This window comes from Oryctolagus cuniculus, chromosome 6 (assembly GCF_051225735.1).
Source record: "Oryctolagus cuniculus isolate XC-2025 breed Fujian yellow rabbit chromosome 6, ASM5122573v1, whole genome shotgun sequence".
NCBI lineage: Eukaryota > Metazoa > Chordata > Mammalia > Lagomorpha > Leporidae > Oryctolagus > Oryctolagus cuniculus.
The window spans coordinates 130520306-130664484 of record NC_142872.1 but is presented as its reverse complement, the minus strand read 5'-3'; the positions used below and the strand labels follow the sequence as shown (position 1 = coordinate 130664484).

The 144179-nt window shown below is 39.3% G+C and overlaps 1 pseudogene; it reads left to right on the top strand.

The window, feature by feature from the left end:
* Window positions 1–32736: 32736 nt before the first annotated feature.
* LOC100341253 (zinc finger protein 42 homolog) lies at window positions 32737–138763 on the top strand (annotated as a pseudogene).
* Window positions 138764–144179: the final 5416 nt, after the last annotated feature.

Below are 144179 nucleotides of genomic sequence, written 5' to 3'. Positions count from 1 at the left end.
TGTGGTTGCCTACTAATTCAACCTATTTCTTGGTGTGATTTCCTAAACACAGCTGTCAGGAAGTTATTACAGAAAATAAAAATGTGAAAATGCTCACAGAGAAAGAATAATTCCTACCTCTCAAAAGAAAATAAGCAAAAACATGGTTAGCAATGCACAAAATGCAAATTTTTTTTCTCCTAAATTTCCACTATGCACTCTAAAATCCATCTCACACTATATAGTAAATAATTTGACAAGTTGTACAAGATCAGTTTTGATCAATGAATCGTATTTTCCATTATAAAATCAGAAATCTATCATGGAAACCAGGGACTCCACTAACATTATCTTCTGAAAGGTTCCTAGGATGAGTCATCATATTATCTGTTGTTTTGGGATCAGTTCCAGCAAACAATCTTTCAAATAAGCAAGTGCTAAGTAGCTGTGACCCATGTGGTTCCTGCACTACATAGGGGTTACACAATTATTTATTTTTACAATTAACACTTAGTAGAGTGTCCCTTCCTGAAATTCATGCTTAGGGCTCATGGGCCTAATTACCTGCTCATTCATCTTTGCTTCTCCCTTTTACTAGAGTTTAGCAAAAAACTCATAGTAGCTATTTAAGTTTAAAGTTGGGGTTTTGATAATATTGGATAGTGATGAAGAAAAGGGTAAGGCAAATATTTCTAAATTTCATTAAGTAAAGGTTCAGGTTAATAATTTCAAAAAATCATGCACCATATTGAAGAATTTATGGAAGTTAGTTTCATTTGTCCACAGTAACACAAGATTATACAATACATTTCCAAGGGTTTAAAGATCTCTAAAACAAAGGGGTCTTGTTGATCTCATATTGAAAATATCTTCCCCTGGGGAAAAAAAAAAAAAAAAAACAGATTGTGTGTTGGAGACACCAGTCTCATCTCAGGGAAATAGAGAGTTAAAATTCAATTTTCAATTAGACAAATCCTCCCCAATAATGACCCAACCAATGGCAAAGAGAATTGATCTCAAAGCACACAACCCATTTGACTTAGTCTCCACTATTACATAAGATGGCTGGCTTTTTTTTTTTAGATGGCTGGCTTTTAATAGGATGTGACAAAGAATACAAAAGATTTTAAAATAAACTCCTATATGACAAAGCAATCATCTGAATTAGACATTGACATGGCTGAGATGTTACAACCATCCAAAAGTTAATTTAAAATGCCTATAAGTGCTCACTTCAGCAGCACATATACTAAAATGCCTATGATTAATTTGCTAAAGAAACTAATGGAAAGGGTGAACAACATGCAAGATCAGATGGGTAATTTCAGCAGATCAATAGAAAGTATAAGACTCAACTTGGGCAGGCGCCGCAGCTCAATAGGCTAATCCTCCACCTAGCGGCACTGGCACACCGGGTTCTAGTCCCGGCTGGGGCGCCGGATTCTTTCCCGGTTGCCCCTCTTCCAGGCCAGCTCTCTGCTGTGGCCTAGGAAGGCAATGGAGGATGGCCCAAGTGCTTGGGCTCTGCACCCCATGGGAGACCAGGAGAAGAAGCACCTGGCTCCTGCCTTCGGATCAGCGTGGTGCGCCGGCAACAACGCACCAGCCGTGGTGGCCATTGGAGGGTGAATCCACGGCAAAAGGAAGACCTTTCTCTCTGTCTCTCTCTCTCTCACTATCCACTCTGCCTGAAAAAAAAAAAAGACTCAACTTGAATTTCTAGGAATATCTGATACAGTAACAAAGTTAAAGAATGCCTTCATTAAACTGATAGACTCCACACAGCATGTAAAGAAGAAAAAAGTTTAATCACATCTATAGAAATCAATAAAACTGAGACAAAAAGAAAAAGCCAGGAGAAAAAGAAGTAATAACCAGGACTGAGAATCCAAGAGCTGCTTTCTATTTCTTCGTGTCTTCTTTTTTTAAGTTAAAAAATATGTTTTAATTTACTACTTAATTTTTATTATATATATATATTTAAGGTATGTAACATGAGGTTAGAGAATATATTTAGATTAAGTAGTTACTATATACTACATATATAGTTACTATAATGAAGTATACTATTACCTCACACAGTTACTCATATTTGTGTGACAAGAGTAGCTAAAATCTACTCATTTAACAGAATATATATTACCAGTAAAAGGCACTTGAGGTATGCTCCTCATGTTGTATGTTGAATCTAAAGACTTGTTCATTCTACATTTATGCCACTTTGTAGCTTTATTTTTAACTCATGCATTATTTAGCAATGTGTGTTTTCATTTCCAAATATAAAATATTTTCAAATAGCATTCTATTTTGATTTTCAGTGTAATTCTGTCTCTCTCTATCATTGTCCACTCTGCCTGTCAAAAAAAAACCAAAAACTAGTAAATAGAACTTTATCACATTTTAAAGCTGGTGCCCTTTGAAAGAAACTCTGAAGAATTTTTAAAGCCACTTAGTGGGATAACACATTTACAAAAAATACACGATAAAGGAATATATCTAGAGTATACAAACAAACCTCAAAATATAACCATAAGAAAATAAACAAATCAATTTTTAAAAATAGGCAAAATATATGAACATACAATTCACCACAGAGACACAGTGGGCAAATAGCATAAGAAAAGATACTCAATGTTATTTTTCATTAGAATACTGTAAAATTGGGGCCAGTACTGTGGCATATCTGGTAAAGCTGCTGCCTGCAGTGTCAGCATTGCATCCATGTGGGCACCAGCTCAAGTACTGGCTGTTCCACTTCTGATCCAGCTCCCTGCTAATGAGCCTGGGAAAGGAGCAATAGATGACCCAAATGTTTGGGCCTTTACACCTGGATTATTATTTTTTTATTTGAAAGAATTACAGAGACTGAAAGACAGAGGCTGGGCCAGGTCAAAGCAAGGAGCCAGGAGCTTCTCACAGATCTTCCACATGGGTAGCAGGGCTCAAGCACTTGGGCTATTTTCTGCCTCTTTTCTCAGGTCATTAGCAGGGAGCTACATTGGAAATGGAGCAGCTGGGAAAGGAACCATTTCCTATACAGAATGCCAACATTACAGGAGTCTTTACTCCTTACACCACAATGCCAGTTCCTTGACATTTTTTTGCTTTTGTTTCTTCATTTTTGTTTCTGTTTTTACTTAGAAACCTTTTATTTCAGTTATACAAAATTCATGAATTTCATATGTACAAATTTAGGAACATAGTGATTCTTTTCACTCCGCCTGCCCACACTCCCACCCTTCTTCCTCATCCCTCTCTTATTCCCATTCTTATTTTGCACAAAGTTCTATTTTCAGTTAACTTTATACACATAAGATTAACCCTACTAAGTAAAGAATTCAACAAATAACATTAAAAAAAACTGCTGAAGACTCATAGAATGGCAGATGTCCTAAATAGCACTCTGGCCTCAGAATCAGCCCTAAAGGCATTTGGATCTGGCTGAAAAGCTCATGAGAGTATTTCAGGCATGGAAAGCCAAGACACTCTGGCAAAAGATCTCTGCGAGTGAGATCCCAGTGGAAAGAACAGGTCATCAAAGAAGGAGGTACCTTTCTCTGAAGGGAGGAGAGAACCTCCACTTTGACTATGACCTTGTCTAAACAAGATAAGAATCGGAGAACTCAGAGGGCTTCCATAGCCTTGGAAACTCATGACTGGAGCATAGGGAGATTACTGATGCCATAGACAGGAGTGTCAATTGGTAAAGTCAACAATAGGAGTCACTGTGCACTTACTCCTCATGTAGGATCTCTGTCCTTAATGTGCTGTGCATTGAGATTTAATGCTATAATGAGTACTCAAACAATATATTTCACTTTGTGTTTCTATGGGGGTGCAAACTGTTGAAATCTTTACTTAATGCATACTAAACTGATCCTCTGTAAAAAAAAAAAAAAGAAAAGAAAAGAAAAGAAACTATCAACTCCCAACTTGACTCTCACTGGGATTAAACATGACAATAGGTCTGATCTGATTTCATCATCATTAAAAAAAATCATCTATTATTTTTCACTTTATGTTTCTGTGTGGGAGCAAACTGTTGAAATCCTTACTTAATGTATACTAAGCTGATCTTCTGTATATTAAGATAATCGAAAATGAATCTTGATGTGAATGGAAGGGGAGAGGGAGTGGGAAAGGGGAGGGTTGTGGGTGGGAGGGACGGTATGGGGGGGAAGCCATAGTAATCCATTATTCGTACTTTGGAAACGTATATTCATTAAATAAAAGTTAAAAAAAAAACTGCTGAGACAATAGCTGTTCATAGTCATTGCATCTCAAAGAGTTAATTTCACTTCTATGGATTACATTTTAGGTACTCTATTAGTGATCACAGATCAGGGAGAACAGATGGTATTTGTCTTTTTGGCTCTGGCTTATTTCACTAAGGATAACATTTCCATTGGCATCCATTTTGTTGCAAATGACAGGATTTCAATTTTATTATAGCTGTGTAGTATTCTATAGTATGCATATAACATAATTTCTTTATCCAGTATAGTTTCTTTTCCTGTTGTATCTTTTTCTGGTTTACTGCTGTGTGTTCTATAGTGTATATATACCATAGTTTTTTTTTTTTTCCAGTATTCAGTTGATGAGTGTCTGGGTACAGTCAATATCTTAGCTACTGTGAATTTAGCTTCAATAAACATGGGGGTATGGGTAACTCCTTCACATGCTGATTTCTTTTCATTTAAGTAAATTCCCAGGAGTGGGATGGCTGGGTCATATGGTAGGTCTATATTCAGATTTTTGAGGTATCTCCACACTATCTTCCACAGAGCAGTTTATATTCCCACCAACAGTGGATTAAGGTACTTTTTTCCTCACAATGCCAACATTTGTTGGTTGTTGATTTCTGTATGAAATCATTCTAACTGGTGTGAAGTGAAACTTCATTGTGATTTTGATTTGCATTTCCCAATAGCTAGTGAGACTGAGCATTTTTTAAAGCTTCTGTTGCCATTTGAATTTCATCTTTTGAAAAATGTTTGCTCAAGTCCTTTGCCCATTTGTTAACTGGATTGTCTATTTTTGTTGTTGAATTTCTTGAGTTCTTTATAGATTCTAGATATTATTCCTTTATCAGTTGCATAGTTTGCAAATATTATCTCCCATTCTGTTGGTTACCTCTTCACTTTGATGAGTGTTACTTTCACCGTGCAGAAGCTTCTCAGCTTGATATAATCTCATCTGTCAATTTTGTATTTGATTGCCTGTGCTTTTGGGATCTTTTTCAAGAAGTCTTTGCTTATGCCCATGTCTTGCAAAGTTTCCCCAATGTTCTCTCATAATTTAATGCTATTGTGTCAAAGATTTAAATCTTTGATCCATTTTGAGTTGATTTTTGTTTAAGGTGTAAGTCAAGGGTCTTGTTTCATACTTCTGCATGTGGAGATTCAGTTTCCCAAGAACCATTTGTTAAAGAGACTGTCCTTGCTTCAGGAATTGATTTTAGCTACTTTGTTAAATATAAGTTGGTTGTAGATATGTGGATTGAATTCTGGCATTTCTATTCTGTTCCATTGATCTAAACATCTGTTTTTGTTTCAGTACCAGGCTGTTTTGATGATAACTGCCCTGTGGTATGTCTTGAAATGTTGTATTATGATGCCTCCAGCTTTGTTTTTGTTGCATAATATTGTTTTAGCTATTCAGGATCTCTTGTACTTCCATATAAATTTTAGCATCATTTCTTTGTATATCTGAGAAGAATGTCATTGATATTTTGATTGGAATCACATTGAATCTGTAATTTTTGATAGTACAGACATTTTGATGATATTGATTCTTCCAAACCATGAACATAGAATATTTTCCCATTTTCATGCCTTATTTCTTTAATATTTTGTAACTTTCATTGTAGAGATCTTTCACATTCTTGGTCAAATTTATTACAAGTTATTTAACTTTTTTGTAGCTATTGTGAATGGGATTGATCTTAGAAGTTCTTTCTCGGCCATGGTATTGTTTGTGTATACAAAGGCTACTGGGGGCTGGCACTATGGTATAGCGAGTAAAACCTCTGCCTACAGTGTCAGCATCCTTTACGGGCACCGGTTCAAATCCTGGCTGCTCCACTTTCAATCCAGCTCTCTGCTATGGCCTGGAAAAGGAATGAAAGATGGCCCAAGTTCTTGGGCCCCTGCACCTACATAAGAGGTCTGGAGGAAGCTCCTGGCTTCAGATTGGAACAGCTCTGGCTATTGTGGCCATCTGGGGAGTGAGCCAGTGGATGGAAAACCTCTCTCTCTCTCTCTCTCTCTCTCACTGCCTTTGTCTTTATGTGACTCTCCCTTCAAGTAAATAAATAAATCTTTTTTTAAAAATATAAGCAAAGGCTATTGATTTTTGTGTGTTAATTTTATATCCTGCCACTTTACCAAACTCTTTTGTGAGTTCTGATAGTCTCTGAGTGGAGTCTTTTGGATCCCCTATATAGAGTCATGTCACTTATGAATAGGGATAGTTTGATTTTCTCCTTCCCAATTCGTGTCCCTTTGCTTTATTTTTCTTGCCTAATGGCTCTGGCTAAAACTATCAGGAATATATTGAATAGTGATGGAACATCTGGCAATGCTCAGATGGAATGCTGACATTGCAGGTGGCTTTACCTTCCACACCACAATGCCAGCCCCTAGACTCATAGTTTTTATTTGTTTCGTTTGGAGAATAGGCATCCTTATCTGGTTCTAGATCTTAGTGGGAAAGCTTCCAAATTTCCCTAATTCAATAAGATGCTATCTGTTGTTTTGCATAGATTGACTTGATTATGGTGAAGAAAGTTCCTTCTCTACCCAATTTGCTTAAGGTTTTCATCATGAAGGATGTTTTATTTTATCAAATGCTTTCTCTGTATCTGTTGAGATAACCATATGGGTTTTGTTTTTCATTTTTTTAATGTGATGTATAACATTTATTGATTTGTAAATGTTGAACCATCCGTGCATACCAGGGATAAATTCCACTTATTCTGGGTGAATGATCTTTCTGATGTGTTGCTGTTATATTCAATTGGCTAATTTTTTTTAGGATTTTTCATCTATGTTCATCAAGGAAGTTGGTCTATAGTTCTCTTTCTCTGTTGTATCTTTTTCTGCTTTAGGAATTAAGGGGATGCAGGCTTCATAGATGGCTTTGGGAGGATTACCTTCCTTTCAATGGTTTGAATAGCTTGAGAAAAATTGTAATGAGTTCTTCTTTAAATGCCTGGTAGAATAATGCAGCAGTGAAGCCATCCAGTACCAGGCTTTTCTTTGTTGGAGGGTCGTTATTACTGATTCAATCTCTATCTTGGTTATTGGTCTATTTAGGTTTTCTATGTATTCATGGTTCAATGTTGGTAGATTGTATGTGTCCAAGAATCTATTCATTTCTTCTAGGTTTCCCAATTTGTTGGCATACAGCTCTTTATAGTAATTCCTTATGATCCTTTTTATTTCTTAGTACCTGTTGTTAGATTTACTTCTTCATCTCTGATTTTATTGATTTGAGTCTTCTCCTTTTTTAAATTTTTTTATATTTTTTGGTTAGTTTGTATTATATTTGTTTATTTTTTCAAAAAACCAGCTCTTCATTTCACTGATCTTTTTTGGTTTCAATTTTGTTTATTTCTTCTCTATTTTTTGAATTTTTTTATTTCATTTGACAGAGTTAGACAGTGAGAGAGAGAGAGACAGAAAGGAAGGTCTTCCTTCTATTGATTCACCCCCTCAAATGGCCACTACAGCCAGCGTTGCACCAATCCAAATCCAGAAGCAAGGTGCTTCTTCCTGGTCTCCCATGCAGGTGCAGGGGCCCAGGGACCCAGGCCATCCTCCACTGCCTTCCTAGGCCACAGCAGAGAGCTGGATTGGAAGAGGAGCAACTGGGACTAGAACCTGGCGCCCATATGGGATGCCGGTGCTGCAGGCCGGCATCCAAGTGAGCCATGGTGCCGGCCCCTCTTCTATAATTTTAATTATTTCTTTTCTCCTAATAGTTTTGAGTTTGTTTTGTTGTTGTTTTTTTTTTAGGTCCTTGAGATGCATCGATAGCTCAATTATTTGGTATCTTTCCAATTTGTTGATGTATGTACCAATTGATAATAACTTCCCTCTTAACACTGCTTTTGCTATATCCCATAAGTTTTGATATGTTGTATCATTGTCTTCATTTATTTCCAGAAATTTTTGATTTCTCTTGATTTCTTCTATGATCCACTGTTTGTTCAGGAGCATGTTGTTCATTTTCCATGCGCTTGTATATGTTCTAGAGAGTGTAGAGTTGTTGGTTCCCAGTTTCATTTCATCGTTGTCAGAGAAGATGCATGGCATGGCTTTGATTTTTTTAATTTGTTGAGACTTGCTTTATGGCCTATAATATGGTCTATCCTAGAGAAAATTCTATGCAAGAATGTGTATTCTACAACAATGGAATGAAAAGTTCTGTAGGTATCAGGTCCATTTGTTTCATAGTGTCCGTTAACTCTGTTGTTTCTTTGCTGATTTTCTGTCTGATTTATCTGGCCATTGCTAAAAGTATGGTGATGAAGTCCCCTATTGCTATTGTATTGGAGTCTATGTCTGCCGTTAGATCCATTAGCATTTCTTTTAAATACCCAGGCACCCTGTAATTGGGTGCATGCACATTTACTATAGTTGCATCTTCCTGTTGAATTGATCCCTTAATAATACATAGTGCCCTTCTTTGTCTTTCTTAACAGTTTTTTTGGTGTTAAAGTCTATTTTATCTGATATTAGGATGGCTACAGCTGCCCCTTTTCTATCCTTTAACTTTCAGTCTGTGTATCTTTGTTGGTGAGGTGTATTTCTTGAAAGCAGATTATAGATGGATCTTTTTATTTTTATTTTAAAGATTTATTTTATTTACTTGAAAGACAGAGCTACAGAGAGAAGTAGATACTGACAAGGAAAGAGAGGTCCTGCATCTTCTGGTTCGCTCTCTAAATGGCTGCAAGAATCAGAGCTGAGCCAGTCCAAAGCCAGGAGCCAGGAGCCTCCATTCCAGTTTTTCACATTGGTCCAAGGGCCCAAGGACTTGGGCTATCCTCTGCTGCTTTCATAGATGCACTAGCAGGGAGCTGGATTGGAAGTGGAGCAATGGGACTTTAACTGGCACATACTTGGGATGCCAGAAACACAGGCTGGGACTTTAACCTACTGTGCCACAGCACTGGCCCTACTTTTTCTTTTCTGACAATCAATTAAATGGTACTTGCCTAGGTGGTGCTTTGGAAAAAGTATATGAATGAATAATTGAATTAACAAATTCTCAAATTCAGCTCATGGTTTTCCTTTTTGCTCTAGCTCCTACTTTTAATCTCACAATTTTTGTTAATGATAATTTTATAATCTCTTTGATCAAGGTTCAATTTTAAGTCTAGAGTTTCTTTTTTGATACTCTTTTAAAAAGATTTATTTATTTATTTGACAAATAGAGTGACACAGAGAGGGAAAGTATCTTCTATCTGCTGGTCTGTTGGGTTACTCCCCAAATGACCACAAGAACTGGGGCTTGTCCAGTTAGAAGTCTCCTTAGCCTCCACAGCACTGGTCCCTAAAGTGTAGGTTTTCATCTCATCACTTCTCCCCACACTACATACAAGAAGAAAGTCAAGATCCGCGTCTTTTCTGTCTTCCTTTTCCATTTGCTAGTTTCTATCATCACAGTTAAGCCTTTTATGGATTTTTGTATATGTGATTACAGGATGATTTTCAAATGTTCCCCTTTTATAAAAATAGCTGCTACATAGATCTTCTTTATGTATTATTCTGATCAGGCACAATCATGTTCCAAAATGCCTCTTTAGGGCATTTTATGGCTCCTCACATTTGTCAACATAAGCAAGCTGAACTCTCATTATTTTCCAACATAGTGTCAGTGTTTACAACTTTCATGTTATTGCTATTGCTATGTGTTTCTGCTGAAATGTACTTTTCTGGTCTGTTCATAGACATCTAACCACCTTAATTCACATTCCATAATGTTCATAAAGATTTATTTCGTTTCCTGAAACTAGATACAAACTTCCATTCCCTCCAAAACACTATCACTTTTCATTAATCTCTCTTATAGATTTCATCAAATTTTTACCACCTATTATGTTTATTTAACCAACTGATGTATTATCTATTATAATTGTTATTCTTATATTATAAGAAAAATGAGCACAGGGATTGTGATTCATCTTTAATCTGTATTCCTTGCTGAAACAAGAAGCTGACACATGGCCATAAAACAATAAGTATTTCCTGAATAAATAAATGAATTATTAATGGATGAATAAATGAATCAGTTGACTAATTTGTGATTAAAGAAGAGCTAAAGCTCAGACTGAAGTTTTATTTTTTAAAAAATAAGTTATTCCCTGTATCCTACAAAGAGGAAAAGAAAATTGGGGAAGAAAATCAGCTTAATGGAAAACAAAATCAGTTTTTACTCATAAAGTCTACTGGCTACTGAACCTACTATTTTAGGCATAGGCATACTGGTCACAATATGGTTTCCTCAAGAAATTTCCATGACAACAGAAAAGGCAGTCAGTCTCTCTCAGTCTTCAGAACTCATTTTGTGAGTCCAGGCAATAGCTACCTTGTTTCTTAGGAATATCTTTAATCAGCTCCCATGCACTGAAAATAAACCTACTACAGAGTTATCTCTCTTAAATAAAATTGAACTAGACTGGAGAGAAAGAACACTGGAGAATTTAACTATGATAATAGTAGTCTCAGCCAAAAGTTCCTGCTTACCTGTACAAAATTAAGACATCACATGCCTCATACATTAAGGATTAGACATACATACTCCAAATAACACTATTCTTTATTATCATGAGCAAGAGCAATAAACAGTGAGTGATAGGGACTTTTCTAAACTACCATAAGTAAAGGGTATTTCATGACTGGAACAACTGTTAAATATCACACTGAAGGTTCTAAAAAGCATTCTGCATTTTTGTTGTTGTTTCAAAAAAAAAGTTTTTTAAATACTATTTTCCTAGGGGCTGGCACTGTGGCATAGCGAGTAAGGCTGCCACCTGCAGTGTTGGCATCCCATATGGGTGCTGGTTCAAGACCTGGCTGCTCCATTTCTGATCCATCTCTCTGCTATGGCCTGGGAAAGCAGTGGGAGACAGCCCAAGTCCTTGGGTCCCTGTACCCACATGGGAAGACTCGGAGGAAGCTCCTGGCTCCTGGCTTCAGAATGACGCGGCTCTGGCCATGGTGGTCAATTGGGGAGTGAACCAGCGGATGGAAGACCTCTCTTTCTCTCTCTCTGCCTTTCCTTCTCTCTCTGTGTAACTCTGACTTTCAAATAAATAAATAAATAAATCTTTTTTAAAAAATACTATTTTCCTGCTGTGAACTATTCTACATACTTACACAAAATCATTTGAAAATTTCCACTTGAATGGATAGATCTTGCTTAAAATAATTCATGTATTTTTTTAATTTATTTTTTAAAGATTTTTTTATTTATTTATTTGACAGGTAGAGTTACAGACAGTGAGAGGGAGAGACAGAGAGAAAGGTCTTCCCTCTGTTGGTTCACCCCCCAAATAGCTGCCACGGCCAGCGCACCGTGCCAATCTGAAGCCAGGAGCCAGGTGACCCATCCTGGTCTCCCACGTGGGTGCAGGCACCCAAGCACCTGGGCCATCCTCCACTGCCTTCCCGGGCCACAGCAGAGAGCTGGACTGGAAGAGGAGCAACCAGGACTAGAACCCGGTGCCCATATGGGATGCCAGCGCCGAAGGTGGAGGATTAGCCAAGTGAGCCACGGCGCCGGCCCCAAAATAATTCATGTATACAAGTAACTCTGGCTACCTCTGCTGCTTTATTCATAGGACATGTCAATGGCCAAATTAACCTTATTCGTGAAGTTAGAGATATAAGAACCTGTGTTGAAATATCAGTAACATACCTATATGTTATTATTAGTATTAAATTTAGTAAATGTAGTATTGACATACAGGCTCACCTGTTACTATTTTCATTTTCCCTTGGCTAAAACACAAAAGTATAAATTTTTAACTCTCAACACATATGGTTCTATTTAAATGAGTATCTCATGGTAGCTTTCTCCAAACCCATCTCTACTTTTAAACCAGTGAATTCTACATAAGCCTCTTCAAAGTATTACAATATTTTTTCACCAATAATCTAGAAGACACAAGCTCACACAAATTTTGGGTTATTTAACAGTTAGTGCAAAATCATCTTTAAAGCTCACATTCTAAACACTGCTGAGTCTTCACTTTAAGATAAACTACAATGAAAAAAGGAAGAGAGTTTTTAAAGGAAGTCTCCAGTGACTCCTTCTACAAAGTGAGTAATCACACTCCAACTTATCTGTTTTGTAAGTTGGGAAACAAAATTCTTGTTTCTGTATCTCTGGTAGAGGAGATGAGAATGAGGGCAAAGAGCATCTCTTGGACTGCCCAAGAGGAAAGGGTGAGAAGAGAGGAGAGAGAGCAGCCGGGGTTCTCTCCCTGGAAAGTTAAATGTCAGCAGGGTTAGGCCTTGCCAATATAAATACAATCACAATGATGGTATAAAAAGACATGCATTTTCACCTCTATTGACTTTTCACGTTCATGGGATAATTATTGTAACATTTTCTTAAAGGGCAAAAAGCTTTTGATGATGAATACATCTCATTACATGGAATTTTACGTGTAATCCTTACATGAATCTCATTGTAATTCAATGGATGAATTACGTGTTAATGCTAGCATAACAAGCCTTTAACCTATTTGACTTAATTACAGGCATATCATCAGATTTACTGGGAAAAGGTTTCTTCCCTTGCTCTAAAAGTCTTTTCATTTTTTTAACCCTTTGGTTAAACCTCTGGGAGACAGCATCAGCTCCTCACAATCTCTTACTACCACTTTCTATGGACTTCATCTTTGGTCGACTTGCGAGCCCATCATTTTGCTCAACTTTGTAAAAGTTATCTAGGTGTTGATGGATTCTTTATCACTGGATCCTTATGCACAGAACCATCCTTCAAATCAAAATATATGGTGAAATAAAATGTAAACTTTGGACTAAGCAATGGAAATATAGCTCTAACATCACAAACAGTATAGATTTGGAAACGTCAATTAACTAGCATGAGCTGCAACTTTCATTTTTGTTTAATGGAGATTAATATGTTTACCTAACACTTACATTAATACAGTATAGATGTTTGATAATAAAATATAGATGTGTAGATAATAAAACACAATACAACTAAAGAATTTTGATGATGAAGATGAAAAGAAAGGGAAAGTGAAGGAGGGGGATGAGGGAGGGAGAAAATGAGAAGTAGAGAAAAAAGAGGAGGAAGTGAAGGAGTAGGAGGAAGAAAGACTGATGAAGAGGACCTCATAGCAAAAGAGTGAATATTGCCGTTTCAGATGTGTTTATAGTGTAATTACCTTCAGAAGGATCTCTCTGGGACTACTTTGACCATGCTAGTTATGGTCTGAATTATGTCCTTCCTGAAGTTCATATGCTGGAATCCTAACCCCTAGTATGTCAGAACACGACCTTATTTGAAAATAGGGTCATTGCACATACAATTAGTTAAGATGAGGTCATACAAGTAAATTGGGCCCCCATGTAATATGAATGATGTCTTCAAAAAGTGGGCAACTTCGACAGGGCTGTTCACATCTGGAGAACCTTCTGCTCACATCATATTTGCTTGTACGCATAGGCTGAAGCAAATCACATGATTGAACACAGGAAAAAGGGACAGGGATAGAGAAGTACCTATCATTAGCATGAAGCCATGAATGTATGCTTGTAACAGAATGAGATTGAAAAATTGGGACCAGGCATTTATCTTCCACAACCAGTGAACTCAATTACCTCAACATCATCTTCACAAGAGAAACATAAGGACCAAAGTATGTGTGAGTTCCCACAGGGCCTCACAAAGGAAGAGAGGTTCATGGATGTGGGGTCTGAGGCTTCAGAGAATGTACTGATAATGGTCCTGATACAGAATCTAATGATGTTGTGACCCAGGCTATCTTGGTAGCCCCACAAGACTAAGGTAAACTTAGAACCATTGGTGTAGTCATAGGACCTAGCCATGACTGGACCATATTCTGCAAATACCTTACGGACTCTTGGCACAATAATCACGTTCATGGTCAGTGGCACTGACATGACAGGAGACATGGGCTTGGGACAGATAAGGGTCCTCAAGACCACAACAGATATAGGGGCTATGACTTACCTGATTTTTTTTCATTTCTCCTTCATTTTATAAATATGAGAGATCTCCAAAAACGTCATGGAAGTGTATATAATGAAAAAAAATATGTATGGATTTCAAAAAAATTTTTACAAATATAAACTCATCTATTAATTCCATTTTCCATGAACTTTTTAAAGTCTCCTGGTATTTATTTACATAAACCATGAGAAAACTTCAGGAGTATGATAGTGAAGATATCAACTCAGATCTCATATAGTTTTTTAACTTGTTGGATAAAGTGAGACATAACCAAGAAATTATGATTCAGGGCAGGTTCCTATTTGGAATGGAAGATGTGATCCTAGAACTGAAAGCACAAAGTAGATCGTCTCTACACAGGATCATTTCAGCAAAGTCCCTAAGGAAATGCATTCCAGGGATGATATTTTGACAATTATCTGAATCACTCTTTAAATCATTTGAAGCCATGCCACAGCTTCAGCCATATTGGCTTCAATGTTCTTTGATACAGTTATCAGTCAATGCTCCTGGAATGAACTAATATTTATGATGTGCAGAATGTCAAAGGGGATGTCTTCCCAATGCTGTAAAACTTGCATTTTACTTGCACATATTTTTTCATTCATTGTAAGTCAAGACCATTTCCCAGGCGTGAAACAAATGGTGGAAAGGGAAGGCAGACCAGAACATTCAGGATACAGTGGCAAGTAGCTGCTGACATGGAAGCATATACAACATGGACTTATCAGCCAAGAATCCACAGTGTAGTCTGCCTTTCTGGTTCTTGTAGGTTGAAGGCAAACAGTTGCAATCAGTGCATGGAAATGATTGGTTATCTAAGTCGGTCTGTAAATTAGAAAAAAATTAAAGATTAAAGGTATCAATATTTTAAAGCACATCAGTAAGTATGCAACGAATGTTCTTACAAAAACAAGAAATGAGTAAAATACCCATGGAGCACATAATAGATGTTAGAGAAACTTTCTCAAAGCAAATAACTCATCTGAGACTTGAAGATAAGTAGAAAAAAACTAGAAGGGTTACTGTGTTAGGATAAGATGAGTATGAAGTAAGAAGTTGCAGAGTTTTCATTATAGGGGTTATAATTTGTACCTTACTAGAAAGTCAGCATGTTTTTATAGAGTAAATTAAACAGAACATATTTGATCATAGACTACAAGCTGAGGACGGTGAGGAGAAGAAGATGAGAGGGAAGTAGAGGTGAGACTAGTGAGCCTTTGTTTTAGAATTCTGACTCTGGATATGGTGTAAAGAACATTGTAAAGAGGATTTAGGTAGGAGCCGGCTCTGTGGCATAGTCAGTAAAGCCACTGACTGCAGTGCCTGCATCCATATCGGCACCAGTTTGAATACTGTTCACTCCACTTCTGATCCAGCTCTCTGCTGTGGTCTGGGACAGCAATAGAAGATGGCCCAAGTTTTTGGGCCTCTGTACCTACATGGGAAACCTCGAAGAAACTCCTGATTCCTGGCTTTGGATTGGCCAGCTCTGGCCATTGTGGCCATTTGGGGAGTGGACCAGAGAATGGAAGACCTCATTCTCTCTCTGTCTGCCTCTCTGTAACTTTAACTTTCAAGTTAATAAATCTTATTTTTAAAAAAAGAGGATTTAGGAGGTTGGCATTCTGGTACAGTGGATTAAGCCTCCACCTGCAAGGCTGGTTTGAGTTCCCAGCTGCTTCACTTCTAATACAGCTCCCTGCTAAGGCATCTGGGAAAGCAGCAAAAGATGGCCCAAGTACTTGGGCTCCTACCTCCCACATGGGAGATCTGGGTGGATTTCCAGACTCCTGCCTGTGGTCTGGCCCAGCCTTGGCCATGACAATAATTTGGAGAGTGAACCAGTGGATAGAAGATACCTCTATCATCTACATAACTATCATCTCTCTATCTAATCTATCATTTATCTATCTCTGTGTGTGCTTATACCTCTGCATAAATAAAGGTTTTCAAAACTTATTTTTAAAAAAGATGTGGAAGACAGGCAGTGAGCAGAAAGAAGGCAAATCCATAGCCTTGGAGAGAGAAGGCCTTGAGAGTTGATTGTGATGTGAGCATGGACAGATGAAAGGGTTAAGGAAACACTGGCACCAGTATCCTAGATTTAACAAGATTGGAGGCAAGGAGCCAGAGTTTCTAAACCTCATTACAAGTTCCAAGAGCATATGGCAAGCAAGGCCAAAGTTTAGCATGCCAACAGACTCTTCCTAAAAGAAGTTCTAGTTGAATCCTGAAGGATGAGGGGGATGAACAGATGAACAGTAGGAAATGGTTGTACCCTTAGGTTCCATGCACCGGCAGCTCGGTGGGAGCATCTCTGCTCAGACTATGATAGCTGCAAGCATGTTCCTGAAGGCTTGCCTTTCCTAGGCTCATTCTAAGGCCTGGGTTGAAGATGTGGCCCTCATGTGGCAGAAGCTCTTCTCTTGAGAGTGGTAACAGAAGTGCAAAAGGGCAAACAAAACATATGAGGCCTGGAATCATTTCACTACTGCTTCAATTCATTTGCCTTTGATTGAAACAAATCACATGACCAAGATCAAGAGGCCAAGGGAAGAGGAATAACTCTGCCTTTATTGCAAGATACTACACAAAAATGTTCTATAGCAAAAGGCACACATATAGGACGTGGGGGCCACAAGCAGTGAGGAATGGACATAATAACTCCATCTACCGCAAGGAGCATCCAGGATAATGTGCATGAACCAATAGTATATAAAATGATAAATCAGAATAACTTTGGCTCAGTTTTAGGTACAATAGGGGAAGAAGATAGAAATTGGGATGAGGAAAGGTCATCCTTTGTGCTTTAAGTCATGTAAAAGAAGAAAGTGCTGAATTGCAAACAAGCACAGGGTGCTCGGGGAGCAACTGAGAGGCAGATGGGCTCCTATCCCAGTCATGCGGAATCATCTGGGAGACTCAGAAGGCATAGAGAGCAGCATGGGCCAAGACTGAGAAACTGACATTCTTTACCAAAACTGGAGCTCAAGTGACTGAAGACACATGGGCTTTGTGTCCTTATAATGAATATTTTGGCAGGGTTTATAGTGAACCAAGTAGCCAGGCTGCTTTGTGACCTGATAGATACTGGAAAAGATCCTCTCTCAGTAAAATAAACACTCAACACATCTACAAGCCAACAAAGTCCAGAGTATGTTGCTTTAAAATAGAGGAGAAGAGTCTGGCTTCACTGCTATGCTGAGCACTGCTCACCCCATGGCAGGTGCTCTGGTAGGATTAAACTGTTTGTTCTCCCATCAGCAGGCTAGTTAATCCTTCAAAACCTTCGCCAGGAATATGCACACAGTAAACACTCTGTTCTGTGAGAATGGCCCCAACAAAAGTCAAAAGAGAATGTCCACTTCCTTCTAGATCTGTGCCTCTTAGCCCCCTTTCTTTGCAATTACCAGAGAAGATAATCGATCTCCAAAAGGGATGCCAGATCCCATGGGGCTCCTAACTCCTCCCCTTTTCATCACCCTTGCACAAGTCTGTGCTATGTGTACATAAGATTGAGTGAGGCCAACACACTCTAGAGAGTTGTTTGAGGTCACATTGAGTTAGTAGCTCAATGTGGATTAGAAAAGCCTCGTGCCCTGTCTGGTCCCCAATCCTTTTTGCTGAACCACAGAGCAAGTTGCCATATGAACAAAACATAAAAAGCATTAACCTCTGATAAATTACATTTATTTTCTTGTGCATTGGCATTTATTTTGGTTGTTTCCATTTGTGTGGTTTGGTATATAAAGTTCCGCACATTGTCCTCTGATTCCTGGGTCTTTTATTTCTGTTGGCATTTCCCTTATTCTTTAACTAGAGTTACAATTTTCCATTTTAATAAAAACTGTCTTGAAAATCTATCCTCTCTTTGGTGCCACTGCCGCATGAAATTCAGCAGGAGTTTTCCCAGTGTATACTGAGACAGCAAGTCATTTCAGCATCAGCTATTCTTGATCAACTGAACTGAATGTTTCCTAGGAGAACACAATTATTCTAACAATGAATTCAAAGATTTTCTCTGGTCATTTGTCTCCCTGGTGAAAGTCTGTGGCCTTTAAACATACCCTAACATTTCCCCCATTCACAATGTAGTTGGTGTCTGTTTAAATCCTTGGTGCATTTCATGTCTGTGCATGCCTACAGCTAATTTTCTTTGAAATCAGAGCTGTTGACTTCCATGTGGCAACACCACAGCTGAACACAGTGGCCCCAAGGCCATCAGAGGAGGCCATTTTCTGAACACAACAGAACTGACCCTCAGAAAATAAAGCTTCACTCACTACAATTTAAGCAGCCCTACATGTTTCTGCCTTGCATTACCTGCCAAGCGTATGTGGGGAGATTCACGGAGTACAAATGAGAATAAGGAGGAACTCAATTCTTTTGCCACACCATTGTTTCCAAAAGTCTGAAATTCAGTTGAGAAACACAGTTTCCTATTTCTAAAAATTGCTATTCAAATGATCATCTTGAGCTGAACAAAACAAACAGCATCACAACAAGCTTTAATCATGTGGTTGTCATCAAATAGCCAGCATTCTAAACTGGAAAGAAAATCGCTGCATGTAATTGTGGCAACATGGTCATTAATGAGCTTCAAAAGTGCCCACGTCCTAGGGCTGGAACTGAAATGAGGCGGTCACCCCAGGGTGAAAAATTTATGGAGGCACTAAAAACTCAGTAGACAAGGTAAATATTTTAATGCAGTATTCTTACAATTTTGTCTATTTATTTGAGAGACACACACAGAAAAAGACAGAGAAAGAGATCCTATCTGCTAGTTCATTCCTCAGATCTCCATTACAGCTAAAGCTAAGAATTGAGAATTCAATCCAGGTCTCCTTTGTGGATGGAAGGAAGCAGATTATTTGAGCCATTGTGACTGCCTACCAGCGTCTGAATTAGCAGGAATCTGGGGCCAGGAACCAGAATACATGGGTGTCTTAATAACATCTTAACAAGTAGGCCAGATGCTGTCTCTAATGCAACATTTTTGAAATAAAATACAGTCTTAGATGAACAAAGTTTCAATTCACTTTGGTGAATTGATTATAAAGACACTACTTTTCAGGGACAAACAATAACACAAAAAAGCAGAAAAGAAATAACAATTAATTTAAAATATATGCTTATTGGTGCAGTATTTTGTATGTTCCAAGGGACTGAGGGAGTTATATTTTTATTCAGCATTGTTTTGTCTACTTTAAGCAAAAGTAAGCTGAAAAACTGGGAAAGAAGGTTAAGTATACAGGCAAAGAGAAAAGAACCCTGACAAGCAGCTGCTTGAAGTTGTCTTTAACCTTGATCTGCTCTTCCATCTACTTTGGATCCCCTACTTTGAACAAGAGATGACATTCTCTGCTTCAATCCATGATTTGCCATCGACCTCATACCCTGGTAATGATCATCATGTCCATGCCATAATAGCTCAATGCTCATGATGGCATGGTTTCCAAGCCAAGAATATATGGAAGGAGACAACAATAACTCAGGTAATAAGACAAAAATATGCTGCAAAAATTATCCTGAGAACCATCTTTCAGGCTATATTAACCATTACAGTTGTATTTCAAGACAGTGGAGGAGAGCACTAATTATGAAAAGGTCAAGTGCTCTAGTTTGCACTATGCAGCATTAAATGTGAAGCATTGTCCATCACAATCACTGGAGTGGAGGAAGCACATATATCAAAGAACTGCTGAGGGAGAAGGCATCCCTGAGCAGGGGATGAGCCTGAATCCCATGTAGTGCAAGATGGGGCTCCCACCTGTGTGCTGCTTGATATTTTATTAATTTTCAATGATGAGAACTTCAGATCTTTTCTTTAGTAGTATGTTTCACTGAGTTTGTGCCCTCAGGCATATAAAGTAAAGGACATAATTTTAAAAAATTAAACTTTATACCATTATGCATTAAAAGCTATTCATCACTATGAAGATGTTTGAAACTGGGGTGTTGAAGTTATCACATAAACCTCCCAAACTGAAATTGAGCTAAAGGGAAAATGGCTTTTTAAGCAAAGAAGACTCTGGGCAAACAAGATGGATCCATACTGCATCAATCTGATTTCTTAACTCTTCAGGCAGACCCAATGGGTAGATTCATAATAGACCATTCATTCATTCATTCATTCACTCAACAAATATTAACTGAATGCCTTGGGTGTCAATCACTGAACTAGATCCTGAGCAAAGCAGTTTTGGTCTCTACTCTCATGGATCCTGGGAAGAAGACACCCTTCAAGAGAGACATACCCTAAACAAATGTAGGGCACACAGTTGGGTTTCAAAGAAGAATCCTCTGGAAAAGTGAGATCTACATTCAAGCCTGGATAGGTATGTTATATCTAACTTGGTGCCTTTATGGGAATCAGGGAAGCATTTCAGGAAAGATGCAAGGCAAGAGCCTATGATGACAGAGAATGGCATATTTAAAGTGTTAGTGCATCAGAGAATTGGCAGGAGACAGAGTAGTTTTGAGTTCCATGTAGACACTAGAGCTTACAGGGAAGTCAGACGAGCTGGGCAAGTCTAGAAAAATGTAGCTAGAAGATCTGAGAAACATCACCAATGGCTCCAACCTGGAGCACAGGAATATGACCGGGGAGACATCTGCAGACAAGCCTGAAAAGCCATGTCAACCACAGAGACTGTGAAGCTGCTGAGTGTGTGACTAAGCCAGATGTCTGACCTTATGGCTGTCTGAGAATAACAGCTTCCCCTTCTCTTCTGCCTTTCCAATCTCACGTTAGCTCCTGTGTCAGCAATTTCTAACCCAGGACCACAAAGGGATGGGGAATCTGGAAATCCATGCTCCCAACCTTAGGCAGAGGGGTGGAGGTAGGAAACTTCACAGCAGGATCTGATCTTTTAGAGCATGTTATCCCATTTAGAATGTGAGTTTTAATCCTAAAATCAACAGGAAGTTGGGGAGAGCATAATTAGAAGTCCATTTCCACCATTTTACTCTAGCTGTGTTATGTAGGACAGATTGGAAGGAAGCTAGAGAGAAGCAGAAACTCAGGATAAAAGGCTGTAGTAAAGCAAGAGGTGCTGATAATTTAGACTACGGTAGATTGAGAGAAGGAAAAAAAGACTAAGATGTAAAAAAAGATGTGCTTATGAATGGGATTTAGGTGTTGAAAATAACAGAGAACCCACAGCCACAGCACGTGGGTTGCATTGCTGGGGTGATTCTCCCATGGTCTTCAGATTCAGACACAATCAGGATTGCAAGGAAATTCCAGTGAACTTGTCTAGCTCCCTCAATTCTGACTGGTCATAGTCTATTCAGCACCACATTGGTCAGTGAAGGACAGATGCATGCTTATTTCAAGAATTTTTTTCAGTCCGCATAATTTATATGCATAAAAATGTCACTGTAAAAGCATGAATCTGGGGGAAAAAATAGTACCGACATTTTTGCTTCTCCTGCAGACAGATTGTAGTGAGAGCAGTACTCTAGACAAGAAGTAGGACAAGCCAAGTCCAGTGTTCAGTGAAGACAGGTACCCCCCTTCTGAAGCTGTGTCTGGATCAGCCGTCAAAGATCTAGTTTAGAGATGGGTAAGAGTGGAGCTTAAAGGGGATTTGAAGGTGATGAGAAGAAATTCTATCTCAACGTGAACGTGGATAGAGAAAGAGATACTGCAGGCGGCGAAGCCAGCACGTCTCACCATCTACTTTATCTGTCTTGGAAGCTTTGTAGATTGGCAGGAGCTGCCTCACTCTGAGAGGAGTGCTAAGATAAGTTAATTATGTGTTTGCATTTGATACCATGTGTGAGAAAAATGCCAATTTTTTACTGTTCAGCCATGTAGCTTTTGTAAATGAGAAACTCTGACCACACAAGGATTTCTTGCTGTAAGAAAATTTGGTGGTCGCTTTTAAGTTTATGAAAATTCTCAACAAATTAGTGGGCTAATAGTTGGCCTAATTAGAAGCTAATATCTGCCTGAAAGCTTGAACTTGGGGAATCATGTGTGAGATAGCGAGAACCACTGGCAAGGTACAGTGCTGCAGCCTAGTATACTTCATGGTGAATAATGAGTGCAGTTTAGCCTTAGATAGTAAACCAAGAAAAGACACAACATAGTTTTACTTGGTTTAAGTGTAAAAGTAAAGGAACAACAAGAAAGAACAAAAATTTATAGATCCATCTGGCTCAAGAAGAAAATAAAAGGAAGAGAGAAACACTGAACACTCTGAAGAAAGGACAGCCTCACGTTAAGAAAATCTTAAAAGCAAATGTCTAATGCATTCCTTTCCCCAACCAATATTTTTTTAAAAAAATATTTCTTTATTTTGAAAGTCAGAGCTCCATAGAGAGAAGAAGAGACTGAGAGAAAGAGAGAGAGAGAGAGAGAGAGAGAGAGAGAGAGAGAGTCTTCCATCCACTTGTTCACTCCCAAAATGGCTGCAATGCCCAATGCTGGGCTGAACTGAAGTCAGGAGTCAGGAGCTTCTTCTGGGTGTCACATGTGAATGGCAGGGCTCAGGCACTTGGGCCATCCTCTGCTGCCTTTCCCAGGCCATTAGTCAGGAGCTGGATCAGAAGTAAAGCAGCAAGGACACCAACCAGAGCCCATGTGGGATGTTGGTGGCATCACAGGCAGGTGATTCCTAATCGATAGCTTATGGTGCAGTGATGAAGCCCAGTAGCTCTGGATTTAACAACATTCTAATACTTTTCATACAAAATACTTCAGATCTTTCTGTTGCTCAATTTTCCTCCAGAAGAATATATTTAGAATTGGATAACAAACTCCAATCAGAAATAACATTCACCTTCCAGAAATATGCATTATAAAAATTCCATTATAAGACATGTAAGTGTTTATTAAACATTTGATAAGTGTGTTAGAGAAGATTCATATTAATTCTTATGAGAAAGGCTGAATAATTAACCTTCTCTAGAAGAAGTTCTTCTCAGAAGAACTATAAAGCCATTATTTCAACTTTAGAATGAAAATGTAATGATACGCAGTTACAAAAAAATTGATTCTTCCTCACTGTTATTCACAATTGCAATGTCCTTCTCTTCTTTATAGCTCCTAAATATATGGTTGTCAACCAATGGAGCATGAAACATTCAATCAAATTACTTTCAAGTATAAAATAAGTGTATTTTGAAAAAATTAATTTTATTTCCTTTACTGAAAGGAAATTTTCAAAAATTGTGATGTTATTCAAACTCAGAGGGTCCAATACTGAAGATTTCAGAAGATCAGTCACAGCATCTCAAATACTATTTCCAGTTTATAAAAGACACAAAATCACTTTGGAAGAACCAATGTGCATCCTGAATGAAGCCATGGTGATTTGTATCATATGGAATATAATATATTAATGTCTCAGAGTAGTCTGAAATTATTAACCCCTTAAGCTTCTCAACATTCCCAGGTCTAATGTTATAATGTATAAAAAATAGCATAATAATAATAACATAATTTTTGAAAAGATTAAATGAGATAATGCATATAAAGCACAAACACAATGCCAAAATAAAGCAAATGCTAAATAAATAGCAGTTATTACCATTGTCTAGCCTTCCTGCTAAACAGAAAAATTCCATTTTCTGGCATATGAGCACTACTTTTCTACTGGGTGTTGAGGTGATTTCAATAATTCATACCCTTGTCATCTTCATCTTTTGACAATAGAAGAGTGTCAACTCCAGGTCAGCTAGCTAGTCTTTGTGAGTATATTTCAGGGGCCCAAAAGTCACACATGTCCCAAATCTGGAAGAATTTAGTAGAATGCCTTCAGATTTTGAAACTTCCAGAGTATGTAAAAGACCAAAATATCTGTGCTCTCTGTATGAGTGGGCACCAAATCCAAAAATGGGATTTCCATTCTGATTTTACATGGTGACTCACACGGGACCGTGAGGTTTGCCAGCAGACTTTTGATGTATATGATTTTAACCTGTAAAGTTGGGATATTGATAATATGATCTTATGAAAAACTTCCCCAGAGGGTCACAAGGATAGGAGTCCAGTTCACTGTGTTGCTCTTGCCTTGCTTCTTTTCCTCTTCTTTTCTATAATTTAGCAGGCCGTAAGATCCCCTCATCTGAGTGTCAAAATAAGTAATATTTTGAACTTCCAATAAAAATAACAGCAATAAAAATGGAGTGATTTAAATGCTCAAGGCATTTTGTTGCTTATATGTCACAACAGTACATTTGGCTTCAGCCTCATTTTGTTCAGGGCTCTAGCTCAGTCTCTCCATAAATGCACTGTGTCTTCATGATCAAACTCTGACTCAGGCTGGCTTCCCACATGAGGTAAATGGTCTTACAGAGTCCATAGCTTTCAGCCATGCATGACTTTTTCTAGGAAAGAGAATTTTTCTTTCCTTACCATCAAATGCAAGTCTTGAGATTCACTTTTACTGACTCACTGTATGTGCTGTGCCCATCCTGGAAACCAGTTCTTCCAGTAGGGAAATGGAACAGTGCTGTCTTGCTTGGGTGGTAGAGAAAGAATGACTTATCCACACTAAGGATGCTACACAGTAAGGAAGGGATGGACACTGAGACAGCCAAAACGTGTACTAAGTGATAGTTTCTGCCAAAGAGGCTAGAATATAGCTTCCAGAGAATTAAAGAGATTCTTTGATAACCAGTTCTGTTATAATAATCTCAATGAGATTTGCTCAAGGACCAGCTTGTCACAAAACAACCAAAAGGACTTTCTTTCAATTTGCTACAAATCTCTCCAACAATAGCTCATTGACCTGGGACCAAGCTTGGATACTGCCTCTGTTTCCTCTTCCCTGGGGATTAATTCTTTTTCATAAAACTCCTCAGTTCTTCATACAAACAGACCCTCAATTAATCCCCTATACCCTGCTGGGATAGTTGTTTAAATTGGTGTCCAGTACATTTGCTGTACACTTGCATTGAAAGCTGATAAGAAAATTAATAATTTCATTGGAATTAATTTTAAATTTAAAGTCACCTGAGAGGGCTCGATGTTTAGCCTAACAGTTAAGATGCCCACATTCCACTTCAGAGCACCTGGGTTTGCATCCCAGCTCCAGTTCCTCATTCCAGCTTCCTGCTTCCTGCTAATGCAGACCCTGGGAGACAGTTATGATGACTGAAATAATTGGGCTCCTGCTACCCATGTGAGAGAACTGGACTATGGTCCCAGCTACTAGCTTCAATCCTAGCCCAGCCCTAACCAATATGAATATTTGACAGTGAACCAATAGGTAGAAGCACTCTCTCTCTCTCTCTGCCTCTCAGATAAATAATTTCTTCAAAAAAATCACCAAAGAAAATGAATAAATGAATGAATGATTAGAAACCATGTGGGCTCTTGCCTGGAGGAATGTCAGCACATTAGACCACGTGTGTGCATTTTTTAAGAGTGTGTTATTGGAAATGTGATAAGTGTGTCACATTGCACATTTACCCTCATTTTTTTAAGACTAGAAGAAGGCTGGCGCCATGGCTCAACAGGCTAATCCTCCGCCTAGCGGTGCCGGCACACTGGGTTCTAGTCCCGGTCGGGGCACCAGGATTCTGTCCTGGTTGCTCCTCTTCCAGGCCAGCTCTCTGCTGTGGCCCGGGAGTGCAGTGGAGGATGGCCCAAGTGCTTGGGCCCTGCACCCGCATGGGAGACCAGGAGAAGCACCTGGCTCCTGGCTTCAGATCAGCGTGATGCACTGGCCACAGCACCCAGCTGCGGCGGCCATTGGAGGGTGAACCAACGGCAAAGGAAGACCTTTCTCTCTGTCTCTCTCTCTCTCACTGTCCACTCTGTCAAAAAAGGAAAAAAAAAAAAAAAGACTGGAAGAAACAACCTGAAGACATTCAGGTCCTAAAATTTTTGAATGAAATATTTTAACATGTTTAAATCAATTTCAAAAGAATTGCTTCCTTTGTGGAATTTAACTGAAAATGTAAAGAACATAGTTCTTATCAATATATTTAATGCATGAAAAAGTACCATCTTGCTGTTCATATTCAAATAACTGCAGATCAACTATGGAAATGAAAGACAAGCATAAAGATTACAGAATACAGGAACATGAGAACAAAAACAAATATATGGATTTTATTTTATTTTATTAAACTTTTATTTAGTAAATACAAATTTCCAAAGTACAGCTTATGGATTACAATGGCTTTTCCCCCACATAACTTCCCTCCCCCCTGCAACCCTTCCATCTCCCGCTCCCTCTCCCATTCCATTCACATCAAGATTCATTTTCAATTATCTTTATATACAGAAGATCAATTTAGTATATATTAAGTAAAGATTTCATCAGTTTGCACCCACACAGAACATAAAGTGTAAAATACTGTTTCAGTACTAGTTATAGCATTAATTCACATTGGACAACACATTAAGGACAGAGATCCTACATGAGGAGTAAGTACACAGTGACTCCTGTTGTTGACTTAACAATTTGACACTCTTGTTTATGGCATCAGTAATCTCCCTAGGCTCTTGTCATGAGTTGCCAAGGCTATGGAAGCCTTTTGAGTTCTCCAACTTGATCTTATTTAGCCAAGGTCATAGTCAAAGTGGAAGTTCTCTCCTCCCTTCAGAGAAAGGTACCTCCTTCTTGAATGGCCCATTCTTTCTACTGGGATCTCACTCGCAGAGATCTTTCATTTAGGTTTTTTTTTCTTCTTCTTCTTCTTTTTTTCCAGGGTGTCTTGGCTTTCCATGCCTAAAATACTCTCATGGGCTCTTCAGCCAGATCCGAACGCCTAAAGGGCTGATTCTGAGGCCAGAATGCTATTTAGGACATCTGCCCTTCTATGAGTCTGCTGTGTATCTTGCTTCCCATGTTGGATTGTTCTTCCCTTTTTGATTCTATCAGCTAGTATTTGCAGACACTAGTCTTGTTTATGTGATCCCTTTGACTGTTAGACCTATCAGTATGATCAATTGTGAACTGAAATTGATCACTGGGACTAGTGAGTTGGCATTGGTACATGCAACCTTGATGGGATTGTATTTTTTTTTTTCAAATTCCTGAGACTGCCCAAACTATCCTATCCACTAAAAACAGGGTTATACATTTCTCTCTTTATATATGTGCTTTTGTGTATTCAGAGTTTGGAGTTTCCTATAGAAGTTGTGTATACTTTTTGAGCTATAAACCCCTTTAGTTCTCTGGCGAAACCTATGGAACTTGCCTCAGAAAAACAAGATTACAAAGGCAATCCAGTATATTAAATTATAGTTGTTAAAATAACAAATGTGAGGCACAGCAATATATGTTCCTCTTTGTTAATGCATTCAGTGGCAAGGTAGAGAAGCAGGGCTGCTAACCACTATAATTTTAAAATAAAAATGTTTGAAAATGATACTTTCAGGTACCAGAAAAGTTGCCTTGTGATATCAAAGCACCCATGGTACTAATGACAAAGTCGCAGGTAACTCTGATTGCACAATGGTCTGTGGTCCTCGCTGAGGTGACACACTAGCTTGAAACCCTGCAGTCTGGCTCCCAAGTCTGCTTCCTCAGTGTAAAGGAGACCTGGGACATGATTAAGTTCAACCATCAATTTTTCAAGTAAGATAGCAACTGTTATGAAGCGTAGATACCTTGCACCAGCAGCTACAGTTAAGAAATGTTTGGTTTGAGTTTTGTGGCCTACAAATACATGAAATTGAACTAAACATGATCATTGCTTCAGGATCTACCATCATTACCAGTCCAGGTACTGTCTTAACTAGGTAATTCACATGAGATGATGAATATTCATAAGTTCACCTCTCAATCCAAAGGCTCAGATTAACAACAACTTATACACCCACCTTCCTAAACCAATCCTTTCCTGGTGAAGTAGTCAGTTTATTATTCTTTTTTAAACTTTCATTTAATAAATATAAATTTCGAAATTATAACTTCTGGTTTATAGCGTCTTTTCCACCCATAACCTCCTCCGACCTGCAACCATCCCATCTCCCACTCCCTCTCCCATCCCATTCTTCATCATGATTCATTTTCAATTATCTTTATATAAAGTTTTAAAAATATCACAGTGTAGTCACAATGTGTTTAAATAATAATGTTTTTTTTTTTTTGACAGGCAGAGTGGACAGTGAGAGAGAGAGACAGAGAGAAGGGTCTTCCTTTGCCGTTGGTTCACCCTCCAATGGCCGCCGCGGCCTGCGCGCTGCGGCCAGCGCACTGCGCTGATCCGATGGCAGGAGCCAGGAGCCAGGTGCTTTTCCTGGTCTCCCATGGGGTGCAGGGCCCAAGCACCTGGGCCATCCTCCACTGCACTCCCTGGCCACAGCAGAGGGCTGGCCTGGAAGACGGGCAACCGGGACAGAATCCGGCTCCCCGACCGGGACTAGAACCCGGTGTGCTGGCGCCGCTAGGTGGAGGATTAGCCTAGTGAGCCGCTGCGCTGGCCCTTAAATAATAATGTTTTGTTTTAGTTTAGTTTTGAACTCTATCACTAAGTGGTTAATGTTTTGGAGCTTATTTTCCACATTCAATATCAATTAGTAAAATTCATCCACATTGTTGAGTATACCTGTATTCCAATCATCTATTAAACACACACACACACATACAGAGAGAGAGAGAGAGAGAGAGAGAGAGAGAGAGAGAGAGGTCATCACTGTACAGTTCATAGGAAGTAGATGTGAACCCCAATCTCCTAAGTAAAAGACCAATACTTGCTTCACTATCCTAAAATTGCTGTTCCTTCCCTCCAAGCATCTGTTTCTCCTCTAAGTGACACACATATTCGGAAGGAGCCCTGTATCTCAACAGTAGATGGCTTGTAATCTGAAACCTACACAGACACTGGCACTGAGCATCTCTGGCCTTGTGGGGAGTAAAAGAAAACCCAAAGCCCAAAGATGTACAGAGGTCAAGGGTGTATGTCCACCTGGGTAGGAGAGTGGATCAAAGTCACACCTGACTGGGCCCAGGAATGTGTGGTAAGGAAAATCCGCATAATCCTTCACTTGGGCTGAGACCGAAAGACAAGCATAGCTGAGATCTGTGGGGGCAAGACTCAGTGCCACGTTGCTATGGCAATTCTACCAGCTCAGAGGGTTTTCTCTGCTTTCTAGAAAAACTGGCTTCTGAGATAGGAGGGTCTGAGAATGGTGAAAGAGGAAAAGATAAAACTGCTGAAGCCAAGGAAGGAAGAACTCTGCTCTAAGAGGACCATGAGCTAAAAATTCCCTTCTGTTGTGATGTTTCTATGTGCATATGTATGTGTGCATACGCCTACGATGGGGAGGGAGGTTGACAAATGGATTTTCTGTCATGTATCCACCATAGGAGTAGAGCTTTTATTAATTCTTTCTAAACCTCAACCTCTTTCCAAATGAAAAGTAACTCATGTATCTGTGTTTCACAATTTTATTTTACTGGACTGAGAACAGATCTTAGGGGAAGACTGCCTCCCTGCAACCAACACACACACACACACACACACACACACACACACAACAAGCACCCCTTCTGCCATCTTTTCCAAACAAACAACAGATTGCACTTGCTGCTGTTCAAAATATTATGCCAGGAAAATAGGGAGAAATTTAAAGAAGAAAAAAAAATCTTCATCAAGATTCAAGCCAAGTGTATGTGCCTACCAAGTGATACACTGCAAGCAGCACGTGAATGTTCATTGAAGCTCATACCGGCAAAGATTCAAGGAATTTGTTGTCCAGCCCTTCTCTCTGAAGGGCCAGATGGGGAAGAGAGTCCTATTTGCCATCTACACAGTACATTCCAGAATGCTTAGCAAGCATTCTCTCTGAAGCCATTCATAGTCCCCACTTTGCAGATGGACAGCTCAAGAGTTGAAGAGAGGTGAAATGATGTTTTACTCCACTGCTTAATCTTAGGATCCACAGAAATTATTAATTGTAACTATTTTTAAAATAACAAGTAATGGCTTTTGCCAGATCACAGATGTAGAGTTAAGAGCATCATCATTTTCTTCACTAGGACACATGGCATTTACCAGGACCACCACCAAAGATAAAATAATGAACATATTTCTCTCTCTTTTCTATGATAACTGTACTTGGAAAGTTACAATGGCAGATTCTTTTTTTTTTCTTTTTCTTTCTTTTTTTTTTTTTTTTTTTTTTTTGACAGGCAGAATGGACAGTGTGAGAGAGAGACAGAGAGAAAGGTCTTCCTTTGCTGTTGGTTCACCCTCCAATGGCCGCCGTGGCCGGTGCACCGCGCTGATCCGATGGCAGGAGCCAGGTACTTCTCCTGGTCTCCCATGGGGTGCAGGGCCCAAATACTTGGGCCATCCTCCACTGCACTCCCTGGCCACAGCAGAGAGCTGGCCTGGAAGAGGGGCAACTGGGACAGAATCCGGCGCCCTGACCGGGACTAGAACCCAGTGTGCCGGCGCCGCAAGGCGGAGGATTAGCCTAGTGAGCCGCGGCGCCGGCCAATGGCAGATTCTTATAGACCACCATACCAACCACTAAGAACTCTGGGTAGTCCAACCTAAAGAAAGTACCCATGATATTAAAGCGTTATTGCCATGTATTAAAAATGAAATGAGATTGAAATGCTTATAACCCATTAAATTTTTTTCCAAATACAAATTTACAGCCATAGTGAAAAATTAAAATAAAGTGCTTGCCTATTCACATTGCTAGAAAACGTCACAATTCTATACATGACCCCAGGTAAGTTACATTAAGTTCTCTGAACCTCATTTTTCTCACCTGTTAAGGGTGGGGGTACAAAGATCATCAACATCTCAACCCAAGTGGTTTGATGATTAAATGATTTATTATGCACACAAAGAACTTGCCACAATGCCTAGTTCATAGCAAGAGCTGAGTAAATATTAGGAATCTTCATACTGTGCCAAATTCAGCTGTCTTAATTGAACGAGCAAATGATGAACTTTATCAACGGATGTGTAAAAAGATCCCTGCTGTGTAAATTACAGATGGGGACTAACAAAATACTGGCCACTGATGAATGGAACTTCAAATTATCATTGAGCATCTAGTATTTATAATATACATGAAAAGAGGACTGTTGTGCAATTTCTAAAATCATGACAGTATTTACTGCCCTGCAGTGAACTTTTCTGCAGTACTTGGATAAGCTGAAGTGGAGAAACCATATGCAAAGAAGGATCCAGGTTGTTCCAGGGCACAGCTTCTAATTTTGTGGCAAGGATGTGGGCATCTGGGCACGTTGCAGCAGCCGGGCAGCAGCTAAGGCTAGAAAAGCCCCTTTGAATAAAGGTTCCAGCTCACTGCACATTTAAGTGGCAGGGTCATGAAGGGCCTTGGGTTTTGGAAAGCAAGGATATATCCTCAATCTGAGTCTTTACCCCAGTGCTGTAAAAAAGGAAGGCTCACCTCCACCCAACTCCTGCACCATGAACAGATTTGCTGGGAATGAAGAATGGCTGGTTGCTACAGAGTTTCATAACTCAGTAGATGCATTCATTTCTAAGGCTCATGATCTAACATGATTTCTCTGGGTAACTAACCTAAGAGACAAATAGTAAGTCATCTCAATTAGTAATTGATAAATGGGGTCATGAAATTAATTCATTGCCAGAATCATTGTGGACTCCTAGACTTAACAAGAGTCTCAAGAGAATTAATACATCACCTAATTCATGGTCTTCACTGTGAAAAAAAATTGTAGTTAAGGGAGATCTGTTGACTGGCCAAAGCCCTCAAAATTCACCATACTGGATGAGAATGCAATAACTCAGTGCTATGTAGTTCAGTTGAGAACCCATCTGTCGCTTCCACCACCCCACCCCCAGACCAAAACCCAAATATTTTACTCAACTATAAAAGAACATTCTATCAACTCTAGTAGATCTAGGAAATCTCTGGCCTCAGAGCAGTCTCTTCCTCTCTGGAAATCTTCCTCAAATTTAACATGCTTCCTTGCAAACAAATTAGGACAGCCCAATATACTGAAAAGGTCAATCAAAAAGCTTCCCCCAAATCTTTCCCTAACAGAATTCACTCTTTCTGCCCTAAAAACCCACCCCCTTATTCCAAATTCTCTTTGAACTTGTGTAGGAGCAATACGACAGTAGACGTTTCCCTTGCTACAGCAAGCATATGAATAAGAAGCTCTTTGCTAATTTGATTTCTAACTTAGTGTTAGTTTTGGCACCATGGAAACTGAATAAAAAATATTGTCTAAAAACTCTGTTCAGGCCTTTTGCAAAGGAGGTGCAACAGCAAAGATCAGAGCACATCATAGTGGCCTTACAAATGTCCTAAGTGCTGGGATGCCTGTGACCAAATGGAAGAGGACTTTGACGTCACAGAGTTTCCTTACAGTCTAGCAGCAGGTGTTTGCTGAAGACAACCAGGGCGCTACCTCCTGGAAGTGTTTGGCATATTCTGGTGCAAACTTTCAAGGAGGAAGTAAACAGGATGACATGAACCAGCAATGGAGGGGAAAGGCAAAGAATAGTGACTGGAAGGTCTTTGATGGAAAAGCCCTCAGCGGTGCTAACCCATAGTAAGCCAAGCCAAGGCCAGCCCAGCAGGCAGAAATGGAAGCTCCTGACATGACATGGGCCTTCTGTGATGAAGATGTGTGCTATGACACTGTAGGAGAGGATGCCTTCCTCAACTGTTACACAGAATGTATAATCAAGCGAGAGTTTTCTCAGCCCCTCCTGGACAGGACTCACTTTTTAAGTCTTTTGACTACTTAAAGGAAGGATCAGAACAAGAGCTTTCTCAACAGGTTCTTTGGTTTACATGAAAAGGGGGACAAAACAGAAGCTTCTTCCACAGGTTGTTGGAGAGAATTCCCTTCTTGGGTATTCTGAGTACATGGCAGGCAAGAAGCTCCCTCCTGGTGGAATACCTGACATTGACTTATCAGATTCAAAACAGCTTGCAGAGTTTGCTAAAAAGTCAAAAGAAAATAAAGAATATAATGCTCCATAAATATTCAGTTGTCCTCAAAGTAGATGCGAAAGAAAGTCAAGGAACAGAACAGCCCTGGAAAAGCGTCTCCTTGTTTACGGTCCCCGAGCCCACATGTTTGCAGAATGTGGGAAAGCATTCTGTGAGAGCTCGAAACTAAAATGACATTTTCTGGTTCATACTGGAGAGATTCCCTATCGGTGCACTTTTGAAGGAAGTGGAAAGTGCTTTTCCCTGGACTTCAATCTGCGTACACATGTACACATTCACACTGGGGAGAAACCTTTTGTGTGTCCCTTTAAAGGCTGTAACAAGAGGTTTATTCATATTCAGTCAGATAACCTGAAAGCTCACGTCTTAACTCATGCAAAGATGAAAAAGAATCAGGGAAAAAGAAGGTGGAAAATAATTCCCCAACAGGATAGGCATGTTAACAGTAGAGTGATTGGGAACAAATATGCCTCTTTGAGGATTGTTTCCAGGAAGGATTTTTTAAATCAATATTAAAACTCTAAAAGACATATATTTTTCTGTGTTACTAAGGTGCACCTAAACTTTGTGATATTATTTTAAGAACATTGTTCTTACAACAAGAAGGTGCTTACAACAAGAAGGTCAGTGATAAATTTACTTCAAGATCATAGTCTTTAATATATTATGTATGATAAGATATTATGGAAGATTGGATATCATACTGATTTTTGTATGCAATGAATATGAAAATAATTTTGATTTTCAATTTTGTAATTTCCAATTACTTACCTTTACCTTTTAAAAATATACTTCATACTCCATGTGATAATCCTAGAGAATGAAAATTTTACAGCAGGCAGTAAATAAATGAATGGGTAAACATTTTTTCAAGTCGAATATGTTTTATTTTCATTATTTTTTATTTGCTTTTCATCATGCTGTCACTATATTGAAATCGTAGATATGAGTGCTGATTTGAGACCATTAACAGATACTTCAAAATAAAAGGACAAAGACTTAGATATTTGGATTAAAAAACTGAAGTGTACATGAAAAATATCCCTGCTCATTGGATGACATTTCTAAAATATAGTGAGTAGAATGTAGTGGCTCCAAAACACCTTACTAGCTCTCTCTACATGCACTGCTTGAGCTGAGACAGTGCAAAGCTTGTGAATGATTCAGACACTTTCATTCCCTGTTACAGCTACCAACATTATTCCAGTTGTCGAGTTCTCTGCCATCCTGAGTCCTTAAGTCACTGATGGTACTGAGGTACGTACTAATCTATTGTGAACATACAGTATGAGTAATGCATAAAAAATGCATGCACGTGTGTGTGTGTGTGTATGTGTGTATGTGTCTGAAGCCATAGAAACTTGGAGAGGCTGTTGTTGCAGTATTATAACCTAACCCATCCTAGTACACTTTAGTAAAGTGTCTTGAATGGAATGAGTGCACAACATGTATTGATTCAACTAATTTCTTTAGGAAAAAAATTTCAGTTTAACAAGTGAATTTTTCAACTTATGGCCCATATCATGCAAATGTGAGTAAGTTTCAATCCATGCATTAAAGAGATACAAGGAAGACATAAACACAAATAACTGTTATTAAAAGTCAGTCCAGGGGCTGACATTGTGGAGCAGTGGGTTAAGCCACCACTTCCAACACCAGGATCCCATATTGAAGTGCAAGGTGGCTCCATGCTGCTCCATTTCTACTCCAGCTCCCTGCTGATGCACCTGGGATTGCAACTGAAGAGGACACAAATAATTGGGCCCCACTGTCGGAAACCTAGTTGGAGTTCTAGGCTCCTGGATTCAGCCAGGCCTAGCCCCAGGCTGAATCCCTCTCTGTCATTCCATCATTCTGCCATGTAAATAAAAAGATACATAAATAAATAAATAATTTTCTTTTTTTAGCACTAAGCATGCTAACCAACTTTAACGAAGAGAATACACCTGACACACCAGAAAGACGGAGAACGCAGTCTGCATCAGAGATTTTGTAGATATGGGTATTGGCTTTCTCTTTCTCCTCCCCCCTCCATGTCTGGGATATCTTGCTGGTGAAAGACTTTAAGGGCATGATATTCCTTCCAGAGCTTCACAATGGACCTAATAGTCCCCTTGGTGTAGGGTGCGGAAGGTTCTCCTAAGTTGCCTGCTGGGAGGGAATTGGAACTCACACAATCAGGTTATTGAACAAAGGCAAGGCTTTTGATATAGAAATTCCAGCTTGCTTCTATATTTCTTCCCTCATTCAACCACACAAAAGACCCACCCAACAAGGGGCAAGACTTTTAATGTTCAAATGCATGTCTGCTCACATGGCTTGTTTCCACATTTATTCCCTCATTCATCTACACAAAAATTACTATTTTCTTCAAGAAATTTCCATATTCTTCAGCCCCTCATACACACTAGATAATGTCTACCTAGTCACTTTAATGTTCTCCCCTCAAGAGAAGTAACATAAGCTCATGGGAGTAGCATGGGGTTAGATCTGTCCGTATTTTCTCCAAACTGGCATTGGGGTATAGAGCTGTTTATGGGTATTCTTCTTTTGCTGTTTGTCCTGTGCATCCAGAGGTGGCCTGGGCAGATTGTCTTTGTATGGTCCAGAGGGCTGGTCATATTATCCAATGGGATAGACTGGAATCTCTGCCCCACAACCATCTGGAGCTTAATGGCTTTTATTCTGTTAGAGACAAAATAAATGAATACCTATCTTTTGAAGGCCAGCCAATGTCACATGCTATACTAGAAGATAAGCAAAATGATCTGAGAGCACAGAGTGATGTTGGATTAACTCTTCCTGGGGGTCTGAGAAAGGTTCAAGGAGAATATATTGATAAATCACTGTATCTGCACCAAGAAGAATTTCTCAGGGTGGACATAAGAAGCTAAGGAAATGGAATAACATGAACAAAGGCCCATCTTGTGATTCCTTGGGACTCTCAGGATAAAATAATAATTAAATAAAAGACGACAGTGGCCCCTGTGATTGTGACAACTGAGAAATAAGTTTCTATTTGCTAAATGACCTCATTGGAAATCTGCTTGAAAAAGATCATTATTTAACATGGGCAGCTTGAGTAGGGACAGCTGTCCTGGTATTCTGGAACTACTTCATTCTACAATCTGTATTTTATAAATGTTATTTAATGAGTAGTGTTTTTAAATAACATATTCCTGTTTAAAGTCTACTGTGACAAAAACAACACTAAGTTAGAGATCAAAATAGTGAAGGCTGTTTATTCATACATTTGCTACCATCATTCACTCAAATTTCATTGTGTCCACCAAACTTATTCTGTCATGTCATGACCCTTTCCAAGGGGCTCTGTCAAGGTGGTGTTCTCTCTTAATGCAGTAAGCAATAAACTCAGCTTGGACTTAGGAACAAGTTATTTTGGCAATATGTTGTGAATCCAGTGTTCAACAATTGATAGCTTTCTAGTACCCAATATCAGCTTATTGTGCTAACACCATGGTCACTAAACTAAAGTGACAGATTTTTGTACTTTTCCTCTGAAGCATCTTCTTTCAAGTAATAATTTCGTCAAGATAGACTAATTTACTCCTTTTTGCATTATATGCTCAGTGCTGAGTCAAAAAAAGGTCATGCTTCACACAGTCATTCGGAAACATAGATTGACAAAGTATGCCATCCTCTGGGACATTGTTATCCTCCAAAACACAGGAGAGAGAAACTGCAGCCTCAGCTTAGCACTGATGAGTAGTTCACTGGCCAGAGCTAGCCAGGCAGTTCCACTAATTTCACAGGTTCAGGGAATGCAGGAAGCATGTCTGAAGAAAAGTATTGTCGGGGCCAGCACCATGGCACACTAGGTTAATCCTCCGCCTGCAGCACCAGCATCCCATGTGGGCACCGTTTCTAGTCCCGTTCGCTCCAATTCCATTCCAGCTCTTTGCTGTTGCCTGGGAAAGCAGTAGAAGATGGCCCAAGTGCTTGGGAGACCAGAAGGAGGCACCTGGCTCCAGGCTTTAGATCAGCACAGCTCCTGCCATTGCGGCCATTTGGGGAGTGAACCAATGGAAGGAAGACCTTTCTCTCTGTCTCTCCCTCTCACTGTCTGTAACTCTACTTGTCAAATAAATAAATAAATCTTTTTTTTAGAAATATATCTCTTTTTTTTGAAAAAATTATTTTGACAGGCAGAGTGGACAGTGAGAGGGAGACAGAGAGAAAGGTCTTCCTTTTGCCGTTGGTTCACCCTCCAATGGCCACCGCGGCCGGCGCGCTGCAGCCAGCGCACCACGCTGATCCAAAGCCAGGAGCCAAGTGCTTCTCCTGGTCTCCCATGCGGGTACAGGGCCCAAGAACTTGGGCCATCCTCCACTGCACTACCGGACCACAGCAGAGAGCTGGACTGGAAGAGGAGCAACCGGGACAGAATCCGGCACCCCAACCAGGACTAGAACCCGGTGTGCCAGCGCTGCAGGCAGAGGATTAGCCTATTGAGCTGCGGCGCCGGCCAATAAATAAATCTTTAAAAAAAATTGTCACCCATACACTAAGGTTGTATAAAGATATCAAAATCTCAATGGTGTAAAGTCTGTATGTAAGCAGCTTCAAATGTGGAGAAGGAGAGACACTATCATAATACAAGATATATATATATATACATATTAAATATCTTTCCAAAGTCTGTCCCATCTAGAGCAGCCTCAAAAGGAAACTCTGATTATTTGCAGAGAGCTATCAGCAGATAGGCTGGATCTAGCATCCCAGCCTTTGATCCAGTCGGGGGAAGAAAAAGGCTGTGTTGTTTGTGTGTGTTCCAAATCCTTCCTCCTTTATCCACCTCTATATTGCCTGGACCAGATTTGCATTTGAAAGATTTACGGCTTAAAAGTGATCTGCTAACCTGCAAGACCTCTCCAGTTAGAGAAAGCAACACAACCAAAGTTAGTCTCTTTCAGAAACAATGTGAGTTAAGTGACTTGAAAGATCACAAGAAGCACCCCAGACACCAGGGGATCTCAGAAAGACCACCATTCCCACACTGGGAGCTCTGTTGGATTTGGACATCATTGTCATCCTCATTCCACTCCTGCGGTGGGGAATGGAACCTCTGTTTAGCTGACTGTTGGAAATCTGGCTTCTCCACAGGGTTCTTCATTCAGGATCCTTCCAATTTCAGTGCTTTAGAGCCTAGTCATGAGTCCAATCAAGTCCACATACATTCATACATCTGTTCCCATTCATGTGGATGGCAAGATGCCTAATAGAATTGCCATAATCCCGAAATCCTAGATGTCAAAGCCCCGATAAACTGAGATTAAACCACCTGAAAATCACAATGAGTGACAGCCCTTCTCCAGGAAGCCTCTTCTGTGCAACAGTGATGCCATATTGACCCCATAAGGCTCTCTCCATTGTACTCTATCTACTTGTGTGTCTATTTCAAATCTAAGAATAGCTGCAAGCAAAAGAAAACAAATATACAGAATTGAAATGCATTTCTCTTTGCCAGGAGGACAGACTGCAGAGCCGCAGGTGCTCAGAAACCCAAGGCAGCCCTTTCTAGTCCAGCCATGCCATGCAAAATAACAACCGTGTTTGCATTTTAAAAAATAAATATTTAAAGTGCATGCTTTTCCTCCACTTATTTTATATTTCCTTTTGTCTTATTTCCATCTCCCTGAAGGCAAGCCATGCTGGCAGTTCTCACAATTATTTCAACCACCTGAAAAGGTACCCGCTTCATCTGTGGAATCAGCCTGTCATGCTGTACATATCTATTCAGTATAGTATGAAATTCCTTTTTATTAAACTGCACAAATGAAATCAGATAGAGGAACAAGTGCTTACACCTCATGTAGGGAGTGATTGTGGGAGCCCCACAGAGAGGCAAATTCGATTGCATTAAGACATAACAGATCTAGGAGGGAGTAGAAGAAAGTGGATGGGTTTTGTAGGGAAAGGGGGCTGGAATTCTGGCAACTCTGGAGCTGAGGCCATGACAACAAATCTCAGAGGAGAGAGGGAAGTGGCAGGAATGGGACCCAGATGTTGAGTGATAACAGGGTACCCACAGAACACATCCAGCAGACAGTATAGAAATTCTGCTTGCATTGGTTAAAAAGACCCTAAAAGATGAGAAGGTGTTTGGCACAACAGTTAAGATGCTGCTTGGGATGCTAGAATCCTATATCAAAGCGCCTGGACTTGAGCCCCAGATCCAGTCCTGATTCCAGCTTCCTGCTAATGTGCACCCTGGGAAACAGCATGTGACGGCTCTAGTAGTTGGGTTCCTGCCACCCACAAAGATTCAGTTCCTAGCCTCAGTTTGGCCCAGCCCTGGAAAGTGCAGTATTTGGGGAGTAAACCAATGGATGAAAGACGTCTGTCTGTCTCTCACTCTGTCTGTTTTCAAACAATGTTTAGATTTCTTTTTAACTAAATTTTAAGTTTCTCTTTCCTTAAAAAAAAAAAATCCTTGAAGCTTGAAGGGCAGGGTGGAGAAGTAACACCCAGCAGCAAATTGCTGAAATAGTGCTCTAATGAGGGTGAAAGGGTTCCTAATTCAGGTCTCAAAATACTAGAATCTTAAAATGAGGACATTCATGCCATCTGTTAATTTTATAAATAATAAAACTGAGGCTCAGTAATATGGTGTGAGTTGCTCAAAGCTGAAGTCACGAAGTTCCTTAGGGTGTTGCCCTTCAGATAGGTTTTAGGTGAATGCCTGTAAATTTCCATTTTGAAATGAAAGTTGAAAAAAGAACACACCATTGCCAATGATTATGATTGGTGTTCTCCTAGAAGTGGATCTTAAGATAAGGCCCTGTTTGGAAGTTTTGGAGGTGCAAGATGTACTGGTGGGAGACTGGAGAAACAATAGAGGAAATCAAAGAAGTTAATAAACCAACGGATGATAAAGGGGGTGGGAAGTATGTTGCCTCTCTAGACACTTGAAGAGAATCTGGCTGGGGAAGACTGGAAGATGGAACTGATCACACACTTCAAATTTTTCCACTTGTACAGACAGGAATCAGAGTATTTATCCACCGGTCCCTGTCAATCATTTGTTAAGAGCTATGCTTAGAAGGAGATAATTCCCCAACCCTTCTAGCCTGGTGTGCATGTGAGTTAAGCCAGCTTCCATTGCTTTGGAAAAAGTTTCAAGCAACAAATCGGAGATGGTGGCAAATGGAAATTAGCATTATTGCAGAACAGGTACCAACACTATCAACGGTACCATATCTGCTGTAGCAGTGTTTACTTTTTTATTATTGTTATCTACTGTACATTTTGCTTTCTATTCACTTCTATTCTATAGGTAGTTAAGAGGTAGAGACACTGACTTCTCTTCATCCATCTGTAACTCAGGTCCTTACAGGTGTAAACAGGGGTGTCATGCACTAAAACTTGATCTATTTTTTCAAGTTATGCACTGTAAGTGTTGCATCATTGGCTTAACAAACGTATCATGTGCTTTAAGATGAAATCTACTGTTTATCAATGTAGTATTATAATGCACAACACAGATATTTTTCCCTTTCTTAGCTTCCACATAGGTACAAGTGTGTTGTGAGCATGTGAAATAGCATTTTAAATTTAATGAACCATGAGAAGAGTGGATTGATATCTAGAGTCAGCTCATGGAATTTGGAAATATGACATCATCCTAATCTTATGAATATATCAAAGAGATAGACAGGCACACACCACCCCAGCCTTACAAACAAAAGTACATCTCAACAGATTTTAAAAGAAGTGTATGTCTCAAATAAAACAGTATGCAGGCTGCCTAAAAAAAAATATTTGGAATGTTGATTTGTAGAATAGTTAAATTTAAACTCATTTTAATGTACAAATCTCTGACAAGAACTAGAAGTGCAACCTATCACCCCGAAAAAAAAAAGATAAAATAAATGTAGATTTAAAAAGGACTTGAATTTCTTTAAAGCCCTCAGAAAATGTTACCATTTAGTAATGACATTCCCTATTCATTTGACCTCAGCTTGACACACTGAATTGCTCTGAACAGCTGTGGCCAGACACATAAGTTCTACATCTTAACTCTTGCTTTTCTAATTTATACAGAAATGCACATTAAAAGAACGCCAAGGCTAAAATCAGAGACAATAAAAGAAGCAAAGCCACAAGTAATTATAAAATCCACATCTACCAGTGCCAAGAGGTTACCAACATCTCCGAGCAAACCTTGATAACATTCCACATGGAAACAGCTCAGACTTGGAGATGTGCCATGCTTCGTACCCAATTCCATGGATTCAAACTGTCAGGATTAATACTACCTGAACTTAGGTTTCTCAAATTAAAACAAAAAGGAGCACTCTCATGACTGCTGCACTGTTAACTGAATTGTAATATGATTAATTATGAGGGATGTGAGGTACAGAGTGGAGAGGTTGGATGATTTCAAGAAAACTTAGGAAGACAGTGAATCTATAAACTAAATTTCATGCACATGCTAGCTGCTCCTTACAATGTGACACCAGCTTGACTCTGCCCCATAAAGCTCAAACTCAGCAACAGGCTTTGTAATCACAGTTTTCAGTGATTCTCCATGGTTCTTAAACCAGGCCCACATTAGAATTACCTCTGGAACTGTTAAAAACCAGAGTGCCCTGGCCTTACCTGGTAACTCTTAGATTAAACCCGTGAATTCAGATGATTTCAATGTTCGACCAGAATTGAGAATCCATGTAGGTAGTATGAACAACAATGAAGATGGCCTCAATAGACACCATTTATTAATTTCCTAAGTAGCCACAATCTATTCAATTATGTATAAAAATAAAAATTTGTTTTCAAGTAGATCATTAATATATTGACTCATTCACTCAACAGAATTCATGAGTATCTGCTATGTGCTAAATATAGTAATAAATAAATAATTAATAAGTAGCATACAATAAGTGATAAGTACTATGTGTACAAAGATAAATAAAACATAGTCATTGACCTTATGTGTAAATGGAGGAAACACATTTGTTAACAGAATGATTAAAATGTACTGAAATAATTGCTTTAAGAGGTTATATAAGAAACGGATGGAAAGCAGAAAAATAGAAAGGGAAACAACTAATTCTACTTAGGAGAATCAGGAAGGTCTTCATAGAAGAGTTAAACATTAACTATTTGTTAAAGGTAAGCTTGATTCTGGAAAACCTAAAGGAAAGATTTAATGAAAGTTTTAAAATCGTAAGGTCTTGGAGCCAGTGTTGTGGCATAGCAGGTTAAGCCCCCACCTGCAATGTCAGCATCCTATCTCAGAGCCCCACTTCTAGTCCTGGCTGCTCTACTTCAATCCAGTTCCTTGCTAATAATTCTGGGGAAGTAGTGGAGGATGACCCAAGTAGTTGGTCCTCTGTCTCCTATGTAGGAGACCCAGATGAAGCTCCTGGATCCTGGCTTCTTCCTGGCTCAGTCCTGGCCATTGTTGTCATTTGGGAAGTGAACCAGTGGTCAGAATATCTCTCTCCACTCTCTCCGACTCTCCCTCCTCTCTCTGTCATTACACCTTTCAGATAAAAAATAATAAAAATATTAAAAATTAAATAAAATCATGGGTGCCTATGGTCAAAGGACTTGAATAAACATTTCTCCAAAGAAGATATACAAATGACCAATAGGCACATGAAAAGATCAATCACTAATCATTGGAGAAATGCAAATCAAAACTACAATGAGCTACCACCTTGCATCCTTTAGGATGACTACTATCAAAACTAAAAGAAAAGCAGAAAATTGTGTTGGTAAGGAAGCAGAGAAACTGGAATACTTATTAACTGTTGGTGGGACTCTAAAATGGTACAGCTACTATGGCAAAATAGCAGTAGTGTTCCTCAAAAATGAATGATCACATGTTCCAGAATTTCCCCTTCTGGGTATATGCCCAAAAGAATTTCAAACACGCTCTGGAAGAGGTATTTGATAGAAGCATTTTGCACGTATCTGAGACATGGAAGCAACCCAGGTGCCCATCAATGGATAAGTGGATAAGCACAATGTGATATATTATTCAGCCTTAAAGGGGAAGAAATTCTGGCCTACACTACAACAATTAAGGGTATTACACTCTTTATAAGCCAATCACAAATGGAGAAGCACTATATGATCCTATTAATGGGAGGTACCTAGAATAGTCAAAAGCATAGAGAAAGAAAGTAGGAGCCAGGAAGAGGTGAAAGAGGCAAGCTATTGTCTGATGGATATTGTTTCAGTTTTACAAGATGAAAAATTCTTGAGATGAGTGGTGGTGATAGATGTCCAAGGACATAAACATGCACTAAAAAATGGTTACATTTTGTGTACTTAATCATGCATGTAAAAATAAAATAGGAAAACAGAGACTTCCAGTGATCTCTCAGTAGAAGTATTTCCTTTTCAGTTTAGGAGAGTTTCTGGGGCTATTCCATGAGGCTTAATAGCCAGTCTCTCACAGAAGTGATGCAACAGGGCCAAGTGAGTACCGAAGCAGTAGTAAAATCAGAATTTAGGGTGGTGTTGGCTTGAGCAGAGGATTCTACACAGCTCAACATTGGGATGCACAGCTAATGCAGCAGGACTTCAGAATCAGTTCGAAAAAACTATGGTTTAAATGAGATGCATCAGATATAAATGCCAACTTCAAAAAAACAAGAAGAAATACAAGGGAACATCAAAAAGTACAAGGAAAATGAAATTGAAAGATAATAATAATAATATGTAAGTTATTTCTCAACACAGGACCTTCCTCCCTTCTATTCCTTGGCTTTGACCTCACCTCTGAGTCAACTTCTTCCTTGAGGAGGTCCCTACGTATGTGAATAAAACTCAGCTCAGTTAGGCCCATTCACAGGAGTAAGCTCTATGATTGCAGGAGCCGCGTGTTGATTTTCTCACACCTCACTATGCCCAACATCTAGCACAGGGTCTGGCAAACAGTAGCTCAATAAAGATTTTTTGAGAGAATAAATGAATGCCTGTTAAGCGCCATGCCCTGAATTAGGTGCTGTGCAGATCTTTCCTTCAAAATAAAGGTGAATTTAACATTGGGATATCAGGTACTAAAGGTGCCACTTTAAAAAATGTTGCAAATCAAATCACATCTTCTCCAAAGCCCTAAATCTCTTGGTTGGTAGGAAGTTCAATCTCATTCATTGCAGTACCACTCACAGCTCTATTTTGCGTCCTATAAAAAAAGTGAATTTATGCAGTGCCAGAAAATGGGTTGAGAAGAAGCTTTTTGTATCCATGGTTGCTCTGGTTCTCATATGTCTGGCTCCATTGCACATGGCTGAACACTTGCTGACAATGTCTGTCTCAGCCAACTCTATTACAGATGGGCTCTCAGAGATCTGCCCCTCAACTTCTGACTCCATGCCCTATATCCATTCTCCATCTGGGGTTCTTTAAGCTACTGGACTTAGCCACACATTTTCCAATCTGAGAAAACTGAATGTTACCACATCTACCTCCACCACCCACAGTAATTCCCTACATCTCCAAAGAAAATTGTAACTCTACTCAATGAACCACTCCTGGAGAAATGGGCAAATGATATCTTAATAAAAGTTACTCTCTCTTAAAATTTATAATTCATTCTTTTATTTCATAGCTCTGTGTTTTACAAGAAGGAATTTCAAAAGATTTATAGAAAATGGAGTTAAAAGGTAGATATTTTTATATAATATATAATTTCTCAACATAAGCTCCATCAAGTTATAAAGTGCTTACTTTTGTAAGGAATTATACTGGCCATTTAGTCTAGCTTTAAAGACCTGAAGGTGCTGAGAATTTAATGATATTCATGCAGCCTTCTCTATAATATAAATTAAAGTAGATGCCCTTTAAAGATGTTTAAGATCAGAAAATAAGTCAGAAAGAGACAAATCAGGACTATATTATTGGTGTGTAATGATTTCCCATTGGAACTCTGAAAAAATTGTCCTTGTCTGATGAGAGGAATGAGCAGGAGCATTGTGATAAAGAACTATCTGGACTAGATCCAAGATGGAGGAATGGGGAGGGAGCTTATTGCTCTAGTCTAGGGGAAGATAGTTTAAAAAACATGGAGAGAGTGCAGTCTTCGGGATGAGTTAGGGATAAAATGGTAAAGGAAACTTCAGTAAAATTAGAGGGACACAGTGGATCTACGTGGAGGGCGTGGAGGCACACAACTCAGGACCCTAGTAGCTGAGAGCCTCAGCACCAGCTCTGGAGAGTGAGGTGAGACCAAACTGCAGAAGCCTAAACCACTGGTGATAGAGCTACAGGAAGAGCCTGGCACAAGTCTGGCTTGGAGCCTTGTGGGGGACAGTGTACCTGCCAACCTAGAGGAGGGAACAAAGGGGGCACATTTCTCGTTCCCCAATCACCTGGCACTGTGTTCTGTAACAAGCCGAGAGAGGGTGCACAGCATTTTGGACATACATAGCAACTGCACCAGCTTGTGTTTACACACCTAGCAACCTGCCAAGCAGAGTTGCCTGAGTCTGGCTGGGAAAATTGACAGTGGGAGGGATGCTTGTGACTGTGGGAGCTTGTGTGGTGGGACTGTGAAAACACTGTGGCTACACGGGAGGGCTAGAACTTTGGGGCAGTCACTGTGGGTGGCTCCATAGGCTCGGGATGCTCTGAATGCCTGCTGAGGTCATTGCTATGGGATTTGTGCTCCAAACAAGGACTACACAGCTCCTTTGTGAGGTTCTTGAAGCAGTACAAATGAATATTGTACCCACTGGGGCTAGTGCCCAGGCACTGGTCTCCTTTGAAGAGAGGAGGTAAGCGTGAGACTATGTGAACAGAGCAGAACAAAAAGAGATTTACCACACCAAACCTGGGTGTCACCTTGGACACTCCTTTCACCCTGGAGTACTGAACAGAGCTCCCTGGCCATACCCACTACATGCCTCTGGATATTCACTGAAAAACTTAAGCCACAGAGACACAGTCCAAAGAAAAATGCCATCACAGGGAAAAACTAAAACCAAAAGAAATCAACAAATATCTACACAAATGCTGAATAATAAATTCAACAACTAAAGAAACAAGAATAAGGAAGACAACAGGATGCTTCTAAAAGAACACAACATTCATTACTACAATCAGAAGATGAAGAGATTGAAGAAATGCCAGAAATGGAATTCAAAAAATGATTGTAGAATTACTTAGAAGTAAACAGAAGCAAATCTGTGAACTAATGAAATCTGTACATTACATGAAAGAAAATTTATCCCATGAAATTGAGACCCTAAAGAGAAATCAAAATTTTTTTATTTATTTTTTATTTAGTAAATATAAATTTTCAGAGTACAGTTAATGGATTACAATGGCTCCCCCCCCATAATTTCCCTCCCACTCACACCCCTCCCATCTTCCGCTCCCTCTCCCATTCCATTCACATCAAGATTCATTTTCAATTATCTTTATATACAGAAGATCAGTTTAGCATATATTAAGTAAAGATTTCATCAGTTTGCACCCACACAGAAACACAAAGTGTAAAATACTGTTTCAGTACTAGTTATAGCATTAATTCACATTGGACAACACATTAAGGACAGATTCCACATGAGAAGTAGGTACACAGTGAATCCTGTTGTTGACTTAACAAGTTGACACTCTTGTTTATGGCATCAGTAATCTCCCTAGGCTCTAGTCATGAGTTGCCAAGCTATTGAAGCCCCCTGAGTTCACTGACTTCGATCTTATTCTGACAGGGTCATAGTCAAAGTGGAAGTTCTCTCCTCCCTTCAGAGAAAGGTACCTCCTTCTTTGATGGCCCCGTTCTTTCCACTGGGATCTCACTCGCAGAGATCTTCCATTTAGGTTTTCTTTTTCTTTTTTCCAGAGTGTCTTGGCTTTCCATGCCTAAAATACTCTCATGGGCTCTTCAGCCAGATCCGAATGCCTTAAGCGCTGATTCTGAGGCCAGAGTGCTATTTAGGACATCTGCTCTTCTATGAGTCTACTGTGTATCCCGCTTCCCATGTTGGATTGTTCTCTCCCTTTTTTATTCTATCAGCTAGTATTAGCAGACACTACACTTGTTTTGTATGATCCCTTTGACTCTTAGACCTATCGGTGTGATCAATTGTGAACTGAAATTGATCACTTGGACTAGTGAGATGGCATTGGTACATGCCACCTTGATGGGATTGTATTGGGATCCCCTGGCATGATTCTAACTCCACTATTTGGGGCAAGTCTTCTTGAGCATGTCCCAAATTGTACATCTCCTCCCTCTCTTATTCCCACTCTTATATTTAACAGAGATCACTATTCAGTTAAAATTTAAACACCTAAGAATAATTGTGTGTTAATCACAGAGTTCAACCAATAGTACTAGAACAAAACAAAGGGAAAATACTAAAATGGATAAAGTACTACATTGTACATCAACAGTCAGGACAAGAGCTGATCAAGTCGTTGTTTCTCATAGTGTCCATTTCACTTCAACAGGTTTCCCCTTTGCTGCTCAGTTAGTTGTCGCCGATCAGGGAGAACATATGATATTTGTCCCTTTGGGACTGGCTTAATTCACTCTGCATGATGTTTTCCAAATTCCTCCATCTTGTTGAAAATGACCGGATTCCGTTGTTTTTGACTGCTGTATAGTATTTTATAGAGTACGTGTCCCATAATTTCTTTATCCAGTCTACTGTTGATGGGCATTTGGGTTGGTTCCAGGTCTTAGCTATTGTGAATTGAGCTGCAATAAACATTAATGTGCAGACAGCTTGTTTGTTTGCCAATTTCATTTCCTTTGGGTAAATTCCAAGGAGTGGTATGGCTGGGTTGAATGGTAGGGTTATATTCAGGTTTCTGAGGAATCTCCAGACTGACTTACATAGTGGCTTAACCAGTTTGCATTCCCACCAACAGTGGGTTAGTGTCCCTTTTTCCCCACATCCTCGCCAGCATCTGTTGTTGGTAGATTTCTGAATGTGAGCCATTCTAACTGGGGTGAGGTGAAACCTCATTGTGGTTTTGATTTGCATTTCCCTGATTGCTAGTGACCTTGAACATTTTTTCATGTGTCTGTTGACCATTTGGATTTCCTCTTTTGAAAAATGTCTATTGAGGTCCTTGGCCCATCTCTTAAGTGGGTTGTTTGTTTTGATGTTGTGGAGTTTCTTGATTTCTTTGTAGATTCTGGTTATAAACCCTTTATCTGTTGCATAGTTTGCGAATATTTTTTCCCATTCTGTTGGTTGCCTCTTCACTTTCCTGTTTCTTTTGAATTACATAAACTTCTCAATTTGATGCAATCCCAAATGTTCAAAATTAAATGTTGGAAGTGAATAATTCAATAGAACAAATAAAAAATGCAGTGGAAAGCCTTAAAAACAGAATTGGTGAAGCAGAAGAAAGAATATCCAAGTTAGTAGACAAATTGGTGGAAATTCTACAGTAAGACTTAAAGAAAAAAGGAGAAATTAGAAAAGTAAAAAACAATGATAGAAATCTATGGGATACTATCAATCCAACATACAGGTATTAGGAGTTGCTAAAGGCATGGAAAGACAGACTGTATTAGAAGGCCTTTTAGTGAAATAATTACAAAAACTTTCCTAATTTGGAGAAAGAAAGGAACATCCATGTACAGAAAGCACATAGAACTCCTAATAGACATGACCAGAATGATATATTTTAATCAAACTCTCCACAGTAAACATAAAGACTCTAAAATGTGCACAAGAGAAACACCAGATTAGTTTCAGAGGATCTCCAGTTAGACTCACAACTGACTTCTCATCAGAAAATCTTCAGGCTAGAAGAGAATGGGAAGCTATATTCCAAGTCTTAAAAGAAAAAACTCTTGACCAAGAATACTGTACCCTGCAAAGTTCTCATTTATGAATGAAGGTGAAATAAAGACCTTCCATAACAAATAGAAATTGAAAGAAATTGTCACTACTCATCCAGCCTTACAAAAGATGCTTAAGGATGTGCTACACACAGAAACAAAGAAACATGGTCATCACTACAAAAGAAGGTGAAGCAGAAAATCTCCCAGTAAAAGTACAAACAAAATCCAAAGTAAACAATAGAAATATTTATAGAAAAAACAGTGCGGCCAAAGTTTATACTTACAAATAGTCACCTTGAATATAAATGGCCTCAACTCACCGGTTAAAAGACACAGATTAGCAGAAAGGATTAAAAAACAAAACCCATCTATTTGCTGCCTCCAAGAAACACATCTCACCAACAAAGATACATGCAGAATGAAAGTGAAAGGATGAAAAAAGATACTCTTTGCTAACAGAAACCAAAAAAAGAGCTGGTGTAGCCACCCTAATATCTGACAAAATAGACTTTAACACTAAAGCTGTCGAAATAGACGACAAAGGGCACTAAAATGATTAAGGGATCAATTCAATGGGAAGATGTGATTATTATAAATTATAGTATAAATGTATATGAACCTAATTACAGAGCACCTGGCTATTTAAAAGAAATGCTAATGGATCTAAAGGGAGACATAGATTCCAATACAATATTAATGGAAAACTTCAATATACCACTTTCAGCAATGACAGATCAACAAGGCAGAAAATCAACCAGAAAACAACAGAGTTAATTGACACTACAAACCAAATGGACCTAACAGATATCTATAGAACTTTCCACCCTACAGTCACAGAATACATTTTCTGCTCACCAGTGCATGGAACTTTCTGTATGATTGCCACATGCTAGGAAATAAAACTAATCTCGTCTCTGCCAACAATGGGATGAAGGTGGAAATGCCAACTCAGGAATCCCTAGAAAATATGCAGACACAGGGAGACTGACAATATTTTCCAGAATGAACAGTAGGTCATTGGAGAAATCAAAAGAGAAATCAAAAAATTTCTGGAAACAAATGAAGATGACAATACAACATATCAAAACTTATGGGATAAACAAAAGCAGTGTTAAGATGAAAGTTTATAGCAACTGGTGCTTGCATCAAGAAATTGGAGAGGCACCAAATAAATGAGCTATCAATGCATCTCAAGGACCTGGTAAAACAACATCAAACCAAACCCAAAGCTAGTAGGAAAAAAGAAATAATTAAAATTAGAGAAGAAATAAACAAAAATTGAACCCCCAAAACTCAGAAAAATGAAGAGCTGATTTTTTGAAAAAAATCAACAAAATTGACACACCATTGGCCCAAATAACCAAAAAAAGGAGAAGATGCAAATCGATAAAATTAGAGATGAAAAAGGAAATGTAAATACAGACACCACAAAAATAAAACGAATCACCAGAAATTACTACAAAGAGCTATATGTTAAAAAACTGGGAAAACCATAAGAAATGCATAGATTCCTGGACATATACAATCTACCAAAATGAGCCATGGAGACATAGAAAACCTAAACAGACCAATAACCAGGATGTAAACTGAATCAATAATAAAGACCCTCCCAACAAAGAAAAGTCCAGGACTGAATGGCTTCACTGCTGAATTCCTTCAGACATTTAAAGAAATAACTCCAATTCTTCTCAACCTATTCCCAATAATTGAAAGGGAGGGACTCTTCCAAAATTCTTTCTATGAAGCCAGCATCACTTTAATTTCTAAACATGAAAAAGATACAGCAGAGAAAGTGAACTATAGACAAATTTCCCTGATGAAAACAGATGCAAAAATTCTGAACAAAATACTAGACAATGGAATCCAACAACACATCAAAAAGATCATTCACCTCAACCAAGTTGGATTTATCCCTGGTGTGCAGTATTGGTTCAACATTGGAAAATCAATAAATGTGATACATCAAATTAACAGATTCATATATATATTGCAGAGAAAGCACTGGATAATATACAAACACCCAATCTTGATGAAAACGTTAAGCAAATTGGATACAGAAGGAACATTCCTCAACACTGTCATGGCAGTTTATGACAAAGCCCTGGCCAGCATCTTATTGAATGGGGAAAAGTTGGAAGCATTCCCACTGAGATCTGGGACCAGACAATGATGCCCACTCTCACCAATGCTATTCAACATAATCTGGGAAGTTTTAGCCAGAGCCATTAAGCAAAAAAAAAAAAAAGAAATCATAGGTATACAAATTGGGATGGATGAAGTCAAACTATCTCTATTTGCAGATGACATCATTCTACATATAGGGAATCCAAAATACTCCACTAAGAGACTACTGCAACTCATAGAATAGTTTGGTAAAGTGGCAGGATATAAAATCAACACTCAAAAATCAACACCCTTTGTGACAATACCATGGTTGAGGAAGAACTTCTAAGATAAATCCCATTCACAATAGCTAGCAAAAACTCAAATATCTTTGGAATAAATGTAACCAAGGGTGTCAAAGATCTTTATGATGAGAGTTATAAAACACTAAAGAAATAGAAAATGATACCAAAGAAAGAAATAGAAAGTGATACAAAAAAATTGAAAAATCATCCATGTTCTTGGATTGGAAGAATCAATATAATCAAAATGTAAACACCACCAAAAGTAATCTACACATTCAATGCAATACTAATCAAAATACCAAGGACATTCTTCTGAGACATAGAAAAAATTTTTCTGAGATATAGATGCTGAAACTCATATGGAAACACAGGAGATCCAGAATATCTAAAGCAATCTTATAGAACAAGAACAAAGCCAGAGGCAACATAAAACCATATTTCAAGACATACTACAGGGCAATATAACCAAAACAGGCTGGTACTGGTGCAAAAATAGGTGGATAGACCAATGGAACAGAATAGAAATGCCAGAAATCAATCCACGCATCTATAACCAACTCCTTTGACAAAGGAGCTAAAATCAATCTCTGGAGTAAGGACAGTCTTTTCAATAAATGGTGCTGAGAAAATTGGATCTCCACATGTACAAGTATGGAGCAAGACCCCTACCTTATACCTTACACAATAAAACAACTCAACATGGATTAAAGAGCTAAATATATGACATGATCACATAAAATTATTAGAGAACATTGGGAAAACCATGTAAGACATCTGCATAGGCAAAGAGGTTCTTGGAAAAGACCCATGGGGCACGGACAATCAAAACCAAAATTGACAAATGAGATTACATCAAATTGAAAATCTTCTGTACTACAAAAGAAACACTCAGCAAAGTGAAGAGGCAACCTACAGAATAGGAGATGTTATTTGCTGGCTATGCAACTAATAAAGGATTAATAACCAGAATCTATACAGAGATCAAGAAACTCAACAACAACAAAATGGACAACCCCTGAAGAAATGGGCAAAGGATTTATTTTTTTAACTTTTATTTAATGAATATAAATTTCCAAAGTACAGAATATGGATTACAATGGCTTCCCCCCCATAACGTCCCTCCAACCCGCAACCCTCCCCTTATCACTCCCTCTCCCCTTCCATTCACATCAAGATTCATTTTCTATTATCTTTATATACAGAAGATCAGTTTAGCATACATTAAGTAAAGATTTCAACAGTTTGCTCCCACACAGAAACATAAAGTGAAAAATACTGTTTCAGTACTAGTTATAGCATTAAATCTCAATGTACAGCACATTAAGGACAGAGATCCTACATGAGGAGTAAGTGCACAGTGACTCCTGTTGTTGACTTAACCAATTGACACTCTTGTTTATGGCCTCAGTAATCACCCTAAGCTCTTGTCATGAGCTGCCAAGGCTATGGAAGCCCCCTGAGTTCACTGACTCTGATCATATTTAGACAAGGCCATGGTCAAACTGGAAGGTACTCTGAAGTACCTTCAGAGAAAGGTACCTCCTTCTTTGATGACCCATTCTTTCCACCGGGATCTCACTCGTGGAGATCTTTCATTTAGGTTTTTTTTCCCCCAGAGTGTCTTGGGTTTCCATGCCTGAAATATTCTCATGGGCTTTTCAGCCGGATCCGAATGCCTTTAGGGCTGATTCTGAGGCCAGAGTGCTGTTAGGACATTTGCCATTCTATGGGTCTGCTGTGTATCTCACTTTCCATGTTGGATCATTCTCTCCCTTTTTGATTCTATCAGCTAGTATTTGCAGACACTATTCTTGTTTATGTGATCCCTTTGGTTCTTAGTCCTATCATTATGATCAATTGTGAACAGAAATTGATCACTGGGACTAGTGAGATGGCATTGGTACATGCCACCTCGATGGGATTGAATTCAAATCCCCTGGTATGTTTCTAACTCTACCGTTTGAGGTAAGTCAGCTTGAGCATGTCCTGAATTGCACATCTCTTCCCTCTCTTATTCCCAGGCATTTTTCAAAAGAGGAAATCCAAATGGCCAACAGACATATGAAAAAATGCTGAGGATCACTAACTGTCAGGAAAATGGAAACCAAAACTACAGTGAGGTTTTATCTCACCCCCTTTTAGAATGGCTTTCATACAGAAATCAAAAAACAACAAATGCTGGTGAGGATGTGGAAGAAAAGGTACCCTAATGCACTGTTGGTGGGAATATAAACTGGTACAGCCACTGTGGAAGACAGTATGGAGATACCTCAGAAATCTGAATACAGACCTACCATAGGACCCAGCCATCCTCCTCCTGGGAATTTACCCAAGGGAAATGAAATCAGCATTTGAAAGAGTGATCTGTAACCCCATGTTTATTTCAGCTCAATTCACAGTAGCTAATATATGGGATCAACCCACATGCCTGTCAACTGAAGAATGGATAAAGAAATTATAGGACAGGAATACCATGGAATACTACACAGCAGTAAAAAATGAAATCCTGTCATTTGTAACAAAATGGATGATACTGGAAAACATCATACTTAGTGAAATAAGCTAGTCCCCAAATGACAAATACCATATGTTCCCCCTGACCTGTGAAATCTAATAGAGCACCTAAAAGGCAACTTATAGAAGTGAAATTGACACTTTGAGAAACAATGGTTTTGAACAGCCCTTATCTCAACTGTTGAGGAACATTTTTTCATACTATTTGTTAAACTCTTTACTTAAAGTAGAGTTAATCATATGTATATAAACTTAATTGAAAATAGATATTAGTAAAAAAAGAGTGGGAATAGGAGAGGGAGGAGGAAGAGAGCTGGAAGAGTGGATGGAAGAGCAGGTCCAGTAAAGGATTGACATGTTCCTAAAGTTGTAATTACGAAATGTATGAAGTTTGTATTCCTTAAGTATATGGTTTCTGGGAAGAAAAAAATGTCTGGAAAAGCTTTATCAGTCATTTTCTGCTAGATTATGGGATAATTTTCTGAAAACACTCTGCTAATAAGAGATATTACCATTCTTTGTCCCTGTGAAAAGTAAACAAGCAAAATGCCTTGAGCATCTTCCAAAAATGGTTGCCACGATCATTGCTCTTGACTGTCCTACTTCTGCTTTGATTGGGCAGCTTCTACCTCTTGGTAGCCATTACTTTGATTATGCTTTGTCTTCAGGATCATGTTATTAAAGCTATATTTCACCTTCTGTTACAATTCTTTATAGAATTGCTCCAGGATCTTGATCTCATTGTTTAAATTTTCCATTGAAAGCTCTGTTCTGCATGGAACAGCTATTCTGGGCACAACAGTTTTGAAACTCACTGAGTAGAAAACATGCTCCAATTTAGATTCTACAGCATTTGCTGTTGTTTCTGCTGTTGATCATTGGTCCTCTTCAGTTAGGACACAAATTAAGATTCATTATTTTCTCACAAATTGACGTGATAGTCTGCTACTGTGGGTGTCATCTTCAATATTGTGTCATCATTTCTTAAAATGAGTTATTCATTTGTAAATTGATGATTTGAAGCACTATGCCTATAAAATTTTCATAAAGCATCAATGATTTCTGTTTTAATAAGATGCATTTATTTGAAAGGCAGAGTGACAGAGACAGAAGGAGAGCAAGAGCAGAAGGTGGAGGGGGGGAGAGAGAGAGAGAGAGAGAGAGAACTCTTCCATCTTCTGGCTCATTTCCAAAATTACCACAACAGCCAGGGCTGTACCAGGCCAAAGCTAGTAATTGGGAAACCCAGCAGGGTCTTTGCAATGGTGTCAAGAACATAAGCACTTGGGCTGTCATGCACTGCTGTCCCAGGCACATTATTAGGAAGCCAGATCAGAAGTGGAGTAATCAGGACTTGAGCCAGCACTCTGCTATGGAATGGCCCAACCACTGCACCTCAACACCTGTGCTAGTATCAATAATTTCACCATTCTTCCACCCAAGCATCACCATAAATTGGTTGCTTTTTCTTGCTTTAGTTTTAACAGAATTCATGTTTCTCTGACAGAGGCTCTTTGCAAATGAATGTTTTATGGTACTTAGCACCTCGAAGTAAATCCTGTCCAGACATTTTATAATAAGTTATAGGAATTTATTTTGGTGCAAAAATATATTATCATAACCATGCCTAATTTTTCAAAATGCACATTTTAATAAGCTTTGTAAACATTGCTCATAAGATCAGAAATAATCAAAGCCAGGATTAAAACGAAGCAAGACTAGAAATAGAAAAAGAGGAATCTCGGATGATGGTTAAGACTTCCTTCTCATTCTCATTGAATCAAGTATTAAAATGTATTTATCCCATTAAATACTCAGTTTCTCTTCCTGAATTGCTGCAGTTGGTCCCAAGAATGTAGAATAGAAGACAAACCTGATAAAAGCAAGAAGATATCACAGATAATGACAATTTGAGAAAGAAGTATATGGAATCCTTGCCTTTGGAAGGCACTAAAACTGTTCTTCCAATTTATAGAAGTCAGTGTGTGTTCATTCAACAAATTGTCTTTATGCACACTTATTATTTGTCATGCACAAGAAACAAGACACAAGCTCTGCCCTTCCAGAGTTTACAGTCTAAGAACAGAGATAAACACATACAATATTGTAAATTTCTGGAATAAGGGAGTTATGCTTTACTCGTATATTTGTCTCTCTTTCCTTCCCAAATCTATACTGGCAGATATTACCACCATTGTTCCAAAAATGTTCAGTAACTTTAATGAGGGAATTAATGAATTTATAGAGGAATAGATAACACTTCCATGAAAACTCTATATGTAAAAAGCCTCATTAGAAAGAAAATTTAAAAATTTTGCATGACAAAGTTCTAACTTTATTGTAAAGATGATATTAACAGAATCTTTCACTTGTTCAGGTCTTCTATTTCATACAGAGCTCTTTACATATTGTCAAAAATCTTTCCAATACCCTCAAAGTTCTCCATGGAGAAACTTGAAACATGAGAAACATGTAGAACACCATAAACTACACCAATGTTTGTCAAAATAAAAATACACAGTAATATATGGCTAATGAATTTTGAGAAAGAAGTTTCATGGAGGAAAGGAGACACTAGCCCTCTGTATTAGTCCATTTTCTGTAGCTACAACAGAATACCTGAGACTGGGTAATTTATAAACAAGAGAAACTTATTCTGGAGACTACGAAGTTCAAGAGCAAGGTGCTGGCATCTACGAAACACTTCAGGCTGTACCATAACATGGCGGAAGTCAGATGGACAAGGAAGCATAGGAGGCAGAGCCCAACTCTTACTTCTTGTCAAGAGCCCAATCCCATTGCAACTAAACCATGCACAATGACAACTGCATTGATTCACTCATGGGGACAGAGGTCTCACAGCTCTCTTAATTGATCCTACATTTTGATACTGCTACAATGTCAATTAAATTTCAGCATGAGTTTTAGAGAGGACATTCAAACCATAGTGCCCTAATAGACCTAAGCATACCATGAAGCTGCAATAAAGATGTGATGAGAGGAGATAGATAAAGTGATGAAAGAAAATTTGTAGCTCAGAAACAGAGTTAAAGAAATAAAATAGTCAAAATAAGTATGAAATATATATTGTAGATCAGAGTATAATATAAAATTATTTTTAAAGGTGCTAGAAAAACTGACAAATATTTAAGAAAAAATATTTTCCACTCTCGAATTTTAGCTTGATCAACAAATTATATGTAGAACAAAAGAAAGGCCAAAAAAATCAAAGAAATTATAAACACATACACATTGTCTCTAGAGATAAGGAGACTTTTATTGCTCAGAAGTGACGCAAGAACTCACAAAGAACATGACAAAGAAGTGGTTATAAAATGTTAAAATCAATATGTTCAAAACTTTACCAAAATTAAAAGTAAATAAAAAATATTGGCAACAAATGTAACAAAGGATGAATTATTTGGTCTACTAAAAACTTATAAAAATAAAGAAAATATCACAAACTTACATGGAGAAACAGAAATGGACAATTTATGAACATAAAACCAAATTGCTAATAAGCACATGAAAAAATACTTTATATCAAAGGCTACCAAGATGATATATATTTGCCCACAAGCCAGGAACAAGTCCCAGATCACACAATGAAGAATAAGCAGGAATTACAGGCAAAATTTCTCTCATATTATGAGATCAGAGAATTTAATTTTGTTTCACCTAGTGCCCTAATGTCAAGCCTCAGATTTCTTAAGTTCAATGCTCTGGAGGGTCTACTTATTAGGCTGTGTCTTCAAAACACAGTAACCTAATGTTACAGAAAAGATTTGTATAAGAATGGATGGGTAGATGAATGGATAGATAGATCAAAACACCTTAGCACCATTTATGAATGCAACGTATAACAGAATATTTTTAAATTTATTTATTTATTTATTTGACAGAGTTAGACAGTGAGAGAGAGAGAAAGACAGAGGGAAAGTGTCTTCCTTCCATTGGTTCACTCCCCAAATGGCTGCCATGGCCAGAGCTACACCGATCTGAAGCCAGGAGCCAGGTGTTTCGTCCTGGTCTCCCATGCAAGCGCAGGGGCCCAAACACTTGGGCCATCCTCCACTGCCTTCCCGGGCCACAGCAGAGAGCTGGACTGGAAGAGGAGCAACTGAGACTAGAACCCAGTGCCCATATGGGATGCTGGCACCGCAGGCAGAGGATTAACCAAGTGAACCATGGTGCTGGCCCCAACAGAAGAATATTTTAAAACTACAAGAAAACAGAAATAGAGAAGTTCAAAATATTTATGAATAACAAACAAAATATATTCGGATAAGATGATATAGATAAAGCCATGTCTAGAATTTGGCTTTGGGAAAAAAAAAGTGCTTTATAAATAGAAGAGAAGATCCTGGTAAGACAGAAAGTAAGACTTCACATCAAATTCTCAAAGAGATTGGATAGTTCTCGGAAGGTACATTCATGCAGAACATGAATGAGTATTTAACTGGTGGAAGCATCCATCTGATTGCTATGCATTGTAGCAGAAAGCAGAACACAATGCTACAAGAGCCACAAACCCTTACATTTGAATTGAGATGGGATGGAATTCTAGGAAAAGCCAGTTGCAAAAGACAGAATGCTTAGGTACTAGTTCTCAAGGTAGATCAAAGACAGACCCCAGTAAACCACAAAACAAGCTGGGAAAGAATTGAGAAAGATGTTCAAAAACAAACAAGAAAATTTGTTCAAAAACAAACAAGAAAATCTAAACCAAAAAGAAAGAAGGAAGAGTTATATGTAGTGAGTGGTTAACAGAAAGAAATGCCTTAAATAAATCAAGAAATATGATGGTGAAACCACACAGATGAACAACTAAGAAATTACTAGAGAATTCAATGAAAGTTATTTTGTTAGAGTAGGAGAACATAAATCAGATTACTGTAGAGTGAAAAGTCAATGTGGAAGAAAAAAAATGATATAAAGCATTTCTTCAAAATGTTTGATGGTATAGGAATAATTGGATAGCATTGAAGTCAATTGATGAATTAAAAAAATGAACAAATGAGTTAATAACTACCAAAGCAATATATATATAAATTTCCTTATTGTTATGGCAATTAATCCTGGATAATTTTTTTTATTTTCAATAAATTGTTTTAATTTTTTTATTAAAAAACCTAAATATGCTTCAATATTTTTTTAAACTTTTATTTAATGAATGTAAATTTCCAAAGTACGACTTATGGATTACAATGGCTTCCCCCCCATACCGTCCTTCCCAACCACAACCCTCCCCTTTCCCACTCCCTCTCCCCTTCCATTCACATCAAGATTCATTTTCGATTATCTTAATATACAGAAGATCAGCTTAGTATACATCAAGTATGGATTTCAACAGTTTGCTCCCACACAGAAACATAAAGTGAAAAATAATAGATGATTTTTTTTAAATGATGATGAAATCAGAGCAGACCTATTGTCATGTTTAATCCCAGTGAGAGTCAAGTTGGGAATTGATAATTTCTTTTTTTTTTTTTTTACAGAGGATCAGTTTAGTATGCATTAAGTAAGGATTTCAACAGTTTGCACCCCCATAGAAACACAAAGTGAAATATATTGTTTGAGTACTCGTTATAGCATTAAATCTCAATGTACAGCACATTAAGGATAGAGATCCTACACGAGGAGTAAGTGCACAGTGACTCCTGTTGTTGACTTTACCAATTGACACTCCTGTCTATGGCATCAGTAATCTCCCTATGCTCCAGTCATGAGTTTCCAAGGCTATGGAAGCCCTCTGAGTTCTCCGACTCTTATCTTGTTTAGACAAGGTCATAGTCAAAGTGGAGGTTCTCTCCTCCCTTCAGAGAAAGGTACCTCCTTCTTTGATGACCTGTTCTTTCCACTGGGATCTCACTCGCAGAGATCTTTTGCCAGAGTGTCTTGGCTTTCCATGCCTGAAATACTCTCATGAGCTTTTCAGCCAGATCCAAATGCCTTTAGGGCTGATTCTGAGGCCAGAGTGCTATTTAGGACATCTGCCATTCTATGAGTCTGCTGAGTATCTCACTTCCCATGTTGGATCACTCTCCCCTTTATTTACTCCATTGGTTAGCGTTAGCAGGTACTAGACTTGTCTATGTGCTCCCTTTGACTCCCAGTCCCTCCACCATGACCAACTGTGAACTGAAACTGATCACCTGGAACAGTGAGATGGCATTGGTACATGCCACCTCGATGGGATTGAATTGGAATCCCCTGGTATGCTTCCAACTCCACCACTTGGGGCAAGTCAGCCTGAGCATGGAAGAGATGTATAATTTGCTTCAATATATTTATAGTCTTCTTATATCATTATTAGTAACTGCAGGACCCTAATATCTACTAGACTTTTGTAAATCAGTTGTTCTGACCTGCCATTCCAGTTCTCCAATGCAGAATTTTTTTAACATGTGTTAAGCAGCAGTAACTTTATTTCAAGGTTCAAGGTCTTCTTTTTTTTTTTTTTTTTTTTTTTTTTTTTTTTTTTTTTTTTGACAGGCAGAGTGGACAGTGAGAGAGAGAGACAGAGAGAAAGGTCTTCCTTTTACCTTTGGTTCACCCTCCAATGGCCGCCGTGGCCGGTGTACCACGCTGATCCGAAGCCAGGAGCCAGGTGCTTCTCCTGGTCTCTCATGTGGGTGCAGGGCCCAAGAACTTGGGCCATCCTCCATTGCACTCCCGGGCCATAGCAGAGAGCTGGACTGGAAGAGGGGCAACCGGGACAGAATCCGGCACCCCGACTGGGACTAGAACCTTGTGTGCCAGCGCCACAGGCAGAGGATTAGCCTATTGTGCCACGGCACTGGCTTATTTCAAGGTCTTTAGATTTGGTTTTACCCATGTAACTCTTGCCATGTAACCCCTTTTGTCAGCTATACCTTTCTACAAATAGCCTTTAGAGACATTCTTTTCATATATATGTGCCTCACAGAAAGATCACCCTTATTACAGGGTTATAGAAAGAAATGTAATGAATAGAAATGATTAAAAACAAAACTCCTAAATGTTTAGAAAAGCCCTATGCTTCTTGTGTAAGCATTTTTGTTAAATTCACAGGCAATGTATAAGGGAAAGGAATGGGGAACAAGTCTCACAGTCATCTAAGTTGCCCATTTCCATTCTAAATCTTGCTTTTGTTTATAATTCTCCTGCAATGATTTTCTTGCTCCTTCATCTACTCCATTTCTGATTACTATGCATTCTTTTTAGGGCTACATCAGGAATCCTATAGAGTGAGTTGTAGCCATGCTTCTGCTCAGGAGCAGCTATCTGTTTTGAATATACCCAGAGGGTCATGACTCAGACACCCTCTAAGAAACACACACCAGATAGCTACCTGACACTGGATTCTGTAATGAAGAAAGATTGTGCCTCATGGAGCCTCCTAATCAATTGTGCTCATGCCAGGATAGGGCAAGTATGTTACCTAACAGAAGATACATTCTAACAGGGAACCCAAAACTTCAATGTAGTAGAAATACAATTGGACCATTAATCTAGCACCTGAACTCACATTCTCCATAACTCAGGGCTTCCAAGGCCTGGTTCTATATGGTAGAGAATGCTTAAAACCCCGGGTGCCGGCGCCCCTGTGGAGGATTAGCCTAGTGAGCCACCACGCCGACCAACTAAATCTTATTCTTTGTCAAAACAGTCCACTGGGGGCCAGCGCTGTGGTGTAGCAGGTTAATGCCCTGGCTTAAAGCGCTGGCATCCCATATGGGTGCCAGTTCTAGTCCCGGTTGCTCCAGTTTCAATCCAGCTCTCTGCTATGGCCTGCGAAAGCATTAGAAGATGACCTAAGTCCTTGGGCCCCTGAACCCATGTGGGAGACTCAGAAGGGGCTCCTGGCTCCTGGCTTTGGATTGGTGCAGCTCCAGCCATTGCGGCCAACTGGGGAATGAACCATCGGATAGAAGACCTCTCTCTCTCTCTCTCTCTCTCTCTCTCTCTGCCTCTCCTCTCTCTGTCTAGCTCTGACTTTCAAATAAATAAATAAATCTTTAAAAAAACAGCCCATTGAGCTAGTGTTGGCTCACTTCAGTCTGATTCTGGGCTCATGAGGTAACCCTTCCAAACACTCACCCCAACACTCCACCGTATGATAAAATGGAAAAAGAGACCGTAGTAACCTTTCTAGACTTTCTGGCCACTCCACTTACTGCTCTATGAAACCCTGTGCCTCTTCTGCTACCACTTCAGTAAAACTTGAATAATAATATTGGTGTCTCATAGACATATAATTGAGAAGACCAAAATACTTTAAAATATGTGCAAGGTATCCATTCGCAACCAATGTTCAATAATCATAGCTTCATCACTATTTTTCTCATAGACTCTTGTTACCAAAATCTGAGGTACAAACCAGCTCTTTCAATGTTTGCATTTGATACTTATGGCAAGATATTATATAGTTCAAGAAAATAGCAGAAAATAAAAAGAATCAGTTGTGTTCTCCTTCAACTAACCCTTCAAGCTCATTGTGTCAAAAACAAAACAGAACGAAACAAAAGACCTTCATACCTGCAACAATTCTTTCAAAGTTTTCATCTGTTTGTGTTTCTTTGAGGCAGGTTGAACAGTCAAACTCCCCACATCTCATGTCCTCTCCTGCTCCTCTCTCTGGAATGTTATATTAAAATACCTTGGAGACATCCTTTTAGATTAATAATTTGGAGCCAAAAATGTCTGTTTCATTTTATTTGTTTTCTCCTATTTTGATAAAGTGGCAAATATCACCTGCCTGTCCCTTAAGTATTTAGTGTTTAATTTCTTTCCTTACCAAGAAAATAGCATATACAGTAATTCTTCCTCTACTGTATATAAATTCCAAATGCTATCTTAGAGAATTATGAAATAAAAATGAATGCTTTTTTAAAGCATTTATGGAGACTGGGGAATAAATGATAGAATTTTCTTATATTTCTTGTATATGCAGATAACAGATACATTTAATGCAAGAAGGAAATAGAATTTTAATAGAATTTTTAACTAAAGATCTTGAAACAAAACTAGACATACATTTTAATTGAATTTCTGGCTCAAATTACAGCAAACCATTATAAATCATTAGGAATCAGTTTTAAAACTGCTTTCACTTTTCTCCGTATTACAAACACAGAGGTAAGGTTTTACAGCTTCAGATAAGTGTTAATAAATTACCCGAATTTCAAAATTAATGGCTGCCCGGCTGCTTTGGGGAGATATCATTGTGTTTCATGAATATTTTGATTTTGTGATTAGATCAAAATGCACTGAATTCCTAAACAGTCATAACCAAGGTCTGCTGATCATAAACTGTTCTTTTTTAATAAATTATATTCCTCACAAATCTGCTGATATGGAATAATTAGAAATTGGTTGCCTGCATTTACTGTAATATTTGCATGACTTTAGATCTCCACCTACTGATCTAGAGGCTGGCAGGAAATGTACATTTTGTACATTTCTAAATATACCTTGCCTGCAGAGATAATGGTTTATATTGTGATGGTAAGAAGGTTTTTATTTGCAAAAAACAAAGAGGTGTCACTTGCCAGTTCTGGAAGACATTGATTAGGCAGTTTATGTCATTCCTATTCAGAACTTATTATTTACAGCTTTCTTGCTTCCTTTCCTTTGTAGCAGATAAAGATCTGTATCTTGTAAACTGCTTAAGGATAGTCTATTTTGTCTTTTTAGGGAGTCTTAAAATACATTTTATGGAATGCAAGCATCCTGAAACTAAATGTAAACTGAGTAAAATACAGGATCCCAACCGAATATATATCTCCAAGGAAAATCTATAAATTAACTGGTACATAAATAGCTACGTGGGGAGGGAGGGTGGAATCCCTGTGTGAACTCATCCTCTGCTGTGTAGAGAACATGCATCTAAATCTGAACCTGTATAACCAACTGCAGAATCTGAAAACTAAGTGCAGTCAATCTGGAGAAACCCCTGATTGCAGATACCTTAAACTGTTGTTGTTTTTAAAATGCACTTATTTATTTGAAAGGCAGAGTTACAGAGAGAGAGAGAGAGAGAGAGAGAACTTCCATTCACTGGTTCCCTCCCCAAATGGCTTCAACAGCCAGGGCTACACCAGGTTGAAGCCAGGAGCCAAGAGCTTCTTCCAGGTCTCCCACATGGGTGCAGGGACCCAAGCACTTGGGCCATCTTCAGCTGCTTTCACAGACCATAGCAGAGAGCTGGATTGGAAGAGCAGCAGATGGAACATGAACTGGTATCCATCTGCGATGCCCTGCTGCAGGCAGTGGCTTAACCCATTACACCACAACACTGTACCAACGCTATTTTTTCCTTTTAAATTTTATTGGCTCTTATAAAGTTGAATGACTCCAGGAGCTAAAATTTTTAGACTACCCAATATCGTAGTGCTTATGGAACATTTATGAAAGCCTTGTTGAGAGAGTAGTTTTCAACAAAGGGTCAAGAATAGTTCTTGGTAAAATCCAAACAAATTCAGGAGGAGAGTGCATGAGACTCTGCTGCTGCTTCCACTGGGAAACACTTTGTTCATTCTAGAACTGGTACTATTGGCTTCCTCTGAGCCTTCACAAGCTAGGACCATGGAGTCCTAAGATCCTAACCCTGTGAGTTTAATCCCAATGCAGGAAATCATTCTATGATTCTTCCAAAGTAAGATTGGGCTCAGCCAGTTGTGGTTCATGGCACCTGGCATTTTATCAAAGAGTTTTCAGATCTGGCCAGTCACAATGGCTCACTCTTGAGATTCACAGCAACTCCTCAACTAACTGCAAACACAAGGGGAATAAAAATGAATGGCTAGATTCAAATGCATAAGTATCCACAGCAAAGATTTCAGTGAACAATGTCCATCTTTTTAATTAATAAAAAGACTAACCTAGCAAGAGCACAAATGCTCAGTTGTCTGTAAGCAGAGGGAGGATTGGATAATATTCACATTGATAATTGGGAAGCCAGTCTTACTATAGCATATTATATGAGCAAAAATATTTAAGAATCTACCCCAAAATCCTAATGAGAATCCATGAAAGCTAATAAGAAATTCAGCCCATAAAGAAAAACTAACAAGGTATCTACCTCATAAGGCTGTCACGTGGATTAAATGAGACAGAGTATATGAGATGCTTAGGCACCTAAAATAGAATAAACTATAACTATTAAACTTATAAAAATGTAGAAATGTGAAAGGTTTTATAGAGACAAACTTTCGGTATGAATTTTTTTTTCATCAGACTTCCTTTACATATCATTCTATTTAATCCTCCGCCTGTAGTGCTGGCACCCTGGGTTCTAGTTTTGGTTGGATTCTGTCATGGTTGCTCCGCTTCCAGTCCAGCTCTCTGCTGTGGTCCGGGAAGGCAGTGGAGGATGGCCCAAGTGCTTGGGCCCTGCACCCGCATGGGAGACAAGGAAGAAGCACCTGGCTCCTGGCTTCGGATCGGGGCAGCACCAACTGTGGTGGCCATTTGGGGGGTGAACCAATGGAAGGAAGACCTTTCTCTCTGTCTTTCTCTCTCTCACTGTCTGTAACTCTATCTGTCAAATAAATAAATAAAATCTTTAAAAAAAAAAAGAAAAGAGAATTTGTAGAACACTGATGTTTGTTACAGTTGAGAATGGAAGAATACAAACCATGATTTTATAAGGGTAATTCTGGGCCTCATTAACTTAAACCTCTAAGAAGAGTCCCCTCTTTTTATGTTTATATTATGATAATATGTATTAGGTCTATATCTTTAAGATAATTCCTCTCTTCCAGGATCTTGCAAATTCTTCTTCAGTGGGCATGTCACCAAGGTACCTGAATGTCCCTCGGGTAAGAAGATTATTATAGATAGCCTAAATGGACTGAAGTAGAGCCAAGGAGACTACATGGTCCCATTCTGATGTGGCAGTGAGCTAAATCAACATTCTTTAAATTTCTTCTTATGTGGGAGGGTATTTGGTGCAGCAGTTCAGATGCCACATGGGATGCCCGCATCCCATATTGTGCACCTGGGTTTGAATCCTCACACCACTTCTGATTCCAGCTTCCTGCTGATGTGCATCCTGGAACGCAGCAGGTACTGGCTCAATACTTGGGTCCTTGCCACCCACATGGAAGACCTGGACTGAGTTCCTGGTTTCTAGCTTCAGCCTGGCCCAGCCTTGGTTATTGTGGGCATTTGTGGAGTACACTATCAAGATGGAGAATTTCTCCCTCACCCTGTGTGTCTCTGTCTCTAACTCTGTCTCTATCTCTATCTCTATCTCTATCTCTACCTCTATCTCTACCTCTATCTCTACCTCTATCTGTACCTCTAGCTCTAGCTCTAGCTCTCCCTATCATCTCCCATGGATCCAGAGCTGTAAATGGGATTTAGATCAGGCTTTTTATCCCTAGTCCAGTGTTTTTTCACACTTCCAGGATGCTGAAGACAGAAGACTCCATGAAGAAATGTACGTAGGCTCTATGACCAGGTAGACTGGGGATAATTCCAGGTTGTCCACTTTGTAGTCACATATCTGTGAACCAGGCACTTTAATCTGAGCTGTATTTACAAGATAGGCATATCTACACTTGTTTCATAAGGTTGTGACAAAAATGGCTATGAGAAAATTGTGTCTGTTAGATATTACATATTCGACAAATATGAATTTTCTTCACATTTCCTCTTGATAATGAACTTCCCTCCTAACAGTGACTCATGTTCAGAAGAACTCCTCTGTAGCTGTCACATGAGGGAATATTACTCAGCCATTAAAAAGAATGAAATTCTTTAAATTTCTTTGTTGTGTTTTGCAACCAAATGGATACAACTGGAGACAATTATGCTTAGTGAAATAAGTCAGTCCCAAAAAGACAAATATCCTATGTTTTCTCTAATATGTGTAGTTAATATACAATACAGAAAATTATAAGAATGAAACTGACCACCTATGATTTGATTGTTGTTTATAGTCTATATTCCTGTGGAACAGTGGTCTTTACACGTTTTACTTGTTGAACATTATGGTTAGTGGCGCATTAAGCCTATGATTAGAGAGTCAATTGTAAGTATATTGTTGCAAAAATTAGAAAAAAGGAAATAGGATGGGTTGAGGGAAAGAAGTATGATTATCTGTTTAGAATTATATCTATGAAATATGTTACATATGTTCTCTTTATATTAATATAAAATGTTTTAAAAAGAGAATCAACTTTGAAACACTCTTTCAGTGCTTTGTGATGTTGAACACTTAACACAAGTAGGGGAACTAAGATGTGCGCAGTACCAAACATGGGATGAATAAAAAAGGTAATATTTCTGTTAGTCACATTGTCATGATTTTTAATTTATCAGAATTTCATAGAAAAAAGTTTCTTGAGCTCTACAAAACAGATCAAAACAAAGAGTAAATACATTTTAAAACAAAAAGAGTAGCAAAAGTTCCAGGAGAGGTAACAACACATATTGAGGGAATATTAATATAGCTATGAAGAAACATCCCATAGGTCCCAATCTTTCTAATGGAAATTAAATGTACAGTTTTATGTAACTCAGTTCGATATTCACGAATTAGCAGACTTATAAAAATGGAGAGAAAGTTATTAGTAGTATAAAACAAAGAGTCTCTAATTGCATACAAGTTTCCTATCTTCAGCACAGAATAGATTTAAAGGTACTTGACAAATTAAGAAACTAAAGCAAAGTAAAAAAAAAAAAAAATCCAGCTAATGCTATTTTCCAAGAAGGAATTGGTAGAGAAGAGAGATAACCCAACTGCCCTTCCCAAAGCTGAAGGCTGAGGTTATTATTATTTGCCTTGAAGAAAGAGCAAAAGGAAATAACAGTTCAGAAGAGAGGATATGGGGAGACTAAAATGTCGGGCTTCAACTGTGGAAAAAAATGCTTTTGCCAAGAAATCCAAAAATAGTGGGATTTGATAAAAAGTAGTCATCAAAAAGGTGGAAACATCTAGGTCATTTCTAGATTTGTTTTCAGATTGGGGACCCAGACCATAATCATCAACATCTAAAGTACAATAATTATATATTTTTTGCCTTCCATGATTGCTAGCATTTGAGCTGAAAACAAGACAGCAATACCCAAGCTTGCCTCTGTGGCCACACCTGAGTGACTCCAGAAAAATAGGACTCTGATGGTTATGATACAATATAATGCATTTCATTCAGCTTCATTGATAAAGCTCGCCTTCTCTCTTGAATTTGCAAAAAGTTATCATCCACAACTCAGAATGGGGACTAAATACTTGCAATGGCTCCATTTCCTAGGAATTTAACAAGAACTGGAGACATTTACAGAATCATAAGAGGTCAAGGAAACTTTTTATTAGGATAAGCTTAAACTTTATTCTAAAGTTTGGGTCACTGACTTTTGACATCAAATGCCCTTCAACTATATTATGAACTCCTTGAAGATAGTAAATAAGATATTGATAAGCTGTTTTTGAAGTGATATGATGGTGTTGAGAATCTCCAAATTATAATACTACATTATTTCTCTTATAAAAATTCATTTACTTCAACTGAAAATATAAGCAAGTGCTTTAGTGTTAGACCAGGTAGGTTGGAGCCCAGGGTGCTAGCTGTATTCAGCGGTATAGCTCTTGGTGATTCAATTCTTTTTTTCACAAGTTGAAATCATTTGTGCCTTGCTCAAAGTATATGTTCAAAAATTTAAGTTGATTGCATAAACATACACAGAGACACATTTATGTGACTTCTTTACCCACAGGGAAGTGACTGCTATACCATTGGGGAGGTTATTTTCAGGAAATAATAAAATAAAGGCATCAAATTTTGTCTCATGTAGCAATCATCGAAGAAACTAAGATATGCACAGCAAACAAATGGGAAGCCTGGGCATTAAAAAAAATGACATCTAAAAGGCCCTGAGGCAGACATTGTGCTGTAAAGGGCAGCTACAAGACTTGTTGCGAAGAAATAGGGAGTTTCTAACAGAAGCTCCAACATTGGGAATTGCTGATAACAGGATTCTATGGCCTACGGATTCCAGGATTTGGATTCCAAACCTTTGCAAACACTTTAAAAAGCCCCTGACATAGACACACTGTGCTGGACAGGTGAGCTACAGAAGGTGTTCCGAGGAATTAAAGAGCTTTTAACAGAAGCTCCAACATTAGGAACTCCTGAGCAAGCCATTGATAGAATGATCCTCTTTAGATCAGTTACAGCTTCAATGAAAGGGATCGTCCCAGATGCTGCTGAACACAACTACCTCAGCGAAATTAGGGCTAAATGTCTACCTCTTAAGTCTTCACAGGTGAGCCTTTACAGGCCTCACATCAAGACCGCTGCACCTTGAGGCAGAAATGCTGGGCCTGCCTCCTCTTTTGATTCTCTCTGGGAACTGTTATTGCCAATAAAACTCTTAATGGGTTCTTGTATTATAATTTTCTACACTCAAGCTAAATGGGTTTTATAATCTACATAAGGGTAGCCAATCACCACCCAATATCTGGGAGTCTGTAAGATATGTTCTTTTCATCTCAAGGGCCACCCCACTTACAATTGGTCTTGTTCCAGTTTTTGCTTATGCTAATTAACAAACATATATGTTTCAGAACTCAACAACTTCCGGGGGTAACCAACTATGCAGGGGACACAGCCATTGGCGGTGATCAAAACTGCTCCAGCTCACAAAGTGAGTTTGTTAGATAAGATAGGTCGAGACTTCCAGACCCAGGACAGGCAAGACCTGCACTAGGCCCCTCTTAAGCAGGAAGCAGCCATAGAAGACTTGATGATTCTATGCTGTTCAACGTCCTTTAGGATAAAGGGAATTTACTCTCTGAGAGGGAAATGTTGTAGGCAGGCATAAAGTGACTAGGTCTGTAAGCTGGACACCACACCCTCCACCATGCTCCCTGTGTAATCCCAGCACCTACCTGACCACACCTGTGTGCCCACCTGCCAATCAGGGTAATTAACCACGCCCCTTTGGAAATGGATTAAAGGCCTGGAACATGGGGGGCCGGCCCTTTTGCCCTTTTTGCCATTGAGGACCCTTGTTGCCCTGTGCCTTCGGGCCACCCCACCCCATGCTTTCCGGCCTGCAACTCCTCACCATGGCTGGCTCCTGGTGCTTCGGATGAATCCAGATTTCCCTCTTTCTTCTAGATAGAGTCCTCACTCTCCTATGCATTTCTCTCACTAAATACAAAGCTTACAAATTAAAAAAATAAAATAAAAAATAATTTAAAAATCTGAAAGGAAAAATACAGAAATACAGGAGCATTTCCTCCTTGCAGGCCTTGATACACATTTTGAAAGTGAAAAGTATGTTCACACTCCTCATAGGCATCGAGGTTTCTCACAGCTACCCACCAAATTATTGCCAAAAGCATGATATCTGACCTTCTTTAAACTGAATATTGATCCCTAAGTACTATAATATCCATAGCATCTACAGAAATGATGGAAGGAAAGAATACATACTGTTAGGAAAGCATCCTCTCTCTCTCTCTCTCTCTCTCTCTCTCTCATTAAAATTCACGATCTATACATTCCCATTCATGAAACAAATCTGTGATTTCAAATATATGAAACTTTATGCTACATGCACTTTCAAGAACTTCATGGCTGAATTTTCTATATTTTTATGTACCTACTAAGTCCTAGTTACTTATCTAAAGATGACAAATATTTGTTGAATTGATACAATCCAGAGCCTACTTGTAATTCAATAATATAAGGCAAAAACAATTGCTAAAAACCCAGACACAAAATAAATGGTAAAAATGTTATGAAACATCAGTCTTGCCCATTATTAATCAAAGCTACTACACTAAAACAAAGTCTTCTCATTTGCATAAAACCAAAATTTGCACAACTGTGATTTAAAGGCACTTTAAGGGTTTGTAAGACTCATGGTAGGATCCCATTTTCCATAGGGCTACAGGCAACGTTAGAAGTTTGGACTGCTCAGCTTATCAGAGGTGGTACATCTTCCTGAGTCCCAGTGTTGTTAATCAAGATAGATGGCAGACTAGTTAATGCTGCTGTTAGTAAGACTGTGGCAAAGATTAGAAGGTTATCAAACAGATATAAACAGGAGTTCTAGGATTCCTATCTAACATATGAAATTAACAACTAATAGGTATCTTTCTTTGATAGTTGATTTGATTGAGTGCATGTGGATAAAAGTCAACAAGTGAACAACTTGATTGTCTGCTGAATTAATAGAATGGAAGGACTTTAAATGGTTCTGAAAGCTAATTTAATTCAGAAACCTCTGTGAGGTTCCAGCTCTTTTGTGAAACGAGTGAATAAAATGTTGGCAATTCATTCAGAATAAAAATGTGAGCATTAGCTTCTTCTGTTCTTAGAATTTAAAAAAAAACATATTTGGAAATGGTTTATTCAAGGAGGAAACATTAAACTTATGAGTATGTTCATATTATCCTCTAAATAAACACTGAAAATTAAAATAAAGGAAAGCTGCCCTTCAAAAATTAGCCTGGAGCTTACAGTCATTTCTATCTCAATCTCTCTCTTACATTTGTCTTCTCAGACATTTTCATTTGTTTGTATTTCCTTCTCTAACAATTAAAAAATTCCCTTTCCTGGGCCCATTTAAATTTCAATTGCCAATGTAAATGGGTTGTTTCCACCCTTGGTGGGCATTTCTCAGACTGCTGTAGTATTCCTGGAATCATGCTCTAGGACAGACTACAGCACTGGCTTAGGCTCAACTCACTTCATCATTAAACTCCTACCACCATGGTTTTCCCTGTTCTCACTTTCCCAAGCTTCTTTCTTCCTCAGGAAACTCATTTGTTCCCTCCTTACCTGCATGTCTGCACAGATCTCACTACCTCCTTAAACCACAGGTGAAATCTCTCTCCCAACTGCCCACCGCCCACTCCATACCTGCTCCTGCCTGAAGACACACATAGCACCTTCTGCTTCTCTTCCAGGCCACTGCTGTATTAAGATAAGCAGGTAAACAGAGGTGCCATGCCTTTCTTTCCTATGGAACTGCAAACTCAATGCAAGATGATGCCAGAGGATAAGGAAGAAGTCAAGTCAGAGGTTGTTTCTGAACCAACCCAAACTCAAAGCTAACCTCTGCTTTGCATTGACTAGGATCCACTTGGGAACCCTTCCAGAAAATATGTCAAAATCAGAAGTCAGGGCAGGTGTTCTGCACAATGGCTAACGTCGCTGCTTGGGGCACCCACATTCCACATAGTAGAGCTTGGTTCGAGTCTGGGCTGCTCCACTTTCTAGCCAGCTTCCTGCTAGTGCACATCCTGGAAGGCAGCAGGTAATGGCCCATGTCCCTGAGTCCCTACACCCACATAGGAGATCAGGGAGGAGTTCCTGGCTTCTGGTTTCAATCTGGCCCAGCTATGGCTGTTACAGGCATTTGAGAGTGAACCAGTGGATGGGGAATTCTCTCTCTCTTTCTCAAGTAAGACAAAAATAAACAAATAAAAATAAAAGTCAGGAGTCTATTCAGTTTGACTCTTTCCCCATATCAGGCTCCTTTTCATTGTTAGCAAAATGGAACAGTCCTATCTATGGTGTGATCTACACCCTGGACACTATCCTAGGCCCTAGCCCCCACCACCACGGCTAGAAGCCAGGTGACCACATGGCCCAACCACAGGTGTCAGCTCCACCCCCACCCTAATGGGATTCACAGCTCCTACTTCCCTGCCCCACCCCAGCAAAGTTTTAAGAGGACCTGTTCCTGAACACGTGCTTCTCTCTCTCTCTCTCGATCTCTTTCTCTCTCTGTCTCTCCCTCTCTCTGTTTATCTCTCTTGATCTCTCTCTTATTCTCTCCTTCTCACTCTTTTCCTTCTTTGCTCCTTCTCTCCATTCCGTTGGATTTCCAACCCTTTCCCTTACTCCAGGTTTGATGTGTTTTGTGCAGCTTTGCAGTCATGTCTTCAGTGATGCCTCCAAAGGGAACAGCCACGGACGCACCTGCTGAACGTTAATAGTGTATTTTAAGTCCCAGGCTACCTTATACCTTCTCCTCTCCTCCAACATTTTTTTCTACAAAAATCTAACATTGATGTTTTCATGTTCCTTTACTTAAATCAAGCCTTTCTCCTCAATGAAAAAAATAACACAATTTATAATTTCAAAAAAATTCAAATAATTATTCAAATTCTAGTTGGAACAAAGCATAGGACATAACCTTAAATGGAAAAGGCCAGATTCAAAACTGTTGATATAGAAAGAACCTTGCTGTGCCATTTCAGAATAGTAATCTGTGAATAGTAAAAAGAGGGGAAATACAATAAGATGTCAAGTTTGGTTACTGCTGAGCAGTTAATTCTTGTATCGTCTTCTGTGTGATTTTCTGTATTTCCTACACTTTTTAATGATCATGCAATACTTCTAAAATTAAATGAATAAGCCATTTAAACTTATAAACAATGTCATGCACATATACATACTACATAATCACTTTCACCTCCCAACTTTCTTTTTACCCTCACAAATACCTCCAAGTACATGTTCACAAAGCAGTGCTGTACAGATCCTGAGTGTGCCCAATCCCCAATTTGCATCAAGAGTGTAGGCTGTGGCGGTAGCCTGCAATGATTTTAATTCTAGGTCTGCTGATTTGTAATTTGTTACCTTCAATAAAGCACTTAACCAACTTCATCTGTAGCCTCATCTATAAAAAGGGAGATAGTAATTCTATTCATTTTTATTTAAACAAATATCCTGTGCTCTCCCACAAGTGGCCAGAACTGCGAGTTCCATCCTGATTCACTGTATTTCAAAAAGGAACCCTCTGCGCTGGAAGTTGGAAATGGATTTCTGGTCTTGAGTAGTAGAGATTATTAATCTTCCCTCATGAAACAAAGAATAAGAATTGCTTTGAACATGCACACATTAAGGTCCAAGTAATTCCACAGCATTAAGAGGAACCTTGAGATCTAGAATACTACATTTTAAGGAAGTTGTCAATATCTGGATAACACACTAATCACAGAGATGGGGGTAGGAGCTGCCTCTCAGTGACAACAGAAAAAATGAAATCATAAAGTTTTTGTTTTAAAGATCAGGAAGGAAAAACCTGAAGTATTTCAAATATTTTTAGTTAAAATATGGTTAGTAGGTATATGAAAATTAATCTCAGATAAATCATTATTGCTAACTTTAAAATGCAGCAAATATTGTTGATAGTTCACTTAGCATTCCACCCCATCTCTTCGGCATCCCACCATCATTTTGTTCTTTTAGAGACCATCAATGTATCCATTTACTTTTCATGTGTTGATTCGCCAGTCTTTGCTCACCAGCCCTCAAATTCCTCCACTGAAAATTCTGTAATAACAGACGGTTTAATAGGTTTCATGAATAGGAATGAAAACTTAGAATTTTTAATTAAACAAACAGTTGGTTAAATAATAGCAATATAGTGTGCAATGTTGAATGTGCTAGCCACTCTCCTACGTATTTTGAATTTTTCATAAAACTCCTGTGAGAAATACATAATACATTATTCTGATGGAGAACTGAGACTCAGAGGTTAAATGACCAGCCCAAGGCCACACAGTTATTACCTGTTGGAGTAAGGATTGGAACTCAGCTATTCTGATGGACAGTCTATCAACTCTGCTGGCCCTCAGATGAAATGAGGACTACAGGGCATTAGTAAAACATTTACCAGATTCTTAGAATTGTAGAAAATTGTTTGACAAAAGATTTTAAAAGTGTTTATCAGAATCTTAGAATTTTAGAGCAAAAAATAAAATTAAGGAAAATATCCAGTCCAATGCCCAAATCACATTAGAAACTAATGTAGAAGTCAAATAAAAACCCAAAGGATAATTTTATATAACTGTCAATATAAAATATAGTCTTTTATTGTAAGCCACACATATAAAACTCAATTTGTTATTGGAACATATTTAAAATATTCTAAAGAATTTGCTGTTCAAGAGACAGCTACTATAAATCTTTTTGTATGTAAAGAAACTTTTTAGCAAAGCAAATGGCCATAATTTATTTTTCAAAGATATTCAGAGATGGGTGTTTGCCACAGTGATTAAGACACAGCTTGGGGGGCCAGCGCTATGGCAGGTTAAAGCCCTGGCCTGAAGTGCTGGCATCCCATATGGGCACTGGTTCTAGTCCGGGGTGCTCCTCTTCTGATCTAGCTGTCTGTTATGGCCTGGGAAAGCAGTAGATGATGGCCCAATTCCTTGGGCCCCTGCACCCACGTGGGGGACTTGGAAGAAGCTACTGGCTCCTAGCTTTGGATCGGCACAGCTCCAGCCGTTGTGGCCAGCTGGAGAATGAACCAGCGGATGGAAGACATCTCTCTTTGTCTCTACCTCTTTCTGTAACTCTGTCTTTAAAATAAATTTATTAATTAATAAAATAATAAAATAATACATAGCTTGGGACACCTGCACCCCATGGAGAGTACCTGGTTTGAGTTCTAGCTATTCCATTTCTGATCCAGCTTCGGGGGTCTCAAAGTGAGTTCTGGGAGGGAATTCCAACCTGGCTCAACTTTGGTTGTTGTGAATTTGAGGAGTGAACCAGCAGGTGGAATATCTCTTTCTATCCATCTCTCTCTTTCTTTCTGTGTGTGTGTGTGTCCCTCTGCTTTTCAAATAAAATTTTCAAAAATTAATTAAAAAAATTTAAAGCATTTTCACATCATTCAACTAAGTCAAAACAACTTAAATCTGAATTGAGTTACTTGTAATTTTACTATAAAATCAACAAAGTAAAAAATATGCATGTTTGGTTAAGATGTGATTTTTTCATATCTGGTAAGATATGATTAGAAAATATCAGATTTGTATACATTGTAGTTTAAGTCTAAATCCCATTGAAATTACCATTGCTGCCCTCCATAAAAAGTCACCTCATATCCTTTCCTAAAAATAATAAATTAAAAACTTCAACAACCACCATTACTGAAGTAGAAATTCCCAAAACAAGAAACTATTAGTGTCCCCAAAGTGTGGATGATTCTCTAAGACCATGACAAATCATTCTTTCTGATCTATTTTTCCCTATGTAGGTGCTTTTATGTTTGTTATAATGTAAAAGATTATGAAACAAGAGACTAAATTATATACCAAAACTGATAGACAGATTTCTATCAACTCAATTAATACTCCAGTACACTATAATACCTGTACTGAGTAAAAATCATATGAGCATATTTTACAATCCTTCATTTCTCGAAATGTCCTTATGTAAGGCAGAAATTCACATGACACAGCACTCAATAAATGTTAGTTAGTCATAGCAATAATTCCAATAGTATCTGTACCACCATCATCAAAATAATTATGAATAGTACTGGAACCATAGGAGTCTAGTCAAGTACAGCTTCCTTTTCCTCCTAGGTATTTTGTAGACTCTCTTTTTCATTCCACATATGACAAGCTATAGTTCCCCAAATCTCTTAAACCACGAGGAAAAAGAAGACCTCAACCTTTCTCTGGAAAAGTACAGTGAAAAATGCTCATTTTCCCTGTAAAATGATATGAGTGGTACTGTCTCCTTTATGGGGTGGTTGTGAAAACTACATAAGTGATAATGCACCCATGTAACACACATGCGGAGTAAGCACTCCACAAATGTTTGCTGGTTTTAGACATTACTCATGAGAAGAAAGAAAAGCAAAGTCCCCAAATCCTTGCCTATTCAAGCTGTTTTTTAAAAATGATTCATCTTCAGACTTTAACTACTATTGGAACAAGATCTAATAATTTGTGTAACAAGTGATTCTGATTTCAATTATCATGCCACAGTCTTGTTTCTTACCCATCCATTCATGAAGAAAATGTAGCCTCTGTTTGTCTGCTTTTCACCCTTGCTTTCTTGCCTCTTAAACTGCAATAATGGGTAACTTTTTGTGTATGTTACTTCCCTGAAGACAAAGTTTAACTCTTTTATAAACGTATGAAGCCTCAGTTCTAGCCTTACCATCTAACTTCAGATTGTATTCTCAACACATCATCAACATATACCACGAACAAGCTTTTATTGAATGTCCTGGGCATTTTGAAAGATGCGCTCTTGAATCCTCACCACTGCACTGTAATGTACTGCTTCTGGCATTTTTACATAGATGGACATAGATGCAGGGAAGTTAGGGGTTTTCTTCAAGTCACGCAGGAGAAACGGATGGGATCCCCAAGGCCACAGCCCACATGGCCTCTGCTCTAACACCTTCCATGACAGACAAAGCACAGGCAGCACGGTTAGCTCCTTTATGGGGTCTCAGAATCTTCCTGAGGCTGAAGTCCCTTACCAACCACTTCCCAGATGCTCACTTTGAAAAGGAAACTGACAGAAATGGTTACACTCAGGATTCCCGTCTCCAGAAGCTGTGACTGAGACAGGTGCTACAGGGCAGTTCTTCCTGAAGGTGAAGTGTGCGGAGTCGACACTTCAGTGGTTCTACAGCTGCTGGAGGAGCAGCTCTCATCCCCTACAACCAGTAGACAAAGACATAAAAAGCCAAGAGACACAAGCTCTCTGCCTCCACATAACCTATTTTCTTGTCTTGGGAACCTTCATGCCCATCCAAGCCTTCAAGTTTGACTCTCTTCTTACAATAGCATTGTTACTGAATGCTGACTCTGTGTCCTTCATTGAGCTAAGTATTTTACATTCATTTTTTAGTAGTAGTGAACTTTCACAATGTCTCAATAATACTATCCCTGTTTTTCCAATAAAGAATCGACGCATGTTAAAAAAAAATGTTCTTAAGTTCACATTTCTAATAAAGGGACGAGCCTCCATTCAATTCCACATCATTTGACTGCTAGGTTGTACTGAATATAAATTATTACCTATTGCTTTTATTACCATTTGCCATTAAAAAAAAATCATGTGAGCTTTGAACAAGATACCCTACTTGCTTTCAGCTGCAGGGCTACCGAAGGCCATCTAAAAAGTTGTCTGTAAAAAGAAGCAGCTGTCACATGCTTCGGACAGGCTAGAGGTCTGCTTGCAAGGCACTGCTTAGCCCTTTAGTTTTGACAGACCAAGTTCCACTAAATAAAACCTTCACTGTGTGTGTGTGTGCATGTGTGTGTGTGTGTGGAAGTGATTAGTCATTTAATACTGGAAGCTCTACCTGGAACACATTTCTTAATACATTTTTTTCACATGCATGATGTCTTTCCACAATTTATTGCCACATTTTATTAAACTCTTGTTACCTAGCGTGTAATTGGAATCATCACTGATACATGAAACACGAGTATACAAATCTGAAACGGAGTGGAGGCAGGTCAAAGAAATAACAGCAAAGCTAAATTTTAAAATGGGGGGAAAGACACAGACTGTGATGCTATGAATTGCTGAACCCTGGGGCAATTGCTCCCAGAAAAATCACCTTTTACTCTGCACCCACACAAACTTGACCCCCTGCGAATAAGAAACAATGGGACAAAACATTAAACGTAGACCGAAGCTGAACACAGATGAATTGAGCACAATGCATGCCTTTACACATGTGGACTCTTCCAAAATAGAAATTTTACTAGAGTTAAATAGAAATTCAGCTTCGCTTCCTACTTGATAATGTTAGTCTAGTTTTGCTCAGTGTCCTGAGACCTTACTTCACGATCTCCAGGTTGGTTGTTTGCTCTGAAAAGTAAGTGTGTCTGTCATCATTCCTGTCTAAGTATTTGGGGCAGTGTAAGTCCCCCTCCAAAACAAATGTTTTAAGAATGAAAGAGGAGATAATAGTAGAGCTAGCAGTGGGATTAACAAAGTCTATTAAATGAAAGCACTAGGAAACTTGTTAGGATCCCATGGAACCTTTCACAAGCAGATTATGTCCTCAGCTGTTTTTATGAAATAACCACGTCTTGTAGTCTCAACATTTCAGAATACTTTTCTAAATCTGGCGTCTCCTCTTTCATCTCAAGATGACAGCCGTACTTTCAACTCTGAGCATTCTGTCTATTTCTAGGTATGTTTAAGGGCCTCACTGGAAATTTCACAGTGATATATTGTCAACTCTAGACAGAAAATATTATTTATTTTGAGAAACAAGTAAAGAACAACAAAAACATGAAAAAAGAAAACGAGTAATCTTCTTACAAACCGTGTCATAATCAGGCATTCCATTCCTATTTCCTGAGAATCATGTTTATTATCATCATTGACATCATAATTCTTAATCATCACCCATTGCTTAAGCATGGCTACCTGAGTGTATATTCTTATTGCCAATTGCCATCTGGGAATATATGAAGATGCAAAATTGAAATTTAAACTTTCTGCATCTAAAAAATTAGTTTATTGGAGAAATATATGAAATGTGGAAATTGCAAATAAAAAGTTTTAAAGTATCCTTAATTCCATCTCCACCAATAATCACTGCTGTTTTGTTACAAAAAGGTGCAGTAACACCACGTGTAAGGTAAACAATGAAGTCCCTTTCTTTCATTTTTCCAAAGCATGCCCACAGCTGGGGACAATGCAGTCAACAATACTTCCTGGGCAGGCCACTGTGCTTCAAGAAAGTCCTGGATGCTTAGGTCATAGTGCTGACCTGAGAAACAGAGCCTCTCCTCAAGAAACAAAACATTCTTCTAATGTGGGAAAAGGCGCATAAGCAAGTTAAATAAGACAAGTGTTATGAAGAAGGTGAAGTAGGGTAAACAGGAAGTACTCCTGGAAGCCTCAGTGGGGGCAGATCTGAAGGCCTCTCTGAAGATGGGACTGCTGAGTTTAGACTAAGTCTCAGGAAAGAGTAATCAAAGCAAAGGGAACATCTCCAAGGTCAGGCCCTAAGGTGGGGATGCTTCTAAAATGTGGTGAATTAGAGACACCAGTGGAGGAAAATAAAGCTGAGGAGTCAGAGATGCGCAGTGTAGATTATGTTCCGGCTGCCATGGGAAGACTAAAGGGTTTCCAGCAGGGCAATGAAGAAGTCTGACTTAGGGTTTAGGAGTTCTCCACTGTAAGGTGATGGAAGATGATGGGCTCGAGGAGGAAAAGAGGTGATGCAGAGGCCGGCCAGGAGACCGCCACAGCTGTCCAAGCAGGAGGTGACGGTGGCCTGAAGCAAGTCTGGAGCAGTGGAGATTTGCCACTGCTAGAGGCAGACATTACCCCAAGGAGAGGACTTGCTGCCACATCAGATGTGAGGAGTGCAGACAGGAAAGAATCGATTCCCAGCCAGTGCCTGCTGACAGGTGGCCTGCTCCATTAGATGTCCTTCTCACATATGGCCCATTATAACGTGTGTGATTATTTTCTAATACCTCAAACACTGATCACAACAGCCACCATCTACTTTGCATCCAGTGCTTTAAATTATCTCAGCACTCAGCAACCTTGCAAGACAGACATGTGCTATTATGAGACCCACTTTATATGTAAGGAAACGGAAGTAGATGTTCAGTAGTTTATTTAAATTCACCCAGATAATAAGTGGTTAAAGTAGAGAGAAATCACACCCAGGCCTATGCGATGCTAAAATCCTGTACTGAGTCACTATGGAGTACATGTGACAAATGTGCCCACGCTTTTTCAACCAATTCCCCTTGTTACACATTTAGTTTGTTTTCAGGTCATTCATGCTAAAAATAATGCTACCGTGAGCATTATTATGCATACGGTGTAGACTTTTCATGATTATCTATTTAATGTAAATTCCTTGAAGCTACATTGGTACAATACAATTATGGAAATTTTTAGGGCTTTTGATACACATACACAAATTGGTATACTCTCCAATTTTACCAATTTTAAAGTCTTACCAGGAGTGAATACAAGCAGTTTATACATCATCATTCCTTTCATAATCATTTGTCTTAAATCTCTGTGTTGGGTCTTGATTGTTATCACACATCTGGAAAAAGGCAGGGCTCGATGTGAACTCAAGCAGGCAGACACCAGACACTTGTTCTCAATCAACACATCACACACTATCCTTATTCTTTAATATAATATGCAATGACTGAGTTAGAGACCTAACTAAAACTTTTTAAGACATGTAATCCACCACCACTTTTTGAAGTCAGATTTTCACAATTGATCTGAAATATGTGAAGTTACTAGTAATAATAATAACAATAATTATTCTTAGTACATTATCCATTTAATTTATGTCAGATGCTACACAAAACAGGTTCACAGAAGCTACAAATTAATAAGCACTATAATCCTATATTTTACTGAAGTAAGTTTGTCTCTATATGCATAAATGAAAATTTACATTAGTTGTAGCAGGCTAGTTGCCGTAAAACGTCAAAATATTAATGGATTAGCATAGTAGATGATTACATCAAATTCAAAATACTTTTGTTGATTGCCTGATGATTTTCCTCCACGCAGGAGTTCAGGAATCCAGGATTTCCATGCTGAGATTCTTCACCATGTGCTTACAAAATGTCAGTGCTGATCTGCCCCCAAACTAGCAAAAGGGAGAGAACCAGTGGCCGGCGCCACGGCTCAATAGGCTAATTCTCCGCCTGCGGCGCCAGCACACCGGGTTCTAGTCCTGGTCGGGGTAACGGATTCTGTCCCAGTTGCCCCTCTTCCAGGCCAGCTCTCTGCTGTGGCCAGGGAGTGCAGTGGAGGATGGCCCAAGTGCTTGGGCTCTGCACCCCATGGGAGACCAGGAGAAGCACCTGGCTCCTGCCTTCAGATAGGCGCGGTGCAGGGCACCCGCCGCAGCAGCCATTGGAGGGTGAACCAACGGCAAAAGAAGACTTTTCTCTCTGTCTCTCTCTCTCTCACTGTCCACTCTGCCTCTCTGCCTGTCAAAAAAAAAAAAAAAAAAGAAAAGAAAAGAAAAGAAAAGAAAGGAGAGAACCAGAGAGAGCCCCACACTGCCATGGGAAGTTTTACTGTGGGAGATGGTGAATTCCCTTGACAATAATTCAAGCATGTGGCCTCATCTAACTGCAGGATAGGATGGGAAATATAATACATTTTTGTGCCTAGAAAGGAGGAAATTCATCCTTGTATTCCTTGAAACAAACCTTGAACAGTCTATTACAGGGCTTGTTATCTTTTCTGATGATCTGTGTATACTCAGGCCAGATCTGCACTGATTAATCCAGTAGCATGAATCCCTTACATTATTATTCTTCCTCAAAATTATAGTGGCTGTTCTGATAAATTTATAATCCCTTTCTCATAAAAGCCAAGCTATAACAGTAGATATGTGAATGCCTATAAACAGTATAAAAATTCTTTAACCCCATGTGTAACCAAACACTTTATTAAATTTCTCAAATAAGTAGTAATTCAAAATGAAAACAAAAGTGGTAAGAGTGTGATAAAACAGATACTCTGATACTTGCTGTTGATGACGTACATTAGTATAAACTTTCTGTATGGTAGAGGCCGGGAGGGGTGGGGCAGGAAGAAGGCTGGGATGGGGAACTATGACAAAAGTTATGAGGTCTATAGTTACTTTTATTCTTGCCTCTTTAATTATGAAAACATTTTTAAAAATCTGATATTTTTCTCTCAGTATTACTCTGGGAAAATCTCAGATTTAATGCTGTGTTCTCTCCGCCGATAATCTGTAAAGCATCCATTAACTACAATTTTAGGGGCTATTTAAAAGAATATTTAAATGACAAAATATTGGCAAATCAGAAATTTTGTTTTATTGTGGTTTAAAGACTATGATCTATTTAAATTGTTTTGGAGAATTTCATAAGGCTTTTTTTGTTATCCATCATGTGATTGGTTTTATAAATATTCCATGAGTCACCTTGAAAAGAAGGTGAAATATTTTCCATACTTACCACACAAAATCAGATGTACATGCAGATGTATATACTAAATCAATTTTATATAGTTAGTAATCCCTTTAGTGACTAATTTTCAAATTTAACTGATCAAATAGGGGTGTATCTAAGGCTGAGCATCCCTAATCAGAAAATCTGAAATTTGAAATGCTTCAAAATCTGAAACTGCTTTAGTTCCAACGTGATGCCACCAACGGAAAATTCCACACCTTGAAACTCTGTCTCCTGCACATTCAGGCTACATGTACAAGATGTATATGTGTATATAAAATATACGTGAATTTCATGTTTACATTTGGGCCCCATCCCCAAGACATATATATATGTGCAAATATTCCTAAACCCAAAAATATCCAAAATCCAAAACATTTTTGATCCTAAGTATTTCAGATAAGGGATAATCACCTTGCCTGATAATTACTCCTTGTATTTTGATAACTTTTGCCTTTGAGTTACATATTTTAACCATTTTTATAAATGCTATATTTTGGCCTCTATTGATGTGGTTGTAATGCTTACTGTAAGTCAGTTCATTTGCAACTTTTTAATTCTTACACTTCTTATTTTGGTTCATTTCTCATCTAACAAGATATATTTTGAGTAACTCCACAAAGGATAAGTGAAATATATTTGACTATATGCAAATCTTTCTATTTGTGTTACTTTGACAACCTGACAACAATGTAACTAGATATAAATTTCTTTGGCCACAAATTTCTCTCCTCAACATTATGTAAACATTGTGCCATTATGTTCAGGTAATTTATGTTAGAAAGACCATGGCCTGCCTGAATTTTCTCCCATTGCAGGTAAATTTTTTTGGCCTAAACTCTTGGAAGACTCTTTTATTGAATGATTTTTATTAGGGAGGTCATGATCAGTTTGCATTTGCAAAACTAGAGAAAAAAAGGTAGAGTTAGCAGTTGTTTGCCAAATCTAAAGCAGAAATGTACTGTGGAAGTAGAGAAATTTAAAATGCCCTCTACTGTCACCATGGGACCTTAGGGAAAAAGTAAATCTGTCATTTAGGGTGTACAGAAAACAACAAAAACAACAAAATTAACTAAGCATGCTTTTCCTCTGTCTAAGCTCAGATATTACATGAAGCCCATTTCCAGAAGTACTGTGCCCATAACTTTAACCTTCAATTCTGTCTCTTCAGATTTCTTGTAGCAAAGACTCCACACATTTCCCATTGTTCCATTGTTTTTCACTAACAAGTAAATTGGATAAAGAGCAATTTTGCCCTTTGTGTTCTGTTGCAATTTCCCACCACATGGGCTCCTGAGCTGTTCCATCCACTTCTCAAGAGTTATCTTATTTTTGTTCCTCAAGATTTCATTGTTTTCTTTAAGGCAGATCACAATCGTGTGGCTGAATAGCTCAGGTCACAGAGACGTCTACATCCACTTTGCATTGGTGGTTAGCTCTGCCAAAACTTTTCAATGTGACTCTGGCTCCAGCTGATTTATTTTTAGTCTGTATGTTCAAAATTGGAAAATTTCTATATAAAATTGTTCATCTTACCACTCCTCTACAGCCATCCATTAGGGAAGATAATCAATACAGCCTCAAAGGAGATTGAAGAGAACTTTCAGAGCATTGTTGCCATATTACTTTTCCTTCATTACTTTTCGTAAATGCAAATTTCTTTTTTCCATTACTTCCTAACTGTAATTAAATATATGAATACTGCATACTATGAGCTAAGAGTCAAGGAGCTGAACAATTTTACATGAGGTAAGTCTAGCATTACAACGTGCTGATAAGAAGACATATGCAGGCTGTCCTGAAAGACTTTACTAGAATTAGCAGTAGTTAGATTACAAGATTCATTTCTGTAAAAACTGGAATTTGTCTTTTTCTGAACTGATTCTGCAGTTCTGTTCCTGAAGTACATAATAAATCGTGAAACCTGCCAAGCGGTCACTCCACCCCTGTGGACTTCTTCATTGTCAGCCAGTCCTAATAGAACTTGCATGGAGAGAAGTAACCACCCACTCTTTCCAAGGTGCTTTTCTAGGCATGTTGAATGAGACAACTGTTAGCTTTAACATTTGAAAAACCAGGAGACAGGGGCAGGCATTTGGTACAAGGGTTAAATCATCACTTGGGATGCCTGCATACCCTATCAGAATGCGAGCCTACACTTAGGACTTCCGCTTGCTGCTGAGGCTCACCCTGGGAGGCAGCAGGTGATGGCTCCAGTACTTCTGTCCCTGTCACTCAGGTGGAACACCTGGATAAGAGAGAAGGTTCCTGGCTTCATCCTGGCCCATCTTGACTGTTGCAGGCATCTGGGTACTCAATTAGCTAGTGGAACCTCTTTCCTCTCTCTCTCTCTCTCTCTCTCTCTCTCTCTGTTTCTTTCTCTAGCTCTTTCTTCACTCCCTTGCCACTTCCAATTAAAAACAAAACTGTTGCAGGCATCTGGGTACTCAATTAGCTAGTGGAACCTCTTTCCTCTCTCTCTCTCTCTCTCTCTCTCTCTGTTTCTTTCTCTAGCTCTTTCTTCACTCCCTTGCCACTTCCAATTAAAAACAAATTAATAAATAAATGTTTAAAAACATGAGTTTTAGATGAATTTCTTTTCCTTTCCTGGTTCTATATTTTCTCATAGTGTACATGTAAATAATTCCACTACTTCAAATAACATGTGCTGAGGGTCAGGGGGTTAAAAAATTCCATTTGGGCAAAGAACTGAAGGTGAGAGAGTAAGCTGGGAAGCCTCTGCAGGAGAGGCACCCTGGGCAAATGGCATGGAAAGTAGAAAGGCACAGACCTGGGAGAAGACTCAGCTGGTCTAACAAATAGCAGAAGAGCCAGTCTGGCAGGAGCAGAGTTCGTACAGAAGAAAAAAAGGGGGGTGATATCAGAGAAGAACGGGGGCCAGAATGTGTAGAGCTCTGTAGTTATCTAAGGAATTTAACTCTCAATAAAATGGGAAGTTGAGCAGAAGAATGATCAGCGTTAGATCAGAAAAACAGAAACCACTCTAGGTATTTCAGGCAAGAAGGGATTTATACAAATGAATTAAGCACAATAAAATAATTGGTAAGGTTAGAGTAACGAAGATCAGAGAAAGCTGCTGCCAACTTGTTCTCAGGTTCATAACTAAATTTCAGAGAGTCAAGAGGTTCTGGGAATTTCAGAGGGAGCTGCAAAAATTCCAGCATTAAAGCAGGTGATTCTAAAAACCTCCCTGAGACCACTACAAAAGCTTTTATCTGTCAAAATCCATATCTCTCTGCCACGCTAGAGAAGCAGTAGCATGGCTTCTGCTTGTATTCCACCTTCCAAATGCCTAGAAAAAAGTGAAAACCATGCATAGTTTTCCATAATAGACATTTTTTAAGACCCCCCCCCCCATATTGAATGTGAGCAGGGCAAAAAATGAGCAATCAATGAGGATGGCAAAATTTTTGAATCAGAAGTGGGATGTAGATGGGTGGTTCTCAAATGTAAGCTTGTAAAATCACCCTGAGGCCTTCTTCAAATCGAAATTGCAGTGTCTCGCCCCACCAGTTTCTGATTTATTGGTCTGGGCAGGGGCTGAGGATTTGCTTTCTAGAGTTCCCAGATCATGCTGATGCTGCCGGGCCAAGGCCCACACTCTGAGAGTCAATATTTTTAAAAGTTTGTGAGCATCAAGACTTCCTATAGACTCTTTTAAAGAGTTATTTATTTATTTGAAAGTCAGAGTTACACAAAGAGAGGAGAGGCAGAGAGAGAGAGAGAGAGAGAGAGAGGTCTTCCATCTGCTGGTTCACTCCTCACTTGGCAACAATGGCCGGAGCTGTGCCGATTCAAACCCAGGAGCCAGGAGCTTCTTCAGGGTCTCCCATGGGGGTGCAGGGGCCCAAGCATTTGGGCCATCTTCTACTGCCTTCCCAGGCCTTGGCAGAGAGTGGGATGGGAAGTGGAGTAGCCAGGACTCGAACCGGTGCCCATATGGGATGCCAGAACTGTAGGCGGCAGCTTTATCTGCTATGTCACAGTGCCAGCCCCATCCTATAGACTTTAAAAAATGTGAAAGATAAAAAGAATCTAACAAAATTGTTTTATTTTGTTTTTAGTAGGATGGAAATATAACAAGTGTGGTGTTGCCTCGAATATAAAAGATACTAACATTGATTTCTCAATCTTCTAAATGTGAGCCTTTATGTTTCAAATGCATCAGAAATGGATAATTGACTCTACTGCTATTTACCCTGAGAAATAAGGCTTGATAGTGTTTCAGAATTTTTATATTTTCTCTTCCATCAATGGTAAATATGAAACATTTAGAAAAATTCCAAGTTTTCAATTAGTAATAGCACAATGGATAATACAAAATACAGAAGGTATAGTTATACTTTTGTATTTTATATAACTGAATTCACAGAAAAATCACTGGTAGACATGAACATTTATCCTTTAGAGATGAGGAGACTTTTTTAAAACTTTAATGTCCAACATGCTGTATTTTAATTTTTAATATTTATTTATTTATTTATTTGGAAGGAGAGATACAGAGAGAGAAGGAGAGAGAGAGAGAAAATCTTCCACCCGCTCATTCACTCCCCAAATGGCTACAATGGCCAGGGCTGGACCTGGCCAAAATCAGGAGCCAGGAGCTTGTTCTGGGTCTCCCACATGGGTGCAGGAGCCCAAATACTTGGGCTGTCTTCCTCTGCTTTCCCAGGTGCATTAGCAGGGAGCTGGATCAGAAGTGGAGCACCCAGGACTCAGACTGGCACCTATATAGGATGCAGACTCTGCGGATGGAGGCTTAAACTTCTATACCACAGTGCCAACCCCAGAAAATGATTTTAAAGATTTAAATAATGGGTCTGAACTCATAAAGTTGGTAAGTCTTAGACCCTTAATTCACACACGTCAGGCTGATTTTAAGGGAATGAATTTATCCAATGTTTCCCAGTTGACCTGGTAATAAAATCATCTGGACTGCTTGTAAAACACAGAATCCTAAGCTTAGCCTGAAGTTAGAGAACTAGAATTTCCAAGGAAGGGTGCTGGAAATCTGTAATGTTTAAAGAGAAACCCAGGTGATACTTGACACAGACAAGTTTGGGAAAACCACAGCACTTCCTGTCTAGAAAGCCTGGACAGATGAGTGCAGACGCGGAGAAGGCAAGCTATGGAAACTTTCACATTTTATCTCATTCTGAGAGCACTAATCTTTAAAAGGTAATTAATATATATTTATTTATAGTTCCACAAAATTTATTCTTTTCCAACAGTTTTTAGTTATTGCTAGACATTTCTGAAATCAAAATTATAACCTTCCCAATTTTCTTTAAACCATTTTTATTAAATTTTATTTTTATCACATTGTTCAGGAAATAGAAATGTTTTGATACCAGAAGAGTTCATATCATAAATCTCATAGATGGATTTAAATTTAAAGAAGAATGTATTTGGTGTTCAAGGAAGGAAAATATATCAATGAAAGTAATCATATCTTTCAGTGCAGCTCATGGAATTTTTGCATTAACATTGAGCAAATATTGTTACCAAAATTATAACATAAAAGGAGCACGTTCCCCACAATGTTGGAAGAGTAGACTGATCAAAAAGAAACTCTTGGTTTACAGAGAAAAGCAAATCTTTCAACTCCAAATTTACATTTTTCTTTTCTGGAAAAGAAAATCATGTTCAGACTAAAAAGGATACAATTAATATCAGTAAGCTCAGGCAGTATGAAAAAAAAATTTGAAATGATGTTCCAATATTCTAAGTAAGTTAAAGTCACTTGTTTTAAAGAAAATACATTTCTGAAATCGGAAGGGAAATGTATTGGCGGTGATGTTTGTTGCTGGGAAAGATTCCAGGATATTTAAGGTATATGAGGAGACTTTAAGAAGTTCTTGGAAAAATAGGATTAACACAAAAGTTCATTTTGATGCAAAAAGCTTTTGAAACCTAGAGATAATGCCAGTTCAATTTTCAAATAGGTAAGGAGAGAAACAGAAGTGCAGTCTGCACAAACCATGCACCAGTGAACTTGATGTTAATTCCTGAGCAAGTTTCAAGTAAAAATCATAACAGGATAAACAACAGATAAACAAGTCACTAGGGCACAGGATTGGCTTTCTCATTTAAGTGAAAGTAACTTTTTAATCTCACAGACAGAATTAGTAGCCTGTGAAATCATAAAAGTATGGTAAAAATAGCCTATCTGAACATAATCAGAATTTTTGACAAATTCTCTCATTAGTCTTCATGGAAAAGATAAAGAAATATTCACTGAATGAAGTGATCATTATGGTTATATAAATTATCAAATTAGTAGTATTTTTACATAATCATATATCATGGATAAAAATATAAATGACATGTTCATCAAATTTACAGCAGACACAAAGCAAAAGAAAATGAAAAATATTGATGCCAGAATCAACATCTAAATAGAACCAGATAGTTAAGGTGAAGGTCTCTAACTGAAAAATGTAAAATTTAAACACCACAAATATCAAGGTCTTCATTTGGATCAGAAAGGGTTCCTTCAAAGAGACGGAACCACAATGAATGACAAGGAATAACGGATTTACAAATACCAAATTGGGGACTATAGCACAGCAGATAATGAGAAAGAAAAACCATGGGTAAAGAGGGGGAGAATGAGGACAGAGTTTGTGTCTGTGGATTGGCTGCCCTTTGCAACCTCTATGACTTGTATGGACAATCTGTAGTAGAAGTTGGTCCCCCTCGCCTTGGAGCTGCCCCTGTGTCTGGCCCAAAATGAGGTGAAATTGAGAGAGGAGATGGCCCAGCGGAAACCAGCAACATTGTAAACATGTAGGTGACACAGTGAGTCTGAGGATCAGCTGCAGTGTGTCGAAGCTGCAATGGTGCCCTCATCCTTGCTGCATAGCACAAGGGCTGCCTTTTCACTCAGCCTTTCAGTCTCACACAATTCTAAACATATAGCTCAGGGAGCTCTGGGAAATGCAAGTCCAACTCCATTCATTTGCCACTGTGCAGTCATCACTGTCCAACACTTCTCAACTTGGCACTCAAACACACCTGCTTTAACATTTCTGACCTCTAAATTCATAGCAAAAGTGTGCTTCCACCCACTGTGACAGAGCAATCCCTCACACAACTGAAAACATGCAAACTCTCTCACACACACACAAAAAAATGCAGAAACATCTCTGTCCACCTTTGAGTGACATCTTTTCTTTTTCCAACTGAATGTTCCATTTGAACATTCTGCAAATTAAATGTGAAATATAAGGTTAACTACTATTAATATAATTCATGTTTAATGGGATGGGATGGGAGAGAGAGGAAAAAATAATTGCTTAATAAACACCCTAATATATTCATCTCTACATAAAGAAACAGTACCCAAAATAGTGTCCATGAATTCTGTGGGGAGCAGCTCGGACTAGACTGTTACTGGAATTAGGACTTATTCTATGCATCTGCTCTCCCACAATATGGCGCTGGGAGAGAAGTAAACAGCTTCCGCACAGCTGCCTCCAGTTCAACCAATTAACTGTAGGACTTGCTCCTGATTGGAGAGCAGCGTACTCAGCCGAGTTGGGATTGGCGGAGGAGGACTATAAAGGAGGAGAGAAACGGCATGCACCGGGAACATCTATGGGGAACATCTAAGGGAACCCGTGCAGCCCCCAGAGAGCCGGCCGGCGGTGTGCCGCTCCCCTGCGGAAGTGGGGAATGCGGCCAGGGGGAACTGCCCTTCCACGGAGGTGGAAGGGATAGTAGCCAACCCGGGAAGAACCAGCAGCAAACCCGGGGAGGGCCGAGCAGACGAAAGAACAGCGCAGGGTCCTGTGTCGTTCCTCCACGAAGACGGGGAGCGACATAATGGTGCCGTGACTCGGATAGGAAACCTAGAACGGATAGCAAACTTAGGAGGGAAGAAACGGGAAGAACTGGGAAAATACCGGAGAGAGAGACTAGCAAACAGCCTAGGGAAAAGCCGGACGAAAAGGGTGCCGGAAGAAGCTATTGAAAGCCTAGGCATAGATTCGGATACGGACTACGGGGGGAAGCTGGGAGAAATCTCTAAGGTCGAAAGCAAAAGTGAAAGCTAGAACAAACAGACTCGGACGCGGACTGTGGGGAGAGGCCAGGAGAAATGAGGGAGGAGTATTGTTGGAAGAAAACTTAAGGAAACATACCGGGTAGAGAAAAATGTTAGGGAAATTGAAGCCGCGGGGGGCAGGCCGAGGCGGAAACGAAAGCCACTTTGGGGTTCTCAAGTTAGCCCGGGAATAGGGGGCGAAAAGTTGAAACTAGAAGCTGAGACGTAAGCCAGGTTGGGATCCGTCTGATTAGCCCGGGGAGCAAAGGACGGGAAGCCAAACCGTGGGGCGGAGACGTACGCTGGGTTGAATTCGCCAGGCTAGCCCGGGGAACTTAGATTGAATCCTAGTGGCGGAGACGCAAGCTACGCTGTGTTACTCGCGGAAGCCGCCGCGTGCAGAGAGAGCACGGGGCGTGAATAGATAGGGAACGGGGCTGGCGTAGGCTGTGGTTCAGACGCGAAAGGGTTAAGCGTGGAGACCGCGGAGCGCGCAAAGCCGAGCCGCGCAAAGCCGGGAAGCTGCGCAGATGAGAGAGGCGCGCGGGCTGAAGCGGCGCAGAGCCGGGAACCCGCCGGCGGGGCGAGGTGCTGGGAAGCTGCGGGGATAAGAGAAACAGAAGTTTGGAAGTGAAGTAAAAGAGAAATGGGAATGCTGGAAGATAGAAGTGAAATGGGAGAGGTAGGAATGCCCGGAGATAGAGAAATAGAGAAAAATAAGGCCTCCCCTCAACATGCCAATTAGAAGGCTTGGATTCGGTCTGCCTAATCAAGTGAGGCGATGAGCACCTGCGGGCAGCTAGCAGCTTATGCGCCGCAGGTCACCGAAGACAGGCACGAATTAACATCAGTAAGGCTTCCCCACAATACCGCAATTAGAAGGTTTGGATTCGGTCTGCCTGATTTAAGGCGGTAAGCGCCAGCAAAGCTCGACCAGAGTATGAGCTGCAGGTCACCGAAGATAGGCACGAACCAACACTAATAAGTCTCCCCCACAATAAGGCAATGAGAAGGCTTGGATTCGGTTTGCCTGATAGGTCTTGTAAGTCCCCTGCGGGCAGAGCAGAGCATGCGCTGCAGGGCACCGAACACAGGCACGCATCAGCGCCTAAAAACCTCCTCACAATGGCGAAGAGAGGACCCGGATTCGGTTTTCCTGATTGATAGGACTTGTAAGAGCCTGTGGCAACTCTAGCAAGTACAGCAGAGTGTGTGCTGCGGGACACCGAAGACAGGCGCGTATCAACGCCAAAAAAATAAAAAGAAAGGGGGATCTGTGGGGAGCAGCTCGGACTAGACTGTTACTGGAATTAGGACTTATTCTATGCATCTGCTCTCCCACAATATGGCGCTGGGAGAGAAGTAAACAGCTTCCGCACAGCTGCCTCCAGTTCAACCAATTAACTGTAGGACTTGCTCCTGATTGGAGAGCAGCGTACTCAGCCGAGTTGGGATTGGCGGAGGAGGACTATAAAGGAGGAGAGAAACGGCATGCACCGGGAACATCTATGGGGAACATCTAAGGGAACCCGTGCAGCCCCCAGAGAGCCGGCCGGCGGTGTGCCGCTCCCCTGCGGAAGTGGGGAATGCGGCCAGGGGGAACTGCCCTTCCACGGAGGTGGAAGGGATAGTAGCCAACCCGGGAAGAACCAGCAGCAAACCCGGGGAGGGCCGAGCAGACGAAAGAACAGCGCAGGGTCCTGTGTCGTTCCTCCACGAAGACGGGGAGCGACAAATTCTTGCCAATTTCACTCATACAAATGGATCCTGCTTACATTATTAAGTTGTAATATTTATTTGAGTTACAATTACTTGTTTGTGAAACTAATTCCTCCCACTAGATTGGGAACTTCCTCATTCCAGAAAGTACATACTGTCCAGGGTTCCATCCACAGCAACTAATAAAGTCTAATATATTCTTCATATACATCTAATGAACTCTACATTTCCATAATTTTATCATTAATTATGATATTCTTACAGTATTTCTGAATAAATAAAACAGTGTTGGCATACAGCTTTTAGATATTTGATGATCATAAGACAGAGAATATGAGAGGGAAAGGCTAGGATAATGAAAATTTGAGGATAGAGACATTGAGTTACCCATGTTCTACTACTTGATTTGCCCTATGTACCCAACCAGCTAGAAAGCATCTATTTCCAAGAGACAATGGAGTCCAGAGGGAGGAGGGGAAAAACAAACATACAAAAAACACTCCGAAGCAGACTACTAAAGCTCTAGCCACAGCTCCTGATTTAATTCATTGAATGACCCTGGAAAATTTACCTAACCTCTCTGGTGTTCAGAGTCATCTATATAAATGAAAAACTGAGTGAGAGAATATGTCAAATCCATTCCAAGTATAATTTTATTATATCTACTGCAGTCTGTTTTTCAACATTTCTATTCTGAAATTTTCTACTAAAAGAGCCTTACTGCAAATTGATCAAAACATTATCGTTCAAGCCACTGGAAGTCATTAGCACTCATGATGATTAGAATAAATGTTTTGGCTTGATTACCAAATTATTAGTCAGTTTAGAAGTAAGATGTAGATGGTTTTAAATTCTATTGAATCCAAATAGGTCCTGATGTATCCTATCCCAACATAGGACAAACTTTTACAGCACAAGTGAGAGCTGTGGGGATTGTAGGAGTCATGGCTGTGACAAGCAGACTTTAGGTGACCCGGGGGGTATCTTAAAGCTCTAAAGAGAAACACTGATCTTTGTGCGGGGTTGCAACATGATCTCTGGCCCTATATTTGCTGAAGGATATGTAAATAGGTGATAAAGAGGGCAGGAATGGAGACCAGCCCAGAACTGAATGCCAAAAGATAAAGCCAGAAAGAGCCAGGAACGTGGAGTTCCTATTATGTATCAGGTTTTGTTCTGACTTTTACAGAGATCCAACAATCTGATTAAGTCAGAAGTGTGATCCCATTTATAGATGAATAAATAGAAGCCAAAGAACTTGCTTAGTACAGTGACCACCATTTTTATCAAAGAAGTAACTAACTAACTGTTCAATTTCAGACCCATCAGAATGAAGAAAAAAATAACAAGCCTTGGTAGGGAATCCTTGGGACACTTCTCTCTCTCCCAGGGACCTAGTGTGCTCCCAGAAAGAGCCTCCTAAGGATGAGATTTTCTTCTGTTGGTCATCGGGCTGTCTCCTAAAATAGTGATAGCCTCTAAGCGTTAGGTATAAACATGGCTGATGCAATTTGACAACATAACACTAGTTTCAGCTTTCAATAAAATGAAAGATATGATTGTCACCTAGAATCACTTTTAAGGATAAAAAGTCCATTTGCCTGGGTGTATGGTGATGGCTAACCCTTATCTGTCTGGACTCAAGTTTTTAAGAGCTTTGGTAGCCTGACACACCCTGAAACATTAGTCACTTTTCATTTTTATTTTTAAAGTTCGTTTATTTAAGATATAGAAAGAAAGACAGAGAGAATTCCCATCTGCTGGTTCACTCCCCGCATGCCTGTAATGGGTGGGGCTGCACCACACTGGAGCCAGGAACCAGGAATTCTATCCAGGTCTCCAATGTGGGTTGCAGGGACCCAAGTACTTGAGTCATCACCAGCTGCCATCCAGGGTGTGTATTAACAGGAAGTTGGAATTTGGAACTGGAGACAGGCATCAAACTCAAGTGCTCTAACACGGATGCTGGCATTGTAACAACTAAGCTAAATGTCCACGACCACCAGGCACTTTTGATATGATTACAGTTCAGGCTATTGTTTGCCTGGCCATTTACTGTAAACTAGAGGTGCGTGTGTGTGTGTGTGTGTGTGTGTGGTATGCAGCATGCACATATAATGCAGTATGGCTGTTATTGAATTCATTTTAAAATTTAAAGTTTAAGTTTTTATTCATATTCTGTGAATCTCCACATCAACATAAATGCCTATTCATTTAGAAAGACTAACTGCATCTCCGAAACCAGATAGTATTTCATCAGACTACTAAACAACTTTGCAAATATAAATCTAGGTAAAACTTTCATTCAATTTGTAAATGTTTTTCACTATTTTTTACTCTCACACCCAGTGTATAAGAGGATACTACCCAGACAAGGAACAAAACTAAATAGTGGAGGAAAAGGACAAAATATATTCTTAGCACATGACATCAAGTTGGTAAGAGGAAAATCTAAGCAGACCACACAAAGTGATGTAGCAGCAATTATAAACAAACAGAAGGTAAACCTTTGAAAGTATTAAAATGAATAAGGATACCATGCAAGGATTAGGCAAAATACAGTAAAAAGCCAACCTAGATTGAGGTTCTAGGAAACAGGAAAAAAGGGATCTTTGGGTCCTTCCAATTCTCCAGTTTTGTAGTTTATAACTGTAAAAGCCATTTCCTTAATGAATTATCTGTAAACCCTGACAACTTTATTTTTTATTTATTTGAAAGGCAAATAGAGCAGAGACAGACAGAGACATATCCCATCCTCTAGTTGACTCCCCAAATGCCAGCAGCATCCAGGGCAACAGCCAAAGTCAGGGAGCGTGGAAATCAATTTGGGCCTCCTATATATGTGGCAGGGACCCAAGTACTTCAGCCATCATTTGCTGCTTCCTACGGTATGCATTAGTAGGAAACAAGAATTGGAAGGGGAACTGGGACTCAAACCCAGGAACTTCTGTGAGCATCTCAAATAGTGTCTCAATCACTGTGTCAAATGTCTATCCCAAACTGATACATTTTCCATGAAGAAGACACACAAGCGTTGCTTCTTTCTAGGGCCAGTTGAGAAAGATAAAGCATCCTTTCTGGATTCCACCTGAGCTGGAGCCCAGGCTCAAATCCCCTTCCCTTGTGACAAGCTGATAGAGATGGCATGTACTGACAACTACAAAAATATGAAGTCATAAACTTCAAAGGCCACTGAAGTCCTGTCAGATGGCTGGGAAAAATGGAAAGTACCCCAGATTCTTGTACTCTGAAACTCTCTAATGAGAGCAGCAACATAAAATACTACATACTTGAAACCATCAGTGTTATAAACTTCTGCCTCACAAAAGCTGTTCACAAATATGTCCTTTAACGGGAAAAGCTCGCCATGAATCTTTCTTGAAGGCAGTGCACATTTTAATGAATGCTAACATGTTTGCAAACATAATGAAAATAGTATTTCCCACAGAGCAGTGTGAGAGTGTTTGAATAAAATATCTGCCTTTGGACATGAGTCTCTGCCGATGATCACGGTAGGATCTGTGCTTTATTTGTGGATTAGAAGCCACAGTGCAGTATGGACATGTGCTTTATGAGAGCTGGCTGGGGAAACCTCTCACCCGCTGACATCTGCCCAGATTGCCACTGGTTTTAAATCTCTGCATCTGAATTTTAGAAGCTAAAACTTTGGCACTGCTAAACAGCCATGCCTCTAAATGGAAAAGTCTCATGAGGGGATGAAATTCAATACCAGAATTTCAAATATTTTATCATTGTAGAACAGAAACTGACACAAGAAAGGGAATACAATGAAAATGGCTGGATCACAGGACCCCAACAAACTGAAAAATGGTGGCATTTCAATTATAATGGAACTACTACACCCTTGGGAAGGATTAACACATGTCTCGTAGGCATTTGCTTTGATTGGAAGATACCTTCTTCATTCTCAAGAAGCAAATTCTGGTTCTATGTCTCTCTGATGCTGTATAAGACTGTGTGTTTGCTAAATGAATATAGAAATCTGAGAGTATATGTTCATACTCTAAACTGCCTCAATCAGCAGTCCACATTTTATCCAAATCTCTCCCACTTCAAATGTTCTATAGTTGCTACTGCATTATTTTGGTGTCATAGACTTTTCTTCAATAATTTCTCATCTTCCTTTTAATGAGGTTCTGCTGTACATGTATAGGTAGACACTACAACAGAAATAGCAATAGAAGTAGAGAGTTGATTTGGCATCAGGAAGAAATATAATTTAATTCGTAAAAATACATTAAAATTCACAAAAAGAAAAAATGTTCAAAACCTGGCCCATATAAAAAAGCAACTGCCACAGAACAGTTCTGAAACTTCAGTGGTTTAACACAATGGGAATTTTTCTATCATTCACATAAACTCCAATTTGCTGGAGTGTGGCTGGATGTTGGGCTCCCTGCAGTCCTTCAGAGTCCCAAACTGTCAGTTATCACCCATTCATAGTTTGCAAAGTTACCTGGGGTGTCAGCATCTAGACAGCAGGAACAGAAGAGAAACAGAGCAGGGTCACATTGAAGTGTTTTGAGACTGGACTGTAAATGCTATAGCCTTCCTTTTCTCACATCTTATTGGCCAATACACAGTCACAAGGCTACCCCAAAGTACAAAAGAGGCCAGGAAATGTAGTCCAGCAAGATTCCCAGAAGGTATGGCAAACTACTAGCCATTCCTTGCTGTGTCTAATTCATGTGGAACAAATTATTTCAAGGGAACTTGAATTGATCTATAGTATATGCAAATTAGTAACAAATAACAATAATGAATCTAATGAGGTATTAGAAAAGTCAAGAGTTAGGGAGACAACATACTACTCTGTCTAGAAGATAGTATTAAAAAATGGAGAGAGTACAGTCTCTGAGAAGAGTATGGGAGAAAATGGCAGAGGAAACTGCATCAAATTAAAAGGACACTGTGGATCTTCATTTAGGGTGTGGACACATACAAGTCAGAATCCGAGCAGCTGAGAGCCTGCACACCAGATTTGGAGTGAGGTGAGACCAGACTGCAGTGGCCCAAGCCACTGGTGATAAAGCTGTGGGAAGAGCCTGGAAGGAGTCTTGTTTGGAGCCTTTTGGGGAAAGTATCTGCTAACCTTGAGGGGGGAAAAAGGGGGGGCATATTTCTCTCTCCAACCACCCAGCCCATAACTATCTGAGAGAAGGCAGGCACCATTTTGGACATACATAACAGCTGCACCCATTAAGCAGCCCAGAGGAGACACCTGAGTCTGGCTGGGAGAATTGTAAAGGGGCTGGGACCTCATGACTATGGAAGGCTTATGTGCCAGGACTGTGAAAACACTATGGCTGTGTGGGAGGGTGCAGGGTGTTTCTGGGACTTTGGGCAATCACTGTGGGCAGCTTGACATGACAGGGCTCCCTGATTCCCTGTTGAGGGTCATTGCTGTAGGATCTGTGCTCACACTGAGGACTGTATGGATCCTTTGTGTGGTTATTGTGACACCGCAGATGAAAATTGTACCCACTAGGCCTAGCGCCCAGGCATTGATCTTCTTTGAGGAGTGGAAGTGAGTGTGAGACTATGACACTGAGCAGAACAAACCTCCCCTCTGCTACAAATAGAAACAGAGAGAGAGAAAGAGAGTTACCATGCCCAACTTGGGTGTGACCTTAGAAACTCCCCTAAAATTGAAGAACTGAAGAGAGTTCCCTGAACACACCCAGCACATGACTCTGGGTATTCATTGAAAGAACGGACCCTCGGCTGGCGCCGCGGCTCACTAGGCTAATCCTCCGCCTTGCGGTGCCGGCACACCGGGTTCTAGTCCCGGTTGGGGCGCCGGATTCTGTCCCGGTTGCCCCTCTTCCAGGCCAGCTCTCTGCTGTGGCCAGGGAGTGCAGTGGAGGATGGCCCAAGTGCTTGGGCCCTGCACCCCATGGGAGACCAGGAGAAGTACCTGGCTCCTGCCATCGGATCAGCACTGTGCGCCAGCTGCCGCGGCCATTGGAGGGTGAACCAACGGCAAAGGAAGACCTTTCTCTCTGGCTCTCTCTCTCACTGTCCACTCTGCCTGTCAAAAAAAAAAAAAAAGAAAGAACGGACCCTCCACTAAGCCACAGAAGCATAGCTCAAAGATAAAAACCATCACCGGGAAAAAAAATACACAAGTATTAACACAAATTCCCAATAATAAATGCAGCAATTTGAGAAACAAGAATAAGGAAGACAACATGATGCCCCCAAAAGAACACAACACTTCAATACTGGAGTGTGAAGATGAAGAGATTAACAAAATTCTAGAAACATTTTTTTAAAAAAACTGATTGTAGGATTACTGAGAAGTAATCAGGGCCAGTGCCATGGCTCAATAGGCTAATCCTCTGCCTGCAGCGCCGGCACACCAGATTCTAGTCCTGGACGGGGCACCAGATTTTGTCCTGGCTGCCCCTCTTCCAGTCCAGCTCTCTGCTATGGCCTGGGAGTACAGTGGAGGATGGCCCAAGTCCTTGGGCCCTGCACCCGCATGGGAGACCAGGAAAGGCACCTGGCTCCTGGCTTTGGATCAGCATGGTGCACTGGCCACAGCAGCCGTTGCAGGGTGAACCAACAGAAAATGAAGACATTTCTCTCTGTCTCTCTCTCTCTCTCTCTGTCTACTCTGCCTGTCAAAAATAAAATAAAATAATAAAATAAAAATAAAAATAAAAGAAGTAATCAGAAGCAAACTCATGAACTAAAGAAATCTGTACATGACATGATCAAAAATTTTTCCCACAAAATTGATATTTTAAGAGAAGTCAAAATGAAATATTGGAAATGAAGAATTCAACAGAACAAATAAAAATATGGTTAAAAGCCTTAAGAAGAGATTCTGTGTGGCAGAAGAAAGAATATCCAACTTAGAAGTCAAAGAGCGAGAGAGAGTGAGAGAGAAAGAGAGAACAACCTGGGTGAGTCATCTTTGGCACACCCTTAACCCTGAAGAACCAAACACAGCTCTCTGGCCACACCCATCACATGCCTCTAAGGATCCAACAAAAACAGACAGTCCACTTAATCTAGAGTCATAGTATAATGAGAAAAAACACCACAGCAAAGAAACCAAAGAATATCTCCACAATGCCAAGCAACAAATGCAGAAACCAAGGAAACAAGAGCAAGGAAGACACTATGACACCCCCAAATGAAAAATACACCCCAATTCAAGATTATGAAGATGATGAGATAGAAGAAATGCAAGAAGCAGATCTCAAAATAATTGATAAGAACATTAAGAAGTTCTCAAAAACAAATTCCTGAACTACAGAAATCCTTAATGGACAGGATACAAAATCTCTCGCAAAAATGAAATATTAAGGAGGAATCAAAATGAAATGAAGCAACAAGTAGAACATGAAACTGTGATAGTGAAGAGAAATCATAATGAAATGAAGAATTCAATAGATCAAATGAAAAACACATTAGAGAGCCTTAAAAACAGAATGAGTGAAGCAGAAGAGAGGATATTGGACTTAGAAGAAAGAGAACAGGAAAGTATACAATCAAACGAAAGAAAAGAAGAGAAAATTAGAAATCTAAAAAATATTGTCAGTAATCTACAGGATACTATTAAAAAAAACCCAACATTCGGATTCTAGGAGTTCCTGAAGGCAGAGAGAGAGAGAGAAAGGATTAGAAGGCCTTTTTAGTGAGATACTAGCAGAAAATTTCCCAGGTTTGGAGAAGGACAGAGACATCCTAGTACAGGAAGCTCATAGAACCCCTAATAAACATGACCAAAAGAGATCCTCACCACGACACGTTGTAATTAAACTCACCACAGTGAAACAAAGAAAAGATCCTAAAATGTGCAAGAGAGAAATGTCATATTACTCTCAGAGGATCTCCAATTAGACTCACAGCTGACTTCTCATCAGAGACCCTACAGGCTAGGAGGGAATGGCGAGATATAGCCCAGGTACTAAGAGAGAAAAAAATGCCAGCCCAGAATATTATATCCTGCAAAGCTCTCATTTGTGAATGAAGGTGAAGTAAAGACTTTTCATAGCAAACAGAAATTGAAAGAATTTGTCACCACTCATCCAGCCCTGCAAAAAATGCATAAAGATGTGCTACACACAGAAACACAGCCATCAGTATGAAAGAATGTAAAGGAAGAAAAACTCCCAATAGAAGATCACAGGAAGCTCAGAGCATATACTAGAAAATTTCTTTGGGAAAATGGCAGGGCAAAATTACTACTTATCAATAGTCACATTGAATGTTAATGGCCTCAACTCTCCAGTTAAAAGGCAAAGACTGGCTGAATGGACGAAGGAACAAAACCCATCTATTTGCTGCTTACAAGAAACACATCTTTCCAACAAAGATGCATGCAGACTGAAAGTGAAAGGTTGGAAAAAGATATTCCATGTTTACAGAAGCCAAAAAAAAGCAGGTGTAGCCATATTAATATCAGACAAAATAAACTTTAACACAAAAACTGTTAAGAAAGACAAAGAGGGGCACTATATAATGATTAAGGGTTCAATTCAACAGGAAGATGTAACTATTATAAATGTATATGTACCTAATTACAGGGCACCGGTTTATTTAAAAGATATGTTAAGGAACTCAAAGGGAGACTTAGATTCCAATACAGTAGTACATGGAGACTGAACAACATGCTCCTGAATGAACACTGGGTCATAGAAGAAATCAAAAGAGAAATTAAAAACTTTCTGGAAGCAAATGAGGATAACAACACAACATATCAAAACTTAAGGGATACAGTAAAAGCAGTGTTGAGAGGAAAGTTTATAGCAATAGGTGCCTACAGCAAGAAATTGGAAAGGCACCAAAAAAATGAGCTTTCAACACATCTCAAGGATATAGAAAAACTGCAGCAAACCAGACCCAAATCTAGTAGGAGAAGAGAAATAATAATTAAAATCAGAGAAGAAATAAACAGATTGAATCCAAAAAAAAAATTACAAAAAAAAATCAGCCAAACGAAGAGCTGGTTTTTTGAAAAAAAAAAAATGAATAAAATTGACACACCATTGGCCCAACTAACTAAAAAAAGAAGAGAAAAGACCCAAATCAATAAAATCAGAGATGAAAAAAGAAATGTAACAACAGACAGCACAGAAATAAAAAGAATCATCAGAAATTACTACAAAGAGTTGTATGCCAGCAAACAGGGAAATCTATCAGAAATGGGTAGATTCCTGGACACATCCAATATACCTAAATTGTCCCATAACTGAGACAGAAATTCAAACAGTAATAAAGGCCCTCCCAACAAAGAAAAGCCCAGGAGGGGGAAAAAGAAGACAAATCTCTGGAAATTTTATAGTCAGACCAAAAAAAGAAGAAGAAGAAATAAGAAAATAAGAAATAAGAAAAACAGTGTTGGAGATTTTTGGGATACTATCAAATGACCAAACATACAGGTCTTAGAATTCCTGAAGGCATATAGTGAGGATGGATTAGAAGGCCTTTTTAGTAAAATAATTTTCTCCCTAATTTGGAGAACAGGATGCCCAAGGACAGAAAGCACATGGAACTCCTAATAGACATGACCAGAAAAGATCCTCACCACAACATATTGTAGTCAAACTCTTCACAGTAAAACATAAAGAAAAGATTCCAAAGTGTGCATGAGATAAAGACCAGAATAGTTTCAGAGGATCTCCAATTAGACTTACAACTGACTTATCAGAAACCCCACAAGCTAAGAAAGAATGGAGAGATACATTCTAAGTCTGTGAAAGAAAGTGAAGGCAAAAAATCTTCCAGTAAAAGTACAAAGGAAATCCAAAGTAAAATATAGGAATATTTGTGAAAAAATGTTGTTGCTTATCAATAGTCCCTTTAAATGTAAATGGCCTCATTTCTCCAGTAAAAAGATACAGACTGGCTGGGTGGATTACAAAAGAAGACCCATCTATTTTCTGCCTACAAGAAACCAATCTTACCAACAAAGATACACTCTAACTGAAAGTGAAAGGATGGAAAAAGATATTCCATGCTAACAGAAACAAAAAAGAGCTGATGTAGCCATCCTAATATCAGACAAAATAGACTTTAACACAAAAACCATTAAAGAGACAAAAAAAGGGTACTAAGTAAGGATAAGGGATCAATTCAACAGGAAGACTTGACTATTATAAATGTATTTGCATCTAATTATAAGGCACCTGACTATTTAAAAGAAATGTTAATAGATCTAAAGGGAGACATATACTACAATACAATAGCAATAGGGGACTTCCATACTCCATTTTCAGCAATGGACAGATCAACCAGACAGAAAATCAGCAAGGAAGCAATACAGACCAAATGGATGTAATGGATATCTACAGAATTTTTCACCCTACAGATGCAGAATACACAATATTCTCACCAGTGCATGGAACTTTCTCTAGGATAAACCACACGCAAGTCTCAGCAAATTCAAAAAAGTCAAAATAATACCATGCATCTTCTCTGACCAAAATGGAATGAAGCTAGAAATTAATTCAAGAATCTCTAGGATATATGTAAGCACATGGAGACTGAACAACATGCCCTTGAATGAACAGTCAGTCATTGAAGAAATCAAAAGAGAAATAAAAAAAAAAAATCTGGAAATAACTGAAGGCAACAATACAACATATCAAAACTTATGGAATACAGCAAAAGCAGTGTTAAGAGGAAGGTTTATAGCAATTGGTGCCTAAATCAGAAAATTGGAAAGGCAATAAATGAATGATCTATCAATGATGATTCTCAAGGACCAAGAAAAACAGCAGCAAACCAAACCCAAACAAGTAGGAGAAAAGAAATAATTAAAATCAGAGAAGAAATTTAAAAAATTAAAACCAAAAAAGCAATATCAGTGAAATGAAGGGCTGGTTTTTTAATTAAAATAAACAAAATAAACACAACACTGGCCCAACTTACCAGAACAAAGAGGGAGAAGACCCAAATCAATAAAATTAGATTTGAAAAGGGAAATGTAACAACAGACACCACAGAAATATTTTCATAATCATCAGAAAATACTACAAAAGCTGTATGCCAATAAATCGGGAAACTTAGAATAAATGGATAGATTCCTGGACACATACAATCTACCAAAATTCAGCCATGAAGACATAGAAAACCAAAAAACCAATAACAAAGATGGAAATGGAATCAGTAATAAAGACCCTTCCGACAAAGAAAAGCCCAGGATTGGATGGCTTCACCATTGAATTCTACCAGACATTTAAAAAATAATTAACTCCAATTCTTCTCAAGCTAGTCAAAACAATTGAAAGGGAAGGAATCCACCCAAGCTAACATCACCTTAATTACTAAACCTGAAAAAGATATAACAGAGGAAGAGAGCTAAAGACCAGTTTCCCTGATGAACATAGATGTAAATATCCTCAACAAAATATTAATCAATCAAATCCAACAACACATCAGAAAGATCATTCACCTCTACGAAGTGGAATTGATCCCTGGTATGCAGGGATGGTTCAATATCCACAAATCGATAAATGTGATACACAACATTAACAAACTGAAGAATAAAAAGCATATGATTATCTCAATAGATGCAGAAATAAAATACAACACCCTTTCATGATGAAAAATTTAAGCAAATTGAGTATGGAAGGAACATTTCTCAACACACTAAAGGCAATTTATGACAAATCCATGGCTAGCATCCCATTGAATGGGGGAAAGTTGGAAGCATTCCCACTGAGATCTGCAACCAAACAAGGATGCCACTCCCACCAATGCTACTCAATATAGTCCTGAAAGTTTTAGCCAGAGCCAATAAGCAAGAATAAGAAATCAAAGGGATACAAATAGGGAAGGAGGAAGACAAACCATCCCTATTTGCAGATGACATGATTCTACATATAGGGGATCCAAAATACTCCACTAAGAGACTATTGGAACTCATGAAGAGTTTGGTAAAGTGGCAAGATATAAAATCAACACACAAAAATCAGTAGCTTTTGTAAACTTAGACAATGCAATGGCTGAAAAAGAACTTATAAGACCAACCTCATTCACAATAGCTACAAAAAAATCGAATACCTTGGAATAAGTTTAACCAAGGTTGTCAAAGATCTCTATGATGAGAATTACAAAACATAAAAGAAAGAAATAGAAGACAAAAAAATGGAAAAATCTTCCATGTTAATGGGTTGGAAGAATCAATATCATCAAAGTGTCCATACCACCAAAAGCAATTTACAGATTCAATGTGATACACATCAAATAAGCAGGACATTCTTCTAAGATCTAGAAAAAATGATGCTAAAATTCAGATGGAAACACAGGAGACCCCAAATAGCTAAAGCAAATTTATACAACAAAAACAAAGCCACAAAGCCAAAAGCATCACAAAACTGGAATTCAAGACATACTACAAGGCAGTTATAATTAAAACAGCCCACTACTGGTACAAAAACAGATAGATAGACCAGTGGAACAGAATAGAAATGCCAGAAATCAATCCATGCCTCTAAAACCAGCTTATCTTTGACAAATGAGCTAAAATCAATCCCTGGATCAAGGACAGTCTCTTCAACAGATGGTGCTGGGAAAGCTGAATCTCCACATGTAGAAGTAAGAAGCAAGACCTCACCTTACACGTTATACAAAAATCCTCTCAAAATGGAGGCCTAAGTTTACAACCTGATACCATCACATTATTAGTAAACATTGGGGAAACCCTGCAAGACATTGGCATAGTAAAGAGTCCTTGGAAAAGACTCCAGAGGCACAGGCAATCAAAGCCAAAACTGACACATGGGATTACATCAAATTGAGAAGCTTCTGTGTGGCAAAAGAAACACAGCAAAGCAAAGAGTCAAATGACAGAATGGGGGAAATTATTTGCTGACTATGCAACTGATAAAGGATTAATAACCAGAATCTACACAGAGATCAAGAAACTTAACAACAAAACAAACAACCCTGTCAAGAAATGGGCAAAGGATTTAAATAGGCATTTTTCAAAAGAGGAAATCCAAATGGCAAACAGATACATGAAAAAATACTCAGGATCCTCAGGATCAGTAGCCATCAGGGAAATACATATCAAAACCACAGTGAGATTTCACCTTACCCCTTTTAGAATGGCTTTCAAACAGAAATCAAAAAACAACAAATGCTGGCAAGGATGTGGGAAAGGGGTTCCCTAATCCACTATTGGTGAGAATTTAAATTGGTACAGCCACTGTGGAAGACAGTATGGAGATACCTCAGAAATCTGAATATAGACCTACCATATGACGCAGCCATCCCACTCCTGGGAATTTACCCAAACCAAAGGAAATCAGCATATGAAAGAATTATCTGCACCACAATGTTTATTGCAGCTCAATTTACAATAGTTAAGATATGGAAAAAATCTAAATGCCTGTCAACTGAAGAATGGATAAAGAAATTCTGAAGTATATACATCATGGAATACTACACAACAATAAAAAAATGAAATCCTGTCATTTTCAAAAAATGGATAAAACTGGAAAACATCATACTTAATGAAATAAGCCAGTCCCAAAAGGACAAATATCATATGTTCTACCTGATTTGTGATAACTAATAGAGCACCTAAAAGGCAATCTATAGAAGTGAAATTAACACTTCAATATGTAATGACTTTGAACAGCCCTTGTCTCGACTGTTGACAAACAATTTTTTCATACAATTTGTTGAACTCTTTACTTTGTATAATCACTTGTATATAAAGTTAATTGAAAATAGATTTTAGTTAAAAATAGGAATAGGAATAGGAGAGGGAGGAAGAAGAGGAGTGGGCATGTGGGCAGAAGGGCAAATAAGGTGGGAAGAATCACTATATTCTAAAACTTGTATTTATGAAAAGCATGAAGTTTGTATCCTTAAATAAAAAGCTTCTGGGAAAAAATAAAAATAAAAATAAAGCCCTAGAGCTTTACTAGTCAGCCTGAAGGAATTTCTTGAACCATGTATAAACCAGAAATACAAATGTGCATTGTGTCATCTCAAAGTATGATAATCAATAGCACTGATAAAAATAATAATAATAAATCTGATGATAGATATCAGATTTTGAATACTTTTAGCTAATTTTCTCATTCCTTAATTTAGAATAAATGAGATTACCACAATAATGTTCAATATACTCATTCAGGATCAGTACTGTGTCTATCTTGCTATCTTGCAACATCTCATCTGGCACATGTATGTGCTCAATAAACACTTCCTGAATAAGATTTTTCTGCCTGGGACTCACATTCAGAAGGCTATATTATCGTCAATTATAGGTCAAAGAATTTTTTTCTTGTAGCCCAAGATGTATTTCTTGGTCTTGAGGAAACCATGATCTACATATCCCATCCTCCCAGACCTTCTAAAAACAGACCTAGAACCAAAAGACAAGCAAATCTCAGGTTCATGAGCTATCCAGTGGGCCCAACAATGTTCTCAGCCTATCACCTTAAACAAAAACAGGTAGCTTGAGCATGGGCTCTGGAGTCAGACTTCAAAGTGTGAATCTGACATTGCCAATTACTGTCATGTGATCTGAGACAGCATAGTGAATTTCTCTCTGGCTCAGTTTCCCCATCTTTAAATTGAGATAATGGGACACACTTCACAACACTGCTGGATGTGTTAAGATAATTAATATATGTAAAAGCACTTAGATGAGGACCTGTCCAATGATAAGCAATCAATAATTATTAGCTGTAATGAATGGCATGTACATGACTTCACAGAAACTAAAGCCCAATCAAAGTCAAGGTCACCCCAACCGCAGTTTCTAATACAATTATTTTTGTCATATTCACCATGTCGTTGGAATTGTGGTTTGTACTGATGGCCAACACTCTCACTTTATCCAGTGATATCCAAGCTTGCAAGGAAGAAAACTAAATTTAGATAGTATTTACTATTTTCCACACAATTTGCATGGATTTCCTAACTAATACTTAATGAAGTTCAAACACTCACCTCATGTTTCTCAGTATATACTAGAGCTTTAATTTGAAGACAGAGAATATTGGAATTTTCATTTCTCAAGGGATAGACATCATTTCCTACATACTCTTGGAATAGACAGATACATCACATTGTCTTTTGTATCTTCTGTAGCAATACCAGTGCATACATTCATTCAATAATATGTTTCTAAATATCTGCAGAATTGATGGATGGATGGGCAGGCGGATGGGTGGGCAGTAATTTGGCATATGAATCATGATACAAAATTTGCCTCACAAAATAAGAAAGCAGTAAATTTCATCATGATATACTCAATTTTGAAAGTCCTGGATGTCTTATACTATGATTGACTCAAGAGCACAAATGGAGAAAGTAGCGTTAACAAGGAAGTAGCCATTCTGAAATAATCTGGAATGCTGACTTTCTTGGACTCCCCGGTAGAGAAACAGGCACATGATAGCTTAGTATACCTATGTGTTGAATATTCACATTGATGGAGGGGGTAGTGATGCAGAAAATACATAACATCAGATAATCCAAAAGTCATTTATATTTGGCACAGGAATACTTTGCATAACAATTTTGCAGTTGATTGATCCTCTTGGGTTTGTTTGTGCTGATAGTATAGCAATTCTCATTCTGTAGAAACACTGACAGGAAGCAGTAGGGGTATATGGCTAAATATATATGTAAGAAAATCATTTATTCATTCGGAAGAATCCTGACGACAGGTTACTTGTGCCAAGCACTGTGATAGATACTGAAGATGAAATGGGAAACGAGTTATGTGTACTCCTAGTGAGGGAGGGACTAAAAGATAAATATAAGTAAGAGTTGTGAATAGTATTGCATTGTGCCCCAGATTCCTCTTGTTATATACATATACACTTGCCATACATTAAAGAAAAGCTTGCTTAGCTATAAGCATTTAAAAACTCAAGTCATACAGTATTTATTTTCATGAAGAACCCATTATGAGAGCAGACATATATAGTGCTATAGTGCTTCCACATTCTAAGAGTGTTTCAAATGCTTCTATAATTAACTAATTTATACCTAACAAAAATACAAAAAGCAATGTTATCATTATCCCCATTTTACAGATGAGAAAATTGAAGCACAGAAAATAACTCATCTAATGTTTAGAAATTGTGTTAGTGACCAATCTAGGATATGAACACAGGCAGTCTGACTCCAGAATCTGTGTCTTTATTCATCACATGCTCTTCCTCTTTGATCAAAATACCAAAGTGAAAAGAGTCTAAAGAATATCAATAGTCCTCAGAGGAAAAAGTTAAATTAGTTCCCTATCACATCTAAAAAATTAAATGTAATTCCCTAGAAAAATTCAAACATTATTTCTGTCAAGAATACCATAAACAAATTTCCTGAAAGAAGACATTTGCAAAATATGCTATGTAAAAGTACTATAATCTGATTTTTTTAAAAAAGTTAAAAATGATGGGGCCAGCACTGTGGCATAGTGGGTAAGGCCTCCATCTGCAGTGCCAGCATTCTATATGGACATCACTCTGAGTCCCAGCTGCTCTACCTCTTATCCAGCTCTCTACTATGGCCTGGGAAAGTACTACAGGATGACCCAAGTCTTTGGGCCCCTGCACACATGTGGGAGACCTGGAAGAAGCTCCTGGCTCCTGGCTTCAAATTGGCACAGCTCTGGCAGTTGCGGCCAATTGGGGAGTTAAACCAGCAGATGGAAGATCTCTCCTCTCTCTCTCTCTCTCTCTCTCTCTCTCTAGCTCTCTCTGCCTCTCCTTCTCTCTGTGTGTAACTCTGACTTTCAAAAAATAAATAAATCTTTTTTTAAAAAAATGATGCAAAGGATTTACAGAAGAAATTCATATACTCACTAAATCTTTGAGATCATGGTCAATTTCACTACTTATTAATGAGTAGCAAATAAAAATGACCATCTGATTGGCAAAAATTTAAAAGTTCAACAATACCACGTACTGGCCTGGATGCAGAGAGAAATGAACTCTCATGCATGGATTTTGGAAGTAGCAGCGGGTAGAGCTGCTTCAAAAAGCAGTGTGGCATATCTGCGAAATCTAGTAATCCTGTCAGTCTTGAAAGGAACTCTCCTATGGTTTGAATGTGTCTCCTGAAGTTCTTAGGCTGAAATAAACCCTGGTGCAACAGTGTTGGGAGGTAGGCTCTAAAGAGAACTGATTAGGACCTACAGGTAGTCAGCGGATTAATGCTGTTGTCATGAGGGTGAGTTCATCATTGCAGGAACGAGTTCATTATAAAAGGGAGAATTTGGCTTTTTTCCTCTCTTCTGACCATGCAATGCCTTCCACCTTGCTACGACACAGCATCCAGGACCTCATTAGATGTGGCCCCTTCATCTCAGACTTCCCAGCTTCCAGATATATCTGCTCGTGAAGCATTGCCCAGTCAGTGGTATTCTCTTACAGGCGCAAAATATGCACACATTCTTCCTAAGAGAAACTCCTGTGTATTTACCCAAGGGCACATACACAAAGATATTCTCTGTAGCATTTTTGTCATTATGAAGAATTAGAAAGAACTTAAATAACTCATCATAAAAGGAAGAAATAAATAAAGAGAACTGCACCCTTAGAGTGGGGTCCTGACATGACAATGAAAGGAATAAACGAGTGCTGTGTCTGTTTATTTAAATATGTGCTGATCTCAAAACCACAAGGTTGAATGAAGAAAATGCAAAAAAAATGTAAAAGTACTATATCTGTGCATTTGGAAAAATAGAGACAGCATTGCACATGGATACAAATATATGTGTGGAGAAATATTAAGCTAAGACTAAGAAAGACACACATCACATTCATGAAGGTAACTGAGACTGGATACCAGTCCAGAGGAATACAATTGGAGATCAAATGAAACTTCAACTTTGTTTCAGTTTTCTGATTTAATACAGGGTTCACACAAATATGAAAGCTGGTTTTAAAATTATCAGTTTGGGGTGCCAGAAATCTGTCTTATTAATATTAACCTAAGTACTTTGTATTTTTAAAATATTTTTCTAAAGCAAAAAGGTAAAACAAGACCAGTCTCTGGGGTGGCACTATTTCTATTCACATTTGAATGTGAACTAACCTCCATCTACTAAATAGCACCTATTACTTTGTACCTTTGATGGTGATCAGCTGCATTCATGCTATACTTCAAGTACTAAATGAGCTCTTTGAGAGAAGGCATCAGATCAGTATAGCTTTATAGCATTCTAGTTCACACACACCTACATACGCACACACATGTGACGGGATTGTGTATGTGTCTGGAATGGTATAGACCTTTTCTAGTGGTTCAACCAGAAAAATTCTCTTATTTTGTTTATTTGTTTATGCTTCAAACTAAGATGTTACTTGAAAAAAGTAATACCTGCTAAAATAATTTGAAGACCTGTGAAACAGGCTATTTGAACAACACAGAATTGATTAACCAACCACCTGTTGCCTGATTTCTATAATACTGATTTCACCAAATAGGAGAAAATTTACTAAGTCCTTCAAAAAAAGAGGAGTTTATACAAACTGCTTATTCATTCTATAAATGTTTATTGAGAATACACCATGTACAAGAAACTGTCTGATACTAGAAGCTAAAGAAAACCCCTACAATGCAGCAAAGCAGTGTGTGAAGCACACTGTATTTAAAATGAAAGCAACATCATGTCCTAATGCACTTTTAGCAAACAGCTCTTGCAAGAAATGTTGATATTTTCCTGTGTCTTTTGCTGCTCTGTGCATTAACTTGGCCTTTATTTCAGCCCCACCCTATCTCTCCTTTGAAACCATTGTCTCCTTGACATGAAAAATGTACTTCAGAAAGCCTAATGGCTAATTACATCAAAGGGAAGAAAGTCCAAACCTCAAACAAGGAATGATTAACTGCACAAGCTTTAACAGAAGCTATCACACCCTCAAAACTACTCCTCTTCTTTAATAAAAATGTTTCTAGTAATTTATTTTCTGACAAAGTTTGTGTTCTCTGCCCAGGAGTGACTCCTGTTTTGTTCACTTCAGGGTAGCACCCTATCTAGAGCTGGCCTGACCACAGGCAAAGCAGACAGCCCCTACATAATAGCATGTATGCAAACACAACACATTGAATGGGAGCTGAACTCCTGCTTCTTCAATGGTGTCTCCCAAACTGTGGGTTTTCCAATAAAAAAAGCAATGACACGAAAGGTTTTTCTATGCCAAATAACCATGACAAATGCAGAGTTAAACAAAAGTTACAGGTTTGATTACCTACAAAGCATGTAAAACTCTGTTTCCTTAAAACAGGCACTATGAAAGATTATTTATGCATCATTTTCCTTCTAAAAGTGTCTTGAAGGTAGAGATCAAGTCTGTAACAGTCAGCATTATATCTCCAGCACAGGGCCTGTAATATAAAGACACTCAGTAATGTTCCCAAATAAGATCATAAATCACTGACTGCCATTGTTGTAAATAACATTTTATATCTATACAATGTCTTGGGTACTTTCAGGGGCTTCATCCCAACTGTAGCTGATATCAATCCTATAGAGATGCAGGTTGAGAATTAAAATCTGCATCCTATAGATCAGGAGGGTGGACTTTAGGAAAGTGTGAAAGAAGTGAGTAAAGAAAGAGACTTCTGAGGATCTGCTGTGCTACTCTACTATGTTCCGGGTCCACTGTGCGGTCCACACGGTAAGTCCTTGATTGCATTTTGTTCCCACAACAACCCTGTAAGGTGCCTATTACAGGCAATGATGCTGAGGCTTCCACGATTAAATTACTCGCCAAAGACACACAGGAAGTCGATGGAAGCCCTGACATCACAATCCTGTGTCTCCTGACTCTTAACCTGAGTTTAATGTAACAAATCCTGGCTAAGAGGATTTCTGAGAAACAACATTGGGAATAAAACTACTCTTAAACAAACATCTCATAGCCATGACTAAAATACCATACATACTTTTGGGCATTTTGAAGGTTTCTATAATCTGTTATTTTATTTGTTCTTTCATTTTTCAAATTCAAAAAGAAATGATTCACAGATCATAGGATCTACGGTATGGGAAAAATCTGAGAGCACTAGGAAATGATGGAGGTTGAGAAGAGACATGATTGATAAATAAATAATCTAAATTCCTTTACTATATTGTAAGGTACTATAAAATATGTTCATGTAAATTCAAGTACAACAAAATATGAACAAATGCAATGTGCTTACACTTGAGAATAAGTGCCTCAAAACTGTCATGTCAGAGAAGATGAAAAAGATGCATAGGCTGCCTGCCATTTGCTGGACTGTGCTCAGTGTTTCATGTAGATTAACTGAATTCACCCTTAAAACAACCTAGTGGGTTATCTAATTTTAATGTCTATATATTTTTATTTGAAAACCAGAGGGAGAGAGAGAGATGAGAAATATCTTCTATCTGCTGGTTCATTCCCCCAGTTGCCCACAACTTCTAGGGCTGAGCTGGGTCAAAGCCAGGTTCCAGGAACTCCATTTGGTCTCCCATCAGGATGGCAGGAATTCACATACTTGAGCCATCATCTATCACCTCTAGAATGCACATTAGCAGGAAGCTGAATTGAAAACTGAGGCAAAACTCATTCTCAGGCACTGGGATATAGAAAGCAGGCATCCCAAGTGGAGACTTAACACACTACCACTTTTTTTAATCTAAATGTCTATTTATTTATGTTTAATTATTTGAAAGAATTACAGATACATGATAGATTTATGGATGTGGATAGATAGTAGATAGATAGAAAGATAGATATATAGATATATAGATAGATAGATAGATAGATAGATACTTTTAATATGCTCCTTGTACAGGTAAGGAAACCAAAGCAGAGAGCTTACGTAACTATGCCCAGGAAAATAATCATGACACTTCTTTCACACTTTTTAATAAGCACCTAAGAGTAGTAATGTGTAGGATCTCCTTGGTTCCCAACATCAGCCCTGTGAGGTAGTCAAGCAGGCATTATTATCCCCATTTTCCAGAGAAGGAACCTAAGGTGTACCCAAGACAAGATCACACAGCTGATAGTGAGAGGAACCAGAGCAGATCCAAGTCTACAAGTCTCTAGATTCTTAGTCCATTGATTTCTTTTTTTCAGGTTCACATTCATAACTGCTTCCCTTGGAGCAGAAAAGTGAACTAGAGTCTTCCTACAGTCTTTTTATTGAGACAATATGCACTGTCCCAAGTCTTTCTACTCAGGGGTAAAAGCCAAAAGAACCTCCCTATATTACCGTGGGCATATTAGTTATTACCCTCAATGCAACGTCCCTTCTTCTCTCACTCAAAAGAGCATTCCCTCTGGGTCCAAGCTTTGCAATTAGAACAACACTTATAGATTACAAACCTATAGATGGCAAATGCACATATTTTATCTTAAAAAGAACAAGTCTTAGACACTTTCTTCTGATCTTCTGGAAACACAGAAAAGTTGCCCTCCACTTCCCCAGAAGTCATATCCTTGTACAACATATTCCCTAACCTGCTCTGTTTCTCCATTACCCTGTCAGTTTTCCTAGAATCATTTCCTTAAAAATCAGTTGCACATGAATCCTTATCTCGGTGTCTGGCTCTGGGTTACCAGAACAAAGACACTAACAAAGCACAAGCAAAAGAAGGAAAAACACAAAGAACTGGGCTTTGCCCCCTTCACCTAGAATTACAGCTTGATCATAGTTATTGCTAACATGGACCATGACTGGAAAGGATCAGAACCTGAATTTGGACTTGCCTTATCGTGTTGTACTACTCCCTTTAGAGGATCTTAGAAGATCTTAATTCTAATACACCACTTTATCCACTTATTTATTCTTCCCCTTCTTTACCTAAAATGTCTTTATTTCTAGATTCAGGAAAGTGTTTAGACTTCATTAAAATTTTTACATTAATGAATTATCTAGCATCTTTGTCCATTGCTCAATAAACATAGTTGAAATATGCACTAGTGCTAGACTCTACAAAAGCAGTGATGAGAAAGGCACAGATTCTTTCCTCAACACACAAGCACCACTGCTCTATAAAACATACAATTCTGCTCCTTCTGGTAAGATGTTAACACTATGGAGCAAGAATCTAGGTCCCAAAATTCACAATCCAGTGCTCTCTGCATCTCATCAATTTTTCATAGTAAAATCTGATTGCTTTGCGGAAATTCCCTGCACTGAAGGTGTGAGTAAAAAACAGCAGAGGAGAAGGTGGACGATAGGTGTAAAAGGTAGCATAGATTAGCCTATAGCTAGGTTTGGTGGCTGGCATTAGATTGAGGGATAGACAGGGTTAGGTGGGAAAGGAGGTAAAAATGCCCAGGTTGTCTAGGGCCCTTGGTCAGATGGCAAATCTTTTTCCTCAGAGAGCAAATACCCAAGCAGCTTTTCTAAAAGTGTGGAGGAACTCTGTTCTGAATTTGTTGAGTCTAAAGTGCTTATGGAATGTTTAAGCAAAGAAGATAATACAAACATCACCTAGGTGGGTGGGAGGCTCATGAAAAGATTCAGTGTCTTACAAATCATGGACTAGAGAGGATCTCCCCAAAGCTGTGTGAGCAGTGAGAAGGGTTCTGTGGATCTTGACCTCAGCAACAATCAGGCGAGGGAAGGAAGAGGGAAAAGAGACTGCAAGTTAACTTGATAAGGAACAGCAGGGAGGAAGAGGAAAAGCCATAGGGTGTGGTGCTGAAAAGCCAAGAAAACAACATTTGGAGGAGGGCTGTTGAGAAGTCTTTTAGTCAGAGTTTGGGATATTCATATCAATGTTGAATAATCACCTACCATTCTGGGTCACTCCTTCTCCCACATATGTGGAGAAAACAAATATCTGGCTTTATTTTCCCAAATCCTTGGCAAGGACCTTAGAAAAAAGGCAAGACCATTTAAAATTAGTATCTGCCATCTCTGACCTCCTAATCTTGTTCTTTTCTATTGTCCCTGACCTCACTGCTAGGAACTTTCTCCTCATCAGTTTTTCCTATGTTTTTCTTTTTTCATGAATTATGATTACTCAACAATTTGGATCTACATCCTAGAGTTTTACATGCTGATTGCCTGAGACAAAATGTGTGAAAACATGGAGGCACACAGGAAATACTTAATAAATGCTAGCTGGATAAGAATCTTTTTAAAAATGGTCATAGTCATGACTCTTTTTCTTGTTTTCAAATATATGTATCATCTTGTGTCCAGAAAAAACTGTATATAACCTCAACAGTCAGATGTGTGTGTGCATGGGCGTGTGTGTGTGTGCATACATAAGCTGTTTATGACGATTGGCAACATGGAATGGTTACTGACTTGGACGATTCCATTTTGAATGATGCAGTACAGAGGAAACCTGAAAGAACACATTTTTAAATGCAAGGTCTGAGTGCTGATTGACATACTTTGTACGATAGTAAAATCTGGCAGGTGCATTAACTTGCATCCCTCTGATCCGTACACATCCCCACTTGTCTTCTTAGGGTACTTGGTAATAAGCTTCTTTAAAGATCCCTGAGTAAGCACTGAAGATAATATCTGGAGTATGTAGCACTCAGTCCTTTTAGAATGGCTTTTTCCTGCTCCTTTCGTTTTCTTAAGAAAATGTCAGTTTAATCATTTCCTAATGCTTTGATAATGTGTTTCTTTACATAGCTGTAGAACACTCACTTCAGTGTTTTAAAAGCTTGAATGTAGATGTAAAAGTGCCAGTTAAATGAGATTACTCTTTCCTAATGAAATAACCAAAGAGGAGTTTGAAGTTTTTGAAACTTGGATGACATTTTTTGAGCAAATAATAAAGTCCAAGCCCTCCAATGTGTCTCTTATTTGATAAAATTACATTTCTTACCTCACTGAATATAAACAAGTAGTGGAATATAGGGGATTCACACATCGGAGGCAATCTGTCATCTACGAGATGGGTTAACCTCCACCTAAATGGAAACCTGAACTACGTGAAACCATAAAGAAGACACTGGGATCAAGTTGGATGAGCAGCCACCATCACTGCCCCTGATGTGGCACTAACCTCAACAGGTGAGCAGGAGGTTAGAAAACTGAGACAACACTTTGAGGAGACAGGAGACAGCATAGAATGCCTTGCCCAAAAAGAAAGGAATAAACAGAAGGTCAGCTGCCAGAAACCCTTACAACGGAGAGGTGACCTCATGTTTCTGCTCAATCTCTCCTCGCACTTCCTCCTCATCAGGCGCTGACTTCTCAGCTTAGAGACAAAAGCCCAGGCACGTGGGCTGGGACAACATGGCAGGATTTGGGGCAGGAGCAAAGAGACTGGGGAAAAGGAGTAATTCCTTGTATGAGGCCCAGTTTAATAGGCAAAGCACATCAGGGGAAGCCTAGAAGAGCAGCCAGAAAGATGGCAGGTTCTGGACCAGACCATGTTCAGGAGAGAAAGTTTGACAATGGCTAGAGAAAGTGCCTCTTTGGTGGTCAAGTAGGTTGAGGTTCAGAGTGGTATAAAACCCTATCAGTTCTGAACTTGACTTGTGTTATAGGTTGAGTAGGATTTGTCTCCCTAAAACTCGTGCAAAATATTTGAGTAAGGGTGGATACTTGATCTAATGATGAAATCTGAGAGATGGGGCAAGTGGGAGGTCTTTGGGTCATTGAGGGTATGCCCTGGGATGTTAGTTCTCGTGAGAGGTTTGAGTATTTGAGTTCAAGTTCAGCCTATGTTCTCTACCTGTACCTCTATCTCGATCTCTATTTCTATCTTTCTTCTTCCTGGCTCACCATGTGATTGTTCCTCTGTACCTGCCATGGCCATCCTCCACAGACACTGAACTACTGGGGCCACCTGACCCTGAACTATAATCTTCAAACAGTAAGCTGAAAGAAACCTTATCCTTCCCAAAGAAGCTCCTATCGGGTATTGTAGTTACAGTAAGGAAGAAAGGAATAATACAAGTTTTCGCCTGAAATGAGAGAATCAGTGAAGGCTCCAGGCATGCCGAGCTTACTCCAGGGCTTTGGATTCAGAGACAGTGTCACTGAAATGTATTATAGCCTTGTGATGGTTCGAATGTCCACTCCAAAGCTCATGTTGAAATATAATCCTGGGGCTTGGCATTTGGCACAGCAGTTAAGATGCCACTTGGGACACTCACATCCCGTATTGGAGTATTTGGGTTCCACTCCTGACTTAAGACTCCATCTTCATGCTAATGCACACCCTGGGAAACAGCAAGTGTTGGCTCAAGCACCTGGGTCCCTGCCACTCACCTAGGAGACCTAGACTGAATTCCTGGCTCCTGGCTCCAGGCTGGCCAAGCTGACATATTTCAGGCATTTGGGGAGTGAACTAGCGGATACAAGATCTCTCTCTCCTTCCCCACTCCTCCCTTTCTAATAAATATATTTTAAAAGAAAATGGAGACCTGAGCTGGGATTCTCTGTCTCACTCTGTGGTGCCCTGCACTAACTCTGCAGAGTCCCCACCAGCAAGAAGGATCTCCTGATACAACTGCCCATCTTCAACTTCCCAGCCTTCATAACCATGAATTACTCATTCTGTGGTTTTCAGTGATGGCAACAGAAAATGAACTAAGATAATCCTCCAAATACTGGGCCAAAAATGTTCAAATGCTCCCAGTACTCATAGGATTGGTCTAACTCTGTCATGGAAAGTGGACAGGAATGAGGGAAGACGGTCATTTATGTTCCCTTTACATTGATATGGGCCCCAGAAATCCCCTAGAGCAACATTTTGCAACTTCCATATTACTGAGTTTATTAGCAAATAATTAGGAAAACACGTGTCATAAAAAAAGATGCATGGATGTCCACATCTCTTTGTACTAAAATAAATGTATCTTTTATGCTGTTTTCCATGATTTTACAAATTCCCTCATATTTAAATAATACAGCCATAAATAGTTTGAGGTACTACAGTTCAGTAGTAACTCAATCTACAATTCTGGCAGTAGCTGAATCTCTAAAAAAGCTTACTTAAAGACTTTTCTCATAAACGACAATACAGGTAACTTTGACTCCTCTAGGCACCATTGAAATACAGGTGTGGGTTTGAATTTCAGAACGAACAACAGGAAATGTTTGCTCTTCAAATTAGCCTTTAGAATCTGGAGAATCACACATTCACATCAGGAACCCATTAAGATTCCCTGTTGTTAAAAGACACTATAATTATAGCTAAGGCTTTCTACCCCAATTTTTTTTGACAGGCAGAGTGGACAGTGAGAGAGAAAGAGACAGAGAGAAAGGTCTTCCTTTTGCCGTTGGTTCACCCTCCAATGGCCACCGCGGCCGGCGCACTACGGCTGGCGCATCGTGCTGATCTGAAGCCAGGAGCCAGGTACTTCATCTGGTCTCCCATGCAGGTGCAGGGCCCAAGGACTTGGGCCATCCTCCACTGCACTCCCTGGCCACAGCAGAGAGCTGGCCTGGAAGAGGGGAACCGGGACAGAATCCGGCGCCCCGACCAGGACTAGAACCCGGTGTGCCGGCGCCACTAGGCGGAGGATTAGCCTAGTGAGCCGTGGCGCCGGCCTCTACCCCAATATTTAAACAACCAAATGAGCGCTAACTTTGCCCTGTTACCCCTCTCCTGCTTTCATGGATTAAGACCATATTCCCAATATTTCTTTTTTTTTTCTTTTTTTTTTTTTTTATTTGACAAGTAGAGTTAGAGAGAGAGAGAGAGAGAGAGAGAGAGAGAGAGAAAGGTCTTCCTTTCATTGGTTCACCCCCCAAATAGCCACTATGGCCGGCGCTGCGCTGATCTGAAGCCAGGAGCCAGGTGCTTCCTCCTGGTCTCCCATGCGGGTGCAGGGGCCCAAGTACTGCCTTCCTGGGCCACAGCAGAGAGCTGGACTGGAAGAGGAGAAAGTAGGATTAGAACCCGGCGCCTATATGGAATGCTGGCACCACAGGCAGAGGATTAGCCCAGTGCGCGATAGTGCTGGCCCCATTCCCAATATTTCTATGCAGTGCAAATGACTATTTCCTAGAGAATGTCGTTTTTCTTTCCTTCATGTTTGCTTGGATTTCTAAACTGTCTCTTAAAAGGCAGGACGTGCATGCACACTCAGGGGCTGTAACCATGGGTTAAGTGATCCACCATCTTCCTCATCCTTTCTGAGCTGAATATTCTCTGTTTGCCTCTCAAGTCCTCCCTTCACACTCCTCTGCTCTGCTCTGTGCCCCAGGACCCTGACATTGGCAGACCTTCCTTTCTACGTGGCTTCCAGATGGTGTTGCCAGCGGGAGTCTCTGGCAGGAGAGGAGAGGTCAAGAGGAAAGAGAGATCAGGTGTTGCCTGTGGAGCTGTGGTTGCTGGTGGCTGCCTCCCCTGGGGAAGCTCACAGCTCCTGGCAAGCCCCCCTGAACTGTGGCCAGGCCTTATTGGGTTCTACTCACAGCTCTCTCCTCTTGCTCCTTTATCCCCTAGGGATGGGAAATTAGGAGAGCTTCTGGTCATTGCTAACCTCAGGGTTTCCTCCCATCCTTTGACCCTATCCATACCTTTGAAAATCGCCCCCTCATTAAACTCTTTTAAAAATTACCTTCTAAGTGTACCATCTGCTTCCTGCCAGGACCCTGTCCATTTATTTCATGGTTTTTCAACACTCTCAGTAACGTCCCATGAGCCAACATCACAGAGAGGAGATGCAACTCTTTCCTGAGGCTACTAATAGGCCAGTGAGGCGGCCAGTGACAATCAAGGGTTAAAGTGAAACCTGCGGATTATCTGAGGGTTTCAATTATCCTGGTTACCCTCATTCTATCTTGCACAGGGAGTGGAGAATTGGCTGTGTCAAGACTAAGTTGACACACATCACAGAGGCTGTACAGCAGTCTATCTGCTCATTAAGAGTTTTTTACCATGTCCCGCTGATCTTCCACTTCTCGCAATGCTTTTGATGTGGGTTTAATTCGAAGTTCTGACAGAAAAAGGGTCTCACATCTGTGGTCCCCAGTGCAATCTTCACATGACTGTCAAAAATGCAACTATTTGTCCCCAGGCTTAAAGTGCCAGCTCTAAAAAGGTCAAGGACTCTCCCTGGGAACATCTACAGCATTCAAGCTTATACTTAAGATCTTCATTTTATCTCAAACTTCCCTTCAATCTAATGTTAATTTGGATATCATATTTCCACAGGCCCAATCTGTGCTCAGGACATTCTAAACACAGAGAATAATAACTCAGTTCTTATTTCCTTTCTATGACCACAAGTCTGTCTACCTGCTGTACTATAGAAACACTGATAGGACAAATTAATCCCAAGAAATATAATGAAACATTCACTATAATGAAAGTCACTTTCCTTTGGTAATTTCTACATCTAACTCAGAATTATTTTGCATTTTCATCCTTAATAGTCTTTGATATAAAGAGAAAGATGAAGAAATAAAATCTTCAACAAACAATAGCAAGTCTTCTCTTATTAATTATCAAGGAAATAAAATGTTTCTCCACGTGTGGCATAGTTTCTCCACATGTAGCACAGTTTTGCTTTGGTTTAAAACTTTTGGTCAAAAATTTGTGCAAATAATATTTTTCATACTACTCATCTTACAAGAATTCTCAGTCTTCAATTGCTTTAAGAATAGGAGTCTTCTGGAAATTTGAATCTAAGTGTCACTATTGTAGAAAGCATTACCATCAATGGTTAATTTTCCCAACTTCAGGAAATGGATGGCTATTCTTCATAATTCAAAGAAGGTGGGTAGCTTGGTCAAATTGCATTTTGATATTTCACTAAAAGTTCTGTAATCTTGACTGGTATGCTTATGTACAAACCATTATTTTTTTCATCCACTCTTTCTCTTTTAAACTGTTAAGTTTGGGATTAAAACAAACTGTTCCTCCTTAAGAAAAGGGAAACTCAGTAGTATGGTGGCTTCTGGAGGCTCCAGAGCCAGCTGTGTGCATCTCTTACTGACCTCAAGCTCCCTGACATTACCTGGTGTTCTGGTATGGGTGTGGTTTGAGTGTGTCCACTCAGAGAGTTCATGTGCTGGAAGTGTGATCCTTAGTGTGGGAGATGGGTAAGGTCTAAGACGTGGAGACTAGAGGGAGGTGATTAGGTCATGTGGGAACTGCAGTTCTTATAAGTTGATGTGATTCTCTGGAAGAGTTGTTGTGAATCCCTCCCCAAGTTCTGGATTCCTGACTTATCATGCGATCTCTCAATCTTTGATGCACTTCCACTGTGATGATATTAACTTGAGCAGAGGGCTACAGAACAGTGAGGCAAATGAGCCTCTTTTCTTCAGACATTACTCAGCCTTAGTATTTTATTGTAGCAACAGAAAACAGATCCATTTACTCTGGTAGCTTGAAATCTTTCAGGATAGAAAATTTTTAGCAAAAGTTAAAGCAGAGGTTTTCCCTTCCCTCCTGGAGAGCCAAGTATCCAATTGATTTTTACCAATATAGCAGTGGATGTGATAATAGTATTTACTTAATATGGATTATTTGTATTATAAGAAATAATTCTTGGAGGTCAGCGCTGTGGCATAGCGGATAAAGACCGCCTGCAGCGCCGGCATCTCATATGGGCGCCAGTTCAATTCCCGGCTGCTCCACTTCCAATCCAGCTCTCTGCTATGGCCTGGGAAAGCAGTAGAAGATGGCCCAACCCTTTGGGCCTCTGCACCCGTGTGGGAGACACAGAAGAAGCTCCTGGCTCCTGGCTTCGGATCGGCACAGCTCTGGCCATTGTGGCCATCTGGGGAGCGAACCAATGGATGGAAGACCTCTCTCTCTGCCACTGCCTCTCTGTAATTCTGCATTTCAAATAAAATAAATAAAGCTAAAAAAAAAAGAAAGAAAGAATTAATGAAAATAATGTATCACTTGACACAGTTCTAGGTACATATTTTCCTTTTCACAAATATGAAAAAAGGCTGTAACTTTTTTAAAATGTTATATGAAAATGTGATTCTATTCTTATAAATGTTGCTGATTCACAAAAGAAAAAAACAAAAAAACCCTGAACCTCTACTAAAATTTACATGAGTCTGTATTTTGCTCAGCTACTGAGGGCTCAAGAACAGGAAACAATGCCTCACTTAAATTTGCGTTTTAGGTCTTCTGTTAAGCTTCACCCCCAATAGATAGCTTCCCTGCCTAAAATTGGAACAAGAGCTTATCTTCTTAGTCTGTAGGATTTATGGAAGCCTGGTAGCAGGCCAGTGATATGGCTTTTTTTCCCCAAAATGGGACAAGATGACTAAATTATTTTACGCCCCACCTCGGTCCTCATCTGCTGTCCCAGATCTCATGACATCTAGTTCCAGCTGGGAGTCCAGGAGGCTTGCTTTTCCTTCCCTCTCCTCAAGGCCAGTTAATTTTACTTCCAAACCATCTATCCAATTGTGTTCTTCCGTCTCCACTCCTGCTCCCCTTGTGCAAGCTCCTGGTGACTGATATTTGGAGTACTCGCATCGTCTCCTTGCTGACCTCTTTCCATATTTCCTGACCTCTGTTCTTTCTAGCAAGTCCAAAAGACCACGCTGCTCTTTTGCCTGAAAACATCAGGTCCCCCACCCACTGCTGCTGGAATGAAAGCCTGGTTCTCCCCTGGCCACAAGACCCTGTCCAGGCAGACTCTGCCTGCCTTTGGCCTCCCTCATGCCCATTTTACTCCAGCCACATGGACCCTTCTGCCCCTCAATGGGTCAGCCTTCCTCTGGCAGGAGGCTCTTTCGCCTCTCACTGCCTCTCCATTTTATTCTTTAAACTACACTTGAACTCAGAAAATCCCTTCCTGGACCCCTAGTCTCCTTAATCACACATACTCATCAAAATGTGCCCCATTCTTTAGAGCAAAATAGCTGCCTGCAACTTTACAGTTGTCCTTTTCTTACTTATGTAATGTCTATCTTCCCCACTAGACTGTGAGCTCAGCAGGTTAAATTTGCTTTGCTGATCATTGTACCTTCAGTGACAAAGGCACTGGGTATTTGGTTGAAGGGAAAAGCAAATAAGTAAACTTTGATACATGGAGACAAAGGAAGATTATTCAGTACTAAAAACAAATGAGCTATCAAGCCATGAAAAGACATAGAAGAAGTGTAAATGCCCACGTAAAAGAAGCATGTGAAAGAAACCGCCCAAGAAGGAAAATAGTAAAAACAACAGTGTCGGGGCCAGTGTTGGAAGGCAAAATCCAAGATCCCATACCAAAGTCCCCGCTACTCTGCTTCCTATTCAGCCTCCTGATAACGCACCAGGGAAAGCAGCAGAAGATGGCCCAGTATTTGACCCCTGCCACCCATGTGGGAGACCAGTTCCTAATTCTTGGCTTCAGCCTAACCCAGACCTGGCTGTTGTGGCTATTTGGAGAGTGAAGCAGTGTCTCTCTCTCTCCCTTGACTCTGAAACTCTCACTTTCCATCTCTGTCTTCCTTCTCTGTCATGCTATCTTTCAAAATAAATAAATAAATCTTTTTGTTTTAAATCAGTAAACGGATAGGGAGAAAAGAATGAAAGAAGGAGCACCGAAGATGTTTAGGGCAGGGGAATTACTCTGAATAATATTACAATGGTAGATACACATCATTGTATATTTATCCAAACCTATATGTGTACAGCAGCAGGAGTGACCTAGAATGTGAACTAAGGACTTTAGTTTAAGGCAATATTGATGTGTGAATGTAGGTTCATTGATTGCAACAAGTATACCACTCTGGAGAGGATTTTGATAGTAGGGGAGGCAATACCTGTGTGACGTCAAGGATATATGAGAATTGGTTGTACTTTTTACTCTATTTGCTGTGAACTCAAAATTACTCTGGAAAATTGTCTATTAAAAACAAATGAAAAATGAAGGAATGAGTGAACAGATCTTAACCAGTTCCCTCATTCCAAGAGTTCCCAATGCCCTTAAGGCAAAATCCAAACTCTTCTGCACTGGTGGCAGAGTTCCACACAATCAGGCTCCTAGCATTCTGGCCCACCCTGGAGGTCTTCAGGCAACCAATTGCTGTCTTGGAATGCAGTGTTCCCCAGGACATTCTTCTCCAGTGTGACACATAGTTACTCCTTCCACCTTTCAGCTGGTACCACCAAGGTCACCTCCTTGGAGAGGGCTTCCCTGCTCATCAAATCTGAACTCTTCCCCAACTACAATTTAAAACAGCTCCCTTTTGTCTTTTTTTACTGTGTTACTAGCTAGATAATAGCTCCCATGGAAGCAACAACTTTTTATCCTCTTGAATTCTTTCCACACTTTATTTATTCTCTACTTTCCCCACAGAACTTAAATCTGCATGATTCCAATTTTATCTCTAACATGAGTTTATTAAACTCAATCTTTTTGTACCTTGTTAGGTTTTTTTACAAACCAATTTTTTGTTAAGGAAAAAAATCTTTACTATAGAGATTTTGACACTTTTAGAACATTTTTAGCCAACAATTTTCATGAAAACCCAAAGATGTTTTATATGTAAAGCAGCAGAAACAAAGACAGAAGAAAATTTCACACTACTTTGAAAAGTAGCTGTGCTCCTAAAACTATAACTTTTAGTTAATGGAATCAGAAGTGCAGGGCACAGTGTAATTGACTATTTTTTCCTACTAATTATGTGATTTAGAAAGATACTAAAGGGGCTGGCACTGCGGTGCCGTGGATTAAAGCCCCAACCTGCAGTGCCAGCATCCCACATGGGCACCAGTTGGAGTCCCGGCTGCTCCTCTTCCAATCCAGCTCTCTGTTATGGCCTGGGAAAGCAGTAGAAGATGGCCCAAGTCCTTGGGCCCCTGCACTCACAAGAAGACCCAGAAGCAGTTTCTGGCTCCTGGTTTCGGATCAGCTCAGCTCTGGCCATTGTGGTCATTTGGGGAGTGAACCAGAGGATTGAAAACATTTCTCTCACTCTGGCTCTACCTCTCTCTGTAACTCTATCTTTCAAATAAATAAAAATAAATCTGTAAAAAAAAAAGATAGTTAATGTACCTTTAGTACATTAAGACACAAAAACAATGCAGTTTTGACCTTATGAAATCTGAAATCTGAGAAGGGGATGTCAATACCAAATTCTTGTTTAGAAACAAAATGATAAAATTTTTCTTTCCTTTCCCTGCCAGTTTGCATTTGTTTCTGTCCTTGTTTTCATATAAATTTCCAAAAGTAAAGGCGCAACTAGATAAGATTTTTTTCAATATAAAAGTTCCTCCCTTCTTTTTTTTTCTTTTAGACAATCACATAATCTCTTTTATAAATGGTTATTTATTTATTTTTATCCACTTGAAAGGCAGAGGAGGGGAGAGAGGAGAGGAGAGGAGAGGAGAGGAGAGGAGAGGAGAGGAGAGGAGAGGAGAGAGAGAGAGAGAGAGAGAGAGACATTCTTCCATCTGCTGTCACTCCTCAAATGCTCACAATAGCCAGTGTTAGGCCAGGCCAAAGTCAAGAACCCAGAACACCACTGGGAGTGTTTCCTCTTCTGGAGTAGGTTTCCTGGGAGTTGCTTTTTAATTGAAACAATCCACTGGTTTTTATTGTCAGTTTTTTGTATTCCTATATTGCTGATAAACTTTTGAAAAAAAATGCTTCACTTTCCTATTTAATTATTGCTTTGTTGAGGCATTTACCTTGCCCAAAAATTGTGAGACTTTAGTTAACATAGAAAATTAAAATTCTATGTATATATTCTAGCCATAAATAGGTAAACTAAAAAAAGGACTGAAATTTTTTGCTTAAACAGACCTTTAGGTAAACACTCACTTATGACTTCAGTCCTTGAATAGGCTAACTTCAGCTATAATGAAATGCAAATAACTATGTTAATGCAAATGCTAAAGCTACAAATTCAAACATAAAAAAGTCAAGAAATGCAAAAGTTAAGGTTCTCCTAGAAACATTAACTCACTCAAATTGTACATACAGAATATTTCCAATTACACAGAAGACAGCAAAATGTGATCCCTTAATGTACTATATGTGCAACACGGGTAAGTTACTGCTGTTATGAGAACGTTAAATTTTACAGCCCCTGACTTTGTTTTAAAAGTTACTGCTTGAACATTGCATTATTCTTATCCCCATAATGCTACTTTTCTTAAAATAGAAAGAAAATAGAAGAGAAACAGATGTCATTGTATTTTCTGACATTATAGGATTCTAAATTTACACTCTGTTTTGGTTAATGAGTGAAACCAAAATATGTTTGTAGATGTTTTGAAATTTTTTTCAGTTGAAAAATTTCCACTCTGCAAGGATAAACTGAATGGCTACAATGTGTACAAATGTATAATAACTATCTGTGACGTTATAGTTGCCATTATTTTTATTTTTTTACAGGCAGAGTGGACAGTGAGAGAGAGAGACAGAGAGAAAGGTCTTCCTTTGCCGTTGGTTCACCCTCCAATGGCCGCTGCGGCCGGCGCGCTGTGGCCGGCGCACCGCGCTGATCCGAAAGCAGGAGCCAGGTGCTTCTCTTGGTCTCCCATGGGGTGCAGGGCCCAAGGACTTGGGCCATCCTCCACTGCACTCCCTGGCCACAGCAGAGAGCTGGCCTGGAAGAGGGGCAACCGGGACTAGAACCTGGTGTGCCAGCGCCACTAGGCGGAGGATTAACCTATTGAGCTACGGCGCCGGCCATAGTTGCCATTATTTATGTATACTGTGTAAGTAACACAAAGAACAAAAATTCCATTCATAAAGGGAGGATTTTTCAAAGTAGAGATTTAGAGGAGAAATACTTCAAAGATATAGTAAATGGAACTCTGTGAGTTTTCTTCCTTGATCTGGAACCAAAGCCATTTTTAGTATAATTTTCCTCTAGGCCATTCTCTCTTCTACTTTTAGAAGAAAACATAGTGTTTTGTTTAAGTTTTTCTGAAAGATAAAAAAAATACATTTGTTTTAAAATTTAGCTAACATTTCTTCTATAAATATGCAGTTGGACAACAAAATGTTTCATTGATTATAGAATGTTGAACTGTTTATATCTGTCTTATTAATGTGTGATGAGGAATGAAAGAAGAACAGTAAATGTGTAAACCAGAGAAGCCTGCTGTAGTGTTGTTTGGAGTGATAATCTCAGGACAGACAGGGTCCTGGGTTCTATGCAGCTTCTCCCAGTATAGTCTTTGGTACTTAATAAATGAGACACCACTTTACCCCCAGTCCATCAAGGAGAGATTCTAAAATTGGAGAAGGGGGTAGATATTGGGCACAGGAGTTGCAGCTTGGAACGCCTGGGTTTGAGTCCTGGCTCTGTTTTCTGTGCCAGCTTCCTACTAATGCACACCCTAGGAGGCGGTGGGTGAGGCCCCAAGTAATTGGGTCCCTGCCACCCAGGTGGGAGACCTAGGTTGAGTTACTGGTTTATGGCTTCAGCCTGACTCAGTCCCAGCTGTTGCCTTTGTGGAGTGACCCAACAGATGGGAGATATCTCTCTCTGTCTCCGGCTCTTTGCCACATCTACTGTGGGAATGAAGACCATTCTCAGCAATCAATCCACCTGAGGGGGTGCACAGTTATGGTGAAGGGGCCCAGAGGAACCCTGCAGAGGGACTTCAATCACATCAATGTTGGAAAGAAAAGGAAGAGGCTTGGGCTGACAAACAGTGAGGGAAAAAGAAGGAACTGACACCTGTTTGCACTGTCTGCAGTCGTGTCCAGAATGTGTTCAAGGGGGACACACCGGCTTCTGCTTCAAGATGAGGTCTGTGTGTGCTCACTTCCCCATCAACATGGTTACTCGAGAGAATGAGTCTTCTGTTAAAATCCACATTTATTTGGGTAAAAAGCACATCCGAAGGGTTTGGGTGAGGCCAGGTGTTGCATGTTCAGTATCTCAAGCCCAGAACAATTAAAGGAAGTGATATTGAACTTGTTTCAAATTCAGTTGTTTTGATCTAGCAGGTAATAACAGTTAAAAACAAGGATATCAGAAAAATTGGGGAAGGTATGTATGTCTCTGAAAAAGGAACAGTTCAGCAGAGCAATGAATAAGATCTGAAATTTGTCCAGCTACAGAAACAAAAACTCAGATTATAAGTCTAATTTATGGTATTTTAATAATGCAATAAAAGATCTATTGCTTTGATTTTAAAAATTACATATGTAATTTTTAAAGAAAAGAACCAGAAGATTTTAATACATGTCTTTCCAAACATTCTGAACATAGACATCTTTCTTGTAATAGAAAAGTATTTCTTATAATAGAAAAGACGAATAGAATGTTTTACATTTTTTAAGTTTTAAAGGGACAATAAATAAATAAAACTGGAAGGGAAGAGCCGGTAAAGATACTCAAAGCCAGGGGCATACTGAAACCCCAGCATGCATTGTTCTAGATCGGTCACTCATTTGCAGTCCTCGATCACTGCAAGTTTTCATAACCATTTAGCAGGTTCTCTTTAAAAATGTGTCACCTTTTGAACTCCCAATATTACCCTGTATTTTCTTGTCTTCTGACAATTATTCAATCAGACTTCTTTTGTGAATACTGCAAGATAAATACCTCCACAGTCTGAAAACTATAGCTTCATGCCTGAGTAACCTGATCTGCAACTTTATGCTGCAGATAAATTGGGACGTTCTTAAATAATTACCAGGCAGTTGGCCACCTTTCCCGACTGTTCAAATGCCCGAGGTTTTATTGAGATTGCATAGAGTCCTCTGGTCCCACCCCATGGCTGTATTTTCTCTTCGAAAGACTTGCCTGTCCTCAGTACAGAGGATGTGTGGTTAGAACTCCTTTGGGGGATGGGAATTCAAGCTCTCAACCATGCCCTTGACCTCTTTGTTCTTTGTATCATCCCATGAATTTACCTCACAGGGCATCTAAGAGACTATTTATCAATGTTTGTTTATGCCTGGGAAATCTCAAAAATCACAAACCCCAATTCGTACTGTATATTAATTTCTTACGTGTCTGTCTCCTCCCTTAACTTGAAGCTTCGACTGCGTGGATGTTTGTGGCAGTACTTTTACCAAATATAATCTTAGGCTTGAAGGTTTAATGCCATATTGTCTGGAATGGTTCAGAGGTTTTATAATTTTAAAGGCTTAAATCTATGTTAAAAGTGGAGCTCTCAACAAATAGAGGCAAAAAAAAAAAAAAAACAGGAGAATTAATAAACAAAGAAACAAAGGGAAAAAAAATCTTTTCCTCCAGTTCTAGTTGGAATTGCTATTTTTACAGCTAACTGAAATATTTCAACATTTATAAAACACCAAAATAGCTAGAATTCCTCAGTCTGAGAAGGGGAAAAGAAAGCATTTTGCTAAACTGAAGTAAGTTCAGCATTTGCAATGTAATTCAAATTGCACTTGCAATTCAGGTCCTGGAATTAACCCACTCAACCAAAGCTTGAAAAGATTTAGATTTTCTCTGACTAGCAACAATACAATACTGCCTTACAATTGCACAACCACCCTGTCTTTTGGTGATACATCCAATACACTCTAAATTATAATTCTAAAACTCAGTTTGTTGTTAAAAAAAATCTTTGCATCATATCAGAGTTTGCCTTTTTGCACTTTAAAAGGGGGAGGAAGGACTCACACCCAGTTTTAGTCAGGCTAGAACAACACCTGAGCCCTTCCTATCAACACATTTTCAGCAATGATTTTTAGCCCGATTTTTAACTGTGGAGAGGTGAACTTGGAATAGAATTCTTATATTTTCAGCCCATTGACTACAATGAAAAGAGTAACTCTCAAGGCATTGTGGTGTTTGGGGTGCAGTTCAGGTCATCTGAGCGGCCATTTTTCTAGGGTTGAATCCACCAGGGACTCATCTCATTGCAAATGGGAGGATGACTAGGTCAGGGGAGATAGTCACGGCACCGATGTCTACAGAGTGTCCATGAAAGCTATTTGACAGTTTCCCATGCAAGCTGTTCAGGAAAACTCTGCCATTTTTGCCTTATCTAGGTTAACAATAATTCAGAGCATGCAGGAGAAATTGTTTTTATAAAGGCAAAGAAAAATTTTATACATACACACACACACACATATACATATCAAGCAGGTCTCATTTCCTCATTTTTGTGGTGGATGTTTTCTGACAGTAATAAACAAAATTTAGGAAGCCATCATGACATCTTATAATGAAAACAAAAATTCTTTATAAATTTTAGGGGCCAGGCTGTGAATGGAGCTCATCTATTTTAGCCCACTAGCTCACAAAAATAGAGAAAGTGTTACAACATGAGGGTACTTCAGACAGCTAATGGATAAAAGGGTTAAAATATGATGCATATTTTGAAGACTCTACATATTAGAGAAAAGAGGCCAGCAGCAGCTTACATACCAAGTTAGAAATGCAGAGGTAATGTTCAGGACTACACACTGTAGTTTTGTCTTTTAAAGAAGAACAGCAAGGCTGTATTCTCATCATATTCTAAAAGACTGATATTTGATAGTATAATATACCATCACCTTATAAATCAATTCTTAGGTGGAAAGACCTCCAATTTTGCTTTTTTTAATCCTATGCAAAGCAGCATAGTTTTGTAATTATTTAGCCTACTGCTTTCCTTCTATTTAAAACATTTATTACCCAGAAAGACCTCAGTGACATGTAAATTTCATTTTCTATGCCCTGTAGATTAAAATACATCTGTTTCAGCCATCATTCAGGAAAGAAATAATTTTAATAGTTCATTTTATTAAAAAAAGATTTATGTCGGCATTCAGTTCTGACAAGAGAAGGCAAGCAGCTTGCACATAATACTAAGAGGTGGTGTTTTTTTCTTACAGAATTTTATCCAAATTGAACAGAGCCATGCCAAGCAACTTTGCCTCCTGGCATGTGGAGTTTGCTGATCATGATTGACCGTAACACCAGGTGAAGTGTTCTTTGTTAAGTTTAATCTCTGATATTCTGTGGATATTTACATTATACAAAAATTAAAATAATATAGTTCTTCCTCCAGGAGATTCCACTCCTGTGTTGAGACAAAATGGTAGGAATTCATTTTTAGATTAATTATTTTATTTGAAAGGCAGACTGATGGAGATCTCCCATCTTCTGGTTCACTCCCCAAATGCCTGTAATAGCTGGGACTGGACCAAGCAGAAGACAAAAGCCAGGAATGCCATCTGTCTCCTGAGTGGTAGAGATCCACCTTTTTGAGTGATTACCTGCGGCCTCTCAGGATGTGCTTGCCCTAGCAGGAAGGTGAAATCAAGAGCAGAGCCAAAACTGGAACAAAAGTGCTCTCCTGGGAGATGTAAGTGTCCCAAGCAACATCTTAACCACTGTGCCAAATGCTTACCCCAAATTGCATTTTTTTTCTGTTATTTAATGATTTTTTCTTGCTTTTAACTATTTGTGGTGTATTTTAAGAGCAAATAATATTTATATAAAATGTCTAGAATGGGCAAATTTATAAGGACAAAGAGTAGGTGAGTGGTTGCCTAAGGCTAGGGTGAGGGATGATGTTGGACAGACAGAATGTTGACAGGTACAGGTTTCTTTTGGAGATGCTGAAAGCATTGGAGAACTGACCATGATGATGTTTACACTATGAATATGCTCAGAACCTTTGAACTGTATGCTTACAGTGGATGGATTTTATGGGATATGAATCTTAATATAACTGCTATATTACCAAAAAAGATAAAATCCCACCACACAACCTAGCAACTGAAGAAATTAATGTCTTGCTAGGTGAGGAGCTCTTCCTAAAAGAGAAGACCTGAGGGCATAGAATATGAAAAAGTAGGAAGACAAAGAGACAGGAGAGAGCATTAGGTGACCAGAAACATATGAATATGTTAACTTCAATAGTCAAAGAGTCAGTATCTAGGGACAGGTGGGTTGTGTCAAAGAAGATGGGTGAAAGAAATGGCTGAGATGTTTCTACCTTAAAGTTACAAAGGTAAGCTAAGGAAAGAATTAACATTCACTACAGTTGAAGGTTAATGATGAAGGCATCAAATTGTAATTAGGTGCTTTTCTTCATTATCTTGTTTAGTTGCATGTCCTATACAAGAAAATGTGTAGTGCTAACACGTTTCTGCTTAGTTTTTTTTTAAAGATTTTTTTTTTTTTTTTTTTTTTTTTTTGACAGGCAGAGTGGACAGTGAGAGAGAGAGACAGAGAGAAAGGTCTTCCTTTGCCGTTGGTTCACCCTCCAATGGCCGCCGCTGCAGCCGGCGCACCGCGCTGATCCGATGGCAGGAGCCAGGATCCAGGTGCTTTTCCTGGTCTCCCATGGGGTGCAGGGCCCAAACACCTGGGCCATCCTCCACTGCATTCCCTGGCCATAGCAGAGAGCTGGCCTGGAAGAGGGGCAACCGGGACAGAATCCGGCGCCCCGACCGGGACTAGAACCCGGTGTGCCGGCGCCGCAAGGTGGAGGATTAGCCTATTGAGCCACGGCGCCGGCCGAGATTTATTTATTTTTTACTTGAGAGTCAGAGTTACACAGAAAGAGGAGAGGCAGAGAGAGAGAGAGAGAGAGAGAGAGAGATGTCTTCCATCTGCTGGTTCACTCCCCAATTGGGCGCAATGGCCTGAACTGTGCTGATCCAAAGCCAAGAGCCAGGGGCTTCCTCTGGGTCTCCCACGCAGGTGCAGGGGCCCAAGGACTTAGGCCATCCTCCACTGCCATCCCAGGCCATAACAGAGAGCTGGATCGGAAGTGGAGCAGCCAGGACTAGTTATTTTAACAAAGAGTTCTATTTTTCTTCAAATGGATGATTAACAGCTAATTGGGAAAAATCTGTCAAATTGCTTCTTTTTTCTCTTAAAAGATTACCTGAGTAGCCACACCCATAATGGAGCTGGCCACCTGAACCAGCACACCACCAATGGACCCCCACAGTCCCCAACACAGAGCAGCCTACTAAGCGCTGGCCTTACAAACCCAGGCCTTTTACATGATGGCGAACATCATGTGAGCCCTTGAAAGTCAACTTGAAGTGTGGAACAAAATCTGTTTAAAAATATCTTTTGCAATAGCAAAACTAAGATGACTTTGATAATCAACAGTCCAAAAGAACGTGAATGCCCAGACTTCAGATTTGCAGGCAGCCCTGTCAGTGTTGATCGTGACATCTGCCTGACTCATCTCAGCTTGTGGACACAAGCCTAAAGGTACCGCTAAATAGAGAATACCTGAATTCTGCTTCTCAACATTAGGAACAATGAAAAGACACGCAAGGAAATAGACACTACCAAACTATCAAGAGCTCCTCACAAGCCATCCTATGCTGAGTAACATGCCTAATATTAAATGGGCAATGAGCTACCCAAACATTTTCATAGGCATCTTCTCATGGATCCTTCAGCAACCTCATGTAATTATTATAAATCCAAATACATGAATGAGGAAAATGAAGCTGGGCTAGACTAACTAGCTTGTTCTGGACAACTACATAAAGGTCCCTGGACTGACACCAAGACATGTTTGGAGCCCCCACCCATCCTCTCAACCACATCACCGTTCTGCTCATTTCCCAGGCAATCTCAGGCTTCAAGTTGACACAAGCAGAGAGCAACTAGAAGAGGGAAGAAGCCCCGAAGGGAATAAAAAGAAGAGCATCTAGGAAGGAGCCCAACACTTGAGCCTGTGGGGTGTCTCACAAGGGAATCTGATGATTAAGTGACATTCTCTGCACAATTCTTAATTGGTGCCATCATTGACACCCACCTTCAAGCTTTGAGGGTTGGAAAAATTGAGGTTTCCTTCTCTGCTGTAGTTGAAAGTTGGCGTTGTTTATTTCTACACCTACCTCCTCTCTGAACATATTATTTTCTCTTATCCAATTCATGTCATCATTCTGTAAATATTTATTGAGGCCCTACTATGTGCCAAGCCAATTTCAGAGTACTAAGGATATAAGAGTGAATAAAACAGAGCCTCGCTGTTGCATTCCTTTTTTTTTTTTTTTGACAGGCAGAGTGGACAGTAAGAGAGAGAGAGAGACAGAGAGAAAAGAGAAAGGTCTTCCTTTGCCGTTGGTTCACCCTCCAAAGGCCGCCGCGGCCGGCGTGATGCAGCCGGCACACCGCGCTGATCCAATGGCAGGAGCCAGGTACTTATCCTGGTCTCCCATGGGGTGCAGGGCCCAAGTACTTGGGCCATCCTCCACTGTACTCCCTGGCCACAGCAGAGAGCTAGCCTGGAAGAGGAGCAACCGGGACAGAATCCAGTGCCCCGACCAGGACTAGAACCCGGTGTGCCAGCGCCACAAGGCGGAGGATTAGCCTAGTGAGCCACGGCACCAGCCTGTTGCATTCCTTACATTCTAGTGCAGTCAGGCCATATACATACAAACACACAAGAAAAGAGGTATTCCATCCTTCCAACTGCCTCTGCTCACAAGTCACCATCTAAACCTGCAATGAATTCTTAGAAGATCCAACATCCAAAGCCTTTAGCTTTATAAGCAAAATTCAGAAAAAGATCTAGAATCAAAGTATACTTATATGCCTAGGAATCTTTGTTGATCATCTCCATAATAGAGCTATGAGGCTAAAGCCACCTATGTCTACCACACAAACTTGCTTATTTTCAAAAGTTGACAAAAGGACCAATGTCCACGAATTATGAAACTAGATGTTCCGATTCATTTGCACAGACTCACAGGGGCACCATCTTTGATACAATCAAGCAGCAGTTCAGGTTTGGTATGTTTCTGCTTCTGATTTTGAATTGGTTACCTTACTGATCTCAACTGAAAGACAACCTATTGACTTTACTTCCCATATTCGAGCACTTAATTGTACCAGTCATCTAATATCTGAGGAGTAGTGAACAGATAGAACTTTGATAAAATCTACCTGTTAAAAAGACAATTGTCCCAAACTTAAAGCAGGTGCTATCAATATTTTGGCAAGTGAAGAAATTTTGATAAATAGTGTGGACAGTGAAAGTTTGCATCCAACTGTTTCCTATACAAAAATGGAATAGTAAATTCTATTTATTATAGAGTAGGTATGATTTATGAGTATATTCTTTTCTATGAGATAATCTTAAAAACATTATTTTTTAAAAATGTATAAACAGAGATAGATATGATGATCCAAACTGTATCTTTTATCAGGAAAGAGTAAAGAAAATTGGAGACTACTAACTTAAAAATCGAATTTGCTAAAATTCAGAGTCCATGTAAGGAGGATGAGGTAAGAAACATTTTTATGGGCACCCCACCCCATCCTTAAACCAACTTTCACAAAAAGATAAATTTTAGTGGAAAATTACAACTAAGAAAAGATGCTTGCTACAAGTTCATTTTTATTGTACAGCAAAATCGACATTTCAAAAATAAGAGCATATTTTTGAACAAAAACCTACTCGAGGAGCTGGACTTACATAATAAAAGAAGAAATTCAATGGAATAAGGTTATTAACTTATTAATAGTTTAGTAAAAGATTAAAGAATTGCTTTTGAAATTTTACAAATCAATTATTTTTAGTTAAAGTTTAAACCAGGACTTAATAATCAAAATCAAAGTGTGTATGTGTGTTTTTATAGACTGAGATAGAAAACCAATGGGTCGTGTTTGGAACCAATTAAGTTAGATTTTGACAGTGTCAGAGATATTCTTGCTTTTAATTTAAAGCTACTTCATTAAATGATACGTTAGGCAGATTCTCCCATTTTCAATAAGTCACATTTGCTAAAAGTCACAATGAGAAGACATTTGTGATAAGAAGACACGCATCTCAATTGAAGAGTCTCTTCACCGAACAGATGAGGGAAAAGTTAAAACATCTAGACCAAAGTTCTGTGCTTTTGTTTCGATAAAAGCAAACGTTTCTAAATTTGGAGGATTTTTACTTAGATAATCACATAATTAACCCCTACTGAACAGGTTTAAAAAAATCTGCCATTGCCCTCACCTGTAAGTAAGGTCTAGCTTCACTCCAATGTTTAATTCAACAGAGGTTAACCAATTCTTTAAAATCTTGATGGATGTGTTGGACTCTTCTTTTTCTGTGTCAGGCACAGTGGGGAGCAGTTTGAGTTGCCTCATTTAACCCTCACTACACTTTTATCATGACTTTTCGATGAACCATCCTTAGGACGATGGCAGATGATACCTATTCCACGCCAGGAGCACCCAGTGAGGACTCAGCAGTGCTGGGTACCAGTGGAGTCCTTCACTCCCAGAGGCCGCATATGAACCACTGACCTATATTCTCACGTGGACAAATGGGAATCTCTGAATGTCTACCATTGCCTCTTTGTCAAAATAGATCAAATATGAGCCATCTGCTTGTTAAAAAAACACCACAAACATTCTCACAATTTATGAATGGTTAAAATTTAGGGCAGCTTTCATCAACGCAATAGATGAACATGTGGGCTGAGGCTGGAATAGGAGTTTGCATCTTAACAACATCATTACAAAAGGAAAAAAAATGAAGAACAAAGACTAATAATTTTAAAAGTGGGGACAATTTTTTAAACACCACAATGATCACAGCTTAATTTCTCTTTTTCCTAGCTTTGGGCTAACACCATGTGCTGTGGTGATATTTGGGATTGTGTTTCAGAAATTTCCATGGACACATTAGCTTAGACGGTTTCATTACCCACTCTCATTATTAAGTAGCATTCAATTACTGAATGCTGTAATGCCAAACAGCATAAAAGAGAGACAAAATCTCAGTAAGATCTAAGGGTAAAATGGCACTTTTATATTGCTATAAAGATTACTGAACTCTACTGTGGTACTAATGATCATTTCTGTGACTAAAAACATCCCCTTATGATTAATTATGTAAACTCTCATCATTTCAAGCCCAATAAAGAGTTTAAAACAGTTTTCATGCATCTTGTATTCACAGAATACTTTTTCCATTAGCCCACGTAAGAATCAACACTAAGGATTAAAGTTAACTATTTTCCATTACATTAAAATTGTGCAGCAGTGAGGAGTATTCTGAAACATATGGGGACTCTTCAGAGAGTTCATGGAAAAGACACATCATGAAAACAACTGCATGGATTGCAAAATTTTTCAGACCAAAAGAAACTTACCTTTTAATTTCATTTTCCTTGAATTTTTTGTTGTATCCTCACATATAGAATTTGGGAACCTATGTATAGAGGATGTTTTAACATGAAATAAATACTTGGTGTTCTTTATGATGTTGACCTATTTTTCTCATGAGGCATTTCATCTCATGTTGAAATAGTATCTTAGGGCTGGCACTGTGGTATAGAAGGTTAAACCTCCACCTGCAGTGCCAGCATCCCACTTGGGCACTGGTTTAAGTCCCGGCTGCTCCACTCCCAATCTAGCTCACTGCTAGTGCACCTGGGAAAGCAGGGGAGGATGGCCCAAGTTCTTTGTCCCCTGCACCCATGTGGGAGGTTTGGAGGAAGTTCCTGGTTCTGGGCTTCAGTCTAGCCCATTGTGGCCATCTGGGGAGTGAACCAGCGAATGGAAGATTCTCTCTCTCTCTATTTCTCCCTCCCCTATCTTTCTTCTCTCTGTATCTATGCATTTCAAATAAATAAATCTTAAAAAAAAGAATCTCAATAGTCGAGCATCTCCAAATCAGATATATTTGAAAATTGGAAAATACCATGCCAAGCACCCTTGAATGTTAATTACAGCTTTCTTTGTATCATCAATTAAATTAGGAGGAAGATTCATCCATAAGGCATCATTTATGAAAGAATATAAGAAACCATCAAATGTGAGATTATATATGAGTGCTTGGTAATGTAAAAAGGCACAATAGAAAATGTTGTGAAAAATAAAAGCCACAAAGCCATTGCATCATAAAGCAGTATGTACAAACTGACCATTATTTTTGAAAAAAAATTTACATATGCATACCCGTAGACCTTCAATTAATGGACATACAGAAAGGTATCAGCAGGCTTCGTAGCTGGGCAATGGATCACAAGTGATCTGCAGTTTTTTCTCTTGCAACATCTGTTAACTAGAATTTTCCTCTCTGAGGAACATGATCTACTTTGCTTAAGATAAAGAAATGTAAGGAAAATCAAGTGAAAATATCTTCTCGCTGACAGTGATCATCCAAGGTCTGAAATTTGAGACATGACTCTGATAACGTCCCATACCTATGAAAACTGAGTTAAAGCCTAGTGAGGAAGTCCCTTATGTCATCCCTGCCAGGTCCTGAAGCCTGTTTGTCCAGCTGGATGGGTGGTGAGAGGGCCAAGGGTGTTCTGCTCTGCCTCTGGTCTGTGAGTGAGGCAGTCCTGGCTGCCTGTGGATGGGAATTGTAGCAGGGACTGGCAAACGCAGTGAGAAGTGAAGTCCAGGTCAGTCTTTATTGTGCAGCTTTGAGGAAGCTGAAATGCAGCAAGTGACTGAGAAAGCAGACCCAGGTCCTGTGGGTCCCCACGCACCCCAGCATGAATGGAAGGAGCTTGGGACTGCAAGGTGGGCAGTCCTAGCCATTCCTCCAGCTTGACCCCTCACAGTGGACAATTTCCTTGTGGTCGCTTTCTCCTTTTCTTCCCCTCCAGCTAAACCCACTGGACGTAACAGAGTCTCTATCTATGTGGAACAGGAATTCCGTTTTCAGAAATGTAGTTCTGGGCACCTTCTGAATGGAGACTGGCAATAATCCCAAACTGCATGTTTTATTATGTTGGCTTTATTTGTGTTTCTTATGAAATGAGCTGAGACACTCAAACTCATTTGAGATAGCAGCCAATGCTAAACAGCCACATTGTCCCCCAGCAGAAGGTCAGCACTCTACAGGCAAAACTGTCCAGCTCCTGAGCTGGCTTGAAAACTTGTGCATGAAGACACGCTGCTTCATTGTTTTCAGCAAACTGCAAGTCGTATTCCTGAATGACAGGACTGCCTTGACAAATGAAAGAGAAAGAAGCAAAAAATTTCCACTTCACATTTCTAGATTTCTCGAGAAGATCACATGGTGATTGACTATAAATATCCCTATGGAATTCCATTCAGGATAAAGGAGGGTGCAAAGCATTAGCTTTTGCTGCTACAGTTAAATAAGTGTAGAGATTATCACTGCCTCTTCTATAGAAATACAACAGTTGGGTTCATGTTTGTGCAGCCGTGGGCCAATTCTGGTGAGGATTTCCTCTTTTAATCAGTTGCAAGGTAGAATGTCAGTCTCCACAACCAGCCACACCCTGTGGGTGCAAAGTGAATAAACACCAGTAACTTCTGCCAGAAATAAATACCCAGGGTAACAGCATGCCACCTGCACATTGGGGCACTTCAACCTCCCCAAGGCACCCTGATGAGAAATTAATTAAACTAATACATTTAAGACTAAATCCCTTTTACTCCAAATTACCATACCCAAAAAGTTAGCAAAAAATATGAAATGCCAGCATTGTAAACTTGCATTACATGTGTATTTAGACCGGGGTAAAATAGATTCAAATAGAGAACCATGAGATAAAGCGAGCCTGCAAGCAATGATTGACTCAAGATCCCCATCTAGTGACAGTATGTTGAATAGCAGGCTTTTTGTTTGCAATTCTAGGTAGGCCGTTAGGTCTAGTGAATCAGGCAATTATTTGGCTCATTATTCAAAAGTGAGATGCCCCTTGTTACTATGCCCTTTAAGAAGGAATTCTGGGAGGGGCAACAATTTTGCTGCAGCACGTTAAGCTACCACTTGGGGCGCCCACAGCCCATATTGACTAGACTGACAGTTCGAGTCCTGCCATTCCACTTGCCATTCAGCTTCCGGTTAATACACCTAGGAAAGCAGCAGATAATGACCCAGGTCCTTGAGTTCCTGCCACCCATTTGGGGAGACCTGGATGGAGTTCTTGGCTTCTGGCCATTGTGGGCATCCAGAGAGTAACTACTGGATGGGAGTGTGTGTGCACTCTTTCTCTCTGCTTCTCAAATTAATCAATTAATTTTTAAAAGAGTACTTTGAGGTTGTGCCCACCCTAGAATGCCACATAAACAATGCACAAAAGTACTGTGGGGAACAATTTGACCCCCTTCTGCTGAGCCTGGTTTATCTGTTTAACCAGGTCTGTTTCCTGGGAGTCACCATTGATTTCTTCATCCTTGTGGCACTTGATTGGAGAGGTCTGAAACTCTTTTTTTTTTTTTTTTTTTTGGACAGGCAGAGTGGACAGTGAGAGAGAGAAACAGAGAGAAAGGTCTTCCTTTGCCGTTGGTTCACCTCCCAGTGGCCGCTGCGGCCGGGGCGCTGCAGCCGGCGCACCGCGCTGATCCGAAGGCAGGAGCCAGGTACTTCTCCTGGTCTCCCATGGGGTGCAGGGCCCAAGGACTTGGACCATCCTCCACTGCACTCCCTGGCCACAGCAGAGAGCTGGCCTGGAAGAGGGGCAACCGGGACAGAATCCGGCGTCCCGACCGGGACTAGAACCCGGGGTGCTGGCCCCGCAGGGGGAGGGTTAGCCTATTGAGCCATGGCACTGACGAGGTCTGAAACTCTTGACATGCACAGAAGTAGCTTGTGTAAACTTGCACAGTATAGGTTGATGTAACAGTCCACATGGTAGTCATACAGCATGTACATTGTGTCAAGGATGGTGGTGATGGTCTTCTCTATATAGGTAAAGACAAAGGGCATAGATCAGATAGTGAGATAAATGCTTACAGGGAAGTGAAGCAACAGACCTCTTTGGATAAATCCAAAATGCCAATATCATTTGAGTTAATTCATGTGAAGTTTTAAGGACAGATCAACCCTTAAGGTGTTCTGGTCTGGCTGAAAAGCCCAAGAGAGCATTTCAGGCATGGAAAGCCAAGACATTATGGCAAAAAAAAAAAAAAACAAAAAACAAAAAACAAAAACAAAAAAAACAAACAAACAAAAAACACCCTACATGAAGGATCTCTGTGAGTGAGACCCCAGCGGAAAGAAATGATCATCAAAGAAGGAGGTATTTTTTCTCTGAAGGGAGGAGGAACTTCCACTCTGCTTATGGCCTTGTCTAAATACTAATGGGTATTGTGGATTCAAAAGGCTTCCATAACCTAGGCAGCTCAAGGCAAGAGCCTCAAGTGATCACTGATGTCATACATAGGAGTGCTATTGTTAAATTAACAACAGGAGGTACTGAGCACATATTTCCCATGTAGGACCTCTGTCCTCAGTGAGTTGTATTATGAGAATTAACTGTAAAACTTGTTCTCAGTTTTTTATGTGTGTGTGTGTGTGTGTAAATTGTTGAAACCTTTACTTAGTATAGAGTTGGTCTTCTGTGTATAAAGTTAATTGAAAAAGAAAAAAATAAAATAAAAAGCATTTCCATTAAGGTTTTAAAAAAAGCAGACAGAACCAACTGATGGTGAAAAAGTCAAAATAGCCTTGCTTTAGGGGGAGGGGTGGGTGTGGGTATAAGTATTGGTTAGAAAGAGACATGAGAAAATGTTCTAAGGTGACAGGATGCCCTACATCTTACTCTGGATGGTGACTATATGGTGTGTCCATATGTAAAAGTCATCCAATCTGTTTTTTATGCTCAATGTACTTCATGTCTTTAGGGTGTGCAAGATGTATCTCAATATTGACTTTTTAAAAAGAAGCTTCTCCATAAATGTTATTTTCCCCCAATTCTGAGAGCCACAAGATAACCTTTTTGTAGCCTAGTTAAGAGCCAAGTCTCTAATGGATTTTTTACAGATCCTCAGGAATTTAAATAAGAAATTGAATTTCTACCAACTGTAATTTTCTAGTAAAGAATTTGGGATCTTACCCACTTCCTTAATTTAAATGAAATTTTAGGGCAACCCCTTGACCCAATTTTTTGTTTTGTTTTGTTTTGTTTTGTTTTTGTCTTTGTTTTTGTTTTTAAGAATTACTTGTTTGAAAGCCAGAGTTGCAGAAGGAGGCTTCAATCCATGAGTCAGCACCACCCCTACTCCTAGACCAGGTTTTAAGTGAATAAAGGGACGTGCACTCATCATTGTTTCGTGGCACAGGACTTTGAGGAACTGTGAAAATGTTTCCAAGCCAACTCTGTTTTCGGTCAAAATGCTAACCCAAAGCAAGGGAAACTGAAGAGGTGCTAAGCTTGATCATGACCACCACCAAGAAGTCCTGCCCTGCCCCTCTGTAGATGGACTCTGTTCTGATTTCCAAGATGGAGAATGCTGGAGCTGGACAGAAACTCTGTGATCTCGTTTATCTCCATGTTTCCAAGAGGAGGGGTCTGGAACGATCAGGTTTAGTTCAAGCCTCAACTGGTTCATCTCAGCTAGACCTCCACCCAGCCTTTCATTTTGCCAGGCATTAAAGTTCCTCAAGCCCTGTGAACAGAACAGAATGCTAGGCCTTCAAAAGTCTCTTCCAACTGCTTTCATAGTTGGTGTTCCTAAAAGTTCTCAGATAATTTTTCTTCTAATTTTTTTCCTTACTTCTTGCCTGCCTTTCTTTGATCCTTTGATCCTTCCTTCCTTTATTTCCTCTCATATATATTTTTTTCTTTTTCCCTCTTTTTTTAAAATCTCTTTCTCCTAGCTGTAATTACTTGCAAATCAAGTTTTCCTCTCAGCTTGCTAAATCAAGAGTGAGGGAGGTGTGTGCAATTGAGACTCTTGCCTTTTTGATTTACCTCTGAATCATTCTCAAGGCTGATGAGGCCCTGCTCACACTCATAAAGGTCCTATCACAAGCAGAGGCAGATAGGTGTGCAAATTTCCATAGGAACAGTTTCTTTCAGCTGCTGTCAAAGCAGCCTCCTTCTGTACTATTTGAAAGAAGGGAAGAGAAGGACCCTAGAACAGAGCAATTATTGGCTCATTCCTCCTTTATTGCATCATTGTTGCTTTGCAGTTTTGACCATCACCACAGGCTCAGAGTGGACACTGCAAGCACGGGTCTCCAGCCCCATTTGAGAAGTATCATCTAACTTGAAGATAGCATTACTCCCTCTATAATCTTCCCACATTCAAATCAACCCACAAAAATTGTTCATTGCCTTCTGGCTTCTCAGAAGCATACAGGAGTGGTGGTCACATAAAAATGTTCATTTTGATGTTTGGTTCCTGACGTTAAGTTATTGAGAATCTAGTTGAATTCACAAAGCTGCAGTAATAGCAACCCAAGACATTCATCATCAACAGTTATCTTGAATAAAACAGGTTTATTGAACTCCTACATTGGGTAAAAGTGGGGTTGGGGCTGCTCCAGGAGTTCAGAGAAGGAGAGAACACAGTGAGGGTAAGAGAAAATACAGCCCAGCATGGAGGCATTAACCTTGTGGGTCACCTGATCCAATACCCTGCAGTGTTTGAATATACCAACATAGTTCACACTCAGACTAATTCAGTAACGTGAAGCAGAGAATGTCAAAATCAATTTCAGTGGCTTGTATATCACTATTGCACCCAAAACATCTCTCTTTAATATTTTGATGTAATGACTTGAAACTTTTATCTATGTATATCTTTCATTAATTAATATCAAATATGCCATTTCTTGGTTGCTTTTGTATTACTTAAAATATGTTTTAAATAGACTAAATACAAATCTGCATAATTATCGCAATGTCTACATAACATCATTGGATTCATTTGCATATAGATTGTGATTGGTATATGAATCGTCCATAATTTTTGCACTTTACTCCTTGTTAATATGTTGTGGTTTCCAATTTTGCACTACTCTAAACAAAACTGGGATCAACTTCCTTCCACAAACATATATTCATACTTGTCTGATCGTTTCTTTCAGATAAATTCCTGGGAGTGCTCATTCAACAGGAGACAGTTTATGTTTCGATTCATGGTGCCAAACTGCCCTCCAAAAGGGCTTGGGCAACCTGTACTCCCACCAGCTCCCCACACCAACACTAGGTGTTATCATTGTTATCTTTATAGATCATCATAAAATACTAACCATTGTTTTCATTTATGTTTGTTGATGACTTGCAGGTGTTTTCATGTTACAGAATCTTCTGTCAACTTTCTACATGATGGGCTCTAGCAAGCTGTATCTTTCTTCTCAGAGACTTTCTCTCCTGGAGCTGGACGCAATGCTGCCATGCTTATTGCCACCTGAGTAGAAA